At 34.4% G+C, this 114,066-nt stretch overlaps 7 protein-coding genes across 14 annotated transcripts; 4 read left to right on the top strand and 3 right to left on the bottom strand.

The window, feature by feature from the left end:
- Positions 1-1,846: 1,846 nt before the first annotated feature.
- On the bottom strand, positions 1,847-18,386 carry HEXO1 (beta-hexosaminidase 1). The gene is made up of 16 exons (XM_011078592.3): positions 17,824-18,386; positions 17,656-17,739; positions 16,315-16,350; positions 15,899-16,010; positions 15,709-15,779; positions 15,476-15,606; positions 14,647-14,663; positions 14,249-14,297; positions 12,976-13,076; positions 9,852-9,911; positions 9,015-9,048; positions 5,654-5,752; positions 5,395-5,454; positions 5,051-5,301; positions 3,352-3,541; positions 1,847-2,271 (listed from the first exon to the last, which is right to left on the bottom strand). Exons 1-15 carry the CDS (start codon positions 18,235-18,237, stop codon positions 3,372-3,374), a joined length of 1,689 nt encoding a protein of 562 aa, XP_011076894.1. The 5' UTR covers positions 18,238-18,386; the 3' UTR covers positions 1,847-2,271; positions 3,352-3,371.
- Positions 18,387-23,308: 4,922 nt separating this feature from the next.
- LOC105161031 (LisH/CRA/RING-U-box domains-containing protein) lies at positions 23,309-33,228 on the top strand. Its single transcript, XM_011078590.3, has 7 exons — positions 23,309-23,717; positions 24,232-24,426; positions 24,822-24,944; positions 29,063-29,248; positions 32,119-32,252; positions 32,557-32,743; positions 32,820-33,228. The coding sequence occupies exons 1-7, from the start codon at positions 23,415-23,417 to the stop codon at positions 32,919-32,921; spliced, it is 1,230 nt and encodes a 409-aa protein (XP_011076892.1). The 5' UTR covers positions 23,309-23,414; the 3' UTR covers positions 32,922-33,228.
- Positions 33,229-36,072: 2,844 nt separating this feature from the next.
- Positions 36,073-42,036, bottom strand: LOC105161030 (Ankyrin repeat family protein). 2 transcript variants are annotated; one of them, XM_088879793.1, is made up of 3 exons: positions 41,676-42,027; positions 39,604-41,508; positions 36,073-36,721 (listed from the first exon to the last, which is right to left on the bottom strand). In XM_088879793.1, exons 2-3 carry the CDS (start codon positions 41,191-41,193, stop codon positions 36,341-36,343), a joined length of 1,971 nt encoding a protein of 656 aa, XP_088735919.1. In that variant the 5' UTR covers positions 41,194-41,508; positions 41,676-42,027; the 3' UTR covers positions 36,073-36,340. The 2 variants fall into 2 exon arrangements, with proteins under 2 accessions (XP_088735919.1, XP_011076891.1); XM_011078589.3 differs by lacking the exon at positions 36,073-36,721 and adding an exon at positions 38,444-38,808 and having other exon boundaries at positions 41,676-42,036.
- A 6,789-nt stretch (positions 42,037-48,825) lies between these two features.
- Positions 48,826-64,898, top strand: LOC105161029 (myosin-11). Of its 3 annotated transcripts, XM_011078587.3 has the most exons (38): positions 48,826-49,211; positions 50,792-50,920; positions 51,812-51,955; positions 52,052-52,197; positions 52,286-52,442; positions 52,592-52,650; positions 52,892-53,051; positions 53,158-53,307; positions 53,422-53,558; positions 53,644-53,790; positions 53,894-53,995; positions 54,082-54,139; positions 54,215-54,316; positions 54,832-54,869; positions 55,055-55,181; positions 55,266-55,436; positions 55,640-55,771; positions 55,893-56,002; positions 56,219-56,279; positions 58,415-58,592; positions 58,991-59,196; positions 59,279-59,398; positions 59,578-59,676; positions 59,813-60,034; positions 60,630-60,769; positions 60,881-60,992; positions 61,080-61,127; positions 61,209-61,448; positions 61,539-61,697; positions 62,034-62,237; positions 62,350-62,493; positions 62,602-62,672; positions 62,755-62,854; positions 62,930-62,986; positions 63,072-63,128; positions 63,211-63,291; positions 63,406-63,488; positions 64,378-64,898. In XM_011078587.3, the coding sequence occupies exons 1-38, from the start codon at positions 49,209-49,211 to the stop codon at positions 64,499-64,501; spliced, it is 4,578 nt and encodes a 1,525-aa protein (XP_011076889.1). In that variant the 5' UTR covers positions 48,826-49,208; the 3' UTR covers positions 64,502-64,898. The 3 variants fall into 3 exon arrangements, with proteins under 3 accessions (XP_011076889.1, XP_088735536.1, XP_088735535.1); XM_088879410.1 differs by lacking the exons at positions 48,826-49,211; positions 52,052-52,197 and having other exon boundaries at positions 50,793-50,920; XM_088879409.1 differs by lacking the exons at positions 48,826-49,211; positions 50,792-50,920 and having other exon boundaries at positions 51,830-51,955; positions 52,077-52,197.
- Positions 64,899-72,458: 7,560 nt separating this feature from the next.
- LOC105161028 (GDSL esterase/lipase At5g33370) lies at positions 72,459-77,097 on the top strand. Its single transcript, XM_011078585.3, has 5 exons — positions 72,459-72,780; positions 73,782-73,912; positions 75,032-75,274; positions 76,114-76,366; positions 76,448-77,097. The coding sequence occupies exons 1-5, from the start codon at positions 72,531-72,533 to the stop codon at positions 76,678-76,680; spliced, it is 1,110 nt and encodes a 369-aa protein (XP_011076887.2). The 5' UTR covers positions 72,459-72,530; the 3' UTR covers positions 76,681-77,097.
- A 1,019-nt stretch (positions 77,098-78,116) lies between these two features.
- LPXB (lipid-A-disaccharide synthase B) lies at positions 78,117-82,894 on the top strand. Of its 2 annotated transcripts, XM_011078583.3 has the most exons (9): positions 78,117-78,257; positions 78,349-78,616; positions 79,906-80,005; positions 80,145-80,250; positions 80,350-80,570; positions 80,740-80,818; positions 81,230-81,468; positions 82,069-82,295; positions 82,545-82,894. In XM_011078583.3, the coding sequence occupies exons 2-9, from the start codon at positions 78,378-78,380 to the stop codon at positions 82,714-82,716; spliced, it is 1,383 nt and encodes a 460-aa protein (XP_011076885.1). In that variant the 5' UTR covers positions 78,117-78,257; positions 78,349-78,377; the 3' UTR covers positions 82,717-82,894. The 2 variants fall into 2 exon arrangements, with proteins under 2 accessions (XP_011076885.1, XP_011076884.1); XM_011078582.3 differs by having other exon boundaries at positions 78,125-78,616.
- Positions 82,895-87,983: 5,089 nt separating this feature from the next.
- Positions 87,984-110,219, bottom strand: LOC105161025 (ubiquitin C-terminal hydrolase 12). 4 transcript variants are annotated; one of them, XM_088879386.1, is made up of 33 exons: positions 110,013-110,219; positions 109,749-109,858; positions 109,564-109,630; positions 109,211-109,358; positions 108,966-109,123; positions 107,185-107,450; positions 106,892-107,110; positions 106,663-106,771; positions 106,468-106,583; positions 106,051-106,149; positions 104,797-104,906; positions 104,313-104,387; positions 103,874-103,952; positions 103,635-103,781; positions 103,490-103,570; positions 103,291-103,410; positions 102,701-102,823; positions 100,135-100,212; positions 99,938-100,026; positions 99,467-99,575; positions 99,320-99,388; positions 99,053-99,163; positions 94,824-94,879; positions 94,537-94,714; positions 94,340-94,441; positions 94,159-94,230; positions 93,780-93,845; positions 91,802-91,867; positions 90,828-90,914; positions 90,595-90,711; positions 90,401-90,475; positions 90,201-90,287; positions 87,984-88,426 (listed from the first exon to the last, which is right to left on the bottom strand). In XM_088879386.1, exons 2-33 carry the CDS (start codon positions 109,761-109,763, stop codon positions 88,385-88,387), a joined length of 3,336 nt encoding a protein of 1,111 aa, XP_088735512.1. In that variant the 5' UTR covers positions 109,764-109,858; positions 110,013-110,219; the 3' UTR covers positions 87,984-88,384. The 4 variants fall into 4 exon arrangements, with proteins under 4 accessions (XP_088735512.1, XP_011076881.1, XP_011076882.1 ...); XM_011078579.3 differs by lacking the exon at positions 109,749-109,858 and having other exon boundaries at positions 109,564-109,633; XM_011078580.3 differs by lacking the exon at positions 109,749-109,858.
- Between the last annotated feature and the right edge of the window lie 3,847 nt (positions 110,220-114,066).

Genomic DNA, 114,066 nt, shown 5'->3' with positions numbered 1-114,066 from the left:
CATGCATTAACGTGTGAAGATGTTTGAAGGCAATTAGGCCATAAAAAACATATATTTGACATACAGTCAGTCGGTAATAAGTCAATCGAAATTAAATGTATATTTTTTATTTTTTTGATAATATCAGCAAATTTAATGAATTTTGACTAACGGATGAACTTATTTATTAGACGAAAGCAAACCTCAAGGGTGCTAGATGTAATTTTCTAAACCATAGGGTGTCTACATGTAATTACACCAAATTTCAGGGGAGGAGAGTGTAATTATTCTTAATTAATATAATTACATGCGTGCATCATTCAGTTAAGTAGATACAAAAGGTACGTCAGTTAATATACTGCTATGTTTCTTAGTTAAGTAGATATATAAGATACATTAATTATTATACTTGCATGTGTCTCTTAACTACGTATCTCTTAGTTAAATAGATACATAACATACTATAGTTAATACAAACTTCTTGTCTCCTAGTTAAGTTGATATAGAAAATACGTTAGTTAATATAACTGCAAGTGTCTCTTAGTTAAATGCACAAACAAAGCATGTACGTTAATATAATTACACTTGTCTTTTTGTCAAGTAGATAGATTAAAATCGACATGACATTATTTCATAGATTGTATATAGGGGTAGGCATTCGGATCGGGTAGTTCGGGTCCCGACCCGATCCGATTGGGTTTGTGCAATTTTTAAAGAAAAAATCAGGTATCGAGTTACCTGATACCCAACTTCTAAAAGTCAACTCGGATTTCGGGCAAGAGAGTCCTATCTGATCAGACACCCGATATTTTAAGGAAAAAAAAAAACTTTCTTTTTCCTTCAAATATTTCTTTTTTTTTTTTCTTCTTTAACAAAATATCCTTTTCAAATATTATTTTACGTTTCTCTTATTTTTGCAATTTATATTTTTACAAACCCTAAAATAATATAAAAGAAAGTGAAAGAAATCTAATAAACGCAAATATTGTTTAAAGTTTAATTTTCTTCTTATATGCTTAGTTTATAATGAATAACTTAATTTCTATTGTTTAATAAAATTTATTGAAATTAAAATTTTTATTTTTTACTTCTTTTCAATATACTAAATGATTAAGAAAATATATTAAAGTATCTTAATAAAAATAAAATAAAATAAATAGGTATCAAATAAACTTCGGGTCGAGATCGAGTAGCTATTTTAACTATCTGAAATTTGGGTTACCAGACCCGAACCCAAAACACCACCCAACGCCCACCCCTACTTGTATATGGTTATAAATAATATGAAAATATTTTTCGTTTATGACGGATTCCTTGACATGTTCGAGGTGACTGTCTAGCCTTTCATATTGTATTGAACCTATATACTACCATTTATTTAATAAAATTTATATTTACCAAAAAAAAATAATATAAAAATATTTTTATGTTAGATATTTGTTGTTTTCTTTTCTTATTATAGTTGATAATAAGAATAGCAAACCGTTTGCCTTGATCATGTAACAAGTTAAATATTTCGGCACAAAATGATAATCATTTATGATCTAGTCTTAGCAACACTGCATCATATAATACATCACTCACCATATGAAAATTTAGAGACAAAATTTATTTATTTTCAAAAAATAATTCGTGAAGCTAATAAAATATTTATACGGCATAAAAGTTGGATGTTGTAAATATTGTGTTATTAAAATACTATCAATTTTAGATGTATATTTTTTCCTAAGGATCTATCTACTCGTTGACAAGAGTTATAATTATTTATGTTCCGGGAAACAGAATATCACTTATTTCATTATGTTTCTAACTAAAATTTCTTCTTCTTAGTTCTATTTCTATGAAAAGGTAAACAAACCATCCTATCTATGGATAATGTTGCAATATATATTATATACCATGTGATTTACTAGAGTCCGGTAAGCACTTACTCTAATGCATCTTCAAATTTTCCGAGCATTTTGCCTAAAAATTTTAATATACATCTTGCTATCACTAAAATTTTGAGAAGGAAGATGAATAGTTTTGATGATGAACATGACTTGCAGCCTTCTTTCATGCAATTTTGTGCTTGAAAACACAATGTCGGTCTGGGGACTTTGGCATAACAGCTGGAACAAGAGAGCTATGGAAGGCAGCGCCTGATGGTGCACTCTCCATTGGAACTGGTCTGTGTTATGGGTTCTAGTGTTTTTTTATTTTTGTGGCTAGTGCTAATCTGATCTTCCTCTTGATGTTCTGGATTTTGGCTTTGCTGTTTCTCTTTTCATGAAATGATCATTTCAGTTTCCTCTAAAAAGACATGTAATATAAATTTAGAATTCATACAAATTTAATCAAAAGATTACAAATTAACCCCAAAAACTATTTTTTTAGAATTAAAAATAAACAAAATATAAAACTTTCATCATCAGGCAAACTGCATCCTGCCACCCTGTGTCATCAACCCCCCCCCCCCCAATTTCTAGAAATGAGCAAAATACCCCCTTAGACATCTGGTGTGTGAATCACGTGCCATAGGTGCATTTTTTATTGAAATTTACCTATAAAATAACATTTATATCCCTACATGTGAACCGTTGGATATTATTTTATATATACATCAAGTATCAACAGTTGAGATTTAATAAACAAATCAATAGTTTAGATCTTTTCTTATTTAAATCAATGGTTCATATTGATATACAAAATCAATGGCTCAATCAGGCACAAGGTTAAACACTTAGCAAATAATCTTAAGTTTCAAATGAATATTTATTATGCCTGCTTAAAATCGAAGTTGCTTCTTATAGAGAAAAGAAGAGGGGGAGGTAGAGAATGGCTCAGTTAAAGACTTGGAGCTAATCTATCATTACAGAGGAATGAAGAGGGCTGCAGACCTTTTGGCAAATAGGAGATCAGCTACTTTTGACAAATGATCACACAATGCTTAATGCCGGTTGTTCTCCAAAGATATTATGGAAATGACTTAAGAGAATCATGTATCAAGATTACTTAGCTTCCATCTGTAAGAAGACTGGCTTGTAGATCATCGAAAATTCAAGTACGGTTTTTGTTTTCACTAAAAAGGTTGATTGATTTGAAATCCAGTGATTGGGATAACCAGATAAAATAGTTCACCTTTCCACCCACTCTGGATCCTGATCAAGATTTCGGGTTCAAACTAAAGTACTGGAAAGAAGAGTCTGCTTCCAACGCCAGAAATTTCATAAAATCAAAATCATGGTCATATCACCAGAGAAAAAACAGTGAGGGGCTGAAGAGAGCACCGACCATTCTACCATGATACAATAACACACTGGGAGAAAAGACGCACAAGGAAACTAAGCAATTACACACATCACAAACATAGGAAACATATAAGCCACTTACAGTTCACAATCAGCTTGTGTTCATTGCTCATAGCATGATCCAGGACCGCCTGGAGGCCTTCGAGCATAAAAATTTCTAACTGGGGCTGCTGGAACCCCACGACGAGTCAAGAGACAACGGAAATACTCCAATCTTGGCAAAACACTTGATCTAGGATTTCCTGAGGACTCCTTGTTGCTCCATAAGCGCTCTACAGGAACAAACAACACAAATTACCAGAATGCAAAGGCACCATAAAAAGTCTTTTTACATTGAATAGAAAGAACATCAAGGTCTTAATATTACTCCTAAGTTGTGGCACATCCTGTGTATGGGCATAACTTTTAAAAATATTTAAAATAATATGTGTATAAATTGTATTATTCAATTTTTGTAGATCAAGAAATACCTTAAAATTTACATAATATAATAAATTAATATGAATATCTGATTTATGAAAAATTGTTGATAAAAGAAGATAATGGCCTAATATTGGAGAGATAAAAAGATGCATGAGATGAAAAAACTACCAAAAAGTGGTTATGCAAAGGCTATGACACCAAAGGCCCCTATTCAATTATATATAGTATATAGTACTAGTGTGTGTCGCACACTCAAATGAATGTGCATAATAAATTTAAAAATTAAATTTAATTGTAATTTTTAAAGTATATTTCAATTGAATAAATTCAAATATTAAACCAAAAAGAGAGAGAGAGAAAGAGATGGTAGATATCACACTTAAGAAGTTAAACGTAAGAAGTTGAGAACAATGAGAAAGTTGCAAGTTAAGAAAAGAGAGATAAGAGTAAAAATGATACTAAAATTTAGGGTTAATTAAACGTAGACCCCCTCTGAAAATGGGAAAGTACATTTTCCTCAAAAAGATTTGAAATGACGCTTACGCCTCCTCCAAAAATTCTTCGTTTACACCTAACCCCTTCCATTAAAGTTGGATGAAAAATGCAGACGTTAACAAAAGAGATTATATAAATTTTCAATTTGCCCTCAATTTACCATTCCCATATATACTTTTGTACTTATAAGGGATATATACTCCTTATAAGTACAAAATATACATGGTAGTATTAAATGAGAGGTAAAATTGAAAATATATGTAATTATTTTGTTAATTTCAGCAATTTTCATCCAAACCCTAACAAAAGAGGGTAGTAAATTTTCAGAGGGTGTGTAAATATAATTTTGAAACTTCATCGGGGAAAGTGTAATTTCACATTTTTAGAGGGGGTCTAAGTGCAATTAACCCTAAAAATTTTAAAGAAAAGGCTGACCAAATATTGTAAACACGAAAAGGCAAGTCTTCAATAATAATAAATTATAGATATATAGATATAGATTAAAAATACCTAAAAGTATATACAAAATAATAAGTTAATACAAATATCATTAAGTGCCATTTGTGAGTATGAAGTCCCTTTTTCTTTTATATTAGTATAGATTAGTGTAGATGTAGTACTAGTAATTATGACACACTCTGCATAATTCTTTAAAATTATTTAAATAAAATATTTATATAATTTTTATTATTCAATAAAGTATATACAAAATATAAGTTAATATAAGTATTAGATTTATAAAAGAAAATTGATAAAAGAAGCTATTAATATAATGTTAGAGAGAGAAATATGCATTAGGAAATTTAAAAAGGACCGAAATAAGGACTCGCATTTCAACTGCCAATACGTTGCTTCTAACATACCTGCTGCTGCTGCTGCTCGAGGCCATATTGTTTGTTGAACATTCGAGGCATCAGCTGTTTCACCCCACATGCAAACTTCCCCACCAAGCACAAGTTTTTGTTCTGAAACATCAGTTATCCCTTCCAATGGCTCAGCATAATAGACTGACTCCCAGGGGACATCTAAGTGGTCAAGATACCAAACACCTTGGTTACTGAAAATGCATCTAAAACCTTTAGCAACAGCCTTTGGACAAACACCGGATCCCAACCTACATTAATCATGTAAGAATTGTCATTCCTCAGATATCTCTGCCCTATCTGTAGCAGTTTGATACACTGTCTACATTTAACAAGATACTCACCAATTATGTACCACGGTCCTGGGGTTGAGACTTGTCGCAAATGCATTGAAGGTTTCTTCCCTAGAACAACAGAAATTTGATATCAAATATTTTTACCTTGCAATTATCACGAATACAACTTGAAGTCAAGAAAAGAGTTCCAGTTTTTGGATGAAGCTCATCGAGGGAGTCAGAAAGAAGCATTTCCATTTGCTTGCCTGGAATAATAGAAAAATTGGCTCCAGGTTTTGGTTTGTGAAATTACAAATTAAGCACTCACCAGTTAACTGGAGTCCAATTTAATGATATTGCGATTTCCTGAGCTCTGAGTACGAAATATTGATATGCATCTTTACCAGTCATGTTATGATCTTGAAGCCTGCATATTGTGTCCACAACCACAGAAAACAATTTAACTTAGAAACTTAACTAGAAATTCATGGTACTGAGAAACTGAGAGAAAAAGTTATGTTGGTTCCAATAAAGATGTGGTGTTTTACAGACAAACATACAGGAACCAGCTACATCAGTATAAACAATATTTTAAGGGGCCATAATTTTCAAGATTCAGCTGCAACCAAGACCTAGAAACCTATAAATCATGAAATGACATTAAAGGGAGGAAAAAATGTGATTTTAGTTTAACCAACAAGAAAATGAAATATCATTGAAAAGACTATACGAAGGCAACTCTAGCAACAATCATAATTCACAGCCCAAAACCTTTGAACTGATATAGATAGTACAGAGATCATTGATGCTTGGGCTTTAAGAAAGGAAACTTCACTTTTATGAGGTTTTTTCATTTGTAAATCAAACTCCAATTTAGCATAAAGCAATCTTCTTTTCAGGTCCTTGACAAACCAATAAACAAACTTAATACTTCCGGTCTTCCAAATTTATTGCTCCCCCTTTTCCTTCTGACAACAATATTACAAAGATCCTTAAAAATTTAACTTGTATAATTCTAATGTAAAGCTGCGAGCCAACTCAAAGTGCTGTTGATGGTCCAGGACGTTTTAAAGACAATGGTACATAAATGTGCTCCTGCACATATGTACAAAATGCATGATATGCTGGGGAGATTTATTTATCTGTTTTTTCTTTCAAAAAATTACAGCAATAAGAATGCAAGAATAATTCTATGTCTTCTCATCTTTGCAAAACTGATGTTTTGATCACGTATGAAGTGCATTTCTTCTATTTGTCTGATCTGACGGCATGTCTTAGGATTTCACATTGATCATCTAATGATGAATAAACACTTAATCTTTATATCAGCTACAATCTGACAACCCCCATAACATTGGCAGGACTTAAGTGAGAAAACTTTACAAGTAATTGAAGATGTAGGACAGCCATTAGAGTAAAAACCAATAAATAAGGGAAAGATTTAAAGAAGAGGAATAAGGAGATTTAGGAAGAAATTCTCTCTCTGAAATCTCCCCAATTGAAATAAAGTATTAGAGACTCTCAATGAAACATCTGAATCTAAAACACGCAATCACATATCATGAAATAGCTTAACAAACTAGTCTATGAACATAAATTAATTATGTGTCACACGAAATTTGTAAATATACGATATTAGGTAAGAAAACAATGTGCTTTCAAGATGCTTTTTATGTGCTAGGTGCACCAGTCCCACCTCCCACATACATGCACAGTAATATTTCAAAAGCTGCAGACTATGTCAAAGTGAAGCAAGAAGTTGAAATTTCGTAGAGTACAATAAAGGCAAAGCTGACAGAAACCAAATGGAAACAATCATACTCCCTTATGGCTGAGTACAAATGTGTCCTCTTGAGTCCTTCAAACACACACCCTGTCACGTCGGAATTGATGCGCATGCACATCAGAGTGCAGAGATGGACCTACGAAGGAAGAAGCTTCATCTACATATTTCCCTTAAGAAGTTGGCATAACCCAAGTTGATGTAGAAGCTGTTAGTGCACATTTTACCAGTCAGATATCTCTCATAATCCATGTGAAACTCTACAATCAACCCAATTGGACAAGTGCAGTCCTCATAATATTTCTACCCACAATCTAGATTCATTCAAAATACACATGATCAGGTTAGCAAACCCCATCCCCCAAAGGAATGACTTTGATACAGTTCTAATATATCCCGGTTCCATGTGGCAAGGCTAGCAAGCAAAACTTCAATGAAAAGGATCCTGTCAGCAAGTTACTCAACATTTCATAACTGTGCAAAAGTAACAAACCCGGTGTAAATTTGCTTACAGGGACATCCTTGTTACACATTTGGCCATACTTCGCAACGTACAATCAGTGATAATACCATTCTGCATGACTGAAGCCCATGGTGATGGGACTCCATGCAAGACTCAATATATACAACGAATCCCATTACAACTACTGCAATATAACTTCCATGAACGGTTAAGTTGCAATAGAAGCCTATTTGTCAATCCCAGGGCTTTGTTACAAATTGTCAAGTTCCAAACCCAGTATATTGGGATCTGAAAGCAAGATTCTAACATAAAAGACTCTTCTTGCAACTACTTGACCTTCATCCTTGCATAGCCAATACCAACTTCAGTTGCTAGTAAACTCATTGCATCCACCGATATGCCAGACATTTCCCTACAGCTAACACGGAGACAATAACTTGTTGCAAGAAAACAGACAAGTCTTGCAGTAGTGTCTAAGGTAAACGCTAACAATGCATGAGTAGGATGGATCAAGTTAGAGTTCGCGCTTCAATTTGTTTAAGTTGCAAGCATGATCTCCTCCTTTGCTTATCTGCTCACTCACAAGCAACAGGTTCTAACTATGCTTAAGTTGTTGTATGAGCTAACATATGAGGAAGTATAGCTTGTGCTAAAATATATTAGAACAAAGGTGTCTAAAAGAATCACCTAATCTGAAGGTAATTGCAGAAAGTTTAGAAATACACAAGCAGTTGTACTTGTCACTATACCGCCTATGTAACCTAATTAGGGTCAAGTTGGCACAAGGAAAGGCAAGTTACACCTCGATCAGAATCAAACCATGCAATAAAGATTATCACTTTAGTAACAAAGGCAATAAAACATGAACTACTAGTCAAGCTATAATTTGAATAGAGATTAGTTTATTAGTTTGCTCGTAACATCCCAAAGCTCTGTCCCATATTTAGCTAAGTTATTATTTTCTCTACTCAATATATATTAGTGAAATATATGTGGTTGGAAATCAAGCAAACTGACTACTACTGAGCCATGTGCAGCCATAGTTGTTAAAAATGGTGCACTAGAGGAGGCATCATGTTAGGTGTCATCTCAAGCTCTTCAATATTGTGCAAAAAACAATCATTATCTGAGATAATCTAATTTTAGGTGATGAACTAGTATTTCTGTCACACTATTGGCTTGTGAGACCTATTCTTCTTCTTCTTCTACCAATATTATTATTTAAAGTCACATCATTGTGAGCTGTTGGACGAAGACCATGGTAGCTAGAGAGGGCTTGCAATGCAAAATGGAGACACACATATATCAGATAACTTTCGATTGTGCTAAACATTTTCGGAGTACTAGTTAAAGATTTCATAAAACCCCAGAACACAAACTTGTAATTCAATCAGCTATTAATATATGAATGAAGGTTGTAAGTGAAAAGGGTAAATCATTCACCATTGCTTCACATGTGGGGTTGAGCTCCAGCAATCTGCATAAATGTTGAATAGGCCCAATTGAGAAGGGTATTAGAAGGCAGATACATACAGAAAATATCAGTAGACACCAGAACCAATAAAAGAGCATTCATCTAAAATTTCGTTTCTTTTTAACCGAAGATGTGTTTAGGTGCAAGCATTTTAATGATTAAGTTTAACACTTTAAATTCAGCACTGGATCTAATGCAGGTAAATATGCATTCATGTCAGAGGTCATAAACATAGTCAAAGGTCTGAATTAGCTAGCATTATCATGTATGAAAGAATATAAGTTGATCTACACAGGGAAGCAACTAGTTGAAAGCACCATGAAGTGCATTTTAAGTAACATACAACAAAGTTTACGAAATAGAATAATTAGAATCCAGAATCAGTAAATGAATAAGCAATTTTCATGTCCACATATTTTTCAATCCTTCTCCATCATATGGTACATATAACATTCATAGAATCATACTCTCTCTTCTCAGCATTATAACTTAGCTACTGCTTTGTCTTAGAAAATTAGAGCTGCTAAGATGTTAAAAGTCACAAGGTTCTAGATGGTTCGGAGAACTATAGAAAAATATTACATACATGCAGCATGAAACCCCAAGAAACAGATTCATCATCTCTCACATTAAAAGATCATGCAAATGGTAGTAAAATTCTTATTTTTTTAATTTTCTTTAAAATCCTCGAGAACAATTCCTCTGTGTTAGGAAGCACATTTGATCTTTTCCTCCTCAAAGTGTTAAGTTAGAAATACTGTGGTAAGAAAAATAAGGAAAAGGCTACATGAAGTACTGATGTTTACCCGTGTGGACCTCATCGCCACCTAAATGGAAAAGCTCAAAAGGAAAAATCTTCCTCATGTCTGCAAAACAAAAATTGTTGCCACGTCACAAAGAGTATGAACAATGTTACTGATCACAGTGGTGCTTATAAGACTTATACAAATGCAAGTATATCCTGAAACTGCATGATAAGAAAATAAGTTTACCCATCTAAAGGAATAAACTGCTAGAAATAGTTGAAACTAGCTCAAGCATGAGAAAACTTTTATTTAAAGAGGACTTTCTGTTGCATATTATCTGTCCTGTAATAGCTGGTTGTTTGCAAGTGTTAAACTTGTATAGTTAATACTTTTCCAGGAACCAATTCCCACTATATTCTAAAATGATTGTCATTATACACAATTGTAATGATACTTAAGAAACACCTTCATAGCATCAAATGCAAGAGGAAATTTCATATAGGAATACATGCATTTATGTATATTCTATCTACTATATCCACGTGGAATGAAAAATTTATTTCTTTGATTTGAAGAGAATATTTTTATAAAAATTTGAGAAAATCTAAAAAATCCAACAGCAATTTTTTTAGTCAAATACATTATTCAGCATTATTAACCCAAGGTAACAAAAATGGTCACAAGTTGTTTTCTCAAAGATGGATAAAACAAATATTAATAGGTTATATATCTAGCGTTAGAATAATAAGTTCTAGGTAACATGCACCACAAATTATAACTTTGTTCTTCATATTACCAAAGGTAAATAGTAAGAGATTCAGAGAGAACAAGTTAAAAAACATGGCATTCTTTTGTATGTAGTCTTTTGGAAAATTTATATGCATTTCGCACTATGAAGTGTATCATAAAGAGCACAAACCCATATCAAGTGAAACGCATAATCATTTTAGACAATTTGAACTCGATACATATGCATTAATACGTGCCTTCTTAATCAAATATGGATGTGAATATTTTTTAATTGAAGTATTTGCATAGATTATTAGTTATAAGATCAAAGACATCACATCTTGGAACGACCAATCCATGCCAAATTGAAGACATGTTGTTTTAACTATAATTTAGGTTTTGAACTAAATATATGTATATTAGTTACATGTGGAATATAGATGTAAATAATCTTTTCACTGAAGGATCACGTTTCTTTGTAAGTGAAATCTCTCATAGGTCATAAATTTGCATCTTCCAGGACTATTAGTTCTAAGATGGAAGGATGTACATATGGGGTCGAACAATTTGCATTAAACAGGTCTGATTTCAATTTCCTTTTTTCTACTGGTGCAGAAAATGAGTCCATGACGTCAGAAAGACAAAAAGGCTGTTCAACAGGGGGTGGGAACAATGAATAGAAAGATTTGGAAAATCTAGGACAGCAGCAAAAAGTACCTTTAAGAAAACTTGAAATGTTCAAGACAATAGGATATGCTCTGCCACTATGGAATAAATAACTATTGAACATGCTCATTTCTTATATCTCTGATTTATTCAGGTTCCAATTTGTACGATGATACATAAATGGCATACCACTTCTTTCAATTCGACTAAAGAGGTAAAAGAATACATGAAGTACCCCACAGTATATTGGTATATTGCTAATTTCTCTTAAATATGTAAGAGATATGTTATCCTGACCAGGATGCAAATGGAAATGCTCCATGGCAATTGGATCCAAACCTCAAAGTTCTCCCTTAGTAGAATAAATTAATGCGAAATAGATCCAAACCCTAAAAACGATTTTAGATCCCAAAATCGTCAGCCATAATAACTTCATTAGTTATCATATAATAATATTTATGAAGTTGGGAGGCTTAGCTTGTGCTTGCTTACGAGATTTTTGTCATCTTATCTGATCTCATGAAGTGTTTATTGATCGGGTATGCAATTACTTCAAATTTTTTTCAAAAATTATCACAAACACATTTCACTACTCTTAAAGAAAACATATCACATCAACCAAAATCGTACATTACATCAACTATCATCACTACACTTTTCTAAATTCAATCAAATACTCAAAAAGAAAATAAAACAAAAACAGATCTCGTCCCAACCAAACCCATTTCATTTCCTTTCTCAGAGATAAGCTGAGATCAGAAGCAATCAAAGATTCAAAGCCTTAATTGTTTTGCTGGGTTATGTATAAATTCTTACTTCTTTTGCACCAAGAATCGTTTCAGACATGTCACAAATTTGAGTCCTTTATCGAATAATTGTCAAAATGTTGAATACAAATTCTCACATCCTCTTGCTTTTGACCAGGTATACAGAAGGCCAAAAAGTCAAAATATATTTCTGCTTCAACAATGATTTTTAGAATTTTGAGCAGATTTACAAAAACTTTTTATCTGTTTGATGTATAAATTCCAAGTGCAAATAGAAAATGGTTCTATTGTATTTCTTCTGTCTCGGCATGCAACTTTTTTAGTTTGAAATTCCAAGTGAAAATGGCAAAATAGCAACACAAAGAAACCCTAACAAACTTGCATGTTTTCACATCCTTTGGGTGATTAGAGTAACTCAAGATCCAGTGCGATTTACTTGCGAAAAGGTGAAAATGCTCCTATTTTTCGACGCTGCGTTCGCATTCAGAAATTCTATCCAACTAAATACCTGCATTAGCTTCATTGACAACTTACAAATAGCTGCGGAAAATGCGAGAGCAAAATCCCTAAATCCAAAGTAAATCTTACTTGCAACTTTTTTATCTTCTCAATCATAGCCAAATTATTATATTTGGCTTATTGTTACGAACAGAACATTCCTTAAGAGAATAAGAAGGAAGACCAGTAGTTGCATGATAAAAGCTTCCATTCGTTATAGGCCATATGTTCCAAAGTGTGCTAGTTGACTCATTGACTAGCATGTAGAAACCATACTCTAGCATTACTGGCATAACTGCAGCTGTTACGATTGAATTACGCTAGTTTCTTTTAACCTTTTTATTACTTAGAGGGAAACCTATTTTTCCAGACAAATCAAAACCCTAACAAATGCCACAGATATTCAGTTAAAATTCAGCACTTCACCAGACAGATATGCAGGTAACAGATTAACACACATCATGAAGTGCAGGATAGCAGAATATAACGTCACTTTAGCTCATTCAAGGGAACATGTCTAGAACCTGCAAGTAAGCCGGAGATCAAATCAAACGTAAAGTTTTTAGAGACATCCAAAGGCTCTCTGCACAAAGGAGATGGCCAAAGATCAGGATATCCTGCTCCCCTGCATACGGAAAAAGCCTGGTCTGAAAATGCATACTTTGAAGTTGTTCAAGAATTTAGCAGAGTAACAAAGGTTAATTTGATTTCTGATGCACGTGAACAATGACAGGAACCTACTGGCCCATGTGTTAATTAATCAGAGATGAAAATCACCTAGAACATCCTCAAACTAATTTGCACAAACTTAAAAGCCATTTAAGACATGAGTAAGCCTATCCATAGTATATGACAACAAAACCCATTCAGACATATGAAGCTTTCTGAAGTTTAAGATTATGCTATCATCATGAACAAATGGCCCAATCATGACTCTCCTGAAGGCAATGCAGCAATTTTTGTCATGCAAATACAAGTCAGCATGTCTACCTCGACATGCTTCCTTTCTCACAGAAAAACTCCAAATACCAACGAACAAAGCATCAGGCAAGGTGCTAAAAACTGCAATTCAATAGCTGTGGTTCTATGTCAAGAAGTTCATATATGAACGATGGGAGTCGGCAGTCCCAGCAGAGCATCCCCGTGTCATGAGTCACTATTCAGGTTTACAAACACGACCTAACTAGCCTAATAAGGAAATCTACAGACAGACATGGATGAGATTCATTCACTTGTGACACAACCAGATAAGCCCATGGCAATTGTTCATTGAAATTTTATCCTCAACCAGCGCAGCAAAATAGGACAGCAGGAACTATGAGATGAAACCCACTTGCTGGAAGTTGATAATGACATGCCCCCTTTTTCTTTTTGTATGACTTTACTTACTATACCCGCTCCTCTAGCATTATATACTGTATTGTTACTCTTGCTTCCGTCAGGATAAATTTTAACCCTTCCCCTATTCCCCCCTACGTATATAGGATATTTTAAGAAGTGAGCATCTTTCTTAGTAGCGGGATCAGGGGAAAGAATAGGAAAGGTGATTTCACCATATTTCTGACAAGGGACAGGCCCTATCACAAGCATTTTTTTTTATTAGGGTGATAGCTCTGGAAAGAACAATTAAGAAGTAGAGACACTAGAAAGGTGATCTTGTGAGGGAGAATTTGAACAATAGGAAATGAAATTTCATAAGATTACAAGCATAAATTAGGAGAAGGAAAATTATTAGTTTTATGTAAAGATCAGAAAAGTTGAATAAGTGAAGGTTTAACTTTAGCTCTTAAGCTTTACCATGATTCTGCATGCCCGGGAACATCAACTTCTGCCATAACATTAATACCTGAAATAAAACATACTGAACTAATGAATATTGTGTTTAGAAATCTAATATTAGATTTGGACTTGAGGACCTAAACTTGATCAATGATAGAGCATGGATTGATTTTCAATCGGTAAGTTCAAATATCTGATAGATAAGACTTAAATTCTTGTAGTAATTGAGATGATTTCATTATTCCATATATCCGAGGAATTCAGATCTACCAAATCTGTGAAAAATAGCTCAGATGCTTGACATTGACTATAGGATTTGAAATCATTACATTTGAAAATCCTCCAAACTAAAAGGACTCAAGGAAATAGAAAAGAATAACTTCATTATTTTTTCTCGATCAGGAGAAACAGCATACCTCTCATTTTTGCGAAACTTCAGGCCACATGGAGAAAACATGAGACATGGAACTCAGCATTAGTTCTCAAAATAAAGAAGATGAAAAAAGCAATAGACATCAAGAGAAAATGAGATTGCATAAGAAGAAAATTTCAACATCACGATTTGTAAAAACGTGTTAAGCGAAAAAATAATCAATTCAAGTAGATCTTCACTCCTAAATAAGCTAACATTTTGATAGTTTCACCAAATCTGGAAGAATATACACTTCATATTGTTCATACTATAACAATGGCATTAAACTAATTAGAGATAATGACAAAGCAGCAGCAGATATATTAACTTCTAAAGGAAATTAGAACGTCACCATGGTACCTTAATTGTTAGCTTCTAGTAGGGAAAGAGCTAATAAACAAGAAAGATAAAACCTAAAGAGTATCATCACCATAATCATAAGTGTAGGTGCAAGGAGTTACAAGCTAGTATTTGCATGCAGCAGTGGATCTCCATGCTCATCAACTAGAAGTCTAATAAGGTTCTTAAGACATTTACTTCAGCCCAAGTGAATGAGCTAGATTGCAAATTCCAAATTGAGAGGGAATAAGCTAGACTGAGTATTGTTTAAACAATTAGGTGTCGAGCAAGACTTTACATTGCTTTTATTGTTAAAGAGGCAAAATAGCAACCCAAAACTCATGACAGCTTAAGATATTTATAATATCAAAAGTGACATACATAATTTAGGAGCAGTACTAGCTTCAGTATGGTATTTTATTCAAAATTTCAATTGTTCCTAGTACAATTAACATTTGTTGAGTTAAATGAGATAATAACAAACAGAAACTTACTTGACAATTTCAGAAGCATCATCCATGGTATATCGCTCCCATTTTGTGTATGCACCTTTCCACAAATTCGGATAAGTTGGCACTTCAAGTGGAAATGACTCTTCATCAATGATGTGCCAGTGGAGGACATTCTACTGAATGCAATCTCATCAAAATACTTTAAATATGGAAAGAAAAGGAAAACAAATTTTGTTTGAAGGAAGAGCAGTGCAATTATTGTTAATATATCTTACAAGTTTAGCGTATGACATAGATTCTATAACTTGTTTGATTGTATCAAGTGGCAAATAGTGCCTCGACGTGTCTGCAAAAAAAAAAAAGGAAAAGAAAACATGTAAGTATGAAATTCATTCCTAAGAAAACCCGTCCAAGACTATAAGGAGTAAAGAAATAGATTGTATGTCAAGAAAAGATTCTACTTACCAAGCAAAAGTCCGCGATAAGTGAATCTTGGCTTATCCTGGATGTACCATGGTGCACTATGCAGTTTTACAGTTTTCGTTCCGTAATCAAAATCACATAGCTGGCTTAATGTCTGGAGAAACAGTATTAACAAGACTAATTAGAGGATAAATCTCACACTCTCACTTCTAACAACTTTTAGCATTAGGTGAAACCATGATAGAGATAATCAAGGATCTTAAAGTGATCCCAACACTATCTCCATAATTGCTTTTTGAATTCAAAAAAATCTCAAAATGTGCACACTCTCTCTCTCTTTGTTCTGTTTATCATATTGGGAACGCAACTGCGCAGGAGCATGTACAGGCACACATCTAGTGCCATGTATCTCGTGCACAGGATAAATCTCAGTCAATGTAACTATGAACTCATGTTACCTCAAGGCCACGCAAAGCGCCAAAGATAGAATTTGCCTGCAGTATATGACATAATAAGTTTAATAACAAACCTCAACAAAGTCATATTGGAAAAAGGAATTTAAACCAAGCCAACCCATTCAGTGCTTGTAATTTAAAAGGTCAACAAGCAGATTCTGTCAACTTCTGAGCTTCAGCCACATTATTAGTTCGTTAAAATGCAAAATACTTGCATAATTTAAACCATAATAAAGGTTAAGAAGCATATGATGACAAGTTTTTGATTTCATGCCAGGTTCCTGAAGCCTACAGTTTCAAGAGGCAAAATGTATGAAAAGAATGGATTAACAACTGGGTCCGCTAATTCCATGAGTGAGCTTGTTAGCACAAGTACAACATTAGTAAAACCAACTTAGGAATCTAACAAGACCAAGAACAAGCAAGGATGGGTATTCTGTCATCAAATGCTTTCTCAAGCCTAAGAAGAGCAATTTCATCTATTTATATATCATATAAACAACGGTAGTATAACAGACATCGGGAGTGCCTGCGAGTGCTTCGAAAAGTTCTTATTGTAGAGAAAGTTGAAAACTATTGTAGAATTTAAATTGAGAGTGTTTCTGAAAAACAGTAAAACGTCGATAAAAACTATAAGGTAAATGTTTGAGAAAAAAGAGCTTAATTATAAATACATTCAAACACCTTCTTAGACAATATTTGTTTGTTTAAATTACGTCGCAAGGAAGCTGATGGCAAAAATTTAAGATGAGATCCTTCGCACATCTTCTTGCAGATAGAGGCGGTACTGCTGGCATAGAGTTATGGAGAAAGCATCCCAGGCTCCCAGACTAAAGTGTTCAAAATCAGTCAAAATAAGATTGACTGCAAAATTGCAAGTTTAGTCAAATGAAGATACTTGTAGGAGGTAGTTATAGCAAATGTCAGGAATTACGTAAGAATACAGACTTTCGGTTAAGTCAGGTTCAATGCTTTAAAAGAAAAGACACGAGACATGATATGCCCAAAACATTAAGGCCAGTCAGGCACGGTGGGGAATCATCTCCAATGTTTATCTGGCAACCATTAAAATGCTTACAAAAAGTCTGTTTGAATGCAGTGATGTTGTTTGGGACAAACTGCTGGGTAATTGCATGATTGGAACTACTTGGATTAAGTGTACCAGAGATGAAAATGTTAAATGGATTTTGGCGAAAACTAGAAAGGATAGTGCTAGAATACATATTTATAAGATGGTCAAAAGGCATTCTGCAGCTCAAGTCCATTTGAGATTTTGATTTCCCAACAAAGATATATGCACATTGAAGTGTATCCTGGAACATACAAAGTTAATATTCAATGCACCTCAATTGTGATTTGCCCAATAATTGAAAGCTTATCGCCTGCAGCCACCATCAATGTGTAGCTTTCATCAACCCCAAGCTGAAGCTACAAAACTCAAAAAGAAAATACATACATTAAACAAAAGAAGAACAAACAGAAGAAACACGATCGTTGGACATCCTGAAGTACCTCCTCGTTTCCGGAGTGAACAACAACATTCAGCTTGGTAAGATCATAGTCAACTCCAGTGCTGTGCGACACAGAACTAGCGTGTTCAAAAATCATCCTTTTATATCTGTCAAAGGCTTCAGATACAATCAAAGAACCGCCGCCATTTCCGCTTGTAACCAGAGACAGCTTGGGGTCAACGGTGAAAGTCTGGTTGCCGGAAGTGTACTGCCAAGGCAGAGGCCATATATATGGGCCATCACCATTATTGAGCTGTAGGTACGGTAGACGTCCAAGATTCCGGGAACTAACAAGCAATGATGCGCAGAACAGCTGCAGAACTAACCGAATAAGATACGAGCGAGGGTTTGACGAGCAAGTAGTAAGACTCATTTTCGGGAGAGAGAGAGTGGAGAATTGGGAGGAAATGGACATTGATTTTGTTGTTAGTGAATGATTTGTAGTGCTCTTGTTCTTCAAACTTAGCTTCCAACGGGGACCACAACCACTATTCCGTGTACCTCTAACTTACCTGTTACTGCTACAAGGAAGGATAGCTTTCTCATATCTTCGGTAAGTGCAAGGGACATTTAGCCCCCTGTAATTTGATGTATGAGTCTGTGGGAAAGGAATTGGTATAGATTAATCAGTGTTTATTTTGTTGTACTAAGAGATGATATAAGATAAAAATTTTATACTATTATTGTTATATCTGAATAATTAATATTACTTTAGGAGATGGTATAAAATTAGTTCTGAAGTTGCTCCAAATGATAATAACCATTGCATCCTCAAAATTTGATTGAATAATAGTAATAAACAACAACAATAATAATAATCAGTTAAACTTTGAGGGTCCAACGGTCATTCTTATTTAGTGCAACATTATGACTAATTTTATACTACCTCCCAAGGTGGTATTAGTTGTTGCGTTGTGACAGTAATTAGTACACGATTTGGGCTTGTGTCAACACACAATTTAATTGAATTAATTAAATCGTATTTAATTAATTGCTTTCGATTAACAGGTATTTATTTCTTTCTGTATTTACGGAATATGAGTGTGTGACTTGTTATAATTGATTCCATTGATAGTACAAATAATAGGTCTGTCCCACACGATGGAACCATAGACAGTCAAGTGATCCGAAAAGACCCGTCACCATGGGTGGTCGTCTAGCAACGGTCCATGGCACTAAAGAATAGGTGAAATGGCTTGAACCTTAAATCTATCGAATGTCATACGGTTACGGGCCTTCCATCGGTCATTTTCCAGTCTTAGTTTAGAGTATGGAATTGGTCATGGGTTTCAGTCCTGGATTAGTCATATATGTTCAATATTTTAATTATGTTTATCCACATGATGAACATAGAAAAATACTTTCTTATTTAATCATTCATTGTGGCCACAAACTCCTGGGAGCACAACACACATCAGAACGCATAGGAGATTGTTATCATCTCATCATAGGCGACGAATCCTCTCTTGGAATTCACCAGTCTTCATATATGTTCTGACTGCACTAGAAAAAGACTTATAATAACCACATTAAAAAATGATTCGTCTTTTACCAAGCCCTAGATACAGCCGTCCCATAGATGAGACTGTGTGTATCTTCAAGTTTGAGGACTAAACCCCATACTATCAACGCCAAAGAGTTCAAGCCATACCGATCAAACCTCACATGCTTCCATATGACGACTCTGCACGAGTTAGTTCAGTCGGCTTGACAACCTTTGTCAACCACCCACTAAAATTGCGTAGACATCATGCGTATGTCGCCTATGAAACACGACACCCATCATATGGATGCAATATTTAGTGCAAGTTTCAATAGAACCCTCGATGCCCATTCTCAAGGTTTACGACTTGAAACATTTCAAATCCAACCCTCGAAAGTTGGTTTCATATTTGCTACCAAATGCGCAAACTCAACTTCATTGGTTGATTAGAGATTTGTGGACTTTGTTGTAGTGTACGAAAATTACATGAGTAAGAACAACAAAGTAAGGCCAAATGAATACTCACTCTTATTCATTTGATTCAATATTACAAAAAAAAAAAAAAGAAATTGATTAAATAGATTACAAAATAGCCAATCTAATTGAATTTATGGTCACCTATTCTAACATATTTTATATGGCTCTACATTGCCTAAACATCTTAAAATATGGCCCCAACCGAGGTTGATGAGCATTAGGCACCCCTTAAGGTTGACATTAAGTATGAATGAGTGCTTAACAACTGCACCCAATGTAGGACTCTTGGTCATGCTGCAGATATGTGCCCTTTTAATAAGTATTCTGCTCAAGCACCAGTGCAAATTTTTGTACGTAAATAGCAGAGTCAACGACATTCAACCACTATATCCACTAAGAGCCAAGTGGATGGTGACATTGAAAAATGCTAAGATAGGAAGAAGGATGATCGGTTAACAACTGAATATCAACATAGCTCATTAACGTACTAGTTTAGAAAGGCAAACTTCTACTTCGAGGCTCTTTATGTAGGAAAAGGAGGATGATGCGAAGGGCAAGGAGCTGGTTCTTACAATCAATTTGACATGCTACGGGCAGAAATGGAGGAATGGGAGTATGACTGTAACTTATATGCAAGCCTCAATTTGCAAAGTAGCCAATTGCAAACTCAACATGATAGCAGCTACCTCATGGAATGCTCGAGGGCTGAATCTAGGGGACCACCAACAAGTTGTTAGGACCCTCATTTAGGAAGCTAGACTCGAGTTCGTAAGCTTAGTAGAAACAGAAGTTGCATAGTGAAATTTGCATTTTGTTCAGGTGAGTTTTAGCCCTCAATTCAAATGGTTTATTGATTATGCATTAGATGTAGGGAGTTGTATCTGGATCGACTGGAATGAAAGGAGTAGTTAGGAAGCTAGACTCGAGTTCGTAAGTTTAGTAGAAACAGAAGTTGCATAGTGAAATTCGCATTTTGTTCAGGTGAGTTTTAGCCCTCAATTCAAATGGTTTATTGATTATGCATAGGGAGTCGTATCTGGATCGAGTGAAATGAAAGGAGTAGAAGTGGAGATCTTGGGAACTCACTAGCAATTTCTCCACTATCGAGTGTTTAGCCACTGATTGGACTAAATAGATACTTATGGACAGGCTCAAACGCAAAACAATATAGCTATCATCTACTTCTAATAGTTTCTAGGTATGGAAGAAGTTGATGAAGCTACGACCTCAAGTTATTGAAAGGTTAGAATATAGAGTGGGTAAGGGACAACAATTTTTCCTTTGGCAAGATCCTTAGCATATGGTAAGAGTGCATATACATAGGTATCCTTGAGGTCCTCGCATTATAGGCCTTGGATGGCACTGAACTAGGTGAATTTTATCGTGAACATTTAGGCTCCAAGTTCCATACATGTATAACCCTTACCTCAACCGTCTCTCTTCCTTAATTTAGGGCATAGAATTAGGCATCGATTTCCTATTCTGAATTAGGCAACTATACTTCATACTTGAGATGCATTTGCTCTATTGATCGACCTAGGGAACCATTCCCTACTCGATCAATTGCTACAACTGCAGACTTAAAGAGTCGAAATCATCTCAGAGCGTATAAGAGATATAACTGTCAAATAGTGACAGGGAACAGATTCTCTCTTGAAGTCCACCATCCTCACTCAGATTCTAACTGCACTGGATAAGACTTATAATGACCATATCAAAGTCACAGTCACCTCTTGCGAGATCCAAGATATAACAATCATATGCATGCGAATGCCATGATTCCTCAAGTTCGAGGACTCGTACTATCGAAACTAGGAATACCATTCATATCGATCAAGCGTCCAAGATTTCATATGAGGATTACCGCGAGTTAGTTAGTAGGCTGACCAATCTTGTCAACTAACCTACTAAAATTGGATAGACCACCTATGTTTGTCATCGATGGAATATGACATTTGTCCAATAAATGCAATGCTCAGTGCAAATCTCTATAGAACTCTCGATGCCCTGTCTCGAGGTCCTCAATTTGTAACGTTTCAGATCAATTTTTAAAAGTTGGTCTCATAACTGTCATCAATGACGTAGCCCAACTACAAATAGTTTATTACTGTAAAATAATTAAAATAATTATATATTACGTAATAAAGTAGCACATGATAATATTTTGGTGAGATAATCCATTAATTTCAGCAAAAACAAAAATTCAATGATTAAGAGTAACATTGTAAATAGTTTAGGTGGCTAATACATACAGTTTTTAAGCCAGGGGACATGCACATAACTTAGACTATTTCAGAATCTCCGTCGAAATATTACATCAAAAATGAAACACGGAGTATAATGCAATATTTTACAACAATTATGGTGTCATTTGCAAAACTTGAAAACTTAAGGAGCAAAGTGTATTGCCCCTATGGATTGTCGCATTTGACCTTTTTTTTGTTTGGGTTAACTGCACTTTCTTTATTTGAAGTTTGGTATAATTATATGTAAACTTTTTATGATTTGAAAAATTATATCTAGCACCCTTTGAGGTTTGCTTTCGTCTAATAAATAAATCCATTTGTTAGTCAAAATTTGCTGAATTTATTAATATTAACAAAAAAATTAGGAAAAAAAATATTTACCCCTAGTTGACTTATTACTAATTTATTGTAGGTCAAATAAATATTTTTATGACCAAATTACCCTCATACGTCTTCACACATTAATACATATGAGGAGGTATATTTTCATCATTATAAGGGTAGTTTCGTAGAAAATAAATTATTTGACCTGTAATAAATCAATAATAGGTTAATCGAGGGAAAATATCAATTTTATTTAGTTTTTTTTTTATTAATATCAGTAAATTCAGTGAACTTTAACTAATGGAGGGACTTATTTGTTGTGCTAAATGTAATTTTTCAAATTATAGAGTATTCATGTATAAGGGTAATTACACTCCCCTCCCCTCAAGTTTGATGTAATTACACGTAGACCCCCTATGGTTTGAAAAATTATACCTAACACCCCTAAGATTTGCTTCCGTCTAACAAATAAGTCCCTTCATTAGTCAAAATTCACCGAAATTACTGATATTAACAACAAAATAGAAAAAATCTATATTTATCCCAATTGGTTTATTATTGACTTATTACAAGTCAAATAATTTTTTTTTATTATCAAATGACCCTCATACGTCTTTACGCGTTAATATATATGACGAGATATATCTTCACCGTAATAAGGATAAGGTAGTTCGAAAAAAATTATTTGATTTTCAATAAGTCAGTAAAAAATCAACCAATGATAAATATCAATTTTTATTTAATTTTTTTGATAATATAAATAAATTTAGTGAATTTTGCTAGGAACTTATTTGTTAAAATGAAAATAAATCTCAAAAGTATTAAATATAATTTCCTAATTTGCATGGTAATTTATCCCATATATATAATTTACCTGGTCAAAGGGGAGTGCAATTATCCCTTTTTCTTTTTATTAATCTTTTCGATTATCGTTTGACATTCAAACTACCCAAGAAATAATCCCGTGCATAACCATTTGGGTTTTGCATTTTTCACATTTTTCTGTTGAAAATTCATCTCTACGCTTTCGATTTCACTGATTAGCCAAAAAGAAGAAGGAAAATGTCTTCTCCAATGGAGACGGATACACAACTTCCCAACGGAAACGCTGCTGCCGCTACCGCCATTACTCCTCCGTCGAAGTTGGGGAAATTGGCGGACTGCCTGAAACTGGAACATCAGTTCCTTCGCGTGCCTTTCGAGCACTACAAGAAGACGATCCGCGCCAATCACCGAGTAGTCGAGAAGGAAGTCTCCGCCGTCATATCCGGCGTCTCAGACGCCGCCGATTCAGACCTCTCGCGAGACGACGCCGTCAACCAACTTAATTCTCTGGTCTCCCGACTGCAGGGCCTCAAAAGAAAGGTATGTCATTGTTATTTATATTTGTGTATAATTTGGTATGACCAGATTTTCCTTTTCTTCCGCGCAATACTTGTGTTTATACTTTTTATTTGAATACGGTTTATAGTTACTAGTAATTCAAAAGGATGGTAACCAAAAGAATTGCCTTTACTTCTATGGATTATAAAATCAGTGTTCTTTACTAAAAGGGAATTCAGCGAATTGGGGGTGGTCAAATTGAAGTATTAGTTTCTTGTTTTGGCTTATTTTAAATTGAATTTTGGGGAAAACAGTAAGTTATTTGGAATTTGAGTTTTCGGTAAGATGGTTGTTATGTTCAATTCCCATTTTTGTCATTGGGGGGGCAGCTTGGATTAGGATCAGTTTAGCTTTCAATTATTGAACTGAAACAATGTTCGACTCTGTTATTTATGCGAAATGAAGTTGTGGTTGCCATTGTCCTCTTGAAAGTTGTCCTTGAGTTATCATAAATTTGTTGGATAATTCTAAGTTTGATTTTTGGTTAAAATATCAGTTGGAAGAGGGAAGTCGAACGGAGCACTTGCAAGCACAGAAATGTCGAGCTAGGCTAGACCATTTAGACTCCGCAGAAGTGGACAATTTGTCAGAGTGGAACAGCATCCGCTTGAAGCGGATACTTGTTGACTATATGTTGCGAATGTCGTATTATGACACTGCTTTAAAGCTTGCACAGAGCAGCAATATTCAGGTTATATTATGAACTGTTTCATCATTTTAGCTTCAGGGTGGTCATTTCTGATGGTAATTCTTACCCCAAAATAAAAAATTTCAGTATATGCCTTGTATATGGCAACCATCAATCATCAACTGCTTTTGACTATCATTGATCACTTCTTGCTTATTTGGAAAAAGGAGAGATGAATAAGACTTGGTGTCGCCAGACTATTTAATTGTCATTATTACAAGTCTCAGCACCAATCTGAAGAAGTAACTGGGTTAGATTTTGAAGAAACATGCAATATATGTGTTTTGTCGAATCGATTTCCTGAATGGATCTCATAGTAATGTTACTACTCCAGCGTGTTGTTGTCGTAGTCCCTGTGACAGACTGGCATCTAGATGACATTTGATCTATCTTAGCAGGATCTTGTTGATGTAGATGTGTTTCATGAGGCAAAAAAGGTTATTGATGCACTTCAAAAGAAGGAGGTTGGCCCAGCTCTGACTTGGTGTGCTGACAACAAATCTAAACTGAAGAAGTCAAAGGTAAATTACTTTCTTCTATCTTCCTTCTGCTCTTGATTTCTTTTCTTGGCCTTAGCTCAACATTATTTTATGAGTTGAAAGGCATCTGTTAGTCTTCCTTCTTGAGTAGATGATCAGAAACTGCATTGGAGCAAAGATTTTGTAAAACACCAAAGTATCTTTATGCACCTGGGTAAATGGTCTTATGTATCAAAATACGGTAAATTCAGGAGAGGTCGAGGTCTCTAAATTAACTTCAGATGATTGCAATAAGTTTTCTGCAATTCGATTAACTTAATGCCACATAATTGTAGGAAGCACACTGTTGATAGTAGCGACTAAACTTCAATGAGGTCAACATAACTGTGGATTAAGAATATTTAAGTCCATATATCCTTCATTCACAATTTTCTTGATGGATAGGATAACAGTTGTGGGTTCTTTTTAATCTAAAAATTTATTTAGGTTTTTGGAATTGGGATTATTTATAGGCTTTTGCTGGTTTACCTGAATTATCATTTATTAGTTCTCAGCCAATTCTTCTACACTTCTGGAAACCAGACCTTATGGATATTTCCAAGAGAACTAATAACAAGTACTTAGCAGAATTTAGGTTAAGGATTAGCAGAGAACTACGAAATAGTAATTTGGAGGTTAAGCCATTAAGGATCCTTAACTCTTGGGAATTCGGCTAAATAGTATCCTTCTGCATCTCTCTTGACACTTAGCAAGATTTGGATTTTGACTTTGATGGTCATGGTATTGGCCCACCATCTTTTTGAATTGGTTGTTGAATCTGAAGATGAGATTTTCTGAAACATCTTCATCAGTCACTCTTTCTTCATAAATGTTGGATACTATAGTCATTTATTTGCAAAGGCTGAAGATTTGATATTGGGATAAAGCATCTAAATTCATTCATAGATGTAATTTCCATTAAAAGATCTAAAATTGTGAATTTCTTCATAGGAGGCCTGTGGAGTAAGTTTGTAACATGGTTCCTATATGTTTGTATATGTTGGACAGGGTAAAAAAGGATAGTATATTGCTTGTTTATTGTAATAGTATTATTGGCTTGTCCTATATATTAGTAACTTATCCTTTATTCAGATCTACTTGATCTTTTTTGCATTTCTAAAAGAATAGGCCATCAAAATTTAGTTTTGGGAAGTTGATGGTAAGAATTTGTGATGGTGCTGAAGGAGGGGATTCATGAGGACTAGATTGCTCATGCCTCATAGTCTTGGTAGATGTTGTGCAAGGTTTCGGTTGATTCTTTTGCTTTGAACTTTGAACCATAAGATGTTAGGTTCTGTTTAAATTCTTATGCCTAGAGGGACCAATGGGATTGAAACATGACTCCTATGAGTTTTTACAGAGTTCTGCCTAAGAAATTTGATTCCAGTTAACCCATCAGGATGTTGGGTTATGTGGTTAGTGTTTAATTTTCCTTGGGTTGGGATGGATGAATGGGATAAGGGGGTAGATTCCAGATTTCTGGCAAAGTTTACGTGTTTGCATTTAGTGGGCTAGGGACCATTGAATTGGGTTTGGTGAACACCATCTGACCTTGAAATTGGGTGTGGGATATGTCATGGGTTCAAGGCTATATTTTTAACTTTGTAATGAGCCTATAAAAAGCTCTATAAATATTAGAACATAATTTCATTGTAATTGTAGTTCTTAATGTAAAAAGTAAGAAAATCAGTAATATGGAATCAACAAGAGGTAAAATTCGGTAAAGAATGAAAATAAGTTGGGCAATTTAAAAAACATGCTTCAATGGGACTGAGTATACTGTCATGTCAGATACCCTGCAATCTCTTAGAGTGAGGAAGACAGCTAATATCTAATTCTTCTCTCGTTAAAGGCTGGATAGCAATTTGGATAAGACCAATATGCAGGAACTTTTCAACCATTTTTAATATGTTTACTGATTGAAGATTTTGAAAACAAAAGCAGAGTTTATAAGTCTGAAACGAATAGTAAAACGTGTTATTTAGTTTCTATGGTATATGCAGACTTAAAGTATTTAAAAGAATTCTTATAAATCTCTTTTGTATTAATTTTTGGATGCTTTGAATCAAGTGGATCTTTGCCTTCCCAAACAGTTTTTCCTGCTGTAATCATATTGAAATGCTGTCTATAGATAAGATATTTGAACAAACCAAATGTAATAAGAAAATAAGATAACTACCAACAGGTGAACTCTCTGGGAAGTCAAATATGTTAAATATTTAAGTATTTCATGTTAATGATATATGCTTAAGATATTTTTGTTATATATATATATATATTATATGTTAAGGTTCAAGGTTGAAAAGTAACTAACTTAGGTTGACTAAAAAACCCTTATATATATACTTACTTATTCTATATCCCCAGCTCTTTTATTAATTAATTCTATTAGTAAAGTTCTATTCATGCAAATTTGAAGTCACTTCGTTTTATGAGTTTTAATCATTTATTTATTTATTTTTTTCTCTTTAAATTGAATTAAATCATAATAAAAAAATTAAATTACGCATGTGCATCAAATGCTTTTCCGTATACTAGTATATACTATAGCTCTTTATATGAGTTCTTTAAAGTATCAGAGTCATGAGATTTGAGAAAATTGAACTGTATAAGGAGGTCAGTTAGAATTTAGGACCCTTGCATTCCAGAACCGGAGAAGAACTTCATGGTTCACACAACTCTTGCATATTCAAAGGAGGTAGAGCGCCACTGGGTACAAAAGGCGTATGTCCTGAGCATTTTAGCATATGCTCTGTAAAGGAAATGGCAAGGCGTCCGTCGCAAAGGCATCCCTTGGGCCTGACTCCTCAATGTCTTTTATATACGTGTCTGCTCCTATATAATTCACCTGCTTACTGCTGGATGGGTGAACTGGTTATCAAAACTAAAGAGATCCTTTGTTCTATTCGTCTCATAAGCCTTTGATCACTTTGTTAAAAATCGTTTGGCCTATTCTGGAAATTTCATGCTAAACTGGTTAAACAGTCTCTCTTCCAACCATATCACCATGGTTTATTCCGGATGAAATGAAAAATTTTCTAGAACTTGGCTAGAACTGAGAGTAGATGTTATGATGTATTGGGGGTCTGTTCTGTTAAAGTTTATTTCTAGAAGAAGATGGTAAATCGAAGGACTAGTTAAAGGTCTGGCACAGTTGGGAAGTTCTTTATGAGGGGATTTTTAATGTGTTTGAATGTTGTAAATTTGATTCTTTTATTTCCTTTTTCTGATTTAAATTTTTTTTATTTTTCCAGGATTTGAATTTGGTACGAATAGTTTTGTTAAATCCTAGTTCAAGATTTACATTCTTTATTGCATTTCCTTGTTATTCTTTTAGTGGAAATGGGTATTAAAGAGTCTGCATTCACACTATTAACTCTCTCAATTTAGATTTCCGACATAAGGATATCTATTCTTCTGATTTTCAGACTTTTTACCACTCTCAATTCTCTAGCAATTTAGATTTTCAACAGTACTTATCTTTACTTAAGATGTTCAATTTTAATGGCAAGAACCTGTTAGTATGATCCTGGGAGAAATTTATGCAGTTTCACTTTAGTCATGAGAATTTAAAGGTTGTTTCTTTTATAGTCTTATCGCCCTTTTCTTTTATTTATAGTATTTCCTTTCTGAATTTGTTTCACTCCTTTAATTTCGAGTTAATGGACTGTCTTGCTTCATGTAGCTATTGTTGCAGGCCATCTGATTTATCATGAACTGAAGGACTCTGGAGGTTGCACATGAGTTCTTGTTTGCTTAGAATACATTTTCTCAGTTTCATAGGAAGGTTTCTTAACAGTATATGCCACATCTGGAAGAAATAGCACTTTTGAATTGATTTTCTTGGAAGAGCCTAGACTTAATAACAAACAATGAGTCGAAAATATATTCCTCCAGCCCATACTTCTCTGCAATCATATGGCTGTTTGGTTTCTTTGTTTTAAATGTTCAGTTTATTGCTTACTTCATGGAAATCTGTTGGACCATGTTATGAACTTAACATACTGATCTTGTTGTATCAATATACAAATGCTTTCAGTTGTCGCTGCAGTCTATGGTCTAGTGTTATTTCCCTTTCATACATTACCTGTCAGCGTGTGTAATGCTGCATGCCATTGCAGAGCAAATTTGAGTTCCAGTTGAGACTGCAAGAATTCATTGAGTTGGTAAGAGCTGAAAATAATATGCAAGCTATATCATATGCTCGGAAGTATCTGGCACCTTGGGGAGCTACCCACATGAAAGAATTGCAGCGTGTCATGGCAACACTAGCTTTCAGAAGTAATACTGAATGTGCGACGTACAAGGTAAAAACCATTTCCTGACTCCTGGTTGAAATTTCATGTCTTTATGGATTCTCGAATTTGCGTTGGTGCTTAGTCTCATATTTCATTTCTGATTCTTGTCTCTGCTTCACAATAAATTGATGGTTGATATGTACTATGATAATTCTTTGATCTACTTGCTTAAACTTTTGTTTGGCCTTGAAAAAGTTAAAATTGTCACAAAGCACCACCGCTAAAGGTCCTCCTAGGAGCTTCTGGAATTTTATAATTATTTTGAAGTTATCCTTGTCAATTTTGCCCTCGTTAAATTTTAATAATCAGTTTGTAAACCTCATTTACATCAATGAAACTTTCCCTACCTCGCTTGTCATTTACATCAATGAAATTTTTCCTACCTCGCTTCATCAACCATAATCTACTCCTTTCATCTTTGTGGTCGGGGTGCTTCATCCAATGACATACTTAGTTCCTGTGAGTCCAACTCGGAGGAGAAATTGAGTTGGGGGAAGGGACTGTGTATTGCGGTTGGATTAGTGGAAGCACCGGGATGTGTTGGTTGACATTGGTGTTTGAAACAAGTTCTCAGCTGTCGTATGGTAGTGGAAAGATATGTTATTTTGCATCTGCACTGCAGTTTATGTATGGTGGTCAAAAGATATGTGTCATCTTGTGCTTCCATGTGTAGTTTGTATATGGTGGTAGGTTAGCTGTGTGTGTTTGACTCTTTGCTGTGTGCTCAGTCTATTATATGTATTGTGCCTATGTTCTGTCGGTCCTGCTGGTGATTCTTGATAATAAGGAGAAGAGGAAAAACAAAGAGAAATGTCGAAGTAGGTTACGGTTAGTATGTCTGGTGATAAATCGACACATGGACTAAAGAAACATGATGCAGGGGACAAGAAATAAAATGGAGACAAATGAGAAAACAAAAAACTTGAAAGAAATTAATTTTTGTTTAATTTCCTAGGTTAACTATGAGCTATATATTAATTTGATAATTGTTAAATATTTAATAGTCAGCTGTTATTTTACCTCTTGACAATCAATAGTTAGAAAGTGTTTTATTAGTTAACTAGTTAGAATATTCATGGATTTTGTGATGATATTTTTTTGTTATAATTCTACTTTGCACCAATAAATTTATTTGCATAATGGCATATTACCTCTTCCTTCTCATGATAAATTGAAATACAAGTTATTTTGCTATCAAACATTTACTTCTTACTCTTTTGCAACTTCTCAATTAATTTTCAAACATTCTCCTCTTTTACCATTAGGCACTTCTCCAAAAATCTCTGAACTTCCTACACTTTTGAAAGGAAAACCCACATAAGCATTGTCTAAGTTATTCGACTGAAAAGGGTGTTTAGCTCCGCTACTGTAGATTATGTGAAGTGTCTTATGTTTGCAACTTTTCCCCCTTAAAGAATGCTGGGAAGAAACCTAGTGATCTCTAGGTTGCAATGGACCAACCTCAAGGAGATGCCTAAGTTAGCCTTCAAAAAAAATGTTCATTAACATCTGAAATAATTTTATTTGTTGTTAATCCAACTTTTCCACAGTTATGTAACAAATATATCAGGAATGATGATATCTTAGCAAGCAACCCTACATTCCTCCTGGGAAATGGAACATTTGGTTATTTATACAGTTCTATAACGAATATATTGACATATAATGACATCTTAGCAGGTAACCTACATCCTCTAGGGAAGCAGAAAAATAGTTTGATCCATTCTTCTTCCAGTCTTTTCTTTATATATATATTTTGTTTTGCTGTCAGAATCAGCTAACTAGTTCATGAATAATGAGGAATTGGTGTTAAAGGAATAATGAGGAGAATTGAGGAATGAGCTGGTTGAAGGAAGGTCTCCCAAAGTGGGGCAATAGCAGCAACTTTCAGCTGGAATGATAGGAAAATGATAAGCACCCATTTAATGAATTTTCAATCTAAAAGATCCAACGAATATTTTTACTTTATTTTTGGACAAAATTACCCTTTATCTTCTTCTATTATGAGTTCTTTGACTTATCTATATTCAATTTTAAAATTAATTTTCTTTTAACTATATTCATTTTTCAAGTACAAAATTTTACAAATTTTAATTTTATGCTTTGAGATTTTATATTTTTCTATTTAGTTCGTTGATTAAAATTAAAATTGTTCTAATGATAATTTGTTCTTTAAAAATAATTTTTTCTCCAATTTTTTTCTTTAGATAGTTAAAATTGATTTGAAATTTTTATTTAAGTAGTTACCTTTTTCCTCTGAATAAAATTTAAATTGTGGAGAAATATGTATTTTGAATTTCTTGCAGAACAAATTATATTAGTAAGATGTCTTTAATTCTTTAATTGAATTAAACAAAGTGATTAAGTTTTGTGAAAGTTTTAGTAGAATACAATCAAAACATTAAAATTAAATATCAGTGAATAAAAGAACTTGTAATGTAAGAAAATTGTGGGTAATTTTGTCCAAAAGTAGAGTAAAATTTAGTAGTAGCGTTTTTTGGAATGAAATGTTGATGAATGGGTGTTTTGGGTTAAATAGTACTTTGATGAGTTTTTTTTAGACATAAATTTATTTTAAGGGGCTTATATTAATTTTTCGTGTAAACTATCAAAAAAGCTTTGCACCGTACTTGGGTTTGGAAAGTATTCATCATATCACCATTTATGTAAGATAACATATTCATATTCTTTTCTTTATCAAGTAACCTGTCATATCCTAGCATTTCCGTCCTAAATGTTTTAATAGTTATTGTAATTTGTCCTTCATATGTTTTCATCCATGATAGTTGTCCCATGCGTTCTGGTCCAAAAGAAATTCCCTGTTTTGTCATAACATTAATAAGATATCTTTGCCCCCAAACCTTCTTCTTGTCTTTCAGGTTCTATTTGAAGCAAAGCAATGGGATTATCTGGTTGACCAATTTAAGCAAGAGTTCTGCAGATTGTATGGCATGACTCTGGAGCCTTTATTGAATATATATCTGCAGGCGGGCTTATCTGCATTAAAAACCCCGTATCCATACCATGTTTAACAATGGACTCCTTCAATTGTTCTATTGTGGATATGCTAAAATCTATCAATTGTTGGATTCTTGAATTTTGTCGTATTTTCAGGTTTTCAGATTAATATTTATGCATGTCAATGGAAATTATTGTGTCTATGTTAACTAGCATATGTCAGCAGTCTCGGGAACCAAAATTACCTCCTTAATTCGAATGCTGCTTTCACTGAATTATGTGGATAATAGTTCACTATATATGTTAAGAGTGTTTTATGAGTATATATATATTCTTGCTTCTTTCCTTGACACCCTTAGATTCTGTTATGAAGATGACTGCACAAAGGAGGACCCTCTATCGCAGGAGGGTTTCCGCAAATTAGCACAGCCACTGCCATATTCGAAGCAGCATCATTCAAAACTTGTTTGTTACATAAGTAAAGAACTAATGGATACTGAGAATCCACCTCTTGTCTTGCCAAATGGCTATGTTTACAGCACTAAGGTTTGTTGTCTACTCCAAATTTAGGATCACAAAACTTTTCAGCTGAGATTCTAATCTTTGTTTATATTATCTGCAGGCTCTTGAAGACATGGCAAAGCAAAATCATGGTAAAATCACATGTCCAAGGACAGGTTTGGTTTGTGACTATACTGATGTGGTGAAAGCATTTATCTCATAAGTAATGTGCAGAGTTGATCACTTTTATGCTGTGAATCCCTTTTATCACCACAGTTGTTTGGTGGACGACTGCTCTTGTCAATAGTATCCGTATCCAATCCTTCGCTATTCCTCTGGCCTCGAGTAACCATGAGGATTTCTCTGCATGTACATATACAAAATAGTGGTTATGGATTTGTTATTGCTTGTTGAACTAGCAAAAAACATAAATCAAACATCTCTTTATTTACGTTTGCCAAAACTTGAATTTCCTTTAGGGAATAAATTATGAGTGAGTGCAATGTCAGCATCTGTTTTTGTTTTTGCCATGTCCTAAATTGCATCCACATTCAGCTTTCATTGGACACTTCCATTCCTGTAACCTATCTCCAGAGTCTCTGTTGAAGAATATAGTCATTTTTCTGGTGAATGGCTTCTTGATTAGATGCAAGTGTCTCAACCCTTGTGATCGAATTAGTTATATAATGATTGTGCTCCATTTGGGTACATATTCTGATATTAAAGAGTAAAATTACATTAATATTCTAAGAGCTCAGATCTAATTTTTTTTATTCTTTATAAAATTAAAACATAATATTCTTGTAGTTGCGATTTCAAGTACACCCTTTATCTAGCAATTGCAGCAATATCTTGCAAGTATGTCCTTTGACGTAAATTATTGTGACACCCTTTTAAGGGGTGTAGTTCTAATTTTATAGAGGGTAAGGAATGTTTGTGTAATTACATTTAATCTTAAAGAGTCTTGATGTTATATTCTAATTAAAATACCAAACAGATTTTTTGTACATTGTTATGGCAAAAAAATTATATTATTATAGTTAGAAAGATCAATTTTGTACTCGAATTTTCTCTTTATTTGAGTCAAATTAAAAGTGTCACCTTGAGTGAATTTTCCCTGAGAAAGAGCTTATAAGCGCTCTGAAAATAAGAAGATTGTTCTTTTAAAATAAGCAAGCAGTTGTAACAAATTCTTCCACATTAATTATAAAATTTTCTTTATTAACATATTATAAGTTTTATTATTTTATTTTATCCGAATACTTCAATAATCTATGTTTTAAATAAGATTTGATACTTTACAAATTTTAAAAACAGTTTGTAACATGTAATAACAATCTTTAAACAAGCTCAAACAAACACCTTTCAAGTAAACGGTGACAGGTACATGACACTAATCTTCAATGTTTCCAAATACATGTACATATGTTTACTAAATATTATGTGGATTCTATTGGAATTTTCATATTACGAATTGCAAAAATACGCAAAATAAATGAGTATCATTGTCAATACATTCCAACATTTTATTTTTATGATGATTCTGTACTTCATGTTCCATTTCTTTCGAAAATTGATGAATTATATTCACAAAAGAAATGAGTAGTACTAGCTACTGGAGCACATTCGATATGGGGCATAATTTAAAATTTTATTTTTTTATTTAATTATATGAAAGAGAAAAAAATTAAAACAAATAAAATCATACCTGCTATTTTTTAAATAAATCTTAGTAATTTTACAATATGCATTAATAAAGTATATTTGATAGAAAAATTCAAAGAGACTGGTAATTTTATGTAAATAGAAATACAGTCTGAGGGTATCTTTGTTAATGTATATTTTGTCAACAAAAGGTGATTATTTTAACCCTTACATTTAATAAATAGTATTAGTGGTCGGGCACACTCCACCAGTGTGCGGAATTAAAAATAATAATTATGTCTATTTGCTTGTGAAAATAGTATCAATCAAAGTTTTTTTTTTTTAATCATATTAGAATCAAGATATAAATGTATACTAGAAATTGAAACATACTCGATATTTGTGCTTTATAAAAGTTCTTATTGTATTTTCAGTAATTAATTGATCAAAATTGACAAAATAAAATAATATTAAGTATATGTCGATACAAATTATTAATAGAGTTAATTGATTTAAAAAATGAATATCTTGTGAATAATTAGCAACTACTTCTCATATATATTTACCTCAATGAAGCCTTTAGATAGTGTGATGGATGAGATTCTTGTGAACAATCCAATGTCGAGTCACTAAGGTTATAAATGTGAATGTAGCGACAACGTTTTCCATAGCATTGAGCTAAAAATGCACCCTCTCAAATTGCTGGGCTCAAATGGTAACTCCTCTGTCTTTTTAGAAAATCTCTCAAACATATTAAGTATAGAGTCTTGAACACAAGTTAAACGTATTAAGTATGCAACGTAATGTACAAGATAGCATCCAAGATAATAAGCCACATCTTCACCAAATTATCTCATAATTATAATCAATTATGTCCCGAGGCGCATGATACTGATAATGTCCTTGTAGCATACGAATTAACCCATTTCATGTCACACAAAACATGGGTTATAGAACTTTAAACTTTGATATCAGTAAGACTTGCGATCATGTGGAATGGATTTTTTTCTCGAGATGGTAATACTTAAAATAGTTTCCAGACAAATATTATTTCACTGATCGTGCTTTGTCTCGCTATAATTTTGTTCTCTTTTATTTTGAATAGACAATTATTTGATTTTGTTTGCTAGAAAGGGGTTTTTGAGGAGAGAATCCCTTATACTGTATCTAATACGGGTCTACATAGTCTACTAAATATAAAATCAAACTTGATTGTCAAAATAAATCCTTTTAAAATTAACCAAAACCAACTCAATCCATTTTCAGCCCGCTAATTGCATTGCAGCTTACGTCGTGATAGTCGATTAGGACAATTCGACAATTTTGTTGAACACTCACCTCAAGGGGTCCAAATAATAGTAAACAATTTTATTGCACACTCCTCACCTCACACAGATGATCACAATGTTATATGCATCTACACATAATTTCATAAGCAACTAAGAAAAAGATTGAAAAACCGAAAGTTACTGAACAAAAGCGCTACTGTAATACCTGGCTTTCATTACTAGATCATAGTGATGTAGTAAAAAGGTGGTGAAAACCGGTAAAGAAGACCCTACAGTTTCTACTTCAGATAATTCCATTTGTAAATTTTAGGAAACAGGATTGGTTGACCAACATGCAATTGAGTAGGAAAAACCAATGCAATAATTTGTTCTCGGTGATTCCAATTACAATGCATGTAGCTAAATAACATTACAAAAATGCTATGTAAATGCAACTACTACTAGTTCAGAAAAAAATTCCAATCACAGGCAAAATTAAACTAGATACATTTGAAGCAGTAGTCTAAGGAAAAATAAAGCACCAACCGCATTCCGATTTCCATATGAAATAACGATACAAACAACAGAAGAAGATGAACATCTTCTAATACAACAACGAGGCCACTCCAAATGGTTGGCCATCAATTATCACACGAGGAAGAATATTGGTCAGGTCTGGAACAAGATTTTGCTCCCCAACCTTCAGATCCTACATCAATCGTCTTTACTGCTACTCAACATCCTCACCCAATCTTCGTGCGCCATCTGGATTTCTGGTTGTCCCATGCTTTCTATGTTTCTTGCTCTTGGCTTTCTTGGCCTTCATTCTACGTTTTTTCTCATTGGCATCAACCCATGCATAATCAGATGGTATGTGGAAAGGGTCAACTTCATCACGGAAGCTGCGGCTTTCACTGTCAGTTGATTGGCCTCCACGACTTCCTCTCATCCATGAAATCCATGACGTGGAACCCTCAGACTCCTTAGACTTGGAATCTTGGAAATGTGCTGGGCTAGATAAAGGGGTGGAGAACTCCTCCACTGGCTGAAGCTCCTCAAATTTTGTAAATGTCACCAGCACACGTATAGTCGGGACAATCGGAATAGCAATCTGTGCAATACCCCATTCATCAATCATTACAGCACTCAATGCATCCAATCCAAGATAATGAGAAGTCCAAGCACGCTAAATAAATTGATACCCAATATAAATGAGGGACTTATTTTTTAAGCATGCTTCGAATTGAGACAGTCAACTAAAATAAAGTTCACCTCCCCCTGGACCTTACTCCCGAATTTATGCTTTTGAAAGAGAAATTGTAATCTATATCTCCAAGTGTGCAGAACATAATTTACTGTTAACTATTCTGCATGGGTTTCTAACTTTTCTAAACCAACACAAGACGGGGTGATGGATCGAGCTATCCAAGCAAAATATTGAGGGACAGCCAACAGGGATATTAATTGAAGAACAAGAACATGAAAGTTCGACAGTCAACATCGATGAAGAATACAATATAAACCATTTGTCTGCCTACCATTCTCTTACTAGAAAGTGCTCAGACTGACTTCATATACAAATACTTTAGGACTATAACCTAATATGGGCGGTTTCATAAGTCAATAAGGCTTCTTTCACAAGTTTTACTGACAATCAATTGTGGAAGTGACCATATCCGCTGAATTCATAACCTCTTTCCCTAGACATCAACAACATAACCACAAGAAAACTACCCCATTGTGATTCAAGTACCCTAACAATGCTGCATTACAACTGTAATAGTAAATTCTAGATCAATACTATTGAGAAAATAGGCAACCATGGCTACTTGTCCTTCTGTTTCCCCAATCTAGGTATACAAATCACAAATCTTTAACTCCATAACTCTTATTCTTCCAAAAAAGTTGCTGTGCTTTCCAAACCGAAGTATTAATATGTAGTAAAATTAATAAAATTAAATCATCTGCCAACGTAACAATAATCATTAACATCAGACTAGAGATAGAATAATTAGGGCTCTCTAGTTTATTGAAACTGAAACCTGAATATTGAACAACAAATTTGACCCATAAAGTTCATGTTATCCCGGCAAGACACCTCCATTTGACATAGAGAATAAACTTTAGGTAGTGTTTCACATGGTTTTTATGAGTCTGGTGAACACGACCCCACAAAAATTTATGTGTTGTTGGAGATAGAAAGGGTGGTTGAGAGTTCTGCAAAGATAGCTAGACATCCAATGCCTGTGGTATTTTGACCTTTAATTTTTTGTGCTTCATACCTTAAAAGAGCACATAGTCTGCCTCCACACCACCATACCTCAAGAACTAATCGAAGTCCAAATGCCTCCATACCACAGGACACTGTAAATTGGCTTTTGCGAAGGAAAAACCTATTTTAACTAGACAGAAATTAAAGAATGTCGAGCAAGCATGTCGTGGATTAAATAAAGGAAAACTTGCACAGAGAAAGAACTTACTATCTCAATCTACATAACAGTAACTCTAGCTAAAAGGCGGATGCATTATCAGGAAGATAAATACATTCTTCACACATGCTCAAACCGTTAGAAGAATTTCAAGTTTAGGTTCTCAGACTTAGCATGACCATAGAATCATTTCAAGATTCAGGTATTACACATTTAAAGTATGATTTACAGGATCAGACTTCAATATCTTAGGATCTTGAATAAAGATATGGGTTTTAAGTACTGTCCATAAATTACTCACCTAAATCAGAATTCTTTATTATTTTTCCTATGAATATACCAACTGAAAAACAAAGGTAAAACACATGCAACTCATATATCAAAATAGAGAAGTAGTGCATATCAATTACTTGGTAAGCATATATAATGATATTTTAGTTCTTTACAACTGTATCTCTTGTGCTCATTAGTTCCTCTTTATACAAAAAACATGAAAGCAATATTTCACTGATACTGTTGGAAAATCCCTCATGCAGTTCCTAGCAACCACACTTCAGTCTCTATTTTCAACCACAACTTCCCTATAGCCATTACAATACTGCAGCATGAGTTGTGCGTTTGAAAGCTATGTGGCCAGTTTACAAAGGAAAGGGACGGGAGAAGGTAGAGGTTGCCAAATTTTTTGCTCAATCTTCTTGGATGAGGAGAACTGTGTGTGCCCTCTCGAATGGCCAGACTTGAGTGGATTAAAATGGTAAAAGGAAGTGTCCTACAATTGATCATTCATGAGACTTAAGCGAAAGATTTTAATTCAAAGTCAAAGGCATGCTTTTATATATACAGATAAATATTACTGTTATCTTTGTATGCATTTCATCCCAAACTTAAAGCTCCCATTTGAGTGGAAAGGAGTTCTGGCTGATGGCTAGAAAAATGGAAGTTCTGTTTAACTTTGCCTATTGCCCTTAAAAATAGCCACTCAGAGTTAAAGGTATCAAATGATTGGTTTAAACGATTTGGAAATAAACTTTCATTTCAGGAAATAAAGTCTTAATATACAATATCCCTGAAAGGAAATAGGAGTGGTGATTTTGGAGATGGGGAATATAATTTTACTTCTACTAATGCCATTATTAATATGATTACTGTTGTAAATATATCTGTATATATATTATTATCCGTTTCCCCATGGTGTCATTTTCAAAATTTTCAATATTTTTTATTCCATGGAACACGTTCATATCATGTCCATTGCCATGTTAACGTCTGTGCATCCTAGAAATAGTCTATCAGATGGAGATCAAAGCGACAGGAAAGGTAGTTCTGACAGATCATGCACTATTAACTGTGCAATGGGATGATGCATATTCATTAATTCATCCTAAGAGCTAGTTATTACTTTGTTTCTAGCATTACTGCGTTAAGTGCTGAAAAATTCATATATAAAAGCGAGAATTTATGGGGAAAAAGGCATGTTCTATGCTGAAAACAATAGGAGAAGAAATTACTTACAAAACGCAAAGAAATGCATCAAAAGGAGAAGTTAACATGTATCAGTAAGTACCTTGACAGGAAACGTGCTGGGAGGAAGTTTAGTAGTCAAAAGCTCCCGTAGTCTTCTGACTGCTTTGACCTTATTAGCCAATATGTCAAGCAAAGGCAAGAGTTCTTCTGTTTTCAGAGGAAAATCTGGTGTCAACCACAAAACAGGTCTTAGACCTTTCTTATACTCACTTTCATTCTTTGACTCAGTAGCAGCCCCTTTCTTCTTTTTCTTCTTGCTACTTTTGTCTTTTGACTTCTTTAGGTCCCCCATATCCTCCCTAGGAAACTCAGATGATGATCTGCGACTATCATTAGACTTTTGCTTGCTATCATCAGGTCCCAACTTTGAGAACTTCTTCAGAATTTTTGAATCCTCAGGATCATCTCCCATGTTCTTTGAACTCTTCTTATTCCACCCAAACCAGCTTTTCTTCTCTTTGGCAGCAATATTGGATTCACTGCTTTCAAATGAACCTGCATCAAAATTTTCATGGCAATCCTGCACCTCACTGTCTTCATCCTCACCAAAACCATCCCCCATGCGGAGCGCAGAATCTAACTGCATTCTTTCCTCAGCTGTCAACACATCATCATATTCGTCATTTTCAGCTCCATTAGCCAATCTATCATCATCATTAACTGAAAATAGCTCCTCATCAGTCATAGCACCAGGAACTCTCCTTGACTTCACACTGACCTGCACATGAAGCATGTCATAAACCTTGGCCTTCCAAGATCCAACCATCTCAGTCCTCTCCTGTCTTCTCCAATTCAAATGGGGGACAAGCTCAGCCTGCGTAACATCAATTCCTGGTCTATACATATTAGTTTGAGACATCAAAGCCACTTCATGTGCAACTTCAGCCTCTGATGGTTGAACACCAGCTCCTTCTAGAGCATTTGTGATCTCTTTCTCCTTGTGCGCGAGCACAATCAAAGAGCCAGGAGGCAAAGATATATTTCCATCCTCTGAGGAATGACCCTCACCAAGGAAGAGAAAAGTTTGATCAGAGCGTTGGATTCGGAATCCATCAAACCCTGCAAGGGTCATATCTGCCCGGAGATTAGAACCACGTTTCCATATTCGGTAAGTATCTGAAGGGGCAATTCTACCAATGAACGGTATCACTGAGCTCTCAAAGTGGAAGGTTATCTCCATATAAAAGTCACGAATTCGAGCCGCTGATGCCACAATTCTAGGAAGCCTGCGGCACCATTTTGCCCAGGCTAGAGGCTGGTAGTGCCTGGCAATGATCATGGCAATATTCTCCTCCCTCGTACAAACTGCCTCCTGGAGTGCACTCCATCCATTCTCATTCTGAAGACTCCAATCAGCACCAGCTGCCATTAAAATCTCAGCAGAAATCGCATCATGCAGCCGAACTGCAAGGTGTAAAGGAGTTTCCCTGCCAGGAACATCTCGCCTGTCAATCACTGCAGACACAGCATCAGCATCCTCTTCAGCAGCCAAAGACTCAGCCTCAGTATTCACCTCGCCTGCCTTTGCGAGCTGAGGGAGTGCGGCTACAATCCGTTTCAATGTTGCATAGTCACGTCGCAGCACTGCCAAATGGGCAGGACTATGTGCATATTTTGACAAATCCTCCATTAACTTCTCTTCCTAATATCTATCTCCAGTTTCTATGTCAACCAATCAATTAATTGAAATTTCACCCACTCTTGATCCACAGTGAAGCTCAAATTGAAAATCTTCCACCATTTTCCAACAAAAAATCCCGAGAAATCATTCCAGTTCGCAGCTCCCAAAAGATCCCGACTTCAATGAAAAAGTTAACATCCATGTCAAAACAAATTCAGTGTCTCCGTCAAATCTTCAACAGTCCAAAGTTTCAAGCTCAACTTTACCAATAAACAAAAGCTCCGAAAACCTTGATCTCAATTTCACATCACCCGGAAACACATTCTGACAAAAAAAAAAAAAAAAAAAACAAAGAAGATTGAATAAGAGCGTAAACTACCAGAATACCTTGATTCAGCTGCAGCTCTAGCTCCACATTTTATTCACTCTTCACAGAAAAAGTAGCACATAAAAGCACACAAAACTACAGACAAACAAAAACGCAAATTTACCCCAGAGCCGGAACGAAGACATCCAGATGTGTAAAATTGAGGACACTCCCGGGAGAGATTTGAAATCCGCAGGGACTCAGATCTCTTTTCCGCACTTTCTCTCTCTAGAATACGCAGAATTGTATGCAGAGACAGAGTAGATAGAGGGGGTCTGCGATGTTCTTTTTCTTTCTTTTTTCTTTTCTTTTGGAGTGTAATTGTGAATGGGCATCTGCTGCTGCTGCTGCCTCTGCCTGCTAGTACTGTTAGCTGTATGTGGAGAGATGTTCAGCTCTTCGCCCTCAGATTGGGAAAATATTACCAAACTGCCATACGCGTGACAGTAAAACGGATCCCCTCTTGTCCCCCTCCAACAGATGCTGACCCACCACTGCCAGAGGCGGCCACAAAGCCACCAATAAACCTGAAAAGGACCGCCTTTTCACCCTACCCAATTCCATATCCATAGTCCCCTCTGCCTCGTTCTTCTCTCAAAATTTGATATAATTATATATTTTTTAATAATTTAAAAATTATATTTAAATTTTGGATATATTTTTAGATAATTGATATTTTGCACCCTCAAATTATAAGGATCTTGTACAATGCAATCTTAAATCGTAAAAATAGCACTTTGTATCCTTCAATTATATATTTATTAACACCATGCACCCTCCACTTGTTCGGCTATTTTTCTTGCTGGAAAATTATGTCTGCATGAATATAAATGAATTTTATTTTTGTCAAACATTATAATATATTGATAAATTGTTATTTATTTTCGTTCAATAAATAGATCTATTTATTAGTAAAATTTACGGAATTTCTTGAAATCAGCAAAAAATGGTTGAATTAAAATTTATATTTATTCCTAATTAACTTATTACAAACTTATTGCTGGTTGATATATGACAGAAAGACCTAATCTTCTAACTTCCAGATGACTCTCCCACTTAATAAAACTTCTCCACCACTTTACCTACCTCCCTATCCAGTGAATTTAACCTCTTACCAACAAGTAAATTGTGCCAATATACGAATTCTATTGGACTTAATATTTAATCTAATTAAATAAAATATTCAATAAGAAAAATTTAAGTGGATGTTTAATCCCATTAAATCTATTCTCAACAAGTGGATATTTAATCCCATTAGATTCATAAGCCTAAATACACTTAATTAATTAAATGAATTCAATCCACTTCATTAATTAAGCCAAAAGCAAATGTAATTGAGTTTACCAATTATTTCTAACCCAAATTTAATTAATATATTCAATCCACTAATTACACAATCACATTTTTCAAATCAATTAATGAATCAATAATTAACTATCCCAAGCCTCTTTTAAATTAATCTAATTAATTTAAAAAATCTAAGTTCAAAATCCAATTAATCTAATTATGAGCGTGTAATCAACACATTTAATTATATTTAATTTAATTAATTATTTTTGATTAACTTATAACCAGAAATGTCAGTTACTATGGGTGACCATCTAGTAATGGTTCATGGCCCTAGAGACTAGGTGAATAATAACATGAATATTTGGTTCTCAGTTCCATCCAGGTATGATCATACTATCAACCATCTCCCAATCTTAATTTAGGGCATGTAATTGGGCTTCGATTTTCATCTTTGACTAGGTCATATTCAAGATGTGTTTACTCTACTGATTGACGCAGGAAATCCCTTCCCACTCAACCAAACACTACAATCGTTGACTTAAAGAGTCTAAACCATTTGAGAGCACATAAAAGATCTCGCTACCACATACTAATAGGAGAATTTTTATTCTTGGAATCCATCGTTCTTGCTACATATTCCTACTGCATTGGACAAGACTTATAATGATCTTATCTCATGATACAATCAGCGCTCATTGAATCCAAGATATAGGGTATGCACGCGACTGCTGTGATTCTTCAAATCAAAAGACTAATCTCGTACTATCGAAATTGAAAATTAGTCATATCAATCCATCCTCTTAGGCTTCCACATGACGATTCCCACGAGTCAGTTCAGTCAACTGACTACCTTGCCAACTAACCCACTAAAATTGCATAGATACCTACATCTCTTGTCAGTGAAACACGATACTGCAATACTTAGTGCAAGTCTGTATAGGACACTCGATGCTCTGTCTTGAGTTCCTCGACTTGGAACGTTTCAGATCGATCCTCAGAAGTTGGTCCCATAACCGTCAACTTATGTGCAGTCCAACTCCACGGGTTTATCCTCAATCTGTAAGCATTTGTTGCGACATCAAAATATCATTCAATGTAAGTAGTAAGCACAATAAACACATGAGCTAGTGTTGAATACTTACCATATTCATTTGAATAATGTTACATTTATAAAGATTGACGAATAACAGCTAACTCAATCGGCTTCCTGATAACCTATTCTAACAGTGTGGCCTTTTTCTTCATTTTTTTTCCAAAAAAATTAGAGTTTTAATATTTTGCATAATTTCCAAAACTATTTTGGCTAGTCTTAGTTTTAGTTAAATTGAATTTTTCTAAAATTAAAATAGCCTTAGAATAATTTGGAAATGATTTTCGCAAAAAAACAAAAAATAGTACATCGGATGTACAGACCGAATATTCATTTTTAAATAGCATTATATATTAAATGTGTATTTCTTTTTTTTTTTGCATATAATTTTGTAAATTAAAATTTTTAATATTTGATATCATTATTATAATGCATGGTTTATGTTATATCTGTAGCATGTTTATTTTGAAATAAATGTGTTATGTTTGTTAATTGGATCAATAATGGGAATGATCACAAAACCCATGCCTTGCATATATGGTTTTCATTTCTGTCCAGTGGGGCTTGCGTGCCTTTTGTTTTTCTTCATCTCTCTCGTTTTTAGCATTGTAATAACAAGACTTGCTTTCTCTCTATTTATGTACTCTCCCTAACTTATGGTTGGGGTTTATAATGTTATGATGTAATGAAAATAGATAGGAGGTGATGATTTTTTTATTTTTGGTCAATAAAATATAAGAAAGCAATCACAAGGCAATGAATACCCATGGAGAAGGCAATTTGATGGTCCACATGGAGAAGAGACCCGTTGAATGAAACCCATGATGGAGAGCCCAAGAGAATAAAGAGGCGTTATAAGGCCTATTAGATGGGTTAAAGTCTCGTAATAGTGTAGGACTACACTAGATTGACCATAGATCCACTGTTGGCATAGTGGACCGTATAGGATTAGACTTGTGATCATCCAACATTTGCGTGCTAGGTTTTTATATTTGTGTGTGATGCATTTATTTATTTATGAATGATTTATTAAATACTTGATATTTAATCATATGCTAAATACTTAACATGATGAGGTCTCGGTTACAAAATACAAAACAAACGCTCATTTGGTTTATCCAAGTCAAATATTAGGCCCATAATGGATATGAATAAAATGATTTGATTAATTCAAGTCTTCCATCCATAGCAATGTAGTGCAGAAGCTACTTCCACCCAATCACGGTCTCACAAATTGTGGCATGTTTGAAATGGATGAAAGTTGTACTATTGTTATGAACAAAGGAATATGCTCCTGTTTCCCTGTCTCATGAGTCATGGAGGGTGATAGTTGAGGTATGTTTTGATTGATAGGTCAAACCTAACGCTGAGTAACATGATTCGCTTGGAGTCCTCGGGATCATGTGAAGAGGCGAGACAAAATATTTTAGGGATCTTATTGGATGAGAATGATGTGGGTTACCTCCCGCAAGGTTTTTTCTATATAAATTGTAAAAATAGGGCATGAAGAATTGCTTTTGTGAACCCCAAGCTCACTAGAAATAATTTTTCAAAATCTTACTTGAGAGTGGTGGGCTGAGTGGGAGAGGTTAATGAAGAATGACCAAGTCTTAACTTGAAAATAATATTAATATAATCTATTAAAGTTTTTCATGTTTAATTATAGATGTTTAAGAATCCACTAACTCCTACTTTGAGGCTAATAAATTTGACTAAACCAATTATAACGATCGCTTATGAAATCTAAGGATAGTCCTAGATTTCAAAGACAAGACACATGTTCAGAAAAGATCTCTTTCTTGTGCCTTGCCAGAGGAATCCATGCCTGAAGAATGTTTGTTGTTCGAGAATGGCATGACGACAATCAGAAGATTCGCAGCATCGCACTAGCCTTGATAACCAACGAGATCTAGAAACAGTGTGATAGGTTGATAAGCATTCAAGCATTCCAACAAATTTTGGAAGGCAGCAGGGCGATTATGGACAAAATACTTGAGTTTTTTAGGGTTGAGATCCACATAGAAGGAAACCTCCAAGATGTAGGGGAAGAGATAAAGAAGAAATGACATTTTACTCCTTTATGGAGGACTTAGTGGAAAGAAATCAAGTGAGTGCCCCCTTAGACAGTGAAATAAAAAAGGCTAGGACCTGTCTTCTTGAGCAGGAAAAAACAGTGGAATTGAGCAGTAGGAGGGGGTTACAGCAAGTTCCTCACCAATATGTAAAACCCAAATAGTATAATGAAAGATTTGGGGACTAATTGATTTGGGGGAACGTTGAACAGAACAGACACATCAAAAAAGAATTCGGGAATAGAGAAACAGAAACTAACCTCCAATTATGCCAAATAAAAGCAGAAAATCCCTCAAATTAGGGTAGGTATCCAAAGTAGGGACCTAAATCACAAATTCACAAAGTATCTCATACTTTTTCCTAATGATCACCGCATTAGTCTCGAAAAAGCGGGATCGGTAAACCCTAAAGAACTCAACCCCCCAACCTAAACCTATCATCTATCTTCTTTCTCCTCCTCCTCCCTAATGCTCCCTTCATCCTCGCTCCCATTTCCATGATGAGAGGCGGAGTTGGAGGCTGTAGTGTTCTCTCTCTCATCTCCAGAAGAACCGACCAGGTCTATCATTACTTCATCATTTGCTTTCTCATCAATATTACCAATCGGCATGTTTCTTTCAGAAATAAAACATGTAGAAAGAAAAGGAAATCTTACCTAGCACAGGTGGTGAAAGAGTAATGGATAATAAGAGAAAACCCTAAAAAGGTTTAAGCCTACACAAGAAATTTTAAAAACTTCTATGAGAAGCCAAAAGAAAGGAAGAAGATGGAGGAGAGGAAAACTTACTCAAGTGCAAAAGGCATGTGAAATGCCAAAAGGGAAGATGCTTTAAATATTAGATAACCAAGCAGTCCCATTTGTGCAAGGCTTAACGCACCTCTCTCCTACCTATCGCTGCTCTTCCAATCACGAAGCATGTGCCTTTGGCGTATAGCTAGGTCCGCCTCTCTCCTCTATTATTTGTAATTATCACATGCCTTTTTTTTTCCTCGAATATGCATGAATCCCCCCAAGTCCGCATGAATATATGAGTTGTTATCAGCCAAATAGGACTGTCCCTCATTAGACAGCAAGGCAAAACCCATGCAACCCAGTAGGTCTTTCCTTGTTGGATGAGTCCAGAGGAAAAATCTTTTATCTTGCAAGACTACTTCTTCATACTCCAGCGATCCAACATAAAGTCCCGCACTCTTGGAGTGGGGGAAGAGGGGAGGGATGATGCTCCTTCAAATATTTTTCCTCAAAGTTAAAGAATAAGAAAGTGGGCCCTGACCAAACAGCCAAGCGAGACAGGCCCTTCTGGTCCATAAGTAAGGTAGTAAGCTGATTACTGCCTCATCCTTTACTAACCTGGTAGGCCCAAGAAATGAGTCCGCATACAACAGAGACAACACGCCACATAGGTTGCTGAGACCTTATGATACGTTATACTAAAAGATCTCTGATTAACTCGAAGAGATCCAGTTGAAACCAACTCTTTAAGCAGCAAGTAACAAATTCTCGGATTCTCTGGTTGACTTCACGACCTTTTCAAATGGTTATAACTCGTTCCAGATAAGTCCAAATCTTAAACCGTTTTTTTTCTATTACATTAGCTAATATGTGTAGCTATATGTCCAACGGCGTATTGTTTGTCCTAGCTATTCTCCGGATCTTGATCTACAAATGTCTATAAATTGCCACTCTGTGCAGTCATATTGTTAACACATGCTCTCACACTTAAACTCTCATTCTCTCTCGATTTGTAAGTTACTTTTAGCTTACTTTTTGCATTTCACATGATTTTATCACTTTACTATCTTATTCAACCATTATTGTCACATTGATTCAAATTTTTCCATTATTTCTTCAGTAAAAAAGCTATTGACTTAAGTATCAGAGTGCTAATTATAGTTTTACATGTTAATCCCATGTTAATCTGAGAATTTTTATGAAAGTTCTTTGACTGTCATAGTGCTGCTGGACTCTCGATATGCATAAGGGAGAATGACATTTATTAAGAATATAAAACCTTAGCAAAGAATTAACTGATAGAAAATATTAAAATACAATTACAAAAAATCAAATTTTAAAAAATATAATAGTGATTTTTTATTCAACTTTAATAATTCTATCTTTGAGACCTTATTAAATAATTAATGTACATGGAATACTAAAAATACAATTTTAAACTACCAAACTAAAAAATACAATAATTAATTTTATTCAACTTTAATAATTCTGTTTTTGAGACCTTATTTAAAAATTCGATTGGCATGGATACTAAAATACAATTGAAAAAGCATAAGATTAAAATAAATTATAATGATTAATTTGTTTCTACTTTAATTATTATACTTTTTTTACATAGATGTTAAGATATTAATATTAAATAATTCTTCTATGAACATTTCAAGTTTTTATATGAAGTGGTTATTTAGTATCAAAACTAGCCAAACCAGAGGTCATTCAAGGTTTGTACGTGAGGCGGTAGTATTATAATATTAATATTAAATGATCCACCTGACTTAATTGCTAATAAATGTTTAAGGTATAGGATTTGCACCGAATTGGATGTTTAAAATATTAATATTAAGTGATTCTTTTCTAATGTATTAAGATATTAATATTAAATGATTCTCATCAATCAAAATTCTACTAGTTTGGTGCAAGCGAAAAATTGCTAATTGGTCCCCAGTATTTTTATTGCATCATAGTTATTTTATAAATGTGCATAAACATTGAGGACTATATTGTAAATATAATAATTTCAAGTGAAAAAGTATTTTTTATTGAGAAAAGAAAAAAGAAAAATAAGGGAAGAAGAAGAATATAAAAGAAGAGACGAGAATAGGGATCTGAGTGAGTGAGATATAGTGTGTGTTTTGTAGCCACGAATTCCCAACAATTCGAAAAGGAAAAGAGTGACTGCGAGAGAATGGATCCGAAGTTACAGGGACGCTGCCATGCAAACTACTACGGAGAGAGAGAAAAACCCAAAAATGGAACTTTCACAAACAAAAGGACAAATCATTGCTCACTGCTTCTTGCACTTGCATGCACACTTTTCATTTTCTTCCCCATTTTCCCGAACAAATTCCACCAAAACTTTCTGGTCGGTTCTTCACTCGTATGCATGCTAGCATTACATGCATCTCTGGTTTGTGATATCAGATGAGAAGGGTACTGATCCTAACGTGGAATTGAAGAATTAAGATAAAGAAATGGTAAGCCAGCCGAACGTTTTATTCATTCTTGTAACCTTTCCTTTGTAGATTTTGCGTTTTTGACTGTAACTACAGTGTAGTTGTGTATTTCAATTTGGAGGAGTTTGTTTGAAATGAGTATTGTGGAATGTGGCCTATTCTTTTGCTCAGATTATGTGGATGTTAGTTAAGCTCAGGAAAGACAAAAGTTTTAATGGTCTGGGATCGGTCTAAACTGGAGTTAATCGTCATTTTTCAGCTAAATTTTCAAGGAATTTGAGTACTGGAAACTGTGGAATCAGCCTAATTCATCCTTTTCCCAAAGGAATGGAATCTTATGTTATTGTTGAAATTTGCAAGTAATATTGCTTCTTTTCATGTCTTGTTGTTTTCTTTATGGCTTGATTGGATCAGTGTATTTACTAAAATTCTACTTGAGAAAATTCAAATGCTATTTGAGAAGGTCCCATATAGAGTAGCAGGAGAAGTGAAATTGCCATTTGAATGTGTGCATAGGAATGTGATTATATGAGAAGCACGAAAACTTTGACGACCTTGAGCTAGGATTACCACATTTTCTGCTACACTTTCTTGGATTTGTACCCCAAAGCAGAATCTTAGCTGTCCCACAATTTGGAGTGGTTTTGGTAATAGTACTTTAGGATTTTGATGCATAAAACTGTATCATCTCAGAACGAAAAAGAGAAATGTATGAGAATACTCATCCCTGATGATAAAGGTTAATAGTAATTCGAGGAAAACAGGAATCCTCACTTGCTTAAAATTCAGAGCTTAAGAAAAACCTAATTGTTTCAAAATGTAGATTTACGAAAAGGGAGATGTGAGAGATACAGTTCTCGTACTGGCAACAATTTTGTATTATTGAAGTCATGAAAGTGCAGACAGGCACAGAATATTCTAGCAAGTCCTTGGAAGATTTCAAAATGGCTTGAAATTAACATAGAGTGGTTGCTTTCAGAATTCAGTGCCCGAAAGTTTTCCTTCTGTTCTGAAACATTTACATTAACACCATTAACATCCTTTTTGCATCACATTATTTCTCCTCCTGATGAAGCAAGCTTTGGGTTGTGACACATTTAATATGTGATATTTCTCATCTCTGTTTGGACTATTTTCAGTCAGTTGCAAGTATAGCTTCTCCCTTCATTTGGCTAAAGTCGATAGTCAGATATATAAACTCTTCTTCTTGGCTTCTTCATCCCTTGCAATGCCCCAATCTATCTGTATTGAACTGGTAACGCATACTGTAAATTTATGTTGGATCACTTTCTAATCCGTGGTTGCTAGGTGCTTGTGAAGAGACAATTAGATAAACTACAATGAAAAACGTGTTATAGCTATCCACCTTAAACAAGCTGATCTCAGGCAGTAATGAAATGAGTCGAAATAAGGCGACTCAGTGATGATTGTAATTTTTTCACTTTAAGAGGCATGTTTACATGTTAAAGTCAGCAATATGCCCTTTTTGATCTTGTAGTCTACTCTATCTGTTTGTACAAAAATATTTCTGTTGAAATTGGAAACTTTTTCATTATATTTCAAAATATGTTGTTACAATAATGTATATTCAATTCTTACAGGGCACTCCAGTAAACATAATCGTCGAATCTCATGTCTGGGTTGAGGACCCTGAAGTTGCTTGGATTGATGGGCAGGTTGCCAAAATTAGTGGCCAAGAAGCTGAGATCGAGAGGAGTGATGGGAAGAAGGTATTTTTTAGATACCTTGTCTCAGTTTCAATTGCTAGTTTTTGTTTCTTTTATGTGTTGGTAACTGTACAGTGATTTGAAACAAATCATTTGTCCGAACCTTTTATTCTGCCATTTAGAGATCTTTGTCTGAATATTTTGATGTCAACACCACGGTTAATTTTATTCTGCCATTCAGACATCTTTGTCTAAAATTTTGATGTCAATTACCATGGTTACATGTCCATATTGTATTTTTCCCTAAAAATGTCTATTATCTCTAATATTTGGCCAGTTTGCAATTATTTTCTAAGGAGAAACTTATATTTTAATTGATACATCTGATATAACTTTCAGTTAGGTACTTTCTGCCCAGTTGACTTATGAGGCCCATGCTTCTGTGCCAATAAGGCTATTTAAATTTGGGAAGTGAATACTTGACATCTGAACATAAACTTATATGTATCATAAATTGGATTCGATTGTTTACTTTAGAACCTACAATGCATTGTACAGAATGCAAATTTTTAGGAATTAGAGGTCACAAAGGACCTCTTGGATTTTGTCCTTTTCTAGGATCAGTTGTTGGAGAGACTTACGCAATAATGTCTTTATATTTAAGCATCTCTCACTCTGTGTTTTGGTGCATGTAACCAACCAAGCCATATCCCACCTCCACCACCACCTCATGCACATACTGCTTTTTTATTGAGTTCTAGCTATGGACTGCGGAAAGATCATACCATATGTCTGATCAACTTAGTTCTGATACATACAAAATAGGATGAAATGAACTTTGATATATGCTTCAAATTCAGGAATAAATGTGTTATTCCTTGCTAATTTTGTTGTTTAAGTTATTCTAGCTTTAATATGGTGTCCCGATAATGATGCCTGTCATTTATCATTCAGGTTGTTACCAAGTTATCAAAACTTTATCCGAAAGACACTGAAGCTCCTGCTGGAGGTGTTGATGACATGACAAAGCTGAGTTATTTGCATGAGCCCGGGGTGCTTGAGAATCTGAGGATTAGATATGAACTTAATGAAATTTATGTATGTTTCTCAAATATTTTCTGGTTTTGGTACTCGTTTCTATAGTTTATTGTGGTCTGATTATGGGCATATATCTGCTGTTCGAGTATGTTACAGACTTACACTGGAAATATTTTAATAGCTATAAATCCTTTCCAAAGACTGCCTCATCTATACAATCAGCATATGATGCAACAATATAAGGGAGCTCCTTTTGGAGAGCTAAGCCCACACGTCTTTGCAGTTGCTGATGTTGCTTACAGGTTAAATTTATCAGTGTTTAGTCAACAGATGATGCGACAAACTATATATGATTAACAAACTATATATTTATGTTTTCAATGTAAATAGGGCAATGATACATGAAGGAAAGAGCAACTCCATTCTGGTTAGTGGCGAAAGTGGAGCAGGTAAAACTGAGACCACTAAAATGCTTATGCAGTACCTAGCCTTTTTGGGTGGCCGAGCAGCTACAGAAGGACGCACTGTTGAACAACAAGTTCTTGAGGTATGATATTTCTCGATAGTCTATTCGATATTATTCCCTATAGTTACTTCTGTCTCCTTTGTTATATGATTAACTCTCATATATCACTTGTCTCTTCTTAGTTACATGATTAACCCTCATGGATATTCATCATTATTTTATTAATGCAGTCCAACCCGGTTCTTGAAGCATTTGGCAACGCTAAAACTGTTAGAAATAACAATTCCAGGTGACCTTTAACACTTCTGCAGATGAGTCTTGCCATTTTTGCCTTCACTTATAATAATGAATATTCAATATCTGGTGCATAAAAAGCTTCTTTTGTAAATCTATGTGGCAAGAAATACCACAGTTTCTGAGAAGATAACTCTCTATTTGTATATAATCAATATGAAATAAATGTACTAGAACATCGAATTCCTAATGTTAGCTAATTTGACGTTGATTTTATCCTATATCTGGTAATGCAGCCGTTTTGGTAAATTTGTTGAGATTCAATTTGATAAACAAGGGAGAATATCAGGAGCTGCCATCAGAACTTACCTTCTTGAAAGATCTCGTGTTTGCCAAGTTTCTGATCCTGAGCGCAATTATCACTGCTTTTACCTCTTATGTGCAGCACCAAAAGAGGTATGTTAATCCGTGTCTTACAGATGAGTTCTTTGCCTAATGCCTTTTTTCTGCAATTGGTCAAGGAGAATTGGTTACACCTTGCTATGCATTCTTCTGCTTCTAGGAAATTGATAAGTACAAATTAGATCATCCCAAGTCATTTCACTATCTTAACCAATCAAAATGTTATGAGCTGGTTGGAGTGAGTGATGCCCATGATTACCTTGCCACCAGACGAGCAATGGATATTGTTGGAATAAGTAAAGCAGAGCAGGTATGTCCTCCAATTGACGCCGATAACTATCAATTCAATCTCTATAGCGGAGAACTATTGATGTCCGTCCCCTCACTCTGTCTCTCTTTCTCGTGACCTTTCTCTTTGACTCAGGAAGCAATTTTCAGGGTTGTTGCTGCTATTCTTCATCTTGGTAATATTGATTTTGGAAAGGGGAAGGAAATTGATTCCTCAATTCCAAAAGACAACAAAGCCAAGTTCCATCTTAAAACAACTGCAGAACTTCTCATGTATATAAGCTTCTGACTAGCACACCAAGTGTATCTTTGATAATTCTTTCCGGATGATGAAATTTCTTATCATTCTTTGTCTTAGGTGTGATCCTGTGGCATTGGAAGATGCATTATGTAAACGTGTGATGATCACGCCAGAGGAAGTTATTAAGAGAAGTCTTGATCCTCTCAGCGCAGCTGTTAGCAGGGATGGATTAGCTAAGACAATATATTCTAGACTATTTGATTGGTATTGAGCCCTGCAGCTTCAACCTAAATTATATGGTTTTCTGGGAAACATTAACTCAAATGCTAAACTTTTACCCTTGCCATTTCTGGTATTGTGTATACAGGTTGGTAGATAAGATCAATAAGTCAATTGGGCAAGATCCAAAATCAAAATGCCTGATTGGGGTCCTTGACATTTATGGTTTTGAGAGCTTTAAACATAATAGGTAGCAAGTTTATCCAATAGTTTTTAAAACAGGGAAATGCTTTGCCACTGCTTTCTTTTAACTGAAGCATATTATATACTATGCAGTTTTGAGCAGTTCTGCATTAACTTTACTAATGAGAAGCTACAACAACATTTTAATCAGGTGGTTTCAATATCAAGCTGTTGGATAGGTAGTAGCCACTTGTAAGCTTGCTAAGGTTTTATTTATTGGTTGCAGCATGTTTTCAAAATGGAACAAGAAGAATACACAAAGGAGGAAATTAATTGGAGCTACATTGAGTTTGTTGATAACCAAGATGTTCTAGATCTTATTGAGAAGGTAATTCCTTGTTATATATTGGAATTCTGAAATATAAGTAGGTGTTTTGTGTATAAAGACCCATTTTTTCACTCTTTGATAGCCTCCCCCTCTTGTTTTTACCAAGGAATAAATCTGTTGTATAGTTTTCTTTTGTTTCCTGAAGCAACTTTTTTGCATTGACTCAAAATGTTGATGTTTGAACTTACAGCATTAACTCACAACATATGATGGATGGTAAATAAACAACATATGTAAGAAGCAAACTTATGTTAACTTACAACGATGTAATTGGATTTCATTGTGGCAAAGAAGTCCAGTTATATGATAGACATGGTTTTACTCGTATTGAAATCTCTTTTCTATGAATTATGACCTGAAAACTGAGTACATGGTCCCTTATGTGGTATTCCATCTTACACAATTACATTTTATTCTTCCAACCTGAGTATTGAGTTGGACGAGCAATGTGATATTTTATGACTCATACACTAATTTCTTTTTATCATTTTGCATTTATATTTATTCTTTTGCAGAAACCAGGTGGAATTATTGCACTTCTTGATGAAGCTTGGTAATGATCCTCAACTTTTCTACAGTTCCTTCTTTTCCCTTATCATTCTCAAAGAATTCTTTTAATCAACCCATAACCTCAATTTTTCTTTTCTCTACTTTATTTTCTTTAATGTTAAAAATAATTCTTTTGGCTTGCGGTCAAGTAAAATTTCTTGCTCTAATCTAATGGCTTTCTATTTGCAGTATGTTTCCAAAATCAACACATGAGACATTCTCTAATAAGCTCTACCAGACGTTCAAGAATAATAAGCGCTTCATCAAGCCAAAATTATCCCGTACAAATTTTACAATTGCTCATTATGCTGGAGAGGCACGTAATTTTAAAATTAATTTGCACACCATATGTTTCTTTCTGCAACCAACTTTTTCAAATCTCACATTCAGTTAATTTCAGGTTCAATACCAATCTGATCAGTTCTTGGACAAAAATAAAGACTATATGGTTCCTGAACATCAAGATCTGTTAAGTGCTTCCAAGTGTTCTTTTGTAGCAGGCCTTTTTCCTCCAATACCTGAAGAGACCACGAAATCATCTAAGTTTTCCTCTATTGGTTCACGTTTTAAGGTAATTGAGGCCAAATTTTCATTCCAACTGGAATTTTATCTTCCCAAATTCATATATAAGAGATATAATTGATGTCGTGGCAAACAAATCTAAAAGAGGGGGAAAAGGTATAAGTTTATGTGGATATCTACTGTTATCATCTTTATACTCTGGAAAACTATGACATACTGAAATATCTTTCCGTTTATGATCTTATCATGCAGTTACAACTACAACAATTGATGGAAACTCTAAATGCTACAGAACCTCACTATGTTAGATGTGTAAAGCCAAACAATCTTCTTAAACCTGCCATATTTGAAAATCAGAACATTATGCAACAGCTACGCTGTGGTGTAAGTTTTGATCAATGTAGTACTATAAATATCTTCTTTTACTTGTGTTATGCATCCATTGGTTTGGATTCTCTTCATCCTTGGTTTGAAAGATATTTGTGGTCACAACCTATGGATTCAGGGTGTTTTGGAGGCAATCAGGATTAGCTGTGCAGGATATCCTACTCGCCGTGCTTTCTTTGAATTCATAAACAGATTCGGGCTTCTTGCGCCTGAGTTTTTGGAAGGAAGGTAAATTAACATTTTAGCTTATACTGGAATTTTAAGATTCATGTTTAATCCAATCTCATCCTTGCCGAAGCTCATCTTTGTGGTTTTGTTATTGCTTATAAGAATGAATTTATGTTTGTTCTTCATTCTGGTGGTCAATTGTTGTTGTTGTTTCCATTACTCTATTTTTTCTGGTGAAAGTGTCATATTGATAACAAAGGCCTTTCTCCTGGGCAGCTATGATGAAAAGTTGGTGTGTCAGAAGATTTTGGAAAAGAAGGGGATAAGAGGTTTCCAGGTACAAGAATTTGTTTATTGGTTACTTTCATATATTGCTTTTCAAGATACAATCTTGCTTATGAAATAATTCTCGTATCCATCTTGTGAAATATTTTTGCGATTGCTTGTGAGATATTTCTCAAATTATATATCAAACATTTTTTACTACTTTCAGAAAAGACATATTACATCTTACCCTAACAGAAGTTGTAAATGCCAAATGAAGAAAAGGTCAAATCATTTGTGTTGATCAATATTGTATAGTTCAGAAGGCGTATATTTGACCATATGATATTTAAAGACGTGCCTTTATAAAGGCTGTAGTTTCCATCTAACAAACTAATTTTGGGATAGTTTTGCATTATATTTTGTCCTTTTTATGCATCTATTATTACATTTACAAAGCTTCTATCTTTCAAATATAATTCTTGGTTGTTTGGTCAACAAAATATGAGTAGGTTGCATCAGAGCAAATTTAGAAGTTCAGTAAAAACTCATGCATCATGATAGGAGTGTTTGAAGTAAGTTAAAATTTTAGCATAGTTAACAGTCACTTAAAAGTCAGCAGTGTTCGGGAAAACTATGAGACACATAAAAGGTGTAGAAGTGTTTGGGAAAAAAACACTTCTACAAAATGCTAAATAGACAAAAACTTTTTGTCCCCATGAGTTAAAGAATAATTTTTGTTAAATATTTGCACTTATCATTTAATTATTTTTCTACAAAAATGGTAAATGTGTATTTTATAATTTACTTTTTACATTTAAATTATTAGAATATTGAATAGTAATAGAAAACTTAAGGTTTAACTAAATAATGTTACTACCTACTAGTAATATGATTGTTCATTGATACAAAATAGTAAATTTGCATGACTGTATAAAGAACAGAAAAATCATTTTCCCATTAATTAATAATAGCAGCTTAGTTACAATTTTAAATTAATAGTATAAAATAATATTTAAAATTGTGAAACTGTAAATTTTGGTCGTGTTAAATCATTTGAATTATTTGAAATATCTAATATTAACTTTAGATGTGCAAATCTAAAAACTAAATTAGGTTAATTAGGATTCAAATTATTATAATGAGGAAAATTAGTCCAAATAAAATTGAAGTTATATACTAAAAAGGCAAAACATTTTTGAACGTTCAATGGCAAAAGCAGTGGTCCCAATCATCGCCAAAAATGCTTTTCTTGATACGAGAAATTGAAAAGTGCTTAAATCTCCCAAAAACTCTCTAACTATAGGAGAAGTTTAGTAAATATGGTTCAAAAGGGTGGCTTTGTCACTATGAATTTTGGTAATTTAGCTATTTTAGATGAAAGGTAACTAGAATTCAGCTTTTGCAAAATTGCCAAACAGTATTCACATTTACCCACATTGAATTTTCTTATGACCTATCACCTATGTATTGTAGTTCTTTCTTCTTTCCGTTTACTGAATTAATGTTTTGTTCTCTTCTAGTGCCATTTCTAAAAGAGTACAAAACAGGCCCAGATTGGCTTCATAGTTTTGTATGATTTTGAAAGCCATCTTATTGACCCACTTAAAGCTATATGAGATAATACATCTGAATACCATATATCCCATAAAATTAACTAGTAATCATTACTGAAAGTATAAATTACCCACTATCAAGAGATGATTTGGTATTTTCAATTAACTTTTATCTTCTCCAAAAACAATACCAATCACATCTTCATCCATTTTTAACACTTCTCATGCATCTTCAGAAATAATACTGAACACCCTTAACATTTTCCAATGCAGTCAAAACCTCCAAAACCTATATCCATTTTAATAAGCCAACCAAAACCTCTCCGGAAAGAACTCCAACCATTGCATGAACATCTATTTACCTTCACAGCATGAGAAGACTACATTTTTATTACTGCAATGTACTGTATTTGCATGCGTGAGATCAGATATGTTAGTTGACCTACTCTAATTTTATTCGAAGTTTTGTTTTCACATGGTAAATTACTTGGTTTTTTGCTCTGTCTGCACAGAAGTTCACATCTTCTACTACACCTTAAAGATTTTCAATTTTGCACCATGAACATCTGTAAATGGCTATAGTATTTTATCAATGCACAAAAGGCATGCAGCTATTTTCTGCAGATTAAACTGAACGTTTGTAACCTTACAGTTAGGCAAAACAAAGGTCTTCCTAAGAGCTGGTCAGATGGCTGAACTGGATGCACATAGAGCAGAAGTTCTTAGTACTGCAGCGAAAACAATACAACGGCGTACACGAACTCATATTGCTCGTAAACATCTTATAGCTCTGAGAGAGGCTACTATTTATATGCAATCCTTCTGCAGAGGTGAGCCATTTAAGAACTTTTGAGATTCTTAGCATATGTCTTAAGCGTAAAAATGCACTTCTATATTCATTTTTGGAAGTCTGAAAATAAAAATTCCAAATTTTAAAAATAGAACCTCTTTTCCAAGTGTACACTTCCAATTAAAGTATGATGTAACATCATTATCCTCCACCACTACTTTTAAGACAACAGTATAAAAGTTACAAATGTACAGTTTTCCATTTCTTATTTAAAACCGCATGTCGGGTCGAACTAGATCAAACATTTTTTGAGAGGGCAAATAAATTATAGTAATTTACTTCAAAGGTGTATCTTTGAGATTTTTTGGGACTGCAAATGCACATATGCTATCTTTCTCTAACTCTTCTCCGGATTCTTATGCAATTATACTATTTTAGGTAGACTCGCATGCAAACTTTATGTGCATATGAAGAGGGAAGCTGCTGCAATAAAAATTCAGCGGAACGCACGCAGATACCAAGCAAGCAAAACATACAACACACTCCATAGATCTGTTCTTGTGATACAAACAGGTTTACGTGCCATGGACGCTCGTAACAAGTTTAGGTTTAGGAGGCAAACCAAAGCTGCAACTACGATTCAGGTAAAAGGTTTCCAATTCATAATGCCAGAACAAATCATTTTATATTTTAGGAACCTCTCCACTTACTGCTAACCCTTTTTAGGCACGGTGGCGCTGTCATAGAGCCTCATCTTTCTATAGGAAGCTAAAGAGGGGAACAATACTTGCACAATGCAGATTGAGAGGAAGAATTGCAAAAAGAGAATTACGGAAACTTAAGATGGTTGGGCTTCAGTACCATATCATATTGAATATCTAATCCTTGTTTGGTTTGTGTATATATGAAGGCGTAAGATATATGTTTGTGTTCTGTAGTGCTATGTCCCTACTTTGAAGTAGTAATGTCTTAATGTTTATTAAAAGAACAAAGCATATATTCTGGCAAATTTCATACCTCTGCAGGCTGCAAGGGAAACTGGTGCACTCAAAGAGGCAAAAGATAAGCTTGAGAAACAGCTTGAGGAACTCACATGGCGCTTGCAACTTGAAAAGCGTTTAAGGGTATGCTATGCTCTTGATACAGAAATCATCTTTTCCAAGGGTCATTTAAGAAACCAATGTTTTTGTTTATGTAAAGTTGGGTTTCTTGGTTTGCTTTGTCTGTATCATGACCATTCAAATAAAATGGTAAATGTAGACTGACTTGGAAGAAGCAAAAGCGCAAGAGATAGCAAAGATGCAGAATTTGATGGAAGAAATGCAGAAGAAAGTTGATGAAACTAATGCTCTCCTTGTTAAGGAACGTGAAGCTGCAAAAAAGGCAATTGAAGAAGCACCCCCTGTTATCAAGGAAACTCCTATTTATGTTGAAGATACCAAGAAAATTGAGTCACTAAAGGAAGAAGTTGACAGTTTAAAGGTAATGACAATTGATAAGTATCAGTACAAGGTAGCACAATCATATTTAACACAGATTGCTTAATTCGATACCCCTGCAGTTTTTGTTTATTGACCAATTATGATAACTGCTGTACCGTATCATGTCCTTATCCAGATACTTGGCAAAACTTCTTAAAAATGACATTAGAAAGTGGAACTCTTTTTCCTCTAATTCATTGTAAGGTGATATGACTCTGTTACTAATTGATGACTCTGGGACAACCCATCTCAGAAGTTAGCTATTGAAGTGGGAGAGCCCCAGGTTATTTAAAAATCCACATTAGTACTACATTACACCGATGTGGGATCCAAGTGCCATACCCTGGAGATAACGATCACAAAATAAGTGACAATGAGGTTATTACAACAAATCAACCATTAATAGTTTGATAATATAAAAAACTCAATTGGTATTAAGTGTCTTCTTTACTGATGGATCTTTGAGTGCTTCTACATTATGAAAAGTATGCGATACTGAGATTGGTTTATGTTAAAATTAGATACCAACATGTTTTGCATGGTGCTGCTTTTTGACCAGTGACTCAAATGTTCTTCACTAACTGTTTTCTGTCCAGGCTACTTTACAAAATGAACAGGAAACTTCGGAGGACTTGAGGAAGAAATATGCTGAGGCACAAGAATGCAGTGAAGAGAGACGTGTAAAATTAGAAGAGACCGAAAAAAGAGTTCATCAATTGCAGGAATCTTTGCACAGGTAATCAAATTGATAAAGATCCATCTTTTTGAGAAGAGAGAATTTTGAATGAGACTGAGACTTTTTCCTACTCAGTCTGATGGAATAAGTTGACGTTTATGTCTCTATTAGGCTAGAAGAGAAGATGAATAATGTAGAGTCAGAGAATAAAGTTCTTCGTCAACAGGCTGTGTCAATTGCACCAAATAAGTTCCTTTCTGGACGATCTAGATCAATCATCCAGGTACCTTATTGACTACATTGTCGGTTCTCTGGAGAAAATTAAAACTATGACATCTTACAAAAGTTTATGGTGTTTGCAAAATGGCAGAGGAGTGATAGTGGCCACCACGTATTATCAGATCCTAAGATGCATGTGGTAATCAACTTACCTTAACTAATTGTTTCTATTGCAAAAATGCTACTTCTCTAAAACATCACTTTTGTTGGATTGGATTAGGATCTGCATAGCCCATCATTTTCTGAAGCTGATGACAAACCTCAGAAGTCACTTAACGAGAAACAGCAGGAAAATCAGGAGTTGCTCATTCTTTGTGTTTCACAGCACTTGGGCTTTACTGGAAACAAGCCGATAGCAGCCTGTATCATTTATAAATGTCTTTTGCAATGGAGATCATTTGAAGTTGAGAGAACCAGTGTCTTTGACCGGATCATCCAGACTATTGGGCATGCTATTGAGGTTTGTAACTTACAACCCTTTGTTAACAGCTATTATTTTGCTCTTGGTACATGCTAGAATTCTAAAATATTCAAATTTCTCGATTAACAGAAAATCCAAGATAACAATGATATGCTGGCTTATTGGTTGTCAAATTCTTCTACACTACTATTGCTCCTCCAACGTACACTGAAAGCAACTGGTGCAGCTGGAATGACTCCTTTACGTCGCCGCTCGTCCTCTGCTTCTTTATTTGGAAGGATGTCACAGGTCAGACATCCTTTTCCATATTTTCTTTTCAACGATACCCTGAGCTCCTGTGAAGAAGATACTAGTAAGCCAAAAACACCTTTACCAAAGAAAAAGAAAAAAGAAAAAGAAACAGCAATACAACCCCCAAATTCAGAAAGTAGTGAGCTTCTTTTCAAAAGTTTAAGGGGTCACACACCCTTTTCTTGTTTAAGGGGTTTTTTCCATGTCAGTGTTTTCAAAGAGAGTAAAATGAAATTAAGCCTTTCAATGCTTCAAATTACGTTTTAAAAGTTTTCGCCTGCCAGGAAATTTTTGTCTTTCCTTTAACTCTGTTTCTCGCAACTCTATTTTTAGAGCTTCCGTGGGACTCCACAAGGAGTAAATCTTTCCTTTGTGAATTCCGTGCCTGGTGGAGTAGAGACCTTACGCCAAGTAGAAGCCAAATACCCTGCTTTGCTGTTCAAACAGCAACTTACGGCATATGTTGAAAAAATATATGGAATGATACGAGATAATCTGAAGAAGGAGATATCTCCATTGCTTGGTTTGTGCATTCAGGTACTTGAGAACTTATCATGTACATTATTCTTATCAGATGCCACTTTGTTTCTAAATATGTAAAAGTTTCTTTTTCCAAGCACGTCTTTACCATTTGTATATCCATTAACAGGCACCAAGAACTTCCAGAGCAAGCTTAGTTAAGGGATCATCACGTTCAGTTGCAAATACGCCCGCTCAGCAGGCTTTGATTGCTCACTGGCAGGGAATTGTTAAGAGCCTTGGAACTTTCTTGGCCACTTTGAAAGATAATCATGTCAGTAAAACCTCAGTTTTGATTTATAAATTTGCTTTGATGTCTCTTTCATCTAGAGATTATCTCTTTTGTTTGTCTTACATACAAATCTTGTACATGCATTGACAGGTACCTCCTTTCTTAGTCCGAAAGGTGTTTACACAGATATTCTCTTTCATCAATGTTCAATTATTTAACAGGTTGAGTACATTCGCCTTGTTCCTCTCAAGTTATTGGGGTGTGTATATAAAGTCGCAACTTTTTAATGAACTCTTGCTGCAGCCTTCTATTAAGACGAGAATGTTGCTCATTTAGTAATGGGGAATATGTTAAAGCTGGACTGGCTGAATTAGAAACTTGGTGTAGGAATGCAACTGATGAGGTACCCCAAGTTTCTTTTACTTGTTTTTTAGTTCAGCAATTTCTTTTGGATTAAAATAACATCGGGACATTGCAGTATGCAGGTTCAGCTTGGGATGAGCTCAAGCATATTAGACAAGCCATTGGATTTCTGGTAAATATTTGTTTCTTCCCCCTCTTGACAAGCATAATGTTTGGGTAATCAGTTCAGTCACCTTACTAAAGTTTGCTCAATCCAGGTTATCCACCAAAAGCCAAAGAAAACATTGGATGAAATAAGTCACAATCTTTGCCCAGTGAGTAAAATCTCTAAACTCAAAATCTTAGTAAGAGATATATTTAGGCCGAACTTTCTGACTAATTGTTTTCATTGAATAGGTGCTAAGCATACAGCAGTTGTACCGGATCAGTACGATGTACTGGGATGACAAGTATGGTACACATAGTGTGTCTTCGGATGTAAGTTTCTACTTCTGCAATTACTAGAATTACGTTCAATTCATCTTCTTCAAAAGAGTTTCAGCATATCTTTTGGAACCATTAATGAAAAATTACCATCATTCTATTATTCAGGTTATATCCAACATGAGGGTGTTGATGACAGAAGATTCAAATAACGCAGTTAGCAATTCCTTTCTGTTGGATGATGATTCCAGGTTAGCACCAAGTATCTGATTTTTGTTTCTTTCCTAATTCTGTCTGGACTTCGTGACCTCATAGTGTAGGACTAAATGCAACAAGCCCCTCTGTAGAAGCAATAATAGGCAAAATCCCCTTCTGAACAAGAAAAAGCGCAATACTACCCCCTGAATATTTCAGGGTGTCATGTGGTGTTTCTTCTTTTCAGAATAATTTTGTGCCTGTTAATTTTTCATTTGGGGTAACACGCAATTAACCCTTTTTTGTTTGTACAAGATATAAGGAACAGTTAGCTTCCAACAATAATATCTTGTAAGTATCTTGAGTAAAGCTCAAAGCTGAGGTATCAACGAGAATTACCGGCAAGCACTTTTGCATATCAGCGACTGCATATTGAAAAATTATGGAGCAATGGAAGAAACCTGCATTATAGGATGTCAAAGTTCTAAAATCTCGACACAGTTATAAGATAAAATATAAATGACATATATTACGAATTAATATATGTGTAGAAATTTTAGTATAATATTAAACAAAACACTATTACCAAACTTGATTTTGTAATAAAAACATAATTTATTATTAATAGTAATAAGACTATATTACTGTACATGTAATAATACATCAAACAAATCATATTGCAAAGATTTTTTGAGAAAAAAAATGTGAATTTCGTTAATAAATAAGCAATCGCAATAATATGATAATATCCAATATGGCTCATAATTTCATTGCATTGGTGATATATTATTAGATATCCAATGCTTTGAACTATAATCTTGAGAAGATCATGCGTGCCTTTATGATCATTCGTCAACTTTCCATATTTCTTGAATTATCATTGAAAGCAATACTTTTCCTCCCTCTTCAAGGCAACTATTGATCTATCTTTATGGTTTTCTGCAGCATACCCTTTTCAGTCGATGAAATATCAAAGTCAATGGAGCAAATAGACATCTCTGATGTTGAACCTCCAGCTCAAATCCGTGAGAACTCAGGCTTCAGCTTTTTGCTTCCGCGCATTGAGTAAACCTATTGTCATCGACCTTGAACAACTTATGTCTCACCTCTAAAGCAAGGAGGTTTGCTTTCGCACGTACTTCTAGTTGTAAATGTAGTTCTTGTAGCAGAGTTATTTTAGAATTCCATTTGTAGGGTGCTGATATTCTAAACTCGTACTGTCGATAATACGTTGGTGTGTGGCATCTCAACCTGGCTGAAAAATGTATACGTAGATGATTTAGGTTATTATAAGTGAGGTATTTCTCCTCCTGTTATAACAGCAAGGGGTGGTAAGCTGTAGTTGTTAATATTGTTGGTCATTCTGATATTGGTTATTTTCAATCTTGATGTAGTTTTTGCAGGTGTATGTAATATGTACCACTATTGCATGCAGTTTGGAAATGAAGTCATTGCTTTGAGTGTGATGAAGAGGGTTGAAAAATGAGTGAAGTTGTTAGATTGGATGTTAATATTTAGAAGTTTGTTTGAGCTCTATTCGATAAGTATAATTGTCTGAGTTTGAATGCTTCTTTTCTTCGGATGAGATTTAAAGTTCAATTCAATCTTTAAGTATTCAAAATGATAAAAATGTATGTCAAAAGAATTAAATTATTTAGTTCAGCTCAGGATTAATTTTCATAAAGCTTATTTGGCCTATTTCTTCATTAATAAAAATCAAATTAAATTTAAAAGTAAATTACATTCATATATTTTAAATTAGATTTAATACATAAATACTCATTGTGTTTTTCAAAATTATAAGTATACCACTTGTAGGGGTGTCAATATAATTTATCTTAGGGGGTTGTTGCATGTGTAAGTTTTTGCCTCTGTGAGGATATCTTGTAAATTATGTAATTTTGCAAAAGGGTAATGGGTATTAATGTAATTAGATTTAATTTTAGGGGTACATTTGTATTTTTCTTTTTTTTTTTGCAAAGAATTAGGAGTATTTATATAATTAAAAATCAACCTTAGAGGTGCTATAATTTGCCCTAAATTTAAACACAAGTTGGGTTTGATAAGCACTTAGATTAATTTGCCATGATGATATGAACAATAAATCAATAACCTAATCCGAAATCCCACTTTAAAAGTTAAATTTAAATTTTATCAACTTCGATAGCAAGCATGTGCTCCTCGACTCCAAGTGATAATTGAGCAGAAAAGATGAGGGACAAATTCATTATTAGATCTAGGGATAATTACATCACTTATGAGTGATGTTTGATATAATTATATATAATTTTTTTATAATTTGATAAATTATATTTAACGTCTTAATATTTATCTTCGTTCAATAAATAAACTTTTCTGTTAATTAAAATTTACGAAATTTATTGATATTAACAAAAAAATTGAATGAAAGTTCATATAATTCTCGATTGATTTATAGCAAGTTAAACAAATATTTTTTTGACCAAATTACCATTGTAAGGGTTAAAAGTACCACTTCACATACATTAACGGGTGAATATATATCAGGGTTGTGTGGTCAAAATTTGCTTTTCACCTACAATAAATTTATAATAAGTCAATCGAGGATAAATATGAATTTTCATTCATTTTTTGGCTTATATCAATAAATTTGATAAATTTTAACTAATGGGATTCATTTGATAGATGAAAATAAACGTTAGAGGTACTAAATATAATTTTTAAACCACGAAGGTTTAGGTGTAATTATACTAAACCTTAGAAAAATCGATTTACAATGTAATTATGGATTTTAGATTAGTATAAATATCAAAATATATGACTGTAATAGTGAAAATGTGAAAAATTAAGTATTAGATATACATCCATATTTGATGGAGTTTGCAGTCTTCCAAACTTGTGGTCGGGAGGACTTCTCTTGGATGATCCTTATCTAATACAATGTTTGTAGTCTCCCAAGTTCATCTGGGATCAAAACTCCTCTTGTACACACCTATAAATAAGATGCTTCTATGGCTCCAAGAATATGCATTCATTCTATGTGTATTATCCCAAAACTCTCCCAAATATTCTCTATTGGAGTACCACCGCAGCCTCTGAGGTTTAAGGCGTTAGGTGGATAGCTTTGGTAGTAATATATTTAGAGTGAGAAGAGGGTGCTCCAAGAAAAATTTGGAAAAAATGCGCTTCTAGATCCAAGAGATCTTTTGGGAGCACCTAATCGTTTCTGTACTTTATATAATTGAAGAGCACCTATTTGGTATCTTTTTTTTTTTTTAATTTGATTTTTTTTTTAATTTTTTAAATTATTTACAATTTTTTTTCTTTTCTCAACCTCCAATTCTATGTCTCTTCCCCCACTATTCTCTCAATAACTTTCCACAACTTTTATCATTTTACTAATTTTATTTATTTAACTAACATATATATGTTGAAAAATAACAATTATATTATTTAAGTTTTGAATTAATTGCACACACAAAAAGTGTGGCACAAATTACTCGTTGTTGATTACTTGTTTGGATTACATTGTTATTTTATGAAGTTGTCAGTATGTGTGCGATTATATGTGTATAGTAAAGATTAATGGATTATTTTGTTATATTATATTTGATTGTTGAACAGAGTTGGACGATGACGTTATTGATGGATGAAATTAAATGATGAACTTATTAATGGGAATATTATCAATTGCGATAGAGATGGCTTATTCAACTGAGAGCATACTACAATAGTTTATGATGATATGATTAATAACAAGTTGTGTGCTGTTATTGATTAATGGAAATGACGTGATATTATACAAGTTATAAGCTGTGTGATATTATTGATGATATGACATATCGTACAAGATGTGTGCTGTGTGATACGTTGATGATGCAGTATACGAGTTGTGTATTGTATAATATCGAAAAAATAAAAAGATGAGATATTACAATTGAGATAATGATAGCCGACAAAGACTATTAAGTGATACACTCTAACTTGGTAAGTAGGGGCTTAAGAGAATAAACAATAATTTCGAGTGCATTATATTGTGGGCTGAAATATGGTTGTTGGTATATATTACCTCTTGCATTTGTTGTGATTCATGGCGAATATCGTTTGGTTGGTGCCATTGCATGAAATTCATTTTATTGTGTATGTGTACATATGTATAAACTGATTAGCTATACTTATTGAATAAGCAACTTATTTATTGCATATATTTTTAGAAGAAAGGTCACAGTGACTAGCCAATTGGACATTGAGCCTTGCTACTAGTCTTATTAGGTGGGTTAGCCATGACATTTAAAGTGGAAAGTTCTGACTATGTGATTAGTAAACATACTAGTCTTTTGTTAGATTTGCGTTCAAAATTTTGTACAACTGGATATTTCATTATTTTCTTTTTAGGTTGCATACATAAGTATATCCATGGAAAGTAAATAAACTTTTGATGATGCCTATTATCTCTTATAACATTTATATTTATATTGAGAAATAGAATTTATTTATTGGTTAAATAAAAGTTTCTTATACGACATATTATAATTAAGAAGGGTGTATGATAATTAATAGTTATAAAATGTAGTGCTGTAGGGGGTGCTACTTTGGTTGGTATCAGAGCGGGTCTAATTTTTTAGGTTACGCGTGATATGTGTTTAATGAAGAACTTGTCTAATATAGGATGACTTCTCATGGTGCACGTGCTGACCCAGTAGCTAGTAAGGAAGAGTCAGTGGAGTCCGAAGAGAGCTTGGTTGCACATCCAAGTACAGGTGGAGGTGAGATAGGTCGAGAGGGTATTGGTGTTGATGCTTCAATTCCTCCTGCTAGTTCTCCAGCGGCAGGGTTACCACTAGAGTATGAACAGATCCTCCAAATGACCTTTCAGGCTTAAATGCAACCTCAAGTGCAGTTTCTTGCACAAGCAAAAAAGGCACATGCACTAGCTCTAGTGCTAGCACAAGTGGTTCCTATAATCAACTGTAACTATGAGAGAATCGGGAATATAGGAGCTACAGAGTTTAAGGGTACCTTAGCCCTAGGGTTGCTGGGAGATGGTGGGAAAAGATCAAAGACGTAATGAATTTAGTGAATTCTACTCCAAAAAATCAATTTAAGTATATTCTTTCCTTGTTCACAGGAAAATACTGATTTGGTGCAGGTCGGTAAAGAGCGAATATGAGCTATGAGAGATAACTTTTGCTAAATTTTAGAAATAGCTTGATGATAAATGCAAATCCAAGATGAACTGTGATAAGAAGAATATGGAGTTTCTAAACTTAGCTCAAGGGGATAATAAGACAATGGCATAGTATAAGCTTCGTTTTGCTACATTCGCAAAGTATGCACTAGAAACAGTAGCAACACTAAAGGATCAATGTTACCATTTTGAGCAGGAGTTACGACCTAAGATTAAAAATGGGGTAGAAAGCAATATAACCCCTTGTGTCCTAAACACAAGTAAAAAAAATCCTGTGAAAAATAAATTGGCAAAAAATTATCTTGTATAAAAAAACAAATAGGCAAAATACCCTCCTTGGGTTAGATTTGTGGTACACACGCCCGTCTTCAAGTTTTTATTTTTTGAATTAGATATTTATACCCCTTTATCATGAACCACAAGATCTTGCATTTTTCCAAAAAATTAAAAAAAAGTCGGAGATCCTTTTCTCTCTTGTATTTGGTTGTGGAGTTTAGATGTTGAGGTAATTATTTCGTATTTGCATGTTATAATGAGTAGGATATTAACGTAGATGTAGAAATTCTAAAATTCTGGTAAAAAATAAAACACAGATTAGAGACGATATTAAAGACAAAAATGTTTCAGGATTTAGAGATCAAACCAGAGAAAAAATAACAAATAAGGGAACTTTTATCTTACATGTTTCAGAGATGGGATTACAAACGAATTTAGAGATAAAAATACTTTTGCCAACAGAATTAAAGACCGATTATCTAAAACTAGAGACGGATTTTAAAAAATCCATCTCTTTAGAATTAGAGGTGGAATATTTCCATCTCAGAATAATTTAATGCAAAAATTAAGCCACCGGGGTCTTCAGCTACGACTATTTCTTTTATTGCTATTTATTTTTTGCAGTGGTAATTTTTCTTTGAGAGCAAGTTCGTATTTAAAGCCTTATTTTCTTGTTGTGGTTGTAGCATAGTATAAGCCTTCACGTCGTGTTGCTCCTTGTTCAACTATCAAATAAGCATTCACTCTATCCTCTATTTACATTTTTATTCGATATATCATACATAAAGTTCTAAAAAGATAGTCGAAAAATGTAAATTTTATATATTTTTATATTATTATTTTTCAAAATACTTGTTAAAAATTAGTAGCTAGTATCAAAGGCACTACTTGTAACTAAAACACACCTAATATATATATATATATATATATTAATTATTTTGATAATAATTTCTTATTTTAGAATGTTGAACAAAAATAAAATATAATTAATAAATTTAAAATAAAGAAAGTTGTTCACAAAACAAGAGTAGTTGAGGCTCATTTATGTTGCTCACATGGCCCTTTAACTAACCACATATGTCATTTCCACATCAATCTACCTATAACTAATATCTCAATTAAATTAAAAATACATAATTCATTGTTGCACTCCATGCAAATTGTACCTTAAGAGGTGTAGCTTGCAGTACTACATGAGTATACTGCTCAAGCCTTCTCAACACGGCGGAAAAATTATAATTTTAGTTCTGTAATTTATGGGAGGTGGTATTTTTTATTTTGTATGAATTGATTTTTTATAATTTAGTCGTGTAACTTTATAATTTTGATAATTTTGATCCTTTTTCGACTAATTTGACCAGAAAACTGTAAATCGATTTGTGCAGGACCAAAAATGCAAACTCCCATAAATTACAGGACCGAAAATGCCAACGTTCCTAAGTTGCATGACTAAAATTGTAATTTAATTGGGTCATGTGTAAGTAAACATGCAATTTTTTAAGTGATCTGACTGAAAAAGAATGAAAATTACCAATATTGTTAAATTATAAATTAAATTACAAAAATCAATTTATATAGGATCAAGTCATAAATTATAGGATTAAAATTGTATTTTCTTTCCACTCATGGCTTCATGTGTAACACTACATAGTGATGATAGTTTGTTTGTCAAAAACTATGTATGAAACTTCAGACAACAGCATAATTTTTCTTTTTTTTTATTTTTTCCCTTTTTTTTTTTTTTGTGTTTGTTTGTGTTTCTCTTTTAACAGTGAAAATGATACTTGGCCCCGTTGAAAGTGCAGATTGGATAACAAAAAAGTGTATTGAACTTTTCAAGACCACCCTTTGTCGTTGGCCTGCACGAAAAAATCAATTTATTGAACAAAATTAATTTCACGCGTAGTAGCGAAATTAGAAAAACCCTCCAATTAATTGCATTTTTCGTCCTCTGCTATATATATTTGACATTTTAATCTTTTATATTGCTAGAGTTGCAAAATTCATTATAAAAAATAGCACCATAGTTACGAAAAAATTTATGCTAAAATAAACTTTGAGTTAATAATAAGTAAAATTCAAGCTAAATTCATTGTTAATCTACATTATTTAATAAAAAAAATTTATTTGCTAATGAATTTAACAACGATTTATTAAAATATATATTAAATAATAGAGATTAGTAACAAATTTAGCAAGAATTTTAGTTAGATGCTATTTTTTTTTTGTTTTGTAGCAATTGAGTTATTTAATTTAGTCGTATATATTTACAATTTTAAAAAATTTAGGACACATTTGCCTGAAATTTTAAAATCGGTCAGCGGTCTTCCATCTATACGTCCAGGGCAAATGAGATTTTCTAGCCCATTTGAAATATTTTCGGCCAAATATATTCTAAATTCGCAAAAAATTAAAAGAAACAGAAGTATTTACAATTTTAATAATATAAATGACTAAAATACAATTATATATAATTAGAGAAACAAAAGTGCAATTAAACCTAGATCAAAAAGTATGATCTCTTAGGAGACTGACTCGATCAAACTTAAACGAATCATATGTCAACTGTAAAATACTTGTCATGTGATTGGTGTGCAGTTTAGAAAAAGTGATCAATCATAAAGTAAGTATATCGCACTTACTCTGTCATTAGTTTGATTCCATCAAATTTGATCCGAACAATAATATTTTGATCTTTTAGTAAAAAATCGTATGTTAGAAACAAAAGGACGTAGAAAAGGGACAAATCGGTCGTCAAAATGGAAAACATCACAACTCCAAGACCAAACCTTAACAAAGCCAGCTAATCATGAGTTTGGATTTTGAGACAAACTTGTTGTCATGATGAGCATCAATCAATCTAACCTGCCCAACAACTGTCCAATTCAATACAATTGAACTACCTCTCCACTATTGCTTTGCTTTAGTTCTTCGGTGGTCCTTTCTCCCTTTTCAACCATATCAACAGCCCACCTATTAAATTTTAGAATTAATTATACTTATACCCCTCTTAAAATGTAATATTATATTTTTTTAATTTTTTTTTTAAATTACAGTTACAATCTTTTCAAAAATTCACTATTTACACTTAACCCCTATATATTAGAATTTGGATAAAAAATGTTAATATGAGCAAAAAGAATTATGTAAAATTTCCATGTAATAATCCTGTACTTATAAAGAAAAAAATGTAACGATGTTAACTCCCTCCCTCTCTCTCTTTCTCTCTCTCTCTCTCTCTCTCTCTCTCTCTCCCTATATATATTACATTTATTTCTTTATACGTATAAAGATATAATTGAGAATGTTAAATGACGGGCAAAATTAAAATTTTATGTAAATTTTGTTCAACATCAGTATATTTCATCCAAATAAAAAAAAAAAGAAGGGGATCAGATGTAAACGTAGAACTTTTTGAGGGGGCGTAAGTACAATTTCATAAAAAGGTTTGGAAGAAAATGTAATTCATATTTTTAGAGGGGGTATAAGTGTAATTAATCCTAAATTTTAAGTCACACTCATAGCTGCAAATATGAACCACGTACACTTGTCTTTATATATCCAGCCCAATTGAGTACTCATTTTGCATCCCAAAGTGGCTTTAGTTTGTGTTGTCTTCACTAAAAGGATTAAGACTTCTCTTGCAACCCCTCCTATGGCTACCTTATCAAGTACTGCTAGTTTTTGTAACATTCTCTTGTCCTTCTTTTCAGTAACGATCCTTATAGGTTTACGTGCCGAAGCAAGAGCATTTTTCGTGTTCGGAGACTCCCTTGTCGACAGTGGCAACAACAACTACTTGGCTACTACAGCTCGCGCGGACTCACCACCGTATGGCATTGACTACCCGACTCATAGGCCGACCGGACGTTTCTCTAATGGCCTTAACATTCCTGATATTATCAGTTAAGTTTTAAAGTTTTGCCATTTTCGTATTATAGCTACATTTTCGAGCAATCTGATTGAACGTGTGAAGTCCAGTTGGACATCATGCCTGCATGCATATAGTAGGAAAATAATCCTACTTTCAATTTTAGTGTGATTCCAAAATGAGCTACTTATTTGTTCTCTAAGTGTTTGATAGTGCAAAAGAATTTGAGGTGATCAAGTATTGATCTATTGTACTTTAACATTTTTATTCTTGAAATAAGGACACGTGCATCAACTTTTGAATGATCTTTATCTATGTTTTCAGAACCAGATTGGTGATCGAACCAGTAACGTTATTGAGTTATTGAAAAAATTATTGACTTAGACATGATTATATATATATGTATGATATATCAATACATTAAGCGAAAAACAATTAAATAAAAGTAGTCAAATATACTGTAATTCTATAAAATTATTATACCTTGTACCTTCTGGAATTGAGATTCGAGAAAAACTAGAAGGTTTGGAAGAATTTGAGTTGAGTTGAGGATACGAGGGCTGAAGCAAATCCAAATTGCTGAGTGAGTATAGAAAGTAAACAGTATTTCAACTTAATATTATATATATATAAGTCAAACCTAATTTTGACCGATGACGAGACAAACTGGTTTTTATTTGATTTTGATCGGTCCACATTGATTCTTATGCCAGCAATTCTATACCCATAAACCGTCCCGAATACATGGTTGATTCTCTGTCGAACCTGCCTACGGTTCTGAAAATATTGATCTTGACCTATTAACGTAGATCAAGTTCACAAAACATTGATTTATAAAAATTTCATATAAACTAGGTACTAACGTTGTCTAAATAGAGTCGTCTGTGTTTAAGTAGAGAGAAACATTGCATGTCCCGAACATTCATTCATATATTAAAATCCTCAAAATTTTATAATGTAGAAACCAATCAAGTGTAAAAAAAGCTTGAGAAAGAGGAGTCCATCTAATTCAAATGGTTGATCTATTTTGTATAGGTGAGAGCATTGGTCAGAGCGAATCACCCTTGCCATACTTGAGTCCGGAACTCACCGGGCCGAAGCTCTTGGTCGGCGCCAACTTTGCTTCTGCCGGCGTTGGAATTCTCAGCGACACTGGAGCTCAATTTGTATGTCTATATATAAACCCCACACCTCTTCTTCCTAGATATTCAATTTCCTTGTAGATAAATTAATATGGATTGACTGTTCAAAATTCATCATCTTTTCACAGGTTAGATCTAAATTATCCTATGTATTTTAAATATATTTTTGTTCTTGTAATTTTGACACTTTTATATTTTTATTTTTTATTATAACTTTTTTGATATTTCGTAATTTTCGGGTTTTTCAAAAATCGCCGGAATAATCATGTGCGTCTCACGTGGTTCGTTTAAATTGTTAGAAGGGGCTAAAAGAAATTGAATGTATTAGCAACAAAATCTATTTAAGTAAAACAAGAAAATAGCAACACATACCCTTGATATCTTTATCTAATATTTCAAAAATTTATTTCTAATGTCAAAACTTATAAACTTTGAAATATTATCTATAGGGTTAGTTACACTTTTCTCCTTTAAGGTTTTGCGTAATTACACATAAAACTCTTATAATTTGAAAAATTACATTTAATACCTTTGGGATTTGCTTCCGTCGAATAAACGGCCGCTTCTTATAATTAGTCAAAATTCACTTAATTTGTTGATATTAACAAATTAATTGAATGAAGATCGATATTTACCTTCGATTGACTTGCTACTAACTTATTGTACGTCAAACAAATCATTGTAACTAAACTACCCTTATAACGTAGGAGATATACCTCCTCATACGAATTGACGCGTGAATATGTATAAGGATAATTTGATCATTAAAAAAAATTATTTGACTTACAATGAATAAGTAATAAGTCAATTGGGGATAAATATAAATCTTTATCCGATTTTTTTGTTCATAGCATCAAATTCGATAAATTTTAATAAAGGGTGTACTTATTTATTAACCAAAAACAGACCTTAGTGGTATTACATGTAATTTTTCAAAACACGAAAAAAATCTATGTACAATTACACCAAATTTCAGGAAAAGAGAGTACCGGCTATCCCTTATCCATATGATGTATTAAACTTATAAAATGAGCTTAAATGACCAAACCAACACCCTCATTAATAAATGTATCTAAAGAATCCATAAATTGCTATTGATGATCTTAGGGAAATGCTGCATACTAATTGATTGATGGCATGCAGGTGAACATAATAAGAATATCACAGCAATTGTCATACTTCCAACAATACCAACGAAGAGTGAGTGCGTTGATCGGCGCAGAAGAGGCGCAGAGACTGGTGAACGAAGCATTGGTCCTCATCACTTTGGGGGGCAATGACTTCGTTAACAACTACTATTTGGTGCCCTTCTCCGCAAGGTCTCGACAGTTCACTCTTCCCGACTACGTTCGCTATCTCATCTCTGAATACCGCAAGATTTTATCGGTAATCTCCCCCTCCCATGCTCTCTCCATTCATTCTTTTATTTTCCAAAATCAACATATGTCCACATTTTTCTACCATTTAAATCCTCTAAGTATAAGGGCGACAATTTTTGTGCCGTAAGACTTTATTTTAGTAATTTCGTCATGCAATTTTAAAATTTCTGTAATTGAAAAAGTGGATATGGTTAGCTTAATTGAGTGTACTTTTCAGGTCATTTTAGTAAATTCTGGATGTTTTTAGTTCTCGAAATGTGCAAAAAATTTTAAATTACAGGACAAAGTTGTCAAAACGGATTAGTACATGATTAAAATTGTTACCTCCCGTACTTACAGGGCTAAAACTATAATTTTTCAAAATTGTGCATGAAGTTATTAATAAAGAAAACTAGTTACGCATATATAGTGGTAACTAGTGACAACAAATAATTGTTGAGTTCGTTCAACAAGTAATTGTTGTTACTAAATTGTGGCGACAATTAAAGATGTGTCGGTAATTCTTTATAGTGATAATTTTATACGCAATTCTTCTGACTAATAATTATATAGTGTCAAAATAAAAATTGTTGTCACTTAAATAATCTTTAGTAACTTCAGAGTTGTCAATATTTGTCGGTAATATTATCTATTTGGGAAAAATACAATGTACCCCATTATGATATTTGAAATGAGCAAAAACCTCTCTAGAAAAAAGAATTAGCAAATTTCTTAACCACGCAACGTAATTTACTCAATTCTTTTTCTACAGAATCTTTTTTACTCATTTCATGTATTGGGGTGCATTTAACCCCTATATATCTTGATGCAGTGAAATGCAATTAACCTTATATGTTGTGGATGCAGAGACTTTATGAGCTGGGAGCTAGAAGAGTGCTGGTGACAGGCACAGGGCCACTAGGCTGTGTGCCTGCAGAACTAGCAATGAGAAGCAGAAACGGCGAATGCGCGCCTGAGCTCCAACAAGCTGCAGCCCTTTTCAACCCGCAGCTCACTGAGATGCTGCTAAGCCTCAACTCTCAACTAGGCAGCGACGTCTTCATTGCTGCTAACACACAACTAATGAACAGTGATTTCATCCGCGATCCTCAAGCCTTCGGTATATATATACATACATGCCCTTTCCACCATCCGATCCATCATTTTAGTATGCTCGTCTAAAACTTGTGTGTCTTTTCAGGGTTTATTACGTCGAAGGTGGCGTGTTGTGGGCAAGGCCTTTACAATGGACTAGGCCTCTGCACGCAGCTATCCAACTTGTGCCCCAACCGAGATGTATACGCATTTTGGGATCCATTCCATCCGTCCGAGAGGGCTAACAGGTTCATCGTGAGGCAGATCATGACAGGCTCTTCCGAGTATATGACTCCTATGAATCTCAGCACCATTATAGCCCTCGATTCCCGGATATAACGTGCCATTAGTCTCGTAATTCAAGCTTTTCGAGACCTACGTACCGCCATGAATTCCTAGTCACAACCTCCATCTACATGCGAGCTTCATTTCTGTGCGAGCAGTTCTACTTTTTTGGAATTATTTCTCTTTCAGATGCTAATAAATTAGGCCGCCGTCTTTCTTCAGATAAAGTTTCTGAAGCTGATTTTTTCATCCTGGAAGTATAAATGGTTAAATGTTCCTGTTCTAGCTACTTTAAGTGTAATAAGATCTGTGATTATGGTGATTGATTGAGCAGTTTTCGTGCATGGGAACTGTTTAAATACACAAGTTCGAAAGCATGTATTAATGTTTTTATAGATCGGGGATCATGACTTTTGAGGGACTGCAATATAAAAAGCGAGTGCTAGCTCTTGTGGTTTTCAGGGTAAATTATATTTTTTGTCCCATAAGTGACATGTTTCTAATTTTAGTCCCACACTCAGGTCAATTCGCACATTTAGTTTCATTTTTTTCAATTTGAGGACCAAATAGGGAATTCCGTCCAAAACTTAACCCCACAAAATCACGAAGAATACTTCAATATTAAAGACAATACGTTTTAAGTCCTTCCCATACTACCCAATTTGGTATGAAATTTTTTATAAGGATAGAGCTACAGGTCAACATGCCGAAGATATTGAAAATGCTTCTAATAATGTAAGTAAAGAACATGTTCCTGTTTTGCCTGAGTACTATATGCTTAGCCCAGATCCTAGTATATATGCTGATGACACTGAGTTCCTAAATTCGTTTACAAATGCACCCTCGTTATTTGAAAATTCACAAATACCCCATGATGTTTGATGAATAATGTAATCTTTGGATGGAGGTATGAAATTGTCAACTTTGCCCTTACAATATTTTTTATTTTAACTTTTAAAATTAAAAACTTACAAAAAAAATCAAACAGGGTGGATAAAAAAATTTTAGAAATTATAAAAAAATTATATATTCAATCCATAAAAAATTAAAAAAATAAATAGAATTATATTTTTTAATCCACAAAGTATTTTGGTCAGTTCACCACAAAAAATGGATGAAAATCTAACAGATTGAGCTAATTGTTAGACGGTCGTTAAAATTAAAGGATATTGGTAATTTTTGAAACAATAAGGGAATAATTGTAATTATATCAAACTTTATCAGAAGTTGCTGTAATTTACTCTTTTTACTAACAGAAAAGGATAAATTCCTTATTTAATAAACATAAAAGAGTAAATTTCTATTTTCAATTATTACATGAGATAAATTGCTATTCACCCCTTTTAAGTATAATCCAATGAACATATTCGATTGCGCTTATCTAATCATGTAATAATAAAAGCATAACAAAATAAGGACCATAAAAATCATAAAATAATTAAATATTGAAAAATAATATAAAATAAAAAATTTAAAACTTATTTCCAACAAAATCACAATTTTCCCTAAACCCTGTTTCAAGGGTCAATCAAATTCTTGTTGAACTCAAGTCTGCTCTGCCCGTCTTAAATCTTTCAGCTTCGCGTACCCTTTTCAATAGATTGATCCATTCGCACACTTCCAGTTGCTATGTTCGTGCTTTTGATTATTGTTGCAGTACCCACCGAAACATTTTCGGACCAAATCCTCAATTTGTTTCACTTACTTTTGTGATTTTTTCAGTTGTTGTTATCATTTTGAAGCAGAGAAGAATGTTTCTAAGAACGGTGTGGAATGTAACGATTGACATGAATTCGAGGCTCTTCCCTGTAGTGAAAAGGTCATTATCAGTTTCAGGAAGAGAGAGTGTAAGAGATTTGGCTTCAAAAGATGGGGAACTCAGAGTCTTTCTCGTTGCTGGGGAGGTTTCAGGTGACATTATCGCGTCTCGTTTCATGAACTCTTTGAAAAGGCTGTCTCCAATTCCTGTCCGTTTTGCGGGTGTGGGAGGGTAAGAATGATTTTTCTAGTATTTTGCTTAGCTATTTCAAGTTATTGGTTACACTGGATTCTTTCCGTATTCTACGAATTTATTCTGCTAATTCATTAGCTTTCGGGTGATCAATTTGTTATTTTCTGAACTGTTTTTAGCTTCCTACATCACGACTGACTAATGCACAATTTTCTTCATCCTTTCTCTTTGCTTTTTGATAACATTTAGGAGGTAAAAGTTTATTGTTTCTGAGGATGAGTGAGTCCTTTAGTTCCATCTCTTGTGTCTTCATTAAGTATCTCTAATTCACTCATAAAAACAACAAAAATAGAAAAGAAAAAAGATTAATGGGGCAAAGATAATGGGGTTAATTGTTTCATATCAGAAGAAAAACTGGAGACGAAATATTTATGTTAGAGATACTTAAATAAAGTTCGTGGGTTTGAATCACAGGAAATGCCCCCCTGGTGATGTCTATGCGGCACTCTTATAGTGGCATGAGCCTCATGCACTGATACTGATCTGGTTGAGCTCTAATTTACAAAATATGAGCTCGTAAGAAACAAATGAATGCTTGATGAGTCCTATTTAATTTGGTTTGAGTCGTTTGACTAGATTCTGTATCTATCAATTGGGTGTGTTAATTCAGTTTTTAACTTGTAGCAGTTTTTCTAATAAATCATTTTTGTAATATCGTGTGGTGATGTTAAAATTTTGGTTGAACCTAGTTATCTGTTAGCTCATCAGTGATAGCCTAGCAGGAAGCTGTTAGACATTCTCGAAACTAGCTTTGGTAGCCAAAGCCTCTGATGTAGGACTGATATAACCTTTAATTCTATGCCTCAACTACACATACAAGAGCTACTGTACCACTTTACTTTCTCATTTCTCATTCACCATGAAGTACATAATCACGACTCTTCTCATGAGGGACCGTTTGTTGGATTAAGAAAAATCATAAGTATATTATTGATCTAATGAATAAGAACAAAAACTTAGTGCTATGCCAGTTCAAGGACACTCTGGCCATCATCAACTTATATCTCTTGCTGGATGATTGAAACTCTTGTCAAAAAGCTACGAGGTTGTTTCTGCTTCAAAGTGGTAGTAGTATTCATTTTAGAAATCTGCCAACACTGAGTGAGATTGTTGTATGCGTTGGTGAGCATTAAATTCTTCTGCAGAGGCTGAGCTTAGCTTTAGAGAGGTCCATATGTTCATGGTTCTCAAGTCAATGCATTTCACACAAGTACTTGAATGGAGAAAGAAAACTTTGTGTATTCTTATGCTTTTTTGTCTTTCGTTAGGTTGATGATGTCACGGCAAGGATTGAATTCTTTGTTTCCTATGGAAGATATTGCAGTCATGGGCATCTGGGAGTTGTTGCCGCATCTTAGTATGTTCAAGGTAAGAAATTAGCAAAATGAATTTTAGTTAACTTTCAAAAATCAATGCAGCTTACTTCTTTGCATTTTGGTTGTGTTCCACTGTTTACATGGTATTACTATTATTTCATTATAATTTGGTCTGAACTGCAAACCTTCAGCTTAGATTGAAAGAGACAATTGAGTCAGCTCTTACTTTTCGGCCACATGTTGTGCTAACAGTGGACTCAAAAGGGTTTTCCTTTCGTTTTCTGAAGAAATTGCGAGGTAATTTTCTTTTAACTGCTCTGAGTTCTTAATAAACTTTTCCATTATCCTTATGCAAGGGGAAAAAAATGGTGTAGGAATATGGGAAATTTTTTGCAGCTAGATATGGTGAGGAAAGACTGGCTAGTCCTCAACATTTTCACTATGTAGCACCATCTTTCTGGGCATGGAGAGGAGGGGAAGCACGACTTAAAGGGCTTTCGGAGTTTGTGGATCATATGTTCTGTATTCTCCCATTTGAGGCAGAAGTCTGTAGATCAAATGGATTAGCTGCAACATTTGTGGGCCATCCAACATTAGAAGATGCACTAGAGCTTAAGGTGAACTGTTGTGTATACTTTTAGCCATTTATAGGTTGCTTCTGGTGAAGAACTCACCACTGCCCTATAAAATCTGAAAGAACTGCACTTCACTCTGCTGTTTACTATTTGGTAAATGTTTGCAACTTATCTTGGTTCAGTTTGTTATTCTTGACTAATTGTTTTGCAGATTAACAAATGCATAGTGAACGAGTGGAAAGTTCAAGGTGATGGAGAGAAATTTAGGAAGAATTATGGGATATCTTCAGGTAGGATGACGTATATTCATCTCTGGAAGAAGGGTTGCTTCATTTTTGTTTTGAACTTCCTTGTAGTAGGTATTTGAAATATTATCCTTATTTGCTGCAGCATATCTCATTCTGATCTATCATTGTTGTTAAGTCCCCTATGAACTGGGAACACAGTGGTCAACTCTGAAATAATACAAGATATACATGCTGGAGTGATACAAGAGACAATAGTCTTATTGATAAAATCTATATACTAGTCTATCCAATCGCAACAAGTCTAAACATTTCTGATTTTTGTATAAATCTTCATCCTTTTTTGTTGGGCCAGAAAAGGTATTACTTCTCAAACTAGTTGCAATCTGGAACCCTAGAATGGTTTAGACCGCATTTAATCCTGTATTAACCGTGTATTGATTTTTGCATATTAAGAATCGACAATCATTTCTTTGCTTCCTGGAAGCCGGTTGCAAGAGGTCACACGAATGCTTTCCATATTTTCACGCACTATGGAGCTACTAAAAAATGCCTTCTCGGAGTTGACAGCAGTTATCCATGTGGCACCTAATACGCATGTGGAAGAGTATATCAGCAAGGCTGTTCATGAATGGCCTGTATCTGTTGTATTGGTTCCAGGAGGGTCACCATGCATGAGATACAATTCGTTCAGTGTAAGGCTTGCAGTATCATTCCATATTGTTATGGATGAATAAACTTAGTTCATGTTAAAAAAATTTCGATGTAAATAAACAGTACATAGCAGGATAAAATATGAATTTTATAAGAATTAGAAGAATGAAGGAGCTCTGAACTGATTGCATTATGCTTCTCCCTGTTTAACAGATGGAAAAAAGCTCAATAGCAAGGGCTTTGGGTTTGGTTTCCACTGCAAGCCTCTGCCTGAAGTTGATTCCTCCTACCATTCTAGTTTGGACGTAACTTGTATATTATACATGGCTGAAAGTTAATATATGTGGGTGGCTTTGTTTTCTGGAACATACTTATGAACCAATAAGCAACGCAGAACGTCCAATGTGGCTAGTTTAATTAAGTTTGAATAGGTCTTTTGTATTGTTTGGTTTGTGCAGAATCTTTTAGTCAAAGTTGTTGCATGCTAAATGAATTTGCTTTTCAGCTCCCAATTAACAAGCTATCCTATCTGGTTCTATACAATGTTTTGAGCATGGATGATTCTTTCTAGGTGTTTGGACTGATAGTCTTAGGTAATCTCAATCTTTAAACTTAGTCTTACTGTTTGGATCGTGATGCAGGCAAGTAGACTAGCATTGTGTACATCTGGGACTGTGGCTGTGGAATTGCAGCTGGCACGGTTACCTTGTGTTGTTGCATATCGAGCCCATCTCCTCACTGAGTGGTTCATTCGATACAAAGCTAAAATACCTTACATCTCACTTCCTAATATCGTTCTGGATTCCCCTATAATTCCTGAAGCTCTTTTTGAAGCGTGCACGCCCTCACGATTGGCACCACTGCTCATGTAAGTCCCTTCCGTTTCCTCAATTACAGTGACTCATTTTCGTTCTTGTACCTGGCACACGACGGGTTATCTTTCAAGTAAAAGAAAAACAACACTGCCATCTGAAGCTTGATTTTTACTATCAAGCAAGATTATATCCTTATGTTTCTCTGGTTGTACATGTTAACTAAAGTGAATATTAGAAGTTTTTCGAGTAAATCACGCTAATACTTCAAACAGAAGTGATGCTCTAGAATTGTTATACTGCAGAGACTTGATGCACGATGAGAGCCTGCGTTGGAAACAAGTATCTGCAGCTGAAAAGTTTCTCAATTTACTTGATCCTCTGAAGAGAGTAAGTGGCAACCCAGCCCAGTCAAGACACAAACTTCTGGAATATACACCAAGCGTGATAGCAGCATCAGCAGTATGGAACTCTTGAAGGATTTGATAGTTGTACTCCTATTTTTTATTTCATGGGTTGATTTTTCCGATTCCTGACTGTTAGACAACGGGTTTTGTGAAAATGTTTCTCATCAGAATCAGAACAAAATAATCACTGTACCGGTAAATTCACTTTTTGTCCTCCAAGTATATCACTGATTCATATTTGGTCCTCATGGTACACATTTCATACCATGAATCCTTAACGTTTTAAAAATTAAATCAGCTTTGGTAGTCGCTGTTAGTGCACTGTTAAAAGTTAACGGATTAATTCATTTTGGTGCCAAGACAACAGTTTTCTTCTTTTCAGTCCAGAAGAATAAAAGAGTTGTGCATTTCTAATAGAAGAATCTAGTTGATGCTCTGTGTATGCATAGAATTTTGGCAATGATGTTAGAACAGAATGTTGTTTCGTTTCTTGAGGTTGCAGATTGTTGAAACTTGGAAGTACCAGATAGAGAGAAGGGTAGGTCATTATCCTTTTCGCCAAATCGGATAAGCATTTGTTCGCCAAGGTACCTTAAAGATAGTCATTAAATTAGTTTCAGTTAGTTTTGGTATTTCAAGTTCCTCTGTTATCTATTGGATGTGCAATCTCTTCGTTAGTTTCAACGGTCAACTAACATAGAGGATTAACTTCAATCATTATAAGAAAAAAGTGAGGGCCAAAATTGATAAGATGGGAATATAGGGTACTAAAATTGATTTAGTGAATAACATAGAAAATCAAAATTAAAATATCTCTATCTTTGTGCCTAAAAATACTTTCTATATGCTTGCTGAGGCAACCATCCTTTTAAAGGGACTGATAAATTACTTCTATCTGTGAAGACATTTTTTTAATTTTGTTGTTCTATTCTCATGGAGCACTGCCATGGTTGCATTTGTTGTAGCACCCCCTACAACATTATATTTTATTATCACCAATTATTATATACCCTTTTTGATTATCACCCATCTTATAAGAAGCTTTCATCTAAAATAAATAAGGCAAATTTACTTGTCAATAATATATATACATGTATATATATATTTATCATAAATTATAATACATGTCGTCAAAAGTTTATATTTATTATTCCACTAGTGTACTCATGTATACAATCTAAATAGAAAAATAGCAGATTTCTAACTATTACAAAGCTTAAAATGCAAACTAGTAAAATACTAGTGTATCTTATAGTAATATAACTAAAACTTCCAGCATTATATGTCACTACTGACCCACCTAATAAGATAGCTGCATGATTTAAAATTCAAATGACTAGTCATTGTGATCTATCTCCTGAAAAATATATGGCAATGAATTAGCTGGCTAATTAATACCACAATCATTTATCAATCTATATTACGATATACCATAAATCGTTGTTTATATTATTAGGACCCTACTTACCCTAATGAGCACATCAGTCAATGATTTTGTCACTTATTATTTTCTCAATCAATGTCATATCATATACAGCACAGGTTACCTATTGATTGTGATACCTCTACACCTTCCAGTGTGTAGCAATTTGAGAGCAAGACATCACAATAAATATGACATCCCCACACCATGTCAGTGTGTAGCTACTAGCACTCAATATTCCCTCTACCCCAAATACCTCTGTATCCAATGTGCCATGGTCCTAGCTTTATATTCATTTTTCTCATATTACATCTATTAGAAAATGTGACCAGAAAGTCTTGGTCTTTATGTAATTTGTTTTTGATAATTTCAATGTAGTATATTATTTATGAATAAAATAAGTATACATTATTTGGCAATTGTATTTGTGGTGCTTACTAATTATGTTTATACATTTAAAATCATAACAAATCCCACAAATCACAAAACAACCCATGTCATTGGGTTGGAGATTAGATGACAGCTATAAAACCAACTTATGAGGATTAGGTTTGAAACGTTCTAAGTCGAGAACTACGAAAGTAGGCATCAAGAGTCCTAATAAGACTCACTAAATATTGCACTCATTGGATGAGTTTCATGTTTTATCGGCAACAGACGTTAAATGTCTGTACAAATTTAGTGGGTAGTTGACAAGGTTGTCAAGCCAAATGAACCGACTCGCGGGAAGTTGTCATATGAAAGCCTTGGAGGCTTGGTCAGTATCGTTGGTACTTTTCGGCTCCGATAGTATAGGATTAGTCCTCCAACTTGATAAAGTATGGCAGTTACATATGATGGTTGTATCTTGAACCTGGAAAAAAATGATCCTGTCTAGAATTTGGTATAAGCTTTATCCAGTACAACGGAATGTGTAGTGGTGAGTTTCAAGACAGGATATGTCACTTGCCAGTATATGACAGTTAAGTATCCTATGCACTTTGAGATGGTTTAAACTCTTAGAGTCGGTGGCCACAATGATTGGTCGAGTAGGAAATGATTTCCTATGCCAATCAATAAATACATATCTAGTTACTCAAACCAACGCCCAATTCCATACTCCAAACCAAGATCGGGTACGAATGATAGAAGGACCGTACCAATATAATACTGGAAAATTTAAATGTTCACGCCAACATTCACCTAGTCTCTAGTGTCATAGACGTTGACGACCACCTATGATTACGGGCATTTTCCATTAATGGTTAATCGAGAATAATTAATTAAATTTAATTTAATTAATTAACTATGTTGGACACAAACCCAAGTCTCGTTGAAGGTGAACCTAAAAAGTCACACACAAATCACCATAAATTAATTTAGAATTGATTCAAGAAGAAATGAATTAATTTAATTAAATGAGAATATAATGATTGGATCATTATTGAAAACTCATTTGATGGATGACCCAGGAATAATTAATCTGGTTACTAAATTAATTGGATTAAATGAACTATTGGACTTAATTTGATTAAAATTAATAATATTTAATTTAATGCTCAATGGACTTTGATTGAACTTGATTTAGTTTGAGTAAATCAAACCCGATCCACAACTTGAAGTCCAAGCATGTGTTCATCCCACTGCTTTTTATCATCTGTGAATTATCCTCATGGAGAATCTGTTGTGTTTCGAAGTATACTTCCATCATTAGGAGCCACAATAACTCCATCAGCCTCCTCCTCAGTTAAACACAAAGTAGATTTGAAATTCAACATCATCCAAACCAAAAGCAGCAAATAATAACACCAACCAAAATGTATATGAATTATGTAGAGAAAGATTGATATCTTTTTAATTATAACACTTTAATACGTACATTGTAAAATTTGCACATAGGTTTTAAAGATATTATATTTAAATTTTATCCTTATTTTACTCAAAAGAAAAAAAATATATATGACTTATTGAGAGAAAGATTGGAATACCTGAAGAGATGGATATAATTTACTTTCAAAACTTGTTACTTCATATTCTTAGATCCATATTGTCCAGAAAACAACACACAACACAATTTGTTAACAAAATTTAGACTCAAAATTTAAAATTCAGTAGGTGGAAAACATTTAATTATTGTTATTTTTTTTTATATATGACTTAAGTCACTCATGTAATAAAGAGATGTGTAGTAATTAAATTTTTAATTGCAAAGTATCAAATAACAATGCAATTTGTGAACACAACAGTGAGTTAAGAAACAAAATATGAATAATGCAATTAGAGTGGGAGTCCGGTACTAGATTTTATCTGGTAGTATGTTTTAGTATTCAATATAAACTCGATAATATTCACATTAAAAGTCAGCTATCCGAACTCGGATACTTTGTTTTTTGTAATTTAATTATGAAGAAAGTAGGGACGATAAAAAAGATTTAAAAGCATCTTTTTTCTTATAACTTTATACTTATAAATTATAATTCATATGCATCATATGACTTTATCTGTTGAAAACATTATTCAAAAATTTAGTACCAAATTATGATATCAACTTATTAATGTCCACATCACAATATTAATTTGATTATCCAAATCAGAATACTACTGTACTTGTAACAATAAATTAATTCTCTCTTTTTTATGTTTAATTTATACTTTTTCATTATTTTTAAAATAAAATCATGCACTCAATTAACACAATCAAGTATTTTTCTATACTGGATAACCGACCAAATTTATATGAAACCGGGTTAGAATAACCCGAAACTAAAAAATATCCAACCCAATCTACTCAAATCCAACCCAATCTACTCAAATCCAATCATATCAAGTCAGGACCCGATCCGAACCCACCCCTGAATACAATGCATGTCCCTTGAGGTAACTTATGTTACTGGTAGTTACCCAGTTAAAGGTTCTGTGTAGCATTAAGATGTTGAATATCATAATGCTACGACTTTGGCCAACATGAGATTCAAAATAATAATTCTATAATATATTTTACGATATATATATTTTAAAAACAAAAAAGACGACCTTTACTACTAAAAAATTAAAATAATTATAACATATTTGATTACATAAATTTTAGAAACATAATCATAAATTTTTTGTATATATAAGATAAACGTTTAGCAACATTTCCCAAACTCTACTGTTAATCATTCATATTCTAAGTCACAATAATTAAAAACATTTTCATATTCATCAAATTATTTTTAACAATAATATTCATAAACTACATATTTTCTAAAAGAAGTAATTGTAAAAGCACGAATATTTTACTGATAATTTATACAAAAATTAAAAAAAATTCAATTTTTCAACCCTCCACCAGACCTACTATCGATCAAACTAAAAGAAATAGTCATGGGACACAAGCACAGATATCTTTTGTATAATTAAACTGAGCACTCAACGCTCTAATAATCTTAAGTTCGAATCACCAGATGATGTTCACTACCATATTACTAGTTCCTTTATATTTAAAAATAGATGGTAGAAAAAGAATAAATTTCATTGGCACCACTAAGGCCAGGTTCAAATATAACTTCCTATCCTTTGAAAAATTACAAATATACCCCTTGAAATTATTGTAATTACAAATACACCATATATGGAAAATGATGTCCATTACTCAAGATGAGGAGTATTTGTATATTTAGACCTAAAATTAAGGAGGGTTCAATGCAATCTACCCTAGAAAGAAAGAGGAAGAACAATAGAAAAAGATTTCAAGATACAAGCCATTACTCCTCTCACCAAGATGGTCAACACTTGGAATGAAAGTAGGCAATCAAACTAACCCATAATTATTTGTTTCAAAAAATCATGCAGCTTTGCCATATAACTCTGAATCTGTATATAGGATTTATGGAACTAAACAGAAGAAGCGCCACTCCACACTGAATGAGTGACTTACCAATGATAGCTCTATGTAAAGATCAAACATTGTACATTAGCTCCCATCAATATTCACCTAAGTATCACCAAATTCGAGGGGGAGAGGGGGGGCGAGAAAGGAAAAGTCAAAAACACAAGCTATACCCGCTATACATCCCCACCCAAAACCTTATGCATCTCTAATTACAATGAAAATCAAGATGGAAATGTTACCTATGAACCCTCAAGAAAGTATAGGTATAGAGGCAAAACCTCGTTGATTTAGAAATATGGACAGGCTGAAAAACGCTCCATGCCATGCGCTGTAAAACCACAAACGTACCAAACCGCTTTTGACACATACATCAACTCGGCCCTCAGATCAATTCTATTGCACTTTTTGCTACAAATTAACTGCTGGAGCTTGTTGGACATATGATGCATCAGTCTCTATGTACTAATTGTAGATTCTAACAGGCTTCTCAAATGTGTGCCGATTCTGCAACATCAAGGAATAACCAGTCAGTGAGAGAAGATAAATCAGAAGACTGGAGGAAAGAACGTAACCAAATATCAAACATGGGATCCCAAAACGCAATGGGATTTAAAATATTTCTTATGCTAGATACAGTTTAGTGCTCAACAGCAAATTCTAAATTCTACCAGGCAGACCATGCATAAACTATGATATGAAGATAGTTAGCTCTAGCTCCAGAAAGAAATGAATTAATAAGTTTATTACCCTCATGTTTTGGACTAGTTACAAAACCATCCCTCTGGCAAACATAAATAGATTTCTTGCAACCAAGGGTCAGTAGAAAATTCAAATACACTTTAAACCAAAAACCTAAAAAATGATGCAGAAAGTCCGAGACATGAAAAGACATAGTGAACATGGTCATCAGTTCAAAGCATACTAAATTCAAGTATAGTGAGCTTGACCCACACAGCTTAAAACTCGAACAACAATTATATTATAAAATATATAGTAACCACCAATCAGAGTTTCTCCAATTCGCAGACGGCTTAGATTTACTTAATATTTAATACAAATCTAACAAAGAAGTTAAAATAAAAGGTAATTTATCAATCATCATTTTTTGGAGGGGACACCAAAAGTACTCATCTTCATCCACGCCCTCTTCCCTAGAATTCACCTCATGAAATCTCTTCTAGGGCCACCTCATTCACCACTCCATGCTAATGCCTCAACAACTCCACTGCTTCTCCCACCCCTCTGTCAGCGGCATTTGGCACCATTCTTTCAACACCAACCTCTTAAGCCCCGACAACAAGCCACCCACTTCTTCCCACTACCATTTCTCCTGCAATAAAAACACATGCATACTCCCATCTCTTAGAACGCCAACCAAAAACTCCCCCATCTAACTGGATCATCTCCCCAACACCATCCACAACACATTTTGAGTATTGTCCTCACACTGGCCTAACAAGACACACTAAAGGCCCCAGCTAATATGTAAAGTAGCCCAGGGAATCTTGGATCTTTTGTCAGATTGAATCCAAAGATTAACAATGGTGGATCCTTAATAAAGAATCAGGTTTGGAACCTTATGAAAATAATCACTGCCTTTTTTGCCAGCTTGATCCCCAATTATAACGAGAATTTGAGTGGATTGTGAATTTGAGGTACATGATGAGGCCACAATAATATGCTTCACGAAATGATACAGCTATATTTCACAGTACTCTTAACAAAGCTCATATAGAGATATCTGCAGAGAAGGGAGTAATGAGTTTGATGTGGACGGGATGGCTAAGGGCAGTTTGTGCGCACAATGTATAACTCACAAACATTTAGCTAACACAAGATTGTCTTGATTTCATCCTAATGCTGACATCATCTTTTCAGTGACAACGGACGCATGGAAGGTAATTAGTCAAGCAATGTCAACAGCAAGGAAGGTATACCCATAATTTCAAAATATAGATTATGAGAATTGTGATATCAATAAACAAAGATGGTGTAACTAACCCTAGAAGTAAAGAGTTTCTATGATTAAAATCTCAATATGAGAGTTGGAATCAACTTCTTCCAGGGCCATGCTTACACAAGATGCCCGATGTACTAAAAGCTTTACCTAAGACCAGAAGCTGCTTGGGAGATGAAATAACTTAGAGCTTAACCTATAGAACTGGAGTAGTAACAAGAAAGAAGGGAAATAAGATCCTAGTTCTCAACCATGTATTACTATAGGAGTACCATAGTTACAGGTCCAAGTAAGATAGTTTCATACATGTACATATCTTACCTGGTTGGCTGCATACGATCGTTTTGGAGCATTGTCAGAGTGCTCTAGTCCAAGGTACTGCTCCCAAGCACCATAAACATCTCTTCTCTGGAACACAGGATTACAATCAGAAAGAGTAACATAATCAACTACATCAGGATAAATGCAATAAAGCAAGCATGCATGGGAAGAAAGAATGTCACTGTAAGAAATATCAGAACCTGAAAGCGACTGGATACAATGTCCGAATCTTGAAGATACTCGGGCCGACCCAAAGACAAAAATGCAAATTTCCACTAGAAGAGATTGAGAGGTTTCAGGAGTTGGAAATCAAGAAATTGTGTTAAAGAAGCACTGATTCTCCATTCTACTTTTATATATAAATAAGGCAACTCAAGAAAAGAATTCCACAAACCTTGGAGAACTCCTCATCTGGAACATGCAACTTTTTTTGTATTCGCTTTTTAACTTCAGTCAGAGTCTCGCCCTCGTGAATGACCAAGAAAAAGGGATCTCCAAAATTTTGCACCTGCTGCAGGGAGATGAATACAAAAAGCCACTTGAATGTCATTTGGATTAAAGGAAATGAACAGAACAGAAACCACATTCTCTTTTTGATTTGGAAGATTTTTTCCAGCATAAACTTACAACTTGATTCTGAGCAGTATCTTTCATAAAATGGTACACATGGATCAAGCGATCATGAGGCCCAAGGTTTTTCTCCTCTTCAGGAATCTGCAGTGAAGAGAAAACGGAAAATATTTTGGAAAAGAACAAATTAATTTCTCTCAGTCACACCTTCATCCAAAATTTGCTTTTCATGTTTATAATAATTCCCAAGTATATTTTCTTCTATACAGATATTGTAATTATAAAGAAACTCCTATCAGCATGAGGGAGACAAACTAAAGTACATCAGGAACAAAACACAGAATGGTTACAGGAGAGAGAGAGCTGTTCATGTTTACAATAGTTCCCAAGTACATTTGTTTCTATAAAGATATTGTAATTAGAAAGAAACTCCCATCAGCGATAAAAAGACAAATTAAAGTACATCAGGAGCAAAAACAGAGAAAGCTCACAGGAGAGAGAGTGACAATAAAGATAAGGTAGAAAGAGATGTTTGGAGGAATGGGAGAGGAGAAACAAAGTTAACCATTAATTGATAGGTATTCTTCTTTAAGCTGCCGTGCTTATATAGCAAGATTATTTTATGCCGCAATTATCCCTCCCTTACTTTATTAAACATCATTGAGTCTTTTAGCGAGGACAATGTACCCTAACTCCACCACTGGGTTGGTGAGACAGTTCCATAATCACTAGGTCTAATACCCTACGAGGGCATTTACCCTATGCTATGTCAGCCAATACAAGAGATAATATTTGAATTATGTAAAAATTAAATCAGTTACTCTAAATTCAAGTGTGAAAGAAGCAGCATCATTGATCTTTACTATTATAGGAAAATCAATATTTATACAGAAAATCAAAATTCCAGTCCATCATATATAAAATTCAGCAGCAGTGTAACCTACTGCCACATTCATGGATTGAGTACAAGATCAAAAATGAAAGATTAGGAATAAAAAGAAAAACATACTACAATGTGATAGTCAACTTACCTCCTCTGCACGCAATGTCCAGTATTGATCATTTATGTTCTCAATCTTTTCTTGCTGCGGGAAAATCTGCAGACAAGGGGGAAAATGATATTTTTTGAAGAAACCCACTAAACAAAAACTGTATTAACACCACCTTAATTTCATCAAAGGATGTGCAATTGCACAGAAGCTGAAGAATCTAACTTCGTTGATGAATGTGGTAAGAAAGTACAGCAATGAGATACGAGGTCTTTCTACCCCAAAGTCTCATCCTCTGTTATGGGTGTTTGGATGACTGATAAATTAGGCTAAGAACAATACATAAATCCTCACTGACACTTGTTATTCATACGAGCTAAATATTTTCACATTCCACATTGTCAACTTTCCTTCTCTCCAATCACAAGATTGGAAAATGATCTGAATTTCCTTATATATCCTAGTCGAGCCACTGGTATTTCTTCTGTACAGACCGAAAGAGGCCGCATATTGGTAACTCATAGAAGCAAAAGGCTAAATTCTTCTCTGTTGGTTAACAGCATTAGCTCTCGAAGAAAGCAATCTTGTTTAAAGGGTTGCCAAAGAAGTTCCAGTGAGGCTTGAAATGAGCCAACACAGGCCAGCTTTTGTGGAGTATGGAACTCTACCCTATGATTAGCTGAATCTATCCATGGGCTTCTCCCACACTAATCTCACTATTGTTATTCTTAAGAAACAAAAAAGATCTTGCTAACCAATAGCTAAAGTTCATTACAGTAGTTGATTTGTTTGCACCAACAAAAGTCAAGAAATAAAGGGGAAAAGAGAGATTGGAATGACACTCTTTCACAAAATATTCCTCAATTATTTCAAAAGATAACTAGACCTCATATATGTAAGTATTGCAGTAGAACAAGCACTAATTAACATGAGAAAGGGTTGCCCAAAGGCTTTATCCCCAAGCCAAGTCTGAATCATTATTTTGTTTGTGCCAAAAAGCTTGATCCATGCATTTTCCAAAAGGCAAAATACTTGTCCAAGACCAATAGGCTGGAAAAAGTTGATGCTCGCCTACAATGAACAGCCCTACTTGAGTGCAGTGATAGGGGGAGCGCAGCCATTAACTGACGGATCAGGATCACTGAGTCGGTTCAGCGGCAATATGTCTAGGTAGGATATTGATTCAAACTTTACCACCACCTTCAATCCTACATTGTAAAAATGCTTGCTCTACGTCCTTGCTTTCCAAGCATACAGAGAAATTATATTAGCCATTTCAAAAGGCATGTGGATACTGGTTGCTCATAAAAGAACTGCATCAAGATCACATCTTTGACAGTATTGTAACAGTGGTAGATGGATCCAATAGAAATTCCAGGGCGTGCACTTAATGCAAGATTCAGTGAAACTAGCAAGGTTAAGAAACGCAATGGTAAATGTAGAAGTTCAAAAGCATAGCTTATTCAGTTTTCAATTAAGGGTACTAACAACCACTCTGTATCAGCCATAACAGGTTAACATTATCAATCATAAAGATTGCTTTTCTTGTATTCAGAACCTGAGAAGATCCAATATCCAACAGGTAACTGCCTGACAATCCAGTACGAAAGAAGACCTCATAGGAGAAAAACAAAACTCGAGCACAAGGAAAATAATGAGATTTGCTTAGCTATGCAGAAAATATATGAACCAAATACACAGCAGCTAGTAGTGCTGGATTTCAAACTTAGGGTTGGTAAAACATGTCTGAAGGCAAGTGAAAGGAAAAGGTAGAAATTCACAAGTGCAGGAAATAATGATGACTATATACAAGTTCTTGAGACTGGAATTAAAAGTATCAGCAGAAATCCCAGATGAAAATGCTCAATCATTCATCAAAACCTGTTCTCTAAGATAGCAACAGAAGAAGACAGAGTATATGGCTTTGCAAGGACAAGAGGTTCTCCAACAAAATGTATCATGTTTGTATTACTACAAAATGATGCCCAACAATAATAATATAATTTGCAGAATTATTTACCTTATATATCTTATGATAGAAAACCTCCAGCAATCTCAGTTCTGCATCTGGATGAGATAACTCTACCTGCCATAATCAGAATAAATATGAGATTCTTTCACCTCTAGATATTTAATGGAACTTTTCCAAAACATGACTAGAAGCACAACATTTTGCAAAATAATTTGCAAGAAATAAGATGTTCAGCAAGGAATTTGAAAAACAGATCAAGAAAAACTAATGTGCCATGAAAGTCTTTAGAAAGACGGAAAATCCATTATTTCAGGGGATCATAGGTAGAAAAATAGCTTTTTTGAATTGCCATCAGGGGACAGCCTAGTTTTCATGCTTTTCTCAACTATTGTTACTCTACACTGAACAGAAAAATTGCAAGGCTCACCTTAGTCTTGAGATCACTAATGACGTCCCCTACAGTGCTCTGTTTCGGTAACCTGATGGTATGAATGACAACCTGAAAAGTGTTGATTAAAAAAATGAATTACGGTGAGGAAGTTGGTATATACACATCAGAGCGGGTGTATAAAACAAAAAGTCAGAACAGGTACTGGAATAACACTCACTTCGTCTTTGGTGGCATGATGGAAAGCGACTTTTAGAGTTTTAAGGCCTTGCAGTTCAGGTAAAGGGATATCCAATACCTCATAGTATAATATATCCGAAATCTGTAACAGACAAGGAAAAGATGTTTTCAATAGACAAACAATGACAATAGATGTCAACCAGCTCTCTAATCCATTGCACCAACATTATAACTTACCTGGTTGTAGTGAACAAGCATGTCTGTAAGTCGTTCAGCTCCTCGGTACTTAATAGGTTGAGGCTTTGGTTGCTGCGAATAGCAGTTATGAGAAGTAAGCCGTATTTTAGATGGATCATCCAAGCCAAGATGGCGGGCAACACTTTCAACAACTTCATCATAGTTGTTATGTTTTGACCTGAAAATTATTATTTTATTACTAACAAAATTTCACAGAAAGGATAAAGAACAGCTCAACCACAAGCAATATATCATAGAATTCAAAGTTTATGAACCAAGATTCATACAGTTCTAGACAAAATTCATCTTCCTTCGGCTTCTCCAGTGAACGGAAGCGAACCACCTATGAACCATCAAAATAGCTACTTAACATGTGACCAGGGGAAAAAAAAGGTGAATAGAAGTTACAAAGATAAACAGCATTAGCACAAATCATTAACTCATATAATCATCCTCAGTGTTTTATAGTCTACTGGTTAAATTAACCGAATTTTTGCTCTCCAACTTTTCCTACCTATAAGAATAAGCTATTACATTAACAAGATTAAATGTAATATTCCCACTTCCTAGTGGTCTCCTTGATGATGGAAAATGATGCAATTTATGATATTTGAAATTCTCGCATACAATACTTGTTGGTTGCTGATCAATAAATGAGAAAGGACGCTCACATAAGAGTTAGTCATAAATTCAAGAAGAATCACACGGAAAGTTGGAAACCTCCCAAAGGCTTGGTGAAATTACCAAAACTCTATCTCTTGCATAATCACGCCTAGACCCATCCCAATGTTTGCCGAGAAATTAGTAAACGGTATGAGTGAAAGGACAATTTTCCCCTCCAGTATACAGCCAAAAAAGGAAAATTCTATCAAAATGATAAAATTCTATTTGGAACAAAATCATGTCTGCCTATGATTTTCAAATTTAAATGACTTTATTTATGTGTATCTACAGACATACACATACACATGCAGACAGACATCTCTCTCTATCTACACATACAAAATCGGTGCATGCATATACAACACATTGTTATATAGAGTACATTATGACGAAGGTCTCATATAATTAAGAATATTCCTTCATTGTTTGATACCAATACACCCATGATGTTAGAAGAAATTATGTAATCCTTGGATGGAGGGCTAGAATCGTCAATTTTGCCATTGCTCTATTTTTTCTTTTTTAAAAAAAAGTTAAAAAAACAATGCCCATCTCTTTTAATCCATGACAGATCAGGATGGCTACCAGGACTAGTGGTTCCCAGCTGACCAGTCATAGTTTTCCCTGTGGGCCTAGTGTAGTCCAAGAGTCTAAACTCAGCTTGCTCTTCTACCCGCCTCCCCTTCAGTCAGGTCATTAATCTTCCTCTTTCATAGGGCCTACACAAGTGGCCCAACAAAGAGGCACAGTAATGCTATCTTTCTTTCCATTACGAACAACATGCTTCGCTTGCACCCTCCCAGTATCCACTAGCGCTCGTGTCCAGAGCGAAGAGAATGCGAAAAAGCACCACCGAAGCAGCATAAGCAGGCTTCTATTGCTACATAACAATAAAGGAGGAAGAGGATTCAGTATTCCTTAAACTACTCTTCCACAATGGTTCTGGAAAAATTCATATCTAGTGAGTAGGATCACTTGAAGGCCCAAACTTTCACTCATGCAATCGTGATTCTACAGTAAGCACCTCGTTCTCCTTAAACTCACTGTGACCTTAGTCCTTACCTTAGAAAGAAAAACAAAGATCTCACTGTGACCTTAGTCCTTACCTTAGAAAGAAAAACAAAGATCTCACTGTGACCTTAGTCCTTTCTTCATTCTATTTAAATCATTTATTTTGGTATATGGAATACCTAGGAATTCTCTTGTCTTCCCATTCCTCTAGCTCTCCTTTCGCGTACACGCATGCGCTTGGCGCTCTTGCCTTTTCCAAGAGGAGTTTTTCCCCTTCCTCGTCTCTTCACAATTCATTATATGCGGAGACTTGCTTTTGGTACCAAGATCCAGACCTTGAATCCAGGCCGTTGCATCACTGTCACCTCTAATTCAGTCAATAGAAAGACCAGCACAACTACTAGTGTAAGGTGACCATAGGGATCAGAGTTTGCTCTGTATTGAGCAAAGGAATGGAAGCAAGAACATCCATCCTAAGGTCACAAGGAAGAATCATAAGTAGCGGAATGGAGCTGTGGGCTCTACGAATATCTTCTAGAAACAATAGCTAAGCTCAGTGAGCAAATTCAAGTTCACAATAAGGAAGATGGAATGCTATGAAAGTGAAGCGTACTTTGCATGCTCTTAAAGTTCTGTATTCTAGTCCTTTTTCTCCCTCCTTCCAAGTGTCTATGTTCCTCTCCCTAGCTACCTGTGTTGTTGGTCAAGTCTTCCCCCTCTCATTCTTGGTAAGAACAAGCTAGCCTTACTTTTCGTCACATTCTAAGGAGAATGAGCAAAGAAGACCTTACCTAAGCGGTTAACCTATGGGCTTAAACTGTGGCCACTTCTCAAGAGGAGTCCTTGCGATCTTGACTTTCAATCACCTGCAGCGAAATCCTATCCAAGAAGCTAGGGGATCTTTCCATTTTCTGGAATTATCTAGAATTTTTGGATTCGTCATTCATATTCATGAGACGTATAAAAAAATTGTGAAAAAAAATGTCCACTTAGCCCATAAACAATTTCAGAAGATTTAAAAAGTAGAATTAGAAATTATAGTCCATGAGAGCATAAGAGCATTTTGTTCAGTTCATCTCAAAAAAAGGATGAAACCTAACGGAGACTAACAACTTGGCAAATTGTTGGACAGCCATTCAAATCATGAGGGTATTGGTACTTTCCCAAATAACAAGGAGGTATCTATATGTATATGTCAAACCTCATGAGCTCGATGTAATTTACCTATTATAATATTCTACGAATATTATACATATTAATATAATGTATATCTATATCTATATGTTCACTTTGGGTACGCCACGTACATTTTGGAGCAAGACTTGGCAAGTGTTTCAAGAATTGTGGCGGCTTAGGGGGTTGGCAGCACGTGAGCTAGGTGAGGTTGGGATGGGTACTTGGAGGTGGATGTCAGTGGGTGATGTGGGTGGTAGAAAGTTAGGCTGGGGACTATGTAACTTATGAGGGATCTTGATGGGACAGGCAGAAGAGACAGGATTGTGGGATTAGGATGTGGCACAAGATACAGTGATGTGTGTTGTTTGGGGCATGGTGGGGTGCAGACCGTGGGGTTGAAGAAGAAAAAGAAAAAAAGAGAAGGCTCTCTTGTAATATTTATTTCATTAATAGTATACTTAAAATAATCCATTTATTTTTTTCTCTAATATATGATTAGTTAGTTGAGTAGTTAATTAATTAAATAACATAACTAAAAGTAAAAGTTAAGATAAATTGGAAAAAATATGAGAGAAAATATTAAAGTGTTTAAAACATAACTTCAGTGATTAATTTCTTCTTTCATATGAGATGATTATGGCTTCAAAACATTTTAGATGTTAAAACTTGAATATATTGGTTTATGATATGAGAAACTTAAAAATTGGATATATTGGTTTATGATATGAGAAACTTAAAAATTGGTTAGAAAATGAGACAGCATTTGATATCTTTTCCCATATAATTTGAAAGATTATAACTTCCTAATAACAGTGTTGAAATATAAAGCCAAAAATTTTAAAAGAACTAAAATTTAGGAGTCTACTTAATGTGAAGAAATGGTAAAAATGATAAGCATGAAATTTATAAATTAGTAAATAAATTTAGTTGAAATTTCAACTCCTGTGAAAATATTATTTAGACACACTGAAATATTTTCTAGTATCAAGCATACCCCATTCATTTGGAAGGTACTTCCGCCCAAACTACCAAAAAGTTAAAAGGGTACACTTTGATTTCCAACTCTTTCTTTGATAAAATCAGCTTATCCCCAGCAGTAATTTGTTGAAGTGGGAATTTGCAATAAAAACATCATCAGCAGAGGGGTGCCAAAACAATTGGCGAACCTAGATTGAATTCTTTTAGTAATTTGAACAAAGCTGAAGGGTGTCCGTGTAATTATCCCCAACACTTACAAATCAAGCCCTTCCATAAATAACTTTCTCCTCAACCTCAGTTCCAAACCTACAATTATCCAGCATTTGAATTAATGGCTCTCCTGACTTGAAAAGCAGAGTCAGACTACAAGAAAGAACTATCTTCCCGACGCCTCATTCTCTCTAATTTGAAAGTTCACACTAAAAGTTGAAGATAATAGAACTACCAACCATGTAAGAATCTCATATTGCTTTTATGATCCACATGGATCAACTAAATTACAACAAATAGACATTATTTCTCAACATCAGTTCAATAAGAAGGTAAGCTTATAGATGATAAAGGACCATGCAATACTCATAATCGATTTCCAAAAGACCGCTGGTCCATATAAAGGAACACCAGAAGAAAGAATGATCATTTCAAATCCAACCAAGTCCATAAGTTAGTTAAACCATTAAGAGTATACCTGGCGATTATGCACATAATCCAAAAATGCAGGGACGGTAGGATATCGGCACTCTTCACTGTTCTGACCTTGAGGGCATTTTTGGAAACAAATGATATCCCCATCTTCAAGCTGCAAACAAGGGAAGGGCCAGAGGAAACAATCATAGTCAGGCATGGCTCATAAAAATTTTCATACAAAATAAACCTGATTGACTTATTTTAGGAAAGGACAGAAATTGACGGGTTGAAGGAAAAAGGTATGCAGTAGGTCATGATAACAGTAAACCTGACTGCCACGAAAGCTAAGCTTCTTATCGATGTGTTCACACATGACACTAGGTTCAAACTTAATTTCCTGCAGATAAATGTAGGGGTAAGAAATGGTGGAAACTTTCAGAACTTCTAATTTTCGACAAAACAGGGAAGAGTTCACCTCAAAGAGTTCAATTTCTTCGTCAGGAGCAAAGCCTGCCATTTCATTAAGCTTTTTCAATATCTCCATTGGCTTGCCATTGCCTTTTACAAAAAGCCGTCCAACATACCTAATCACCAACAATAAACTGTAAGCAGATGAAATTCTGCATAAGCAAGACAGGTGACATAAAACTGAGATTTGGATCTTGTTTTTATAGCAATATTGCACAGTTTTTAGCTATTGATAATCAACAGTTAAAATTCTATATAAGCGCTTAGGCACAATTCAATCTCATTTCCGAGTAAAGCATCCTATTCCGACAGATTGAGAAGATCAGATTCAGATCTGTCCATTGCATAGGGTAGGTCAAACATATTTTAAAATAAATGAAAACTTACATGTTGAACAACATTCAAACATAATAAGGACCTATACTCTACAATGGCAATGTCAGATATAATGATATACTTAGCACATAATAAGCCATACCGCAGTTTCTCCTCAATTGGATCATAAAGTTTGAAAAACAAAAGAATATCCTCCTTAGTCTTCTCCAGTGGAGGAATAGGCTGCATATCCTACATTAGTTTTTATGGACATAAAGGGAGAGAACACAAGTCAATGAGCAAGGAAAATCATGTAAAAATCAGCAAAAATGAAGATTGAATGAGTGATTGGCATCTTACTAATCCAAGTTCTACTTCCAAAAACAACTTTAGCTCAGCATTATTTGCTTTGTTGGATACTTCTCTTAATTGACCAACCTGACCGTTAAAGCAAAAAAACATAAATATATGCAAAATATTCAATGACTAAAAGACAACACAAACGAAGATAGCAACGACAAAACTCAAAACCGTACAAGAAGATTTGCGGAAACAAAACATTAGTAAAATCATGGGCAACATTTTTGAACCAAGTAGCCAAATAACCCACAATCTGGTGAACGTCTACAATTAAATTGCCTATACATGTAATGGAAACAATGGAACCAAATTTCCAGATATTAGCACCAGCTACAGTCTTTATTCTTATTCATTCCTCATCCAATCACATTAGGGGATGATCTCATCATAGATATTGTTGTACACATCTTTCGTCCCTTCCTAATTCATCAGTGTAAGCAAGAGAATATAACCATACGAAAGAATCTATTTGTATGGTAGCTGAAGAAGGCATGGTTTCGGTTGTGCTTAAGCAACTGGAATTTTACTAAATTTGAGAATGCCAAGATAGTGTTAGTACACACATACTCTGCTTCTGCTTCAATATGAACTTATAGGGTTTCATCAAGATACTGAATACCTATTACGATATCATGCATCATTTCCAGTCTTAGTTCTCCCTCCATAACCACTGTTCGGCACACGAAATACTAAAAATTTTAAGAAAATTCACCAAGATGCCTCAGCCCTTGCAACAATTCAAAATCAAATTTACTCTACTTTAGTGTGTTCAGGTAATAATCAAAATCAGTTGAAAGATAAGGAGGATAAATTTTATTCACTCTTACCAAGCTGCATGGGGCAATTTTGGAATTTAAATATAATTGGGTCAAAGGAAGGGAGTAAACATAAAACCAAAACAACCAGGGATAAACTAAGAATAACCATCAGATGCACACAATACAAGAAACTTCTGCCGCAACAGTATATGCGATGATTCTCTCATTCCTTTGAGATTAAACTAATTTTAAATATCACCAAGTCCTTGCAATTCACAAAGTAATACTAAAATCTAAGAAGACTAAATGACCTAGGGCAAGAATGATTCCATTAATTTGCACAATGAAAGTAGGGACGGGAAGGAAGACACTAAATCTAGGATGAGTTACTTCCCGGGTTAATAATAACTCAGCTCCTGCAGTTGAACTCTTTTAACTGTCCAAGGAACACAATGCATCCGTGTGTGAGTAGAACACCTTACCAACGGGATAACGCCCTTATAGTCACAAAACTATCACATAAGCTCAACTTTTCGAGCCAAGTATCACCAGGTCAGAGGGTAACCAGACAAATGGGTATGGTTTTCAAGTTAGTTATGTTGCAGTTGCTCAAATGATGTTATTTGGTTCAGGTAACACACTGTCTCTCTCCTCAGAATATATCACTTGTGTAATGAGTTAGGATTTGCATATGATATGAATATATACAGACCTTTAGACACCAAAACACATCAAAAATCAGTACATATGAACATTGCCCAAACTCCTCTTTCCCACATTGACAGAACCGTTCGAATTCTAAGTGGATAAATACAACCTCAGGATGGTTTTTCAAAATTTCTTCAGTTTTGTTTCTAACATCCTTCTGTTCAACTATCAACCCTTCAATGAGCTAACCTCTATTTAATCCACACATACATCATTTTGATCTCATCCCCAAAAAGAGTTTCTCTCACAGAAAAGATCAGCCTAGAGTTGCCATCAACCTATTGGACTCAGAAAAGTATCCAAAAAATAAATAAATTATTGCAAACGACATTCCTTTATCAAATCAAAACCCAATTTTCACAACTTAAGCACTCAATCCCAAATTACATCACATTACACCCTTTTTTGGGAGTTCATCCAAATTTTCCCAGAAAAGACCTCCTAACAAAGACCTCTTTTCTGTTTCACCTAGTCAATGAGAGTAAGATGGTATCTGAAAAAGACAAAAGCCAAATTCTATATTAGTTGACAAAGTATCAACATCAAGTAAACACCGACGGTACATTTAGATCTTTGATCTAAGTGAAACCAAGACCCAATATAGCCTTAAGAAGTACCAAGAGGCAAAACATACTTCAAACCAGCTTTCATCTCGTCATCATCAACAAACTCATTTCTCCAAGTACTACTTGCATTTACAATAACGGCATCATGTGACATAACTCAAGCATTAAAATTGCAATCCCTCCATCACAATTTTAAAATTAAATTGCCTACACTACGTAAACTCAAGATTTTATGGAAAAAATCTAAAGTGGAAAATGATATAAATGTATTCGTAAAGTTGCTCAATGTACATGGTATACATGCACAATATGCAAGGACAGAAGGTTGACAAACAAACATTTTCTTATTTTAACTGAGATTAATCTGAAAAAAAATGAAATATTCTAGAGAATCATCTATGTCCAAATAGACCATAAGAGATCGAGGGCTCTTCAATTCCCAATACAGGGTTTAAATTAATTCTCATAACTCAAGAGCACCGGCCAAGGTGAGACAGAGCAAAAAGTATATAAATCAAATAAAAAACTACGTACAGACTGAGCTTCCTCTTGAGGTGTTAGTGGCCGATTTGGACGGTATGTATGATTTTGCCGCTTTGCCCATAACCAGAAGCGTTGAAATTGCACAGGTATTCCAAACTCCTTGGCAACTTCTTCCTGCAAATTGACATGATAATAAGATAAAGAAGCCAATTTCATGCTGAAATTGTAGTTCATGTATCTCAAAAGCAATCATCCCTCTCCCCTCAGAAAAGAAGGGAATTTCATGCATCATGTTAAAACTGCCAATCAGGTTAACAAACTAAATCTTTTTAAGTACGAAACTCCGCTAACCATGCTGAAACCTTAGACTAGCTAAATCTGCATTTCTGAATTTCCAGTTCCTCTTTCAGTTAAAGGAATATCACTTTTGATACATGAAAAGAGTCACCATAAACTCAACCAACCATATTCTACCTAAGGTGTGAACTGGCAGCAGCACCTCAACAAATTAAGAGAACCCAATTATGAAGGTACATTTATGGGGCCAACTCCTTCCACTTTTTGCACACAGTTATCAGTGAATCTAACCCAAAGAACATAAAACAAAAATCTACAGAAAATACAAGACGTTGTAAGGATACCTTAAAAGTATTAAAAGGTAACTGCTTCTGAATACGAAAATGGCGAACTTTTTCATGATCCACAAGATCAAAATGTATCTCCTTTCCAATTTGTTCAACTAGGTCCTCATCACGAGCAACCTATAAATAGAATCCAAAAAAAAAATTTCTTTCATGTGTAACAACTGGAAAAGGACAAGAAAAAATAAAACTGACAAACCTTGATAATTGTGTACAGATGTGCCTCAGCTTTTTCCTTTCTCTTTTGCTCCTTCTCTTCCTGCTCTTTCTTTAACCGTATCTGGATACAAATCCAATGAGTTGGAAACAAATATTATCAAAAAACAAAAAGTTACAAGTCTTACCCTTAGATGTTCTGCTATGTCCTTCTCATCCACATTGCAAATTATTTTCTCCTTGTCGCTTTCACGTATATAAACAAGCATGTAGGCATTTGAATATTTTGTAAATTTGAATGGTGAATTGTTGAATCCAGGGTTTGTCTGCGGTAGCTGCACCAGTGAGGAAATGGTGAGAATAAGATAGAATGCAACCGCAAGCCGTTATGTTATAAATCCTTCAAGCAGGTAACGAAAAAACCTACCTCTTCTTCACCACCATATTGCTCTTCCAGTGCCCTCTTCATGTCTTCTTTGGTTACACGTTCATCATCAAATTTTAGCCTAAAGCAGAAAACATAGGAGCTGTAACCAACATAACATGCAACTAAAATCCACATTCTACAGGATATGTAGGTGATATCCAAAAGCTGAAGCAGTGATAAGGAGTCAAATGTAGAGTGCAAGCATGACATGTAAACCACCAGCAAAAATGACCAGCTCAAGAATGCGATGAAGAAGCATCGATAAGGCAAATTCATAATAAAATGCGTCATAACATTCTCAAACCACCGTAGCACCACTGAAAGATTCATCATGCATTTCAAAGACAATGAAAATATCACGCACACACAGAAGGAAAATAGAAACAAAAGGGAAGACAGGAAAGAAACACGACGTAAAACTTGTAAACACAGTACATACCATTGATCAGAAAGGGTTGGCCTGATATAAGCATAATAATGTCCACCATGAACTCCACCACTATGAACCAGAACACTATAAACAAAGACAGCAAAATTTAGTACTAGAAGTCATGTGTGTTAATCTCTGCTGCAGTTATCAAAACGTCATTTACTTAACATGCATAGAACCAAAAAAAGGGAAGGGAATAAGAACCAAAATCACCAGCAGGACATGTGGGGGCAAGAAACAGATGCGAAAATTTAATGATTATCTCAAGCTTTAATCAGCATGAAGATCCACCAACTTAGCACAGTAAACAGGAGCAGGTGCAGGTGACAGAATACATAACAAGAATCATGAAAGCAGCTTTACATTCTCAGGAAAGATGAGGAAATGTAATAAGTAACAAAGCACATCCAGGTATATTTTTTATCAATTCATCTCATAAAAACAAATAACCTGATAAAGCATCCAATTGAAGTACACGAATGGAAGAAGATACCTATGAAGAGTGTATAGGTTGCGAACACTCCTATCTGCCTCAGGAGATAAATATTTTCCATTCTCTCTATCAAGATCAAGTTGCAAAGGGAACTCATATCGATCATTTATCTGTTTAATCAAATATAAAAAGTAATTGTGGTTAATGTCTGGATAGGTGACGATGAATATGAGATAAAAGTGTTCCACAAAAAGCCTTTTCTAAGCAACTTAGGCCTCTTTGTTTGTGTTTTCATTTTCAAAACAGTACTTAAAGAGACAACCATGTTTGTTTATATGTATTTTCACTGACAACATATTGGTTTGCCACCACAGTTCAATATAAAACACAATACCATTAACTAATCCAAGCGCATTCTCATTTCACATGAAAACCTATATAAAATTGAAAATACATATTTTCCATTGGAAGCTGAAAATGGAAAATGAAAACACAAACAAATAGGCCCTAATTTGCATTGCACGAAAAAATAGATCAAGCTCCAAAATGTTGGTAGAAGAAAACCACAGTAACCAGATAAAATAAATCTTTTGAGTCATCTTGGACCTTGGCCTCCATTTTCAAATCAAAACTCTCCATTCAAAACAAGAACAACGACGAGTGAAAGTTTCATGTCCAGGAAAACTGCACTTAAGATCACATCTCCACAGAACTTGTAGACAACTAAAATATCCAACTAAAACGGAAATTAAATCCAGATCATAGATTGATCCACGGAACATGAATGCAAATTTCAGAGAGTGGTTAAAGAAATAGTTCACGGATCAAAATATCTTGTAATGATCACATTACAAGCAAGTTACGTTTCCAGAATTGTATTAATGATCCAGGTTCAGATCAGTCTACAGTTTTTTTACTATACAAACATTGAGAAATGTTAACAACAATACTGTCAGTTGGATCGAAGTTACATAACTGTGTCCAATTTTTACAACTCCATTAAATCCTAGCATGGTAGAAGAGAACAAATCACGCATGAACATCCTCCAACTGTTCGTCAGTGCCAACAGTGGAAACTATAACTCTGCTATACATTTTGATCAATCACGAAAAACTCATTTACCTCAACAAAAAGCACTGAACTGTCAGCCTATACAATTGTGATATGAGGGGGGTAAAAGAAATCTTAAGTACCATACTCAATGAGACCTAATTCAGAGCCCAATTTATGGATAAACAAATTAGAAGCAAATATTGTATGGATACATAAGCATACAGCTAAACCAACAAGAGGGCTTCTAATTGGCCACTTACCTTAACCATAGTATCGCGAACAAAATCATATTCAAATCTTTTTAACTGAAGCTGAAGAACAGGAGGGAAGTCAATGAAAAGGACACCCTTCCTAGCATCCTGAAAAGCATGCAGTTACCTCAGACATGAAAATGAAAACACAAATCCTATAAGTAATAACAGAAGGCAGAGTTGCTTTTGGTAAAATTATAAGCAACAAGCTTTTCAAGAGATTTTCTAATTAATATTTATCTCAGCATTGCCCTTTTTTCTCTTCTTCCTTTCCCCCGTTTTGAATTTTTCTGATGACCCGCAGAAAGATTTGATCGGTATTTGATAAGTTTTGATCAGTTGCCAAGTTTTAATGCACCAAAGTGCAGTGTTTATGCAACCTGCTCCCAGGTAAAAAGCAGATGAAGAAACTAGAAGAAAGTCAACCTGCAATCCATATTGTTCAGCATGATACTTGTTGTCACCCTCAAGACGTTCCACTTCGACATATTTGTCAAAAGAAGCATAGATATCTTTACAGCCTTTGACGTCAAGCTGCAGATCTGAGATGTAAAAAATTATCAATAGATGAAAAACAGCATCATGATGTGAAGTCATTCCACTTGGGTGGTAGAGGCATACCATAAAATGATTCCTTTCTTGTTGATTTGTAGTCCACATTAATACATTCTATGTAGTTCATATGGTGCCCTTCAAATAACTGTTGTATTGTGCCCTCTACCACTGTTCCCTGTAAAAACAACAATAGTAAAATAAGCATCCAATTCTGCAGAGGCAAAGGGGTAAAAAGATGTAACTTTTTTGTTTCATTTATTTATGGCTAGGAAGCATAAGCTATTAGACATATTACTTTCATTTTGTCTTCAAGTTTTTCACAAAGGACTCTGTTCAGTTCTTGAACATCATGCTGCATAAAAGAATCATATGTATCCCAACCAAAAGACTTTGTCAACTCCTTAGTTGCTACACTTGTATCACTGTACTGCAGCTTATAGAATAAACTCTGCAGAGCCAAAGGGATGCTTCCAGATGGGTTATCATTTTCTGTGGTCGGCATGTGGTATACAGCCTGCAACAGAGTTCAAAATTAGGGCTTTCCTCTGAAATGTTAAATGGGAGACAATACTACACTCATCTGCCAACCTTTCTGAAATATGGAATATGGTATAATGTCTGGAGGAGAGAGTTCATATAACACGTAGCACCCTGATTCTTGAGGCCGACATAACCTGTCTCTTTTTTTGAGTCGTGTGACCAATAATCAACAACTCTGCGAACGGCAACGTCAGCCTCAACTATACATGTATCATTCACAAGATAACCTCGACCAGGATCATAAAGTTCACTAAGAGGCATGAATGAGGTGAATCCCCAATCACTTTCTCTAGAATTGAACTGATGTTGTGTATCTGCAGAATTGAGTTTATCAAAAACCATCACCCAACCAGCAATTCTAAAGTATCAGTTATAAGAAACTAATCATAAGCCTGAGCAAATAGCAAGAAACCAGGAAGTAGGAAGGAGCAAGGATAGGACATCCATACATATGTTCAACTGAGTCAAACACATGCATATGAACACGATCCATTAAACCAATTAATATTTATATGTAGCAAATAGTTAGAAAACTATGCTTATCAAGCAACTAGAGAAAACAATGGTTAAGGCCAGGATTTATGTACTCAAATACATGTCCCTTCTCCAATTTCAAGGCCTAGACACCTTACAATGTCCTACACTATGATAACCTATCCCTTTTTCCACAAATTCAGTGATTTCCCACACCATTGGCAAAGAGGCAACTACTCCTCAAAAACAATCCCCATAAAGACAAACTACATAAACATATTTCTCAATATTATCTTTCAGAACAAGCAAGGCTGACATTAACCTCTTCATTATCATATGGAATTAATGTCCAAGGACCAAATCAATCATTCAGACAAACAAAAAACAAAGGCAATAACATGAAGGCAGTAAATAACATGTTGACCAATTATCTTCTCTTGTTATTCCTAAATATAAACAGACAGGATAGGTTCCAAAGCTGAATGCTAAATATAAAGGAAATCAAATGGTTTTTTATTTCTAAGGTGTAAACAAGTATTCATGGAGGATACCGAATATAGTTCAGAACAAAAGGTAACAAAAACCCCCTTCCCCAAAACAAACACAGAAATGTAGGACATATAAGCCAGTCCAATATGCACATACATGTGTGCCCATCCATTTTAGAGAGATACAGTTGTATCTGAAAAATATACTAGGCTGGCTCATGACAATCTCCCATGACTAATGAAACAAGTATATCAGTACGAAGAAAAGCACTACTTATGAAATTCTGGAAAATGGAAATACCAGAGGCATATCTCAAATAACACAAACGGGGGACCAAAGAAAAACAAAAACAAAAGGTAAGCCAGCCCCTGCATGAGAAGGAATTCTAAAAATCATACATAATGATAACAGGAGCTAAAGACAAACAAGATGCTTTTCCAGGTGGCAGCAAAGTGTCATTTATCTTGCTGCTAGCTCTAGTAAAACAGAATAATTATAATAAAGGGAGGCTCAGTCAAATCTTCATTTAGAGAAAAGTTGCAAAAAAACCAATTACCATGAGCTGCAAGTTCTACTTACTCTGCGTGATGAGTCTTTTATTCAGTCATACAATTACTAAAGATTGAATAGAAAGATGTCATACTTTTCTACAGATCTTTATGTTTTGTTTGACTCACTACTATAATCATATAATACCCAATAGATATTATGGATCATCTTAATAAGTGTAGCAATGAGTAGCGGAATTTGGACAAAAACCAATGAAATACCAAGAATATCAGAGTTAGTATGGCAGCAACTTATTTTACCATTTCAATAAATCTCCAAATGGAATATTGGATGTGCAACTGCTGGGAAAAGCTTACCTTTCCTTATTGTATATTTGTTCTGAATTTGATTGACAACTGACAAACTGAACTGTGCATATCTGCTCCAACCATAAGGTAGATTTCCAGAGTCTGCAACATCTAGATACATTGACAAATGGTCAACATTGTTCCCTTTCGGAAATATAAGCACTCGCCTGACGAAAAAAGAAGTATTTTGTGTCAGCTCCAACATAAACAACAAATCCATAAAAGACAATGTGGAAAAACAAAAGATAAAGTACCATTTATATCCTCCCACAAGGAAAACTTCAGAATACTGTTTTTTCACATTCAACTTTGAAAAGTTCTCAATCGTCCACGTAAACCGTGCTGATGGTGGATCATCAACTGCTTGCGTCTCCACTGTATTTGGCGGTTCCCCAGAGGCAACTGAATAGTACAAAAGTTATGAACCCCCAACCAAAAGGGAGGAAGAAAAGCCAGTCAAATCCCAGAGCCCTCAAAAACAAAGGCATTCCATAACAGATGGCCACAACAATAAAACCTAAAATTACCTAATTCAGAGAATCAAACAACAAACTCTCACGAGGAAGTAACATAAAAGTGTTTCTACGAGTAGGTAAGGCAACACTACCTTCCATGGGTTGAGGCCCTTCAGGCGCAAAATCAGCATGGGGCACCAGCATTTCGTCATCCTCTGTCTGCTAAAGAAAGAAACCAAAACCAAAACCAAATGTCAAAAACAATGGATCTAATAACCCTCCCCATGTGTACTGTTCCCAAATCCAAACCCTAAATTAATCAATTCCATTCATTAACCAGTATGTTCCGCATCAACTCTCAAACCCCTAAAACCAAAATCAATGCAAAACTCAACATTCCATTGCCAAAAGATCGTCTGAACTCCACAGAAAACGCTAATCCAGCTACTGAATTGGATACAAAGAAAAAACCAAAGGCCAAATCAAATAAAAGAGAAACCATTAACTAAGTCAATCACACAAAAGCGGCGTGTACTCACACCACCATACGTACATGTCCACGTATCATAAAACAGGGCATAAACAGGAAAAGATTACGTACATCGATTGGCGGAGGGGTGAGGAGAGTCATGGAGAGCAAATTAGCGCCGAACGATCGGTTAATCGGAGACAAACTGATAGAAGTCACACGAATTTCTGCGGTTTTGTGTGTGTAGAAGAGAGAAGAGAGAAGAGAGAAGAGAAGACGGAGGGAGAAAGGGGTTGTAAGTATAAATCAAGTACTGATCGATCCAGAGAAGAAAATAGTTGGGGCGTGAGAAGGAGGTTCAAATTCCAGGGGTAATTAGGGTATTCGCGACCAGAAATTCAAGTTTAGTTTTACCCCATGCCATGCTGCACGCAGTAAATTCCCTTTTTTACTCTTAGCGTGCCTGAATTTTTAATTTTTTATGATTGACAATTATATTATTAAATAAAAATATTGAAACATTAATTAAGAATTTAATATAGCATTGAGAAGTTATATTTTACAAAAAAAGTAACAAACACAAATGAATAATTACTTTTTACGGATAATTACACTCCCCTCCCCTAAAGTTTAGTGTACTTACATGTAGATCCCAGTGGTTTGGCAAATTGCATCTAGCACCCCTAAGGTTTGCTTCCGTCTAACAAATAAGTCCATATATGAGTCAAAAATTCACTAAATTTGTTGATATTAATAAAAAAAATGAATGAAAATTGATATTTACCCCCGATTGGCTTATTATTGATTTATTGTAGGTCAAATAATTTTTTCAGACTAAATTACCCTTATAACTGTGACATATACCTCCTCACATGCATTAGCGTGAAGACGTATGGGGGTAATTTGGTTATAAAAAAATTTATTTGACCTGTAATACGTCAATTATGGGTAAACATGTAATTTTTTTCCAATTCTTTTGTTAACATCAGCAAATTTGGTGAATTTTATCTAACGGAGGGACTTATTTGTTAGATGAAAGCAAATCTCAGGGGTGCTAGATATAATTTACGTGTAATTATACCAAACCTCAGAGGAGGAGAGTGTAATTATCCCTACTTTTTATATGATGAGTCATTTTATTATAGGAATAATTGTACTGTCTTCCTTTAAAGTTTAGTGTAATTATATGGAAATTTTTGGTTGTTTGAAATATTATATCTAATACTCATGACTTTTACTTTCATCCAATAAATAGATCACTCCCTTAGTTAAATTCATAAAATTTGTTGATATTAGCAAACAAAAAAATTATATGTACTCTTAATTGACTTACTGCTGACTTATTATATGTCCAACAAATCTTTTCTGACCAAACTACTTTTATAAGAGTAAAGATGCACCTCCTGCGCATGTGAATATGTATAATAGTAATGTGACAGAAAAAGATTTGTTTTACCTTCAACAAGTCAGTAGTCAATCGAGGATAAATATGGATTTTCATTCAATCTTTTGCTAATATCAACTAATTTCATAATTTTTGACTAACGGAAGAATCTATTTATTGGATGGAAACAAACGTCAATAGTAATGCATGTAACCACATAAAGTCTACATATAATAATATCAAATCTCAGGGAAAGGCGGTATACTTATCCCTTTAGGCCATTTATTTAATTGAATGATAGAATAAACTTGAATTAAATTTAGGATAAAAAAAGAAATCGATATTGATAGTATTAGTTTACTTTGATTTATTATTGTTACGGGATACGAGTTTATCCCGTGTTTTGATTATATTGCTTCAACAGATGGAGATTCTGTAGATGTGCTAGTAGAAAGGTGTGTCGTTCCTTTGAGGAAATTACATATCCAAAAGAAAAACACATTTTTATAGTGTTTGTCTCAATACATGAAATTAAAAGGCAGGGATGATATTCTAGTATGTCCCTTTGAATAGCTCCACCAATATGTGATAGGAGCAAGGTGGTCATTCTTGGCCTTTTGAAGAAGCAGTTCATATGGGACTAATGGAGTGTTTGGAAAAACTTCTACTTTTAGAGAAGTGATTTTTATAGGATGTTAATGTTAGAATAAGTGACTAAAAGTCAATTGGATTGATGATTTTCAAAACTATTTACCAATCTTTATTAATGTGATACTAATTGATTAATGCAGTAAGCAGTTATCTGTGGCACTATGTATTTGAATGTGCTTACTGTTTACGTTGAACTGTGTTAACGTCACAACGAATGCCCATAGACCATTGGATAAACCGTGTGAGTTGTGCATTGGATGGCAACTATGAAGTTAACTTCTGAGGGTTGGTCTGAAATGTTCAAAGTCAAAAACCCCGAGACTGGGCATCGAGAACTCTATAAAGATTTACACTAAGTATTACATTTATTGAATGAGTGTCGTATTTAATCGACGACAAGTGTAGGTCGTCTATGCAATTTTAGTGGGTTGATTGACCGACTGAACTGACTCGCCTGGAACATCATATGAAAGCCTTGGAAGCTTGATTAGTATCGTTGGAATTCCCCGACTCCGATAGTATGGGGTAGTGTTATGATTTGAGGAGTCATGGTGGTTGCATACATATGATGATTGTGTCTTTAATTTAGCGAGAAATTACCATGTCTTCAATATGGTCATTACAAGCCATATCCAATACACTCGGAGTACGCAATGAGAACAGTGGATTCCAAGATAGAATCCCTCCCCTGTCAATATATGACACATATGTCTCATAAAATCTTATGTGCTCTGAGATTGTTTAGACTCTTTAAATCTATAGTCAGAATGATTGATCGAATAGGGAATGATTTTCTATGTCGATCAATAGAGTAAACATTCTCGATTATAAGCATAGTTGCCTAATTTAGGATGAGGATCAATGCATATCCTAAATATTCGCTCTATATTCACCTAATCTCGAGTGCTATAGACCGTTGCTAGATGGGCGTTTATGATTAATGGTTGATAAAAAATAATTAATTAAATTAGATTTGAATGAGAAATTGTGTTGGACACAATCCTAAAGGTTTTCTTGAGGGTGACCTAAAGAGTCACACAAATCAATATAGAAGTGATGGAATTAATTTGAAATTAATTGCAGAAAGAACGAATTAATTTAATTTAATTAAATTAATTCATGAAGAATGTAATGATTGGATCTTTTAATTGAAATGATCCATAGGATGGATGACTATAATTAATTAAAGCCTTTTAAATTAATTAGATAAATTTAAATGGGACTTGGAATAATTAATTAGTAGTTGGTCTTGACTAATTAATAAATTGGATTTATTGATTAGTGGAGATGGGCTTGGTTAATTAATAAATTAGATTAAATACACATATAGACTTTTATTTAATTGATTAAATAAATCAATGGACTTGTGTTGGATTTTTAATTAATTAGATTAATTAAATACCCAATAGACCTAATTTGGGTTCATTTTAATTTATTGGATAAATTACACAAGCCCCACTCAACCAAGTAGTGTAAGTTATGCACAATTTATGCATTAGTTGAGTAATTGGTTTCACCATAAAGATATTCCAATTTTGAAAATAAGATTTCACATCACAATCTTAATTATGTCTCCTCTGTCTCTCTACTACAAAGTTTTTCTCTCAAGAAAAATCTGAAAATATTCCATATTTCTCTCAATGCTTTTCGTGTTCATCTTGAACTAGGTTCAAGTTAAAAATAAGAAAAGGTCGGATACACTAATCAATAGTGTCACTCGAAATTCGTTTATTTCATGGTTCTAATTCTATCTAGCAGTAAAATAGAGCTACTATCCACGATATGATGTTGATATTCGTTAGAGGGATTCTACATTAAATCCTAGCATGGATGAATCGGTGGAGATTTGGAATAACATGTGTTGCCAAAACAGAAACAAATCGAGAAAAGGTATCATTCATGGTTAAGCTTTTGTTCCTCATTTTTCCTTAGCCACATTATTAAAACACATGTTGTTACTATGTATGATATATCTTATTTTTGCGTTTTATTCACATCGAACGTTCAGGAATTATCAAAGGCCACACCCTTTTGATTTGGTTAAATTGTTTAATCAGTTCTATTTCACTCTTCTGCACATTTTCGAGTTGATCCACTTACTTTCAGTAGTATCAGATCCTAATTTAGTATTGTGGCTTTATATTTTACGTG

This window comes from Sesamum indicum, linkage group LG4 (assembly GCF_026168435.1).
Source record: "Sesamum indicum cultivar Baizhima isolate 11 linkage group LG4, ASM2616843v1, whole genome shotgun sequence".
NCBI lineage: Eukaryota > Viridiplantae > Streptophyta > Magnoliopsida > Lamiales > Pedaliaceae > Sesamum > Sesamum indicum.
This window is presented reverse-complemented; position numbering and strand designations above follow the sequence as displayed.

Excerpts from the sequence above, each read along its gene's own strand:
- HEXO1 (XM_011078592.3), bottom strand. The coding sequence starts at position 18,237 with ATGTCCATTTCCTCCCAATTCTCCACTCTCTCTCTCCCGAAAATGAGT. Across the intron at positions 5,455-5,653 it reads AATTGGACTCCAGTTAACTG|GGAAGAAACCTTCAATGCAT; the intron begins GTGAGTGCTTAA and ends CTGTTGTTCTAG. Across the intron at positions 5,302-5,394 it reads AGGACCGTGGTACATAATTG|GTTGGGATCCGGTGTTTGTC; the intron begins GTGAGTATCTTG and ends TGATTAATGTAG.
- LOC105161031 (XM_011078590.3), top strand. The coding sequence starts at position 23,415 with ATGTCTTCTCCAATGGAGACGGATACACAACTTCCCAACGGAAACGCT. Across the intron at positions 23,718-24,231 it reads TGCAGGGCCTCAAAAGAAAG|TTGGAAGAGGGAAGTCGAAC; the intron begins GTATGTCATTGT and ends TTAAAATATCAG. Across the intron at positions 24,945-29,062 it reads CTAAACTGAAGAAGTCAAAG|AGCAAATTTGAGTTCCAGTT; the intron begins GTAAATTACTTT and ends ATGCCATTGCAG.
- LOC105161030 (XM_088879793.1), bottom strand. The coding sequence starts at position 41,193 with ATGGAGGATTTGTCAAAATATGCACATAGTCCTGCCCATTTGGCAGTG. Across the intron at positions 36,722-39,603 it reads CCAGCACGTTTCCTGTCAAG|ATTGCTATTCCGATTGTCCC; the intron begins GTACTTACTGAT and ends GGTATTGCACAG.
- LOC105161029 (XM_011078587.3), top strand. Across the intron at positions 61,698-62,033 it reads TATTTGGAAGGATGTCACAG|AGCTTCCGTGGGACTCCACA; the intron begins GTCAGACATCCT and ends CTCTATTTTTAG. Across the intron at positions 63,489-64,377 it reads CTGTTGGATGATGATTCCAG|CATACCCTTTTCAGTCGATG; the intron begins GTTAGCACCAAG and ends GGTTTTCTGCAG.
- LOC105161028 (XM_011078585.3), top strand. The coding sequence starts at position 72,531 with ATGGCTACCTTATCAAGTACTGCTAGTTTTTGTAACATTCTCTTGTCC. Across the intron at positions 75,275-76,113 it reads AATACCGCAAGATTTTATCG|AGACTTTATGAGCTGGGAGC; the intron begins GTAATCTCCCCC and ends TTGTGGATGCAG. Across the intron at positions 76,367-76,447 it reads CCGCGATCCTCAAGCCTTCG|GGTTTATTACGTCGAAGGTG; the intron begins GTATATATATAC and ends GTGTCTTTTCAG.
- LPXB (XM_011078583.3), top strand. The coding sequence starts at position 78,378 with ATGTTTCTAAGAACGGTGTGGAATGTAACGATTGACATGAATTCGAGG. Across the intron at positions 78,617-79,905 it reads CGTTTTGCGGGTGTGGGAGG|GTTGATGATGTCACGGCAAG; the intron begins GTAAGAATGATT and ends GTCTTTCGTTAG. Across the intron at positions 82,296-82,544 it reads CGATTGGCACCACTGCTCAT|AGACTTGATGCACGATGAGA; the intron begins GTAAGTCCCTTC and ends GTTATACTGCAG.
- LOC105161025 (XM_011078578.3), bottom strand. The coding sequence starts at position 110,042 with ATGACTCTCCTCACCCCTCCGCCAATCGAT. Across the intron at positions 106,584-106,662 it reads AAGAAAGGAATCATTTTATG|ATCTGCAGCTTGACGTCAAA; the intron begins GTATGCCTCTAC and ends TTTACATCTCAG. Across the intron at positions 104,907-106,050 it reads TTCGCGATACTATGGTTAAG|ATAAATGATCGATATGAGTT; the intron begins GTAAGTGGCCAA and ends TTGATTAAACAG.